Source organism: Haliotis rufescens, unplaced genomic scaffold (genome assembly GCF_023055435.1).
Source record: "Haliotis rufescens isolate VD_foot unplaced genomic scaffold, xgHalRufe1.0.p SCAF_37, whole genome shotgun sequence".
Taxonomy (NCBI): Eukaryota; Metazoa; Mollusca; class Gastropoda; order Lepetellida; family Haliotidae; genus Haliotis; species Haliotis rufescens.
The window spans coordinates 4,296,734-4,432,495 of record NW_025964079.1 but is presented as its reverse complement, the minus strand read 5'-3'; the positions used below and the strand labels follow the sequence as shown (position 1 = coordinate 4,432,495).

Genomic DNA, 135,762 nt, shown 5'->3' with positions numbered 1-135,762 from the left:
CATACCCTACATAGTTTTAGCTTCAAATAACAATAAAAGTTATGCTAAGTAGGGAAAATATGTAAATTTTACGGAAACAATTCGCGATTTCAGGGTCCAAACATTAATGAACCAATATTAATCTTTAATTAAAAAAAATCCCGAGAACTTTTGCCTTAATTTGAAATGACAGAGGGTCATAAAAAGTGCATCGTTACGTTTCAATTTGGATATCACATCGTAACCAAAACAAACAATATGCACGTCAAAAGATTTTCGTCACACCTAATAAAGTAACATGAAGGTGGGTGTTCCGATAAATGGCATACATTCGTTTTAAAACCTTTTTCGCAGTTTGTAATTTTACATAAGTGGCAATGTATGTTATGAGGCCCTTTCAAAAACGCATGAGCTACGTACTCGCTCACATATCCCTCAGGCGTTTTATAACATGTATACATGCAGATGTGTATCTGTGGGTGTCTGAAGGAACTGTCCGTCAATACAAGCATATACTCCGAAACGTTGTGTTCCTCATAATAAAGAAGTTAACATCCATATATTCCTTATGTCCGGCAATGTAGCTCAGTCCGGGTTCTCAGTGAGTCGGGGCCAAAACGTACGCCCAATCTTCAGCTGTGTCATATTTGATCTCTGACATGCCATATATGATGACATTGTCTCACCAACTACATGTATATGCCTCTAACTTATCAACGGCCTCCATGACGCTGTCGAGACGCTCACCAATCGGGTGCATTTCGGAAATCTCCACTTCTGTACATTGCAGTCTCTCGCCTATCCGGTTGTGCCGTGCTGTGAGGGATCCCAAATCAGATTTCAATTGCTTATCTCCTCTATTCGCCAGTCTACAACACACAGAAAAACTGTCAAACAAGTTTTGGGACCGCTTGTGCACAGGCAAGTTGTTTAGTTCATTATTTTGTTTAAAGATCAATTTCAATTTGTTGTCACCATTATCCTATACCATTTTATGCATGTTTACGTTGCTAACTCTTATTGCCCGTGTTCCAAAGTACACTTTAATATTTCTGGCGCGGCCGGGCAGCCTATTGGTTAAAGCGTTCGCTCGTCATGCCGAAGACCCGGGTTCGCTTCCCAACATGGGTAGAATGTGTGAAGCCCATTTGTTGTGTCCCGCGCCTTGGTATTGCTGGAATAGTGATAAAAAGGGGAGTAAAAACTCCCTTACTCACTCACTCACTTAGTTTCTCCGTCCTAATCTAACGTTATAACATTTCAGATCATTACCATCATCTAATATTCAAGAGATGATCATATGAGACATATTTTATTCAGTTTTATTGTCTATGCGGTCTTAAAATTTTATAAGTCTTTAAATCTTATGTCTAGTGCATATTTTCACAAACAGGGCCGTTACTTGATATCAGGAATGTAACATTCAGTTGATTTTGCAGTTAACTTACTGTTTTTTTTCAAATAAGAAGACTGTATACGAAATACGACAGTTCGTTAAAGAAGTTTTTACAATTGATATTTTGAAACAGCCAGTTAAACGCCAGTTGTGACAGGGATTATGGCTAGGTAGATGTAGCAGACAGATTGACAGCCGTTGTGACGTACGTCACTAGGTTATTTGAACGGCATTTGCCTCGTTGATTTTTACTGTACTTTGAGGAATTCTGTGGCAAGCGAAGGACGTAATTCAGACGCCTTTTCTTACTTACTTAAATTGGGAATTTAACGTGCGCTTTCCGACTAATGCGTATTTCGCGCACGGGCCCGCCAGGCCATTTAGTGTTTGATCGAAAAGGGTATGTCCGGAAAGGTGAGGCAACCTAGGTGAGGGTTGCCTACTTAATTTGGACAACAAGATTCGTTTTTGGTCAATATATCAAGGCACCAATTCATCTTTCATAAACCTTTTGTGTCTTTGTGCTTAATATATCCACAATTAACGGACATATGTAAATATACATGCATCTACAAAATATTTATACAGGCTAGGTATTTACCCACAACCACACCTGCATAACTGTTTATTCACGTTGTATTTCGTGATTTTATTTGTTAGAATGAAAGATTTTCAGCCAGACGTTATGCAATTAAAGACGAATAAGCCTTTTTCATCAAAATACGCGCACGTGTACCTGTATATCGCACACCTAGTGTCACTTAATTGCCCAGTGTGATCGATGGAACGTATATGGAACGCAAAATCCACTAAAAGCGTAGGCCTTTTACATTTTACAACAATACACCAGACCAAAGATGCGACAGGCCGGGTTCTTCCGCTCTGTGGCCTCGTCTTTGTAAGTCATCATAATCAATGTAACGAATAGAAATGTAAGAACGAGATATAAAATGGGAAATGAAAAGAAACCAACTCAACTTTAATGCTGTGGATCATAAGAATTGGTGTACACACGCGTGAATTTATATGATAAGCTATAAATATTTGTTGAGAGGTGAGGCCGGGTTCATTAAAGATCGTTTCAATATGTACAAAAGGTAAAACTTGTAAAACCTCTGTAAAGGTAACATCCAACCAAAGGCCCTTTTTAAATGGTAACGTAGTGATATAATAATTGTAAAGTATATTTCACATGATACAATATACTTTGCACACAATTAGTAGTTGCTTAAAGAGACTGACCAAAACATGGGCGAAATATTTTAATAACGCCCCAAATTAGTTGACTTAAGTTAAAATGCGTTGAATTATATGTCATGATGCTTGTACACACACCTTTATGTATTTACAAATGAAAAACATTAGTTTTGAGCAAAGGAAAATATTATCGCCCATGGGCAGGCCAATGGGCGACATAGTTTAAATTTTGAGTTTTCAAAAGATTTCTTTTTCATTTTTTCTTCCATTTTATGTATCCATGATAACAGCATGTTCATATTTGTAACTACTTTTGACAGAGACTGGTCATACCATGGAGAGTTTTTGGACAAATGGGTATCCATAATTAAAAAGGAACGTGTTTTACCCATTCACTGATCCTCTAATTTAACTTTATTTCATTCCCTAAGCTATTTCATTCATTCATTCCTCCAGGCGGCGCGATTCGCTGTGCAGAGTTGCGTCCCTTGGGCACGCCAGAAACCTATGATTGTGGGTTTGAATCCCGGTTCGCCCCGATTATGTTTCTAGGTTTGTCAGCACCATACCCGTGCTCGTGGGTTTCACCGAAGTGGTAAACGTCTGAGACTTGCATCACTTCAGGCTTTCCCCCCACATTAAGCTGACACGCTGTGATATAACTGGAATACTGTTAGGAGCGGCGTTAAACCTAACTCACTCACTCACACTCCTCCAGAATTTAAATGGTACGTGTTGTAAACAAGCGTTGAATTAACGAATGACGCATCAATTTTGACAATTACGACACTTGAGAGACTGGTGTAAATCGCAAGTCCTGTTTCCCCCCTGCTTTAATTTTCTCTGAGAATTATCAAGTGGTATTTGTAGTGGTAGTGGTTTCTGAAAATTATCAATAAAAAAAATAATATTACTCATGACACGGATGTCATTTGCATGTCAACAGGAGGTCGCATTTGACGTATTGTGACGTGGGCGGAAAAACACACTAAGGTTGGGAACATTAACAATCTGAAGTCCAGTTTCTCCCCTGCTTTAATTTCTCGAGAAATTATCAAATTCCTAATGATCAGAGTAACCAGTACTACAACTGGCACATATGTTCATCCTCGCCATGGCAACAGCTAATTTCCCGATCTCTGCAATGTCTGTAGTCCTTACAGCGTCTATTCACAATCATTGACTTCACATGTTCGTCACGCAAAGTGCATAAACATAAACAACTACCTGGAGCTCACCTTGCAATATGTTTTACGGTGGAATGGGTAATACGGTGTAATGAGAATTGGCAATCGAACAAAAATATGAATTATTTTTTAAAATTCGGTATATCCGCTGGTTGAGTGGTGTTTTACGTCGCGCGCAAGATTTTGTCACCTCTGTAGCGTGCGTGCGTGCGTGTGTGTATGTGTATGTGAGTGTTCATGTGTGTGTGTGTGTGTGTGTGTGTGTGTGTGTGTGTGTGTGTCTCTCTCTCTGTGTGTGTGTGTGTGTGTGTCTCTCTCTCTCTCTCTCTGTGTGTGTATGTGTGTGTGTGTGTGTGTGTGTGTGGCTGCCTGTACGAGTCCGGACTAATACCTGTTTTTAGTGCTAGCCCACAGACACACACGCACAAGCCGCAGTTCAACATGGATACGCCACTCACACACAGCCGACCAGACCTTGTAACATCAAGTATAATATACAGTAAACTACGGTTATAACGAACTGAAAGGGACTACTAATTTTAGTTCGTTATAACCGTAGTTCGTTCGAATATGGGATTCGAAGGATGATCAGCAATTCGTGGCACCGATTGTACGATGGCTTGACATGTATTGGAAAACAGTAACATCGAGTGCAATTAAAGCTCAAGGTGAAACGATTTATCAACCAACTTGAAAAGTACGAAAGGGTACTACAATGTCGCCATGAAAACATTTCCTGCTTCACAAAGGCGAGGATTTCGGGAGGATTTATGTCGACCACTTGATTAACAAGTGGGGCCAGGGAGGTTCGCTGTTCGTCACTGCTTGAATGTTTTCTTTGAGGCTTTCACCGTTTGGTGGTAGTAGATTTTCCTTTAAAATACAGCCTCACATGGTAGTTCATGCATGACGTTCACAAACACCTCGACCTACTTGCGCGGAGGACCTTGACCACTTCATGGACTGCTTTGTTGAATACGTACATACAGTTTAGAGTGTTGGCGACAGCAACGATAAATGGGGTAGAGTTTCCAGTTTTTAAACAGGTCCTAGTCAAACAGTTGATAATGTACGTTCTGACATTTCTTGAACGCCAGCGCTCTTTCGCTGTTCTTGTACTCGCCTACGTGATCATCTTGATTGGTTGGTTCATCAACGAAGAAAATGTTTTCAGTGTTATATTTAATAAACAGAGGTGAATACAAACACCCACGGGGCTTTCAGAACCCATGTGTTGACAACCGTAATGTTGCTTGAACATTTGGGCCGCCTCCGTGGTCTTGTGGTAGAGCGTCCGCCCGCAGAGCGGAAGGTCCGGGGTTCGATCCACGGCCGCGTCATACCAAAAGACGTTTAAAGATGGTACTTGTTGTTACCCTGTCTGGCGCTCGGCATTAAGGGGCTAAACCAAGGACTAGTCGGCTCGGAGTCAGTATACTGTGTCTGAGTGGGGTATTCATGTTAAACTGCGGCATGGTATCTCAGTGAGCTAGCACTATAAATCGGCATCAGTCCGGACTAGTACAAGCAGCCACACACACACACACACACACACACGTGCATGCACGTCGCTATATAAGTGCAATAATCTTGGACGCGACGTTAAACCCATTTTCACCTCACCTTGAACATTTGGTCAACAATAGGGTGTTGCATGGTTGTGTACACCAATCGCGCTCTTGTAACTTTGTAGTGAGTGAGTGAGTGAGTTGGGTTTAACGCCGCTTTTAACAGTATTCCAGTTATATCACGGCGTGTCAGCTTAACGTGGGAGGAAAGCCCGAAGTGATGCGTTTTGCCACCTCGGTGAAACCCACAAGCACGGGTATGGTGCTGACAAACCTAGAAACATACTCGGGGCGAACCGGGATTCGAACCCACAACCATAGGTTTCTGGCATGCCCAATGGACGCAACTCTGCACAGCGAATCGCAGCGCCTTAGACGACTGGGCCACCCGTGCCCGCTGTAACTTTGTAAACATGAACACAATCAGATATGTTGCTGTTGTTTGGGTACACGAAGTGTAGACGTATACAACACAATACCTCTTTTCCTTATGTATTCATTTAATGGAGCACGTTTACTAAACGCACTCGTGTGTGAACTGGTAATCAAATCCACCACCCCCCCCCCCCCCCCCCCGCCCCCCCTTGACACACACACACGCACACCCCCCGAACCTCACCACTCCCGACGATTTATTATCCGCCAAGGATATAACCATGGTAAGCACGTTTACTAAAGCAATAACGTAATATAGCCGAGTACTGTGAAAGAAACGTGATTTAAACTTTCATAATGTCTTAACTACCTCAACACCATGAGACGTCACACATCGCTCCCGTTCACTTCATGCATAGGTGCGCTGGGTCACATAGACTGTGTGGGATTACTCATTTCCGACCGAGGCGCGTCGCGAGACATTCATACAAACAATCCAAGATCGAATCGGACGTACAATTCTGGATACATGTGCACGATATTACAGAAAATACAGACGCAGGTAGGTGAAATAATGTTACTAATAAGGATATCACGTCACTTTGACCTGGCCTGCTAAGATGACAAAATACTACGATGGCTGCGTTCGTTTATTATACCTGGAGTCGGGAGGTTGATTGGAGGTCTCAGCGAGCTCATACAACAGGTTTTGAGGCATTCAGCGCTCAGAGGCTACACCAATTTCCACTTTGCTGTGTTTGTTTTTATTTTTTGTTGTTTTTAAATAACACGACTTGCTTGAGTTCATAGCTGAGAATGCACAAAGGTGTGACAGGTCGTCATCTAAATATGGAAGTAAAATGATGAACCTATTGCACTTCTGTGTTGTTGTTTAATAGTTAGCTGACTGTTTACAAGAAACACAGTGTGACTAACCGAACGTAAGAAAGAAAGGTACAATGTTACTGTTAAGAACGGGCGAGGAATGTCATCAGCGGCTGAATAAGGAAAGATATTGCGACCCCCAAAGAACGTCAGCGTTCTCTTAAATTACATTTCTCTTGGGGTCGAGTCATGTCGGGAGATCTCGTTTAGGTGTTTTTGAGTAGGTCAGATGTTTTAACTGAGGGTAGGCATATGCATGACTGTACGTGATTGGTGGTGTCCTGGCTTTGAGATTTAGGGTAGTTGTAAGTGTCGAATTAGGTTTGATCCAAAAAGGATACAAAACACTGTAATGGGTGGGCCCATGTAGGACTGGAGAGTGTCGATTGTGCTTCTACATTTCGTCACGGCTTTCAGTCCATGCTTTTATGCATGATAGTCTTTCGACGCCCTGGCGAACACTATGCGAGTTTATTCACGACATATTTTTTATCGAAGCATGTCAATAGCATGCTTATCATGACGGGAACAGGTTTTCAGCAAGCTCTGCTTGGACGTCTCCTGGACAACCCACCTCTCGTTGCTTATGTCATCTTGTACCGATTACTGTGTGATTAGTATTTTAGTATTTCTGACTAATTATTTTTTAACTTCTTAACGTTCTTATGTCCGTTTAAGTTGTCCTATGTTCAACTAATTAATTAAAGACGCATTATACGTTATGGCTATGTATTTGGCTATTTTCATTTGGGCCCAACACGACTCTTTTCCTGATGTGTGATCTTGAATATGTTCATGTTCATTACAAGAAACTATGCATGATACATAATCCCTGACACATTTATGTCAGAGACTAAGCGTTAATCTAGATTCATAAAATTCATAAATTATTCATTAAATAATGTGTTTGTTTCTGTGGAGTCTTGTCGGCTGCAGCCGCAAGCGTTATGTAACAAACCTCAAAGGTGGTGTTCAGGTATGTTGTTGAATTTTGTTCACACAACACGGCGTCACTGATCTTTTGTCATAATGTCGAACATCATTACCAGACACACATTGTATTTGTCACGGTTAGAGGTCGTCACGTATGGCATAGATCGGTACCTACCCTTTATATACCGTTAAATAGTTACGATACAATGAAGAGGTAAGAAGTGAAATTATTCATGAGAGACTCCGTTGGCCAACAAGCTTCAGGGGGAGTGTATGTGTGTGTTGGGAGGGGAGGGGGGTGACCTTGCCCTCTCTCAGCCATGTGAGCTGTAGGTTCAGTGTTAAGTGGGCCAGGCAAACATTGCCTGTAGCTTGTCACTTTGAGGGGGTTATGAATTTGCTTGGTCCTTATATTTGAGGAACACGTACAATGTAGAAATACCTTAAGGATGCCAAAGGGGTAACCAGAAAATACATATATTTGCAGATATGACTGGGAAACCGACGTATCAGATAGATCGCACTCGGGACAGATGACGTTTGATTTCCTCCTAGCCCATCTATAGTTCTCTAAATATGTACGCGCAAGATTCAGGGAACAAACTGGCGTACATCGTTGCTCATGGTATCAACTACTGGTTGCTTGAATTATTAATTAAAGCCCCACGTGAAAAGAACTATTCCTAAAATTAAATTCCACTCACTGTAAACATATGCGATTGCTTGTGTGTCATGGTATTCATTTCATGTTTGGGGCAAATTAGTATTTCTGACTAACGACTTTTTACATACTTTAAGTTCTTTGCATCCACGTTTAGGTTTTAATATTCAACTAATTATTGTTGTTAAAGACCCGTTATACGCTATGGCTATGATTTATGAACGCTCAGTATATTTCCCTAGCTTAAATAATAGTTTTCAATTATTTTAACTAGTATACTAATGTCAGAAGACCAAAACGTGGATGAGTGAACAAAGTCATCCTTTAAATATGTCTGTTAATTTTTATGAAGTTGAATATGTTCATGAACATTAAAAAAAACTGTGCATGGCACATTATCTGTAACGCATTTTGTGAGGCTACTTCGGTTCTCGATGTGTGTCATATGATATCCACGAAGAATTGAATATTTACTCCTTGTAATAAAACACTTCAGACACGACAGTATGACTATCACGATTTACTGCGACACTTTGAACAAGTATATGAATCGAATTTGAGACATTACTGCTGCTTCACTGTCGAAGCAAATGTTTAGGTTTGATATTCCGTGTGGGCCCAACACGACGCTTCTCTTTCCCCTTCCTTTGGACAACCATACAGTTGTGTACACTGAGATGAGTAAAGTTAAATTTGTTCACCAACATAAAAAAATGTGCGTGACACATTATCTGAAGGGGCGGTCGGATAGCCTTGTGGTTAAAGCGTTCTCTCGTCACGTCGAAAACCCGGGTTCGATTCCCGACAAGGGTACAATGTGTGAAGCCCATTTCTGGTGTCCCCCGCCGTGATATTGCTGGAATATTGCTAAAAGCGGCGTAGAACCATACTCACTCACTCACATTATCTGAAACACATGTTGTAGGCCAACTCGGTTCTCGATGTGTGTCATATGATATCCAAGAAGAATTGATATTTACTCCTTATAATAAAAAACTTCAGACACGACAGCATGACTATCACGATTTACTGCGACACTTTGAACAAGTATATGAATTATATTTCGGACACAACTTCTCCTTCACTGTCGAAACGCATTAGCAATAACATTGTCTCTTTATTTTAAAATACACAATATACACTTCTACCGAGTATGTATTATTAAGGCGTCCTCCCCAAATATTTGTCCACGACGTCCACGACGTCGCGCGTACCCTAGAACAAATTTATAAATAATAAATTATTATGATTCACATTTAGCTTTAAATCCGACCCTCGGGTATGTCCCATCATATCATAATCTCCCCTATTTGGGCTCCTGTTCATACACATATTTGTACTCAACCATCTATTTGATAAATGACCTGCTGTCGACTCGACAATGCTGGTTTTAGAAAACATCTATATCAAAGTCCCTGAACCATATCATTTTCCTTTCCGCCCAGGCCTTACTGTAATGCTATAGCCCTTAATAAAGCATGCCTATGGTTACATTCTGCACAGGTTCAGAATCTCCCTTCCCGCTCGGACTCCATTTCAAGTGGCTCCATTTAAATTGAAATGGAGTTGTTTATTTGAATCCAAAACATTTGTTTCCGAGACTAAGCGTTAATCTGGTTTTATAATAATGTGCTTGGTTTCTGTGAAGTCTTGTGGCCGCAGCCGCAAGGGTAATGTAACAAACCGCAAGGACTACCAAGGTGGTGTTCGGGTATGTTGTTGTATTATGTTCACACAACATGGCGTCACTGATCTTTTGTCATAATGTCGAACATCTTTACCAGGCACACATTGTGCTTGTCACGGTTAGAGGTCGTCACGCATGGCATAGATCGGACAATCCCCATGATGTACGACAAAGCGGTGACGTTAAATTAAAGAGGGCATTTCAGAAGTTACATTATTCATGAGAGAACCCGTTGACGAACAAGCCTCAACTGGTGGAGGAGGGTGTTGTCCTTGTCGTTTGTAGGTTCTCCTGATGACATGTACATGATATTTGGTCAATTAGCATGAAGTTATTGTGAGTGAATGAGTTGTGTTTAACGCCGCATTGGACAGTATTCCAGTAATAGCGTTGCGTGTCATCTTGATGCGGAAGGCCCGACGTGATGCAGGCCTTTGAGGTTTACCACTTTGGTGAAACCCACGAGCACGGTAACAACCTTGAAACATAACCGGGGTGAATCGGAATTCGAACCTACAATAATATGTTTCTGGCGTGCCTAATGAACGTAGCGAGTTATGGTAATGTTATAGTGCAAACCATTTCAATACTTTTACTTAAATAGTGCAAACCATTTCAACACCTTTATTTTACATTTCATTTATCTAAATACCTAACTGGTTCAATATATTTCCAAGTGCACCGAAATTCTATGCCCTTTGTCTGTTTAATATATTCAGCAAACATTCGGCGTATCCCCTCTTATCATAAGCCCCTCCGGGCAGGACCCTTAATCTCCAGCGCTATCTATAAATTTTAATTAACACCTCCTAACGTCGCCGGATCTTACGGCACATACATACATATATACATACACGTAGGACAATGACCTTGCCACACGTTACGTAATAGCTCGCTCTACAAAACCCGACTGACATGGTCAGTCAGGGAGACAGCCTGGAGACAGACAGAAGATCGACTCGTGTAAGTGACAGAACGGTTCTCCCACCCGGGAAGATTGGCCACTCGGTCCCGGTGTGCGTTCTGTCACGTTATTATCAACATGTACCTTTTCGACTTATTCCAAACCGTCAACAATAAACATGGCTGCTGTCGTCTAAACTTCACCCTGAGTTTTGTCTTCCGTCATCACACTGAGCCACCATCCGAGGGTTGAAACCAACGCCCTTGGACAGTAATTAAAGGTGTGAAACAGTGATGGCGTTATGGTGGAGTTACTGCTTTGGCTTATTTTTAAATAGAATGCATCAAGCCATACCCCGTTCTCATGCACATGTATACATATGTGTGCAAATTTGCATACGAGTGTAAATATACACACGTGAGTATTCTTGTATGTCATGTGTACGCGTTGGACTCATTTGCGTATATTTACAACATAAGTAAATCAATAAGTAAATGTCTAGAGCACGTCTAAAGTGTAAATTCATACCAGTACAAATTTGCGCTGCATATATTACGTTGTCATGTGAACGTTTATGCGAACGCAAGAGGATGACTAATAAATATATCTGTTGATATGCCAGTACCAAAGAAATTAGCAACAGTTCTGTATTCTGAAGTTGACGCTATATAGAAAACAGTAGACTAACATCTAGTCTCTGAAATGAACATATCGTACAGAAAAAAGGTTGTTCAAGTATCTTAATAAAAATGTAATATAAGGGAGCCCAGTGACTCTCTTCATTTTCAGATACTGCAGTAATCTAGACTTGCCAAACATTATAGACTTGCATGGGCTGTATTTGATATATATCAGGAATATATTGGTATCAGGGTATGTAAGACAGACTAAGAAAACAGCAATACCAACTTTTATCCGACATCTAGAGTTCGGCGGACAGTGTTTTCTTTTGGTTTCAATGGGGGGAGAAGTCATAATGGTCCAGTTATGTAGGTATGTGGACTCACAGATTCAGGTGTTTGCCGACTCAGATGTTCAATATATGAGGATGGGTTAAACATGTTCCAGTTCTGTAATTTAGGTATGTTGACCCACAGATTCAGGTATTTGCCGACTCTGATGTTCAATATATGAGTGTGGGTTAAGCATGTTCCAGTTTTGTAATATATGTATGTGGACCCACAGATTCAGGTGTTTGCCGACTCAGATGTTCATTATATGAGTGTGGGTTAAACATGTTCCAGTTGTGTAATATAGGTATATGGACCCACAGATTCAGGTGTTTGCCGACTCAGATGTTCAATATATGAGTGTGGGTTAAACATGTTCCAGTTTTGTAATATAGGTATGTGGACCCACAGATTCAGGTGTTTGCCGACTCAGATGTTCAATATATGAGTGTGGGTTAAACATGTTCCAGTTGTGTAATATAGGTTTGTGGACCCACAGATTCAGGTGTTTGCCGACTCAGATGTTCAATATATGAGTGTGGGTTAAGCATGTTCCAGTTTTGTAATATATGTATGTGGACCCACAGATCCAGGTGTTTGCCGACTCAGATGTTCAATATATGAGGATGGGTTAAACATGTTCCAGTTTTGTAATATAGGTATATGGACCCACAGATTCAGGTGTTTGCCGACTCAGATGTTCAATATATGAGTGTGGGTTAAACATGTTCCAGTTTTGTAATATAGGTATGTGGACCCACAGATTCAGGTGTTTGCCGACTCAGATGTTCAATATATGAGTGTGGGTTAAACATGTTCCAGTTGTGTAATATAGGTTTGTGGACCCACAGATTCAGGTGTTTGCCGACTCAGATGTTCATTATATGAGTGTGGGTTAAGCATGTTCCAGTTTTGTAATATAGGTATATGGACCCACAGATTCAGGTGTTTGCCGACTCAGATGTTCAATATATGAGGGTAGGTTAAGCATGTTCCAGTTTTGTAATATAGGTATGTGGACCCACAGATTCAGGTGTTTGCCGACTCAGATGTTCAATATATGAGGATGGGTTAAACATGTTCCAGTTTTGTAATATAGGTATGTTGACCCACAGATTCAGGTGTTTGCCGACTCAGATGTTCAATATATAAGTGTGTGGGTTAAACATGTTCCAGTTTTGTAATATAGGTATGTGGACCCACAGATTCAGGTGTTTGCCGACTCAGATGTTCAATATATGAGGATGGGTTAAGCATGTTCCAGTTTTGTAATATATGTATGTGGACCCACAGATTCAGGTGTTTGCCGACTCAGATGTTCAATATATGAGTGTGGGTTTAGCATGGTCCAGTTTTGTAATATAGGTATATGGACCCACAGATTCAGGTGTTTGCCGACTCAGATGTTCAATATATGAGTGTGGGTTAAACATGTTGCAGTTTTGTAATATAGGTATGTGGACCCACAGATTCAGGTGTTTGCCGACTCAGATGTTCATTATATGAGTGTGGGTTAAACATGTTCCAGTTTTGTAATATAGGTTTGTGGACCCACAGATTCAAGTGTTTGCCGACTCAGATGTTCAATATATGAGGGTGGGTTAAGCATGTTCCAGTTTTGTAATATAGGTATGTGGACCCACAGATTCAGGTGTTTGCCGACTCAGATGTTCAATATATGAGTGTGGGTTTAGCATGTTCCAGTTTTGTAATATAGGTATGTGGACCCACAGATCCAGGTGTTTGCCGACTCAGATGTTCAATATATGAGGATGGGTTAAACATGTTCCAGTTTTGAAATATAGGTATGTGGACCCACAGATTCAGGTGTTTGCCGACTCAGATGTTCAATATATAAGTGTGTGGGTTAAACATGTTCCAGTTTTGTAATATAGGTATGTGGACCCACAGATTCAGGTGTTTGCCGACTCTGATGTTCAATATATGAGTGTGGGTTAAGCATGTTCCAGTTTTGTAATATAGGTATGTGGACCCACAGATTCAGGTGTTTGCCGACTCAGATGTTCAATATATGAGTGTGGGTTAAACATGTTCCAGTTTTGTAATATAGGTATGTGGACCCACAGATTCAGGTGTTTGCCGACTCAGATGTTCAATATATGAGTGTGGGTTAAACATGTTCCAGTTGTGTAATATAGGTTTGTGGACCCACAGATTCAGGTGTTTGCCGACTCAGATGTTCATTATATGAGTGTGGGTTAAGCATGTTCCAGTTTTGTAATATAGGTATATGGACCCACAGATTCAGGTGTTTGCCGACTCAGATGTTCAATATATGAGGGTAGGTTAAGCATGTTCCAGTTTTGTAATATAGGTATGTGGACCCACAGATTCAGGTGTTTGCCGACTCAGATGTTCAATATATGAGGATGGGTTAAACATGTTCCAGTTTTGTAATATAGGTATGTTGACCCACAGATTCAGGTGTTTGCCGACTCAGATGTTCAATATATAAGTGTGTGGGTTAAACATGTTCCAGTTTTGTAATATAGGTATGTGGACCCACAGATTCAGGTGTTTGCCGACTCAGATGTTCAATATATGAGGATGGGTTAAGCATGTTCCAGTTTTGTAATATATGTATGTGGACCCACAGATTCAGGTGTTTGCCGACTCAGATGTTCAATATATGAGTGTGGGTTTAGCATGGTCCAGTTTTGTAATATAGGTATATGGACCCACAGATTCAGGTGTTTGCCGACTCAGATGTTCAATATATGAGTGTGGGTTAAACATGTTGCAGTTTTGTAATATAGGTATGTGGACCCACAGATTCAGGTGTTTGCCGACTCAGATGTTCATTATATGAGTGTGGGTTAAACATGTTCCAGTTTTGTAATATAGGTTTGTGGACCCACAGATTCAAGTGTTTGCCGACTCAGATGTTCAATATATGAGGGTGGGTTAAGCATGTTCCAGTTTTGTAATATAGGTATGTGGACCCACAGATTCAGGTGTTTGCCGACTCAGATGTTCAATATATGAGTGTGGGTTTAGCATGTTCCAGTTTTGTAATATAGGTATGTGGACCCACAGATCCAGGTGTTTGCCGACTCAGATGTTCAATATATGAGGATGGGTTAAACATGTTCCAGTTTTGAAATATAGGTATGTGGACCCACAGATTCAGGTGTTTGCCGACTCAGATGTTCAATATATAAGTGTGTGGGTTAAACATGTTCCAGTTTTGTAATATAGGTATGTGGACCCACAGATTCAGGTGTTTGCCGACTCTGATGTTCAATATATGAGTGTGGGTTAAGCATGTTCCAGTTTTGTAATATAGGTATGTGGACCCACAGATTCAGGTGTTTGCCGACTCAGATGTTCAATATATGAGGATGGGTTAAACATGTTCCAGTTTTGAAATATAGGTATGTTGACCCACAGATTCAGGTGTTTGCCGACTCAGATGTTCAATATATAAGTGTGTGGGTTAAACATGTTCCAGTTTTGTAATATAGGTATGTGGACCCACAGATTCAGGTGTTTGCCGACTCAGATGTTCAATATATGAGGATGGGTTAAGCATGTTCCAGTTTTGTAATATAGGTATGTGGACCCACAGATTCAGGTGTTTGCCGACTCAGATGTTCAATATATGAGTGTGGGTTTAGCATGGTCCAGTTTTGTAATATAGGTATATGGACCCACAGATTCAGGTGTTTGCCGACTCAGATGTTCAATATATGAGTGTGGGTTAAACATGTTGCAGTTTTGTAATATAGGTATGTGGACCCACAGATTCAGGTGTTTGCCGACTCAGATGTTCATTATATGAGTGTGGGTTAAACATGTTCCAGTTTTGTAATATAGGTTTGTGGACCCACAGATTCAAGTGTTTGCCGACTCAGATGTTCAATATATGAGGGTGGGTTAAGCATGTTCCAGTTTTGTAATATAGGTATGTGGACCCACAGATTCAGGTGTTTGCCGACTCAGATGTTCAATATATGAGTGTGGGTTTAGCATGTTCCAGTTTTGTAATATAGGTATGTGGACCCACAGATCCAGGTGTTTGCCGACTCAGATGTTCAATATATGAGGATGGGTTAAACATGTTCCAGTTTTGAAATATAGGTATGTGGACCCACAGATTCAGGTGTTTGCCGACTCAGATGTTCAATATATAAGTGTGTGGGTTAAACATGTTCCAGTTTTGTAATATAGGTATGTGGACCCACAGATTCAGGTGTTTGCCGACTCTGATGTTCAATATATGAGTGTGGGTTAAGCATGTTCCAGTTTTGTAATATAGGTATGTGGACCCACAGATTCAGGTGTTTGCCGACTCAGATGTTCAATATATGAGGATGGGTTAAACATGTTCCAGTTTTGAAATATAGGTATGTTGACCCACAGATTCAGGTGTTTGCCGACTCAGATGTTCAATATATAAGTGTGTGGGTTAAACATGTTCCAGTTTTGTAATATAGGTATGTGGACCCACAGATCCAGGTGTTTGCCGACTCAGATGTTCAATATATGAGGATGGGTTAAGCATGTTCCAGTTTTGTAATATAGGTATGTGGACCCACAGATTCAGGTGTTTGCCGACTCAGATGTTCAATATATGAGTGTGGGTTTAGCATGGTCCAGTTTTGTAATATAGGTATATGGACCCACAGATTCAGGTGTTTGCCGACTCAGATGTTCAATATATGAGTGTGGGTTAAACATGTTCCAGTTTTGTAATATAGGTATGTGGACCCACAGATTCAGGTGTTTGCCGACTCAGATGTTCAATATATCAATGTGGGTTAAACATGTTCCAGTTTTGTAATATAGGTATGTGGACCCACAGATTCAGGTGTTTGCCGACTCTGATGTTCAATATATGAGTGTGGGTTAAACATGTTCAAGTTTGGTAATATAGGTATGTGGACCCACAGATTCAGGTGTTTGCCGACTCAGATGTTCAATATATGAGTGTGGGTTAAACATGTTCCAGTTTTGTAATATAGGTTTGTGGACCCACAGATTCAGGTGTTTGCCGACTCAGATGTTCAATATATGAGTGTGGGTTAAACATGTTCCAGTTTTGTAATATAGGTATGTGGACCCACAGATTCAGGTGTTTGCCGACTCAGATGTTCAATATATGAGTGTGGGTTAAACATGTTCCAGTTTTGTAATATAGGTATATGGACCCACAGATTCAGGTGTTTGCCGACTCAGATGTTCAATATATGAGTGTGGGTTAAACATGTTCCAGTTGTGTAATATAGGTATGTGGACCCACAGATTCAGGTGTTTGCCGACTCAGATGTTCAATATATGAGTGTGGGTTAAGCATGCTCCCGCATCCATAATTTACCTGATGACTTTGTGTCTAACCTGCAGTCGATTGGCACCTTTTTGTGTTTTCGTGACAGAACACAGCAGGAGCTACCCACGAGCCCCGAGTGAATTAAGATCCGATGCTTGGTGAGGAATTTTCAAAGACAATTCGTATTTCCGAGTAGATTATCACCCATACAAATGGATTATCATCCATTGTCATTTTTCTTAGCAAATGTAGAACAATCGTGGTTTCCTAAATTCTTCTACCAAGAGTTCCTTGCGATAAACCTCGAACCTCAGCTCTCCTGATCTCAAGTGGAGAAATCAGCTGAACTGATGAAAGGGCATGGTATAAAATCATTTGTGACGTCATAATGAATGACGTCATTTTCAATTTTTTGCAACAATGCGTTCATTGCTATGAACCTTTACGAGAAGGTAAAACAAAATACCTTCTGCGTCCTGTGGCGGCCATCTTAGATTTGATTGCAACAAATATTCAAACTCTCCCCACATTATTGCACTTTGATTCCAAAACTGCCGTCCACGTGAGATGCCGCCTGGGTTAGATCTAACTAACCACGTATCACGCAGTGTGTCGGGGAAACTAAACATGAATGTTTATGCCCAAAGTACCCGCACAATGATGAGATCTCCTCCTTGACATAAGGATGACCATTCCTAATTTAGCAAGGTTGAAACAAGGTAGATTTCCCTCCTACTGTGGAATTATTGCAGATGACGAACGGTGAGCATCGTGGTCAGTGGTAGTCCGTCTGGCACCAGTTTGGACTCACTTCCTGGGTGTGGTGTGTTGACATAATGAACTGATATGGACTCCTCATCACTGACAGTCGTACCAGCTTAATGCATGTTAATTATGACATATTGAGTTTAGTAAACGTTTCCCCGTTGTTGGGTGCAGAGTACGTCAATGGTTACATGTGTTATCGTGTACATATTTGTCCCAATTCGTTGAAAATTCCTTACAATATTTTAAATACACTTTATCAAAACTACAGCTTATATTATAATAAAATATTCCAAACTTAATCTTATGTACCCGTATATCCAAATTCTTGTACATTTAAAATTAGCTACCTTTATTATTCTACTTTTATTTCATTTTAATTAATTTACTTTCCATATGTTTTATATAAACTTATTATTACTTTCTAAAAACAATGCATCTGGTATAATGTTTGCCTTGCGGTAATCCTTTGCCTAAGGGGGATAATTAGAGGTGATTGGTAGGTAGACACTGACGGTGATTGAGCTACGCTCACTAGTAGACGTTTGACGGGTATAGAATAAAAATAGCAGGGGATTATGTTTGGACAATGGGCATTGTTACGACGTAAATTGTAATAAAAAGGTAAATTGTCATACTTGCAGCAAATTGTAATAATTTTTGACGTAAATTGTAATAACAACGTAAATTGTAATAATATTTGACGTAAATTGTAATACGCAAATTGTAATAAAAATTGACGTAAATTGTAATAATCTCTACTTGCGGTAAAATGTAATAATTCTTACGTAAATTGTAATAACCTTACTACCGTAGTGTTGAAATGATCTTTGTCAGTTGAGCTTGCGTTTCACATGGACAATTCGAGAAATACTGTGTATGATGACAAACGTAAAAAACTGTTAGGGATGGTTGGTATGGACTTAATCGTACAATCGTCGTGAAAGGGTGGTGTAGCATCGATAAATTTAAATGACTGAAAGATCCATCCTCGGGTTCAAAATGATTGGGTTACACAACCGTATATTCGACAAATAATTTAATTGTGACATATTGTTCAATACTCTTATAAGGCTATTCAAGATGTTTTTTGCATGACTTGCTTCAACAGTACGTTGACCAATTCGACACGACTGAACGAGTGATGACGAAGGGTACAAACACAGGCTGGTCAACCAGTTTGTCGATTTGCAGTGGAAACGCTATACGAGCTGATAAGGAGTATATGATCCTTTTCTTGAAACAAACGGGGGAATTTAATCATATTTATACAGCTCATTTCATTTTGACGAAGAATTCAAATACAACCAATGAGTTGACAGATCCCGTGCATACACAAATAACATCCGGTATCTTCGGATAACTCTTGTACAGTTTCAAAGAGTATACGAATTATCATAAATTTCTTGCAATCAATTGCTGAAATATATCTGCTTGTATCCAAATAGAAAGGAATTGAAAATTTATAATGAAAATATGTTTGTCACTAAAGTAAATTTTCTCTTTGACCTTGAAACGTACTTGAAGATCATTAAACTCGACAATCGTTGGTGGATTGCGCCAAGAAACCTTGATACGAAATATGTCGTACAATAATCCCCTGAAAACATAACCTCCTCTGAAAGATTAAGCGGATTAAAGTAATTTGGGCTAACATCAAGCACTGTAATAACATACTCTCTTAAAATTCCAATGAAATGAATGGTGACTTACCAAAAAGTCAAATTATATTATGCTCCGATTTTTTTTACCTAGTTCTAATTGCCTACCCTTATCACTTTTTTTTCTGATATTGAGTTAAAACTTCTAAATTTGAGACTGCAATATATGTCTTCATAGGGTATTTTAACACTATGTAACAACTGTTTTACCCCATTTAAAATTTGGTTTCATGCTGAATCGCTCTTTTCAACTACTGCTAATACACTGTAAATGCAAGGAAAGCATCCCAAACATATATTTTTAATATATATAAATACATTGTGTTGATAACCACGTACTTAACCTACAGAAATAACACTCCAGTGAGTTTATATATATATTAAAAAAGAAATGGACTTAAAGCTAAATAAGATAAAGACATTTACTGAGAAAAACACCAACAACAGGTATTATTGTAGGCGAAAGCCATATTGGACTGATGAATTACAATTATTATGGGATGGGGTTGGTGTAAAGGAAAAGCGCTGGTTGTCTTTTAAAGGTTGTGTTCATCGTAAACGTGTTCTTAAAGGCGTTTTTCAATCTGCAAGAAAACTGTTTGACAAAGCAAACCGCAAGGCGAGAAGATCATACCAGCTACAGAAACAAGAAGAACTAATCAGTTTACAGAACATTAACAGCGGCAGAGACTTCTGGAAAAAGATAGGTCGACTTGGTATAGCCAACGACAGAAAGTCTAGTTCCGTTATCCCTATGGAGGTGTTGATGCACGACGGGTCCGTGACCTGTGAGACTGACACTGTATTGGATCACTGGAAAACCTCCTACAGCACGCTTTATAACGGTAGTGAGAATACAGCGTTTGAACGTGCTCATTATGATACTGTGTGCGAACGTGTGCGTAGCGGTACCGTGGAGTGTGCAGATTATGATCTGTCGGATTTGAACCGCTCTGTCTCAGTCCAGGAAGTTGACCTTGCTGTTATGCAGATGAAGACAGGAAAAGCGGCTGGGGTAGACGGTATACCGGTAGAAGTACTACGAAATCCTCATTGTATTAACTTACTTCACCATATTATTAAGTATTGTTTTGAAAATTCAGTGTCGCCGTCTCAGTGGGGAGCAGGACTAATAACTCCTATTCCTAAGGACAAAAGTACCCTGTCAGATCCTTTGTCTTACAGGGGCATTACTCTCATATCAATACCCTGTAAAGTCTACACGTGTATACTGAACTGAAGGATACAGAAGTGGTTGGAGTCAAATAATATTCTTGTGGAAGAGCAAAATGGTTTTAGACCTAAGAGAAACTGCACTGATCACTTATATGCACTTTATAATATTGTTAATAACCGTAAAGCCTCTAAACGATCTACGTATGTCTGTTTTGTTGATATTAAGAAGGCGTTTGATAGGGTTAATCGCAATTGCCTTTGGTACAAGCTTATGTCTGTTGGTATTCATGGTAAAATGCTACAAGCTGTACAAGCCTTATATATGGACGTAAAGTGTGCAGTTAAGCTCAATGGTTTTATCACTGAATCTTTTAATGTTACCTTGCGCGTTAAACAAGGATGCAAGTTATCGCCAACGTTATTTTCCGTTTATATTAATGATTTGGTGTTAGCTGAAGTCGAAGACTTGTTACAGAAAATGTTAAATGTTTTAAATATATGGTGTCAAAAATGGCGTTTGGATATTAATTCAGACAAAACCAAAATCATGCATTTCAGAAACAAATCTGTGGCTAGATCTGAGCGAGTATTTGTATGCGGCAAATCTATTATTGATTATGAAAGCTATTACAAATATCTTGGTTTAACTTTGAATGAGCATTTAGATATGCACAAAACAGTCCAGGTACTGTGTAAATCGGCTAGCAGAGCTCTTTCTGCGTTGTATTCAAAGTTTAAACACGCGGGTGGCATGTCTTACGAAGTATTTAACAAGCTTTATAAAGCTCTTGTAGAACCTGTTCTATTTTATGGTGCTGGCATTTGGGTTTGAATAAGTATAAGGAAGTAGAAATAATTCCAAATAAGGCTTGTCGTTTGTTTCTAGGCGTAAGAAAAAATGCCCCAGTTACTGCTATGAGGGGGGACATGGGCTGGTGTTCTGTGAAAGTGTCACAGCACGTTGAATGCTTTAGATTATATTTTAGAATTCAGAATATGCAGGCCCATCATCTCCCTCTTATCATTCATAATTGGTCCAAAATCCGATCACAATCCTGGGATAAAAAAATCGTAAACATTTTAGCTCACTATAATTTGTCAAATTTACCTTATTGTGGATACAGCATTAAACAGTGTGTTGACCGTGTAAAGTGTTTCTTAACTGCTGAAGATTGTACATGTGATATGTGGTATACTGCGCTTTGGAATGACAAGAATAATCCAAATGGCAATAAATTACGCACATACAGAATGTACAAATCATCACCTACTGCTGAGCCTTATTTATGTCATGTACGTTTTAGAGATCATCGAAGACTTTTAGCATCCTTTCGATGTGGTATTTTACCTTTACATGTTGAGACCGGCCGCTACGCCAAGCCACCTACCCCACTGTTGGATATGACTTGTAAATATTGTCACGCCAATCCTACTAATGATCATGTAAATTATGTTGAAGATGAATGTCACTTTTTAATAGAATGTCCATTTTGTGATGATTTAAGATACAACTTAGCTAAAGAAGCAACTTCTGTAGATAAAACATTTCATTATATGAGTAGTTTAGAAAAGTTTATTTTTATTATGAACGAAGAATCGCTCCGATGTATTTTAGCCAAATCAATTTACAACATGGTTAAAAGAAGGCAATTTCATTTTAAGCCAAGTATGTATGTATGTATGTATGTATGTATGTATGTATGTATGTATGTATGTATGTATGTATGTATGTATGTATGTATGTATGTATGTATGTATGACGTGGTGTGTGGGCGGCGCAACGCGGTGGGGGGAGTTAAGGGGGAGCGCACTGTTTAACTTAGGACTTTCGAAGTCAGTTGTCCTGTATCCTGGCACACTGGTGCGCTCCTCACTGAAACCGCCCACGGCCGTGCTCCGCGCCTGCATCACGAGGTATGTATTTTTTATTCTGTTTCAACTGAATAGTTTTATGATTGATATGTTTTATAGTGTCTCGTAGGTCATATTTGGCCGGATGTTATATTTTACTGTTTTGTATATATCGTATTACGAAGTGTATATAACATGTGACACTTTAATAAACAATATTCTCTCTCTATATATATATACAACAATGTTCGATGTATCAAATTTCAAAAAGTTCTCACACCCCACACTAAGTCATATTTAATGACGATTAGTAAAACATTTACAGTAAAACATTATCGTATTTACATACATACATACATACATACATACATACATACATACATACATACATACATACATACATACATACATACATACATACATACATACATAAACACACACACAAACACACACATACATACCTATGTGTGTATGTGTTTGTATGTATGTGTGTGTGTTGGTGTGTATATGTGTGTTTGTGTGTATGTGTGTATGTATGTGTGTGTGTGTGTATACTGATGAGGGCATAGTATCGGAGATAAATATAATTTGGTTTCTTAGTTAGTCACTATTCTTTTCATTGGAATGTTAAGAAGGTATGCTATAATTTCAATATTTTATTACAGTGCTTGATGTTAGCTTGAATTATTTTAATCCTTTTAAACCCCCAGAGAAGATTACCCTCTGAGGTATTTTTTGTCCCTTTATATGTCACAAATTAGTGATAACTTATGAAAAACGTAATTATCTGTTTCGAAAATTATGTACCGCATTATACGTGAGGTACCAAATTTGGTATCAAGGTTGCTTGGCGCAATCCACCAACGATTGCCGAGTTTAATGATCTTAGAATACTCTTTGTATAAGGTCAAAGAGAATATTTACGTTAGTCACAAAACCCTTTTCATTATAGATTTTCCATCCTTTCAAATTTGATCAAAACAGATATATTTCAGCAATATGTGATTGCAACAAATTTATTATACATTCTGATGCTCTCTGAAACTCAACAAGACATGCCCGAAGATACCGGATATTATTTGTGTATGCTTTGAATTATGATTTCGTGCCGTTATCATGATGGATTCTGTTTTTGTTGTTGGGGCAAGGAGTTATTATCCCAGCAAAAGTTGTCAGTAAGTTGTTGTTAGTTTTTCATGACATATGAAAGGAATCCAGACAGTTACATTTATTCATTTATTTCATTAAATATACTTCTTCCTATGAAAGGAAATATTTAATGTTATATTAATGATCCATATGTTAATCATACATTGCTACAAATATTGCATAAGTTAACATGGTTTGCATTTATTTATTATTATTTATTTATCTGTGAGAAGTTCACAGAGATCGAGAATACACAATATCTAATAGTATATGCAATGTAGGTAAAGAATATCCACGCCCCTCTTTTTATATTAATAAAAACATTGTATATAATGTTATGTATTAAGTATTCTCCTTTCCCATGCATGGGAAATCTATGCTGCATTTGCTGACGACTGGGTTTTTTCCTTTGACATTGCACAGGAGATCTGTCATTCATTTGTTGTATTTGAATTCTTCGTCAAAATATAGTATAAATACGATTGAATTGTCTCGTTTGTTTCAAGGAAACGGTCATGTGCTCCTTATCTCAACTCGTAACTCAATGTTATTGCAATGGACTCCTAGCTAAGCTACTATTGGATGATAAATCAATTAACCTATTTGTCGAATAGACGTACCTAATGTCATCCATCATTTTTAACCCGAGGATGGATCTTTCAGTCATTAATTTCGATGTGTACAGTTGCTAGAGTATCATTCTAACAATACAGACATGACACAAGCTGCACGTAAAATAATTGATAAAGGTAGTCCTGGCGGGTTCACATACCTTCATGTACATCGCCCATGTCATTGTCATTATTTGCTTCACATCCTTCGAGCAACGTTAAAAAAATTGAAACTTGAATAATAATAAATTGATATTATGTATATGAACATGTATAAATCAGCTTGCACACAGACAACTGCAGAATGACATGTCATCCATTTGCTAGTTTAGTTTAGTTTAAACATATTTTATTCACAGAACAAAAGGAGAATTGTATTGGGGACAAGTTCTTGCAACTTAGTAAACCCCTCTCCGCATAAAATATGTACAAATATACAGTTGCAAAATAAATAAATTTGCTTCAGTCAGTAAAAGTCAGACTTTCCACATTTACACATCAATATATTTGTGTAAGTTTGTTATGTTATAATTATTCCATTGTGTATATTACTACCTACTTTACCAATTGAAATATGATTCCATTAGGTTAAATATGAACAATTATGATGAAAATCGCCAATAGGATATATTACAATGTACAAAACACACAGAGTATTATAAATAAATAAGAAAACTAAGTTCATTCTAGTAATTATTCCTCTTCTGGACAACCATAGAAATGAAATTCCAATGCGTTTATATATACATATAATTATACAACAATGTACGATAACGACCTCAATCCTCCCCCACACCCATACTTTAATGACGATTGTACGATAAACCCTGTACCAACCCTGACAATGATAGGTTCTAGTCATTTAACGCCTTTGACACTAAACTTATAAGGTTATTACAATTAACGTTAAAAGTTTTTACATTTTACCACAAGTTGAGATTATTACAATTTACATCAATTTTTATTACAATTTGCGTATTGCAATTTACGTCAAATTTTATTACAGTTTACGTTGTTATTACAATTTACGTCAAAATTATTACAATTTGCTGCAAGTATTACAATTTACCTTTTTATTTCAATTTACGTCGTAACAGGCATGTTGATTTTGTGCCTTATGGGTATGAATTTGGACGGCTTATTGTTAATGTAAGTAGGATGTAAAATGAAAAAGCCTGGATAACATTTAGTAATATTCAGTTTTTATAAAACATATGGAAAGTAAATTATTTAAAATGAAATAAAAGTAGAATTATAAAGGTAACTAATTTTAAATGTACAAGAATTTGGATATACGGGTATATAAGATTAAGTTGGGAATATTTTATTATAATATAAGGTGTAGTTTTGATAAATTGTATTAAAATATTCTATGGAATTTTCAACGAATTGGGACAAATATGTACACGATAACACATGCTTTAACACTCATTGACAAATTGCGCTCATATACCCACAGACTAAAACCTATTACCCAAAGTGCTTTACCACGAAGACTGCCCTGACCAGTGTGTGTAAAACCCGTCAAGGATGGTTATTGGTAACCCAAAGTCTGACCTCCTGTCAAGTTTCAGTCCACTTGTCACACTTTGAAAATGTTGTAATCAAATTACTGAATATCGCTGGGGTATACTATCTTTCATCTTCACTCTTGACGGGACATGGTTGGTTATTATGTGGTGTGTGGTCACAAATATTTTAGATATCTTATAGATCAGATCCTTTTCACCGAAATGAGCCATGCGACGAATACTTGTAACATATATATGCAACATGATGCCCATTCATTATGAGTGCTTGAATACAATACGTTATCTAAGATTTAAATATATGATGTTGAGTGTCCGATATGGTTCCCAGCAAATACTTTAGTGACCCCCGAACGACGAACCAACTACTCTGCATTAAGCACTTGCTGTCATGAAACATGTTTTGAAAATAAAGGCTCGATACATTCTTGAAACTTGTTACCGTGTGAAACAAATCGGCTATATTACATTCTATCCAGCAAAGGGGGCGGTCGGGTAGCCTAGTGGTTAAAGCGTTCGCTCGTCACGCCGAAGACCCGGGCTCGATTCCCGACATGGGTACAATGTATGAAGCCCATTTCTGGTGTCCCCACGCCGTGATATTGCTGGAATATTGCTAAAAGCGGCGTAAAACCATACTCACTCAATCACTCACTATCCAGCGAAGAATGAAGGGGATATCCTGAGCAAGTGCACAAGTACTTATAGCTGTTTCATATATTTGAACGACTCTATGTAAAGAAAACACAGTCTCCCAACATTTACATTGATGATTATATTTATTTATAAATCACTTCAATTCGTGACATGAGGCTTACACCATGACAGACATTTATGGCAGACATTGTTAGAATACGTTCAATTATTTACCTGTCCACAAAATATTTCGACTATCGTCTGTATGCTTTAACATTCAGAGTTTTCGAATCAGGGTATTCTTACGGCAATTATATATTACTATTCATCGGCGTCCTATACCTACAGTACAGTAAACTACAGTTATAACGAACTTAAAAGGCCTGCTGATTTAAGTTCGCTATGGCCGTAGTTCGTTATACGCATATATACAGCATAACTACAGCAAATAGTCGGGACCAAAAAAGTAAGTTCATTATATCCGTCAGTTCGTTATAAGCGTGTTCGTTACAACCGTAGTTTACTGTAAATCCGGTAATGTGAGCTCAACATTGACTGCTAACATATCAACATTAATCCAACATTAATCCAACATTAATCCAACATTAATCCAACATTAATCCAACAACATTTAAGTACACAACCAATAGCACGTGGAAGCATGCATGAACTACATAAAGGCACATTTGTATGCGCTTTGTATATATGTAGGTCAGAAAGTCCCTTGTGAAACTGTAATTCTACACTTTCCGTGCTACCGTGAATAGAGTTTATGGTGAAAAAATATACCGCTTTCAGAGGTGCCTGCGCAAATGCTTTGTTCTGTTCAGCCTGAAAAGTCATTAATGCTGTTATGTTATCTTATGTTTCTATTTAACGCCGCACTCAGCAGTATTCCAGCTATTTGACGGCGGTCTGTAAATAATCGAGTCTAGACCTGACAATCCTGTGACTGACATCGTGAGAATCGATCCACGCAATTGGGATACGATGACATGCATCAACCAAGTCAGCGAGCCTGACCACCCGATCCCATTAGTCGCATTTTGCGGAAAGCATGGGTTGCTGAAGACCTATTCTACCCCGGAATCTTCACGGGTTTTCAGTGACACCAGCATGATATCAACGCTGTGTTGTGCACGAACTGGCAACTTTTTAGTAACGAAATTATTCACTTTATTTTCTTATAATGTATACACATTTCTTTGTGTTAAATAATATTATGACTCTACTAAGTATGTGTTATGAATCACCATTAAATGGTCATGATACCCGGAAATATATGGTTCTTGCATCGGACATCATTTTTGTCGCTGATGCGTCAAATTTAGAAATGTCCTCCACATGTCTACCATACAACATTTTGAAAGGTGGGTGAGTAAGTAAGTTTGGCTTTACGTCATTTGTAGCAATATTCCAGCAGTATCACGGCGGGGACACCAGAAATGGGCTTCACACATTGTACCCATGTTGGGAATCGAACCCAGGCCTTCGGCGTGACGAGCGAACGCTTTAACCACAAGGCGATCCACCGCCCCGGTTACACATTAAACGCCGAGGTGCATTGTAGTCTACAAAGAGATCTGGAGTTGTGTTAAAATCCACCGCCTCTAATTGTGGATGGTGTGACCACACGTGTCAATCTCCTGTGAAAACCGAGCTGCTTCTGTTATGGGAGCACTTCTCATGTCTTTCACCCACTCTGTCAGTAAACAGAGAATGTGACAGATCAACATCATTTTATTAAACGTACTCAGAGCCATGCTGACATTACCATGATAAACCATCACATTGTCACCATCCCCGAATGAACGCTATTCACGCTCAGGAAGAGACCCTCGGTGATAATTGTGCTCTGGTACGTACCCATTTCGTAGACATATTTACACAGTAAAGCACTGTTGTCACAATACATTCCGAAGGGCTCGAGCTACTGAAGTCAGGTTAAAAAGAAATATGGACGTCGGTAGGCTCAGCTAACAGTCTTCTTGCGGATTTAATTCATGTTTCATGTATATGTTTTACTCGAAGTTCTGGAGTTGTTTTGGCTTTTAGCCTTCTTGGGATCATGACATGTTCCTAACGTCATGTAAATAATATGGTTGAATGGTATATATGACACTGATAATATGACTTGAACCATATTAGAGGAGGCCACTGGAGGGGCACATGTTGCCGGTGTTCTAAGGTGCACCTATTCGCTAATAACGTCCCTTAGTCGTGACTGGATCCGCTGATTCGGGTTTCGAATCTCAGATACGCCACAATTGATCCTTGTTTGGCCCCAACCATGCCCGCGTTGCAAAGGTTTGCCATTTTGCTGAAACGCTGTGACATACTGGAATACTGTTCAACGAGTCTCTTTCCCAACTCACTCTCAGAGCCACTTGTTCGCGCAGTTATTTCAAACACAACCTCGATACAGCGGTTTGTTTGCGTAAATGGCAATAGTAAAGGGAAAACAGTAAAACCATCATGTATATATACATTATTATCTCCTCTTATAGATGCATCTGGATAAGTGAAGTAAAGGGGCATTTAGACAGGATCAACTCGTTCAGTTGTTTCTTGTTGCATTGTAGTTTGTATTATTAGGATAAATCCGGGACAGTTAAGGATCAGTCTTTGCAAGTTGTGACAGTAGCAGGACATGCCTACCTTTATCGCGAACACATGCACACTCCGTCGCAGTGGTGACTCAGCATAACACCACTGCCACAGGCTCATTTGCATATCACGTGACCGGACTTTTCTCTTGTTTGTAAACAAACGCGCTTTTTCAGAAATCAGTATAGATCGGACTAATGCAAGTATTTGGGGGCCCTTTACATATTGTTTTGCATAACTATATAGATATGCTACTACAACTGCGACAGTGAGTTGCATGACAATATATATTTATGCATCAAAGTGACCGTGTCGCTAGCTCTCCGTTGGGCTTCGATGACAGCACGTGGAGCCGTACAACCAATGTAAACATAGGATAACTACGCAAAAACAAGTAGATTTTTACGTATTTGCATACTTTCTCAATGAAAGTTAACCATTCTTTGACATTTGTTTATGAAAATGTGTAGACTTGTCAAACATGAAACGGATGAAAAGCATATGCAATATCTTGAATGGACCGTGAAAGATGTGACGAATCGTCACATGGCGCTGGCCTGTGGCAGAGGTACTATGCTAGCTGGCTGCCGGCCGCATGGAACTCTGGGTAGGAGAGTGGAACACCTGGTGTTTTCATCGACTTTATTGATCCATTCATATTATTTTCATCCAATGGAATCGACCCGTGAATATCCGGGGAAGAATAGGTCTTCAGCAACCCATGCTTGCCGTAAAAGGCGACTATGCTTGTCGTATGAGGCGACTAACGGGATCGGGTGGTCAGGCTCGCTGACTTGGTTGATCCATGTCATCGATCCCAATTGCGTGGAGGGGCGGTCAAAGCGTTCGCTCGTCACGCCGAAGACCCGGGTTCGATTCCCGACATGGGTACAATGTGTGAGATATTGCTTGAACATTACTAAAGGCGGCGTAAAACCATACTCACTCTCTCACCCAATTGCGTGGATCGATGCTCATGATATTAATCATTGGATTGTCTGGTCCAGACTCGATTATTTACGGACCGCCGTCATATAGCTGGAATATTGCTGAGTGCGGCGTTAAACAACAAACCATCCAACCAACCTAATGGAATCTGTTTCGGCGGATAATCGAGACTGGTTATTTGCAGACGTTGGCGTTTTATATCTGTAAGAACCCACTAAAATCGCACCCTAAAGGCGGAGCAAACTGTGGTGAAACAACGTCCAGATTACTGAATGCTTTCATGTTTATGCACGTCTACAAAACAAATGTTTTAGACACTCGACTAACATGGATGATGTAATCTTCTCGAAGCAAGGGCGTCAAGTTCCCAACCTTGCCGAACTAGGCTGGAATTCCAGAGTTTCCTTTTGGCTGCACTAACGAGTCTATGTATAGTGAAATCAAAATCGTATGACGAACTAGATATCCGGTTCATAAACCAAGATGGATTTCAACGTGCATATTTCGGTCGACTGCAGGATTTGCAAAGAATGCGTACCGCCAACTGGGCGTCGACAGATATCTTGCAAATCTTTTCATGATTTTAATCAAGGTGCTCGAGTGATTTGATGCAGTCCGCGGAGTAAGAACCGTTTTATTACAATGTAGATCTTGATTATCGATCAGATCGTCTTGACTTGGAGCTGACATTTTGTTTGAAGCAAATGATATGAGAGGTGTAATCTGATTGGTCTATAGGAGGGACATATAAGGGACATAACTCGTTATAGCAATAGGTGGCGCTACGATCGAGCCTGGAAATTCCAGCGTTGTTCGGCGAGTGTGGAAACTTGACATTTATAGTCTCGGGAAGGGGATTGCTTGAAGAGAGAACATGTTTTGAATGTCCTCTTTGGTTCTTTATATCCAGAGTGACCGCCCCCGTTGTCTAGAGCGATTCCCGGCCGCGTCATACCAAAAGACGCCACACAGATGGTACTTGTTGTTACCCTGCCTAAGGGGGTAAAACTGGGACTGGTGTGCTCGGACTCAGTATACTGTGTGCGATGGCATGGCATCTCACTATAAATCGGCATCAGTCCGGACCAGTACAAGCAGCCACACACACACACACGTCGCTATATAAGTGCAATTATCTTGGACGCTACGTTAAACCCCATTTCACCCCACCTTATATATCCAGGGTAGGGCCTATGGTAAAAACTCCAGTGTGTGGAGAGTTCGACAGTGGTTGATGACTTCAATCAGATGCATGACCTGTTTATATCACTCTGTACAAAACTGATGCACGTACTATGAATTGTTTGATATCGGGGGTACTCAGGTAAATGACACTTAAGGGATCTTCTGCGGCAATGGCGCCTCGCAGCTTCAACGTAGCAGACGACATGGGGTCGCTGGATCTGACGGGTGTACTGGCATATGATGCTCAGCTGTACGTTGTGATATAAGCGAGACTGAGAGACGCTGAATGTGAGCGAGACCAGATAGGAACTGGATGAGCAGATTGACATTACAAAGAGCCAAGGACTGTGAATGAGTCAATCCGCAAAAGTAAACAATAAACAACAAGTGGATAAACCGAGTGTGGTGACGAAAAAACAATTAACCTTTGTGTCAGCCGGAAGATTTATGTTGAATCCATTTTCGGAAGTGTGTTAATTATGAGATGAATTTTCAAAGGGAATGACTCAAAATTACAAGTGTGTGTTTGCAGTAGAAAGTTGGAAAGGGTTTGCGATCTATTACTGAACATATAATCGCCGTTGAGTCATGTAAGAGAGCTCTATTGACTTAACTACCCCATTCATACCAACCTTATCTTTTTTCAGACTCAGTGAGGGAGAGTTCATTTTTCAAGAATGGGTGAAGTTCAGCTGAAACAGATCAACCCTCTGGTTGCGGACAGTACAGGGAATGGTCAAGACAACCCAGCTTATGTTCACTCAAGTATTGACAGTCTTCCAAATGTAAGATTATTACTTAACAAATACATATCAACCGTTCAAAAAACGTAAGATGTTCCTTTAGGTGAAGGTTGTTGCTTGTTAGGGGGACACGGATGACCAGTCGTCCATAGGGCGCCGCAATTCGCATTGTTGCATCCGATAGGCGTGCCAGAAATCTCTGATTATCCCTTTGCCCTGATAGTGCTTTTTGATTATTTAGCACCACACCTAAAGTCGAGTTTCACCATTGTGGTAGACGTCCGAGATCCGCATAACTTCGGGTTTTACTACCACATTAAGCTGATGTGCCGTGATATAACTGGAACACCGTTCTCCTTACGTTGAACCCCATGTCACTCACTCAGTCTCTCACTCGTGTAGGGGGCGGTCGGGTAGCCTAGTGGTTAAAGCGTTCGCTCGTCACGCCGAAGACCCGGGTTCGATTCCCGACAAGGGCACAATGTGTGAAGCCCATTTCTGGTGTCCCCCGCCGTGTTATTGCTGGAATATTGCTAAAAGCGGCGTAAAACCATACTCACTCACTCACTCACTCTCACTCGTGTATATTCGGGGTAGAATAGATATTCAGCAAACCATGCTTGTCGTAACAGGCGACTAACGGGATCGGATGGTCAGGCTCGCTGACTTGGTGGATGCATGTCATCGTATCCCAATCGATGCTCATGACGTCAATCACTGGATTGTCTGGTCCAGACTCGATTATTTACAAACCGCCAATAGCTGAAATAGTGTGGCGTTAAACAACAAACAAACACTCTCTCACTCATTTGGAGAGTGAAGAATCTGCCCAACTGTTAAGGTTTCTATTCATGATATCATGATACATTCTCTGTAGTTCAAGGAGTGTTAGTATTTCACATCAGACATGTGATAATATGCGAAAGGGTAATGCAGGGGAAATACACCCTGTATGCTGCTCGCCTAACATATGTTAATCTCCTCTCTTTATTCGCCGCAATGCTGTATCGCATATCTGCGTCAAACCTGTACCCTTCAAATCACACAATGCTTAATACTGTCATCCTTTATAAACCTTACAATGCAATAGTGTAGGTATTTATGAAGAGTTTAACGCGGCACGTCTTACGTAAAGCGATCGCATACCAAAGCAGAAAAATCAAGTGCTTGGCTTATAAATTCAAAAAAGTTATAATGCCCAGGACGTTGACACACATGCTTGTAAGAACAAGACCAGGGATTTGTTGTCTCAGCTGACGCGAAATATCTCCTTCTCGTATATCGCATGGGTGACATTGCAATGCTATGCGCCAACAGGTTAAGAGGGTAGAATAATGTTAATCGGTTAAGCTCCTTTCTCCTTTTGAAACCAACCCCCAGTGAAGCTAGGACAACACGTTGAAATTCCATACCCCCGTTTTCCTGTCTGTTTCACCTGACCGAATTGCTTATGCATTGAAGTGTAGTGAGTGAGTGAGTGAGTTGGGTTTAACGCCGCTTTTAACAGTATTCCATTGACATCGCGGCGTGTCAGCTTAATGTGGGAGGAAAGCCCGAAGTGATGCAGGTCTCAGACGTTTACCACTTCGGTGAAACCCACGAGCACGGGTATGGTGCTGACAAACCTAGAAACATAATCGGGGCGAACCGGATACGAACCCACAATCATAGGTTCCTGGCGTGCCCAAGGGACGCAACTCTGCACAGCGAATCGCGGCGCCTTAGACGACTTGGCCACCTGTGCCCCTGCATTAAAGTGTAGAAATCACAGTTTAAAAAAACGTATTTTAGATGAGTAACTGAAACGTTTACGACAATGAAACATGCTCATTGTTGACAATGTGGTTAACCAGAGACGCTTGTGATGATGTTAAACGTACCAAGCACATTACGTTCGCTTCTTTGGTACGACCATCCTTCTCTAGAAATTAAACCAACCGAGTACTACAAATGAAAAATATGGCAGGAAATATTCCCGCAGTATTATTTTAATGCGTCTTAAAAATTGCATTGTTTACTGATCCGATAACACAGTATCTTACTGCTAGATCGGATGATGAGTGAGTGAGTGAGATTCACACTTTGCATGACAATACATCCCAGTATGTCATATAAGAACGGAACTTATACTTTCAATTTTTTTCCAATAAAACCACGTTTTAATTATTTAATGATATCACATACAACCTGTGTTTTATTTTTATTTTTTACGATTTGGGGAATAAATAAGTTAACACAGTTATCAATAAAGTTTACATGTTACAGTGCTAAAGTTATATTCAGGATGAATACAACCTCTGAAACTTGGTGAGAATTGGCCTTCATCATCCGATGGTGGATGTCTTAGGAGGCGACTCAGGCTCGCTGATTTGGTAGAGGCATGTCTTCATATCTCAAATGGGTGCTCATGATGTCAATCACTGGATTGTCTGGTCCAGACTCGATTGTTTACAGACCGCCATCATATAGCTGGATCATTGCCGAGTGCGGAGTTGAACAACAAACAAACAAACAAACAAACAAACAAACAAACAAACAAACAAACAAAACAATGATTACACCTTAAATATTACAACATAGGATAAGATTATCCGGGGTTTTTTAACATTTGTATTGTGTGTCATGAACACGTCGACACTGGTTGTACTTTCCCAGTAAAACAATCTTGTAAGAAGGTGACACGGCTGTTTCGTGGACACCTCCACACCCATGAGTGGCTCGCGATACAAACCTAATTAATTCACCTTGTCCCACATTGGATCTCATGAATGTAAACAAGACGTAGATCGATGTCCACAAGAACTGGCGACGTGGTGGTATAGTTACACTATTGTATCTACACATGAGATGATTTCAATAGAGAGCTGAATACAATTATCCTTATCCTGTGTATCTGTGGTTGGTCAAGATGTGTCTTGGTTCCCATATACTGATATCATGATACCATGCGAGAATCCAAATGAAAGTATATGGCATGTGCAATAATTCCAAACATGAAAGTCCAACCAGCGTCGTCTCTCTGTCACCAGTCTTCTGAGGCACTTCAAATCGCCGTACAGGGTGGTTGCCCTACGGAGTGACAGAATCCCCTGAACGTGCGTTGGAATTCCAGTTTCACCCTGAGTATTATTGTTCGTTCGTCAGCGGGATACTCGTGCTAATAAACGTCTTAGACCGACTATCATCCCGGAACAAGCTAAGGTGTCGTGATGTTACTAAAATGCTGCTCAAAACGTTGTTAAACTCCACTCACTCACTCACTCACTCACTCACTCACTCACGCCTAAATGTGCATGGTTGCATTTTCACAGTCGATATCTGCATGTACATATACTACCCGATGTACACCTTCCTACATTTATAAGTCTATATCTACATATACTACCCAATGTACACATACCTACATTTACAAGTCTATATCTACATAATTATACTACCCCATGTACACCTACCTACATTTACAAGTCAATATCTACATATACTACCCGATGTACACCTACCTACATTTACAAGTCTATATCTACATATACTACCCGATGTACTCCTACCTACATTTACAAGTCTATATCTACATATACTACCCGATGTACACCTACCTACATTTACAAGTCTATATCTACATATACTACCCAATGTACACCTACCTACAGTTACAAGTTTGTATCTAGATATACTATCCGATGTACACCTACCTACATTTACAAGTCTATATCTACATATACTACCCGATGTACACCTACCTACATTTACAAGTCTATATCTACATATACTACCCAATGTACACCTACCTACAGTTACAAGCTTGTATCTAGATATACTATCCGATGTACACCTACCTACATTTACAAGTCTATATCTACATATACTACCCAATGTACACCTACCTACATTTACAAGTCTATATCTACATATACTACCCAATGTACACCTACCTACATTTACAAGTCTATATCTACATATACTACCCGATGTACACCTACCTACATTTACAAGTCTATATCTACATATACTACCCAATGTACACCTACCTACATTTACAAGTCTATATCTGCATATACTACCCCATGTACACCTACCTACATTTACAAGTCAATATCTACATATACTACCCGATGTACACCTACCTACATTTACAAGTCTATATCTACATATACTACCCAATGTACACCTACCTACATTTATAAGTCAATATCTACATATACTACCAAATGTACACCTACCTACATTTACAAGTCTATATCTACATATACCACCCGATGTACACCTTCCTACATTTATAAGTCTATATCTACATATACTACCCGATGTACACCTTCTACCTACATTTACAAGTCTATATCTACATATACTACCCAATGTACACATACCTACATTTACAAGTCTATATCTACATAATTATACTACCCCATGTACACCTACCTACATTTACAAGTCAATATCTACATATACTACCCGATGTACACCTACCTACATTTACAAGTCTATATCTACATATACTACCCAATGTACACCTACCTACATTTACAAGTCTATATCTACATATACTACCCAATGTACACCTACCTACATTTACAAGTCTATATCTACATATACTACCCAATGTACACCTACCTACATTTACAAGTCTATATCTAGATATACTACCCGATGTACACCTACCTACATTTACAAGTCTATATCTACATATATATACTACCCGATGTACACCTACCTACATTTACAAGTCTATATCTACATATACTACCCGATGTACACCTACCTACATTTACAAGTATATATCTACATATACAATGTATATACTACCCAATGTACACCTACCTACATTTATAAGTCTATATCTACATATACTACCCAATGTACACCTACCTACATTTACAAGTCTATATCTACATATACTACCCGAAGTACACCTACCTACATTTACAAGTCTATATCTACATATACTACCCAATGTACACCTACCTACAGTTACAAGTTTGTATCTAGATATACTATCCGATGTACACCTACCTACATTTACAAGTCTATATCTACATATATATATACTACCCGATGTACACCTACCTACATTTACAAGTCTATATCTACATATACTACCCGATGTACACCTACCTACATTTACAAGTCTATATCTACATATACTACCCCATGTTCACCTACCTACATTTACAAGTCTATATCTACATATACTACCCAATGTACACCTACCTACATTTACAAGTCTATATCTACATATATATACTACCCAATGTACACCTTCTACCTACATTTACAAGTCTATATCTAGATATACTACCCAAAGTACACCTACCTACATTTACAAGTTTATATCTACATATACTACCCAATGTTCACCTTCTACCTACATTTACAAGTCTATATCTACATATTCTACCCGAGCAATATTCCAGCAATATCACGGCGGGGGACACCAGAAATGGGCTTCACGCATTGTATCCATGTCGGGATTCGAACCCGGGTCTTCAGCATGACGAGCGAACGCTTTAAATACTAGGCTACCCGACCGCCCTTGTCTATTAGAAGCTTGTTATGATATTTCGAGTTTTGTGTACTTTATATGAATTTAATATCAAAATTCACCTGTTTGATTCGAAATGGGAAGCTCGTTATATATGTATTCACGTACACATTCCGTCTAACAGATGCACACAATGTACGCACTTTATCTATGTGTGTGCTTATATTGTTTCCACTTGTGAGGGACGGAGGGGTAGCCGAATGGTTGAAGTTACAGGTTGGAATCCCATCATTGGTACAATATGTGAAGCAAATTTCTTGCCTCACCCGCAAATAAATTGTTGTAATATTGATGGTTGGTTGGTTTGTTGTTTTACGCCGCACTCAGCAATATACCAGCCATATGACGGCGGTCTGCAAATAATCGAGTCTAGACCAGACAATCCAGTGATTAACATCATGAGCATCGATCCACGCAATGGGGATCGATGACATGCATCAACCAAGTCAGCGAGCCTGACCACCCGATCCCGTTAGTCGCTTCTTACGACAAGCATGGTCGCCTTTTACAGCAAGCATGGGTTGCTGAAGACCTAGTCTGCCCCGGATATTCATGGGTCTGAAATATTGATGACAGCGACGCAAACCCATCTCGCCTACCAACAAACGTGTCCTCACGTACGAAGTCTAACTACACGACACTTTATATTATGCAAAGGCAAATAAAGAACATGTGTAGAAATTTGAGTAGTGTAGATGATATTAGGTGATGAAATAAATATTTTATTATTCAGACACAAGAAGAGACTGGACTGAGGCATCGCAAGAACAGCCTTCCATATGATCCCGAAAACCAGATGGATGACGATATGAATTGTTGTCAAAGAGGCCTCACATCAGCGCAAAGAAAAGTCATATCTGTTTACGAGGAAAACGCTACATGGATATGGAGAATCATTGCTATTGTTGTATTTCTGCTATACATGGCATATTTTGGCTATGCCATGTACTACAAATTTGGCGATGAGGCTTCCATCAGACTTTTAGTATTGACCATATTTGTTGTTTTTCTCATCGTGATGAAGCTGGTGTGGGACTCCATCAAGGCCCCTTTTGAAGCATGTGGAAAGACGTTCACTAACACAGACAATGCCAAAAGAATGAGAGTTGTTCGATAGTGAGTCATCTTAGTTACCGAAACAGAAATGTTAAAAAGCAATAGGTATGGGTGTTTGGGAACAGGGGGGTATATGTCTTTTAATCGGAATCGATTGCCTTCGTGAAGGAGCTACTACCTTAATGATATTCTGTTTCACAAATTTGTATTTACTGTGCACGACCAACACTTTAATGAAAATGAATCTGTTCACTTCACCCAAATTATAGCCATAGCTACTGATCGGTGCCACTGCAGCACTGGGAACACTCCCACACCTCATTTACAGTCGTGCTATAGGAAAAGATTCGGGGCCGGTGATTATCATTTCTATTTACCATGTTTCAGTGTGATGTACGTGTTGTGCGTGATTGCCATCATCGTGATCCTGGTGATTGAGGTGGCCATCCCCACACCTGACAACCTGATATCCCTCGCAGGTCTCGCTGCCTTCATCATCTTGTGCTTCATCACCTCCACTAACCCTGGAAGGGTAGGTAGCGCACCTCATCCACTATGGAAGTAATGCCATCTATAAACAAATCCCATGACCCCTTTCGTGAGAATACCCAGTCAGAAGTAACTCTGTGCACCCTATCGATGACTTGTTTAAACCACTTTTGTGTATTGGTTGTTCTTGGAAGGATGAGCAAATATCAACTTTCACCCTTGTCAGCATTATAATGTGCATGGATGTTCTCGATATCAACCACCGTTTTTGTGAGGCTTCACGCTCGATTCTGAGCTCCAGCTGACATCCCAAAGAGACCAACCAATTTAGACATAAATGACCGCATCCTCCAATGTTATTCTTTCATGATCGGACCGCCTCCGTGGTCTAGTGGTAGAGCGTCTGCCCGGAGAGCGGAAGGTCCAGGGTTCGATCCCGGGCCGCGTCATACAAAAAGACGTTAAAAGATTGTACTTGTTGTTACCCTGTCTGGCGCTCGGCATTAAGGGGCTAAAACAATGACTGGTCGGCTCGGAGTCAGTATACTGTGTCTGAGTGGGGTATTCATGTTAAACTGCGGCATGGTATCTCAGTGAGCTAGCACTATACATCGGCATCAGTCCGGACTAGTACAAGCAGCCACACACACACATACACGTGCATGCACGTCGCTATATAAGTGCAATAATCTTGGACGCGACGTTAAACCCAATTTCACCTCACCTCACCTTCCATGATCAGCATGTCTTCAATATTTGGAATTCAGGTCGACTGGCACCCCGTTTTCTGGGGACTGGCTCTGCAGTTCTTCTTTGCTGCCATCATCCTGCGGACACAGTGGGGATACGATGCGTTCAAGTGGCTTGGTGATCGAGTGACAGAGTTTCTGGCCCACACTAATGCTGGATCTGAGTTCGTCTTTGACAAACCTGGGCTTCATTTCTTTGCCTTTTCTGTAAGTATGTTTTTTTTGTAAAAAGTTGTTATCCATAAATTGTGTCTACTTTGTCATCCACCAACTTCTAAGTAATACCTATCAAACAATGCATCCTCAAAAATTAAAAAATAATATCATCTTCATATAGGAACATCTTCAGCTATTTCATTTATCATCAACTGTCTGTATTGTGCATACATCCGATTTCAAATCCAGAAGGGAGACAATTTTATGGGAATAGGTGAGGTGAAATTGGGTTTAACGTCGCGTCCAAGATTATTGCACTTATATAGCGACGTGCATGCACGTGTGTGTGTGTGTGTGTGTGTGTGTGTGTGTGTGTGTGTGTGTGGCTGCTTGTACTAGTCCGGACTAATACCTATTTCTAGTCCTAGCACACTGAGATACCATGCCGCAGTTTAACATGAATACCCCACTCAGACACAGTATACTGACTCCGAGCCGACCAGTTCTTCCTTTAGCCCCTTAATGCCGAGCGCCAGACAGGGTAACAACAAGTACCATCTTTAAACGTCTTTTGGTATGACGCGGCCGGGGATCGAACTCCGGACCTTCCGCTCTGCGGGCGGACGCTCTACCACTATACCACGGAGATGGTCTTATGGTAATAGATAGGTACTCTGTCTTAATTCAACATCACACATATACGGACCAACATGCGCACTGATTCATAATACGCTCATGTTGTTTAAATTTCATTCACCTGATGAAGGAGTAACGATATACTCCGAAACGTTGTGTTCATCATAATCAAGACGTTTACATCCATAAATTCTCTCTCTTACGTGTGAGGTACGGGTGGCCCAGTCGTCTAAGGCGCCGCGATTCGCTGTGCAGAGTTGCGTCCCTTGGGTACGCCAGAAACCTATGATTGTGGGTTCGAATCCGGTTCGCCCCGATTATGTTTCTAGGTTTGTCAGCACCATACCCGTGCTCGTGGGTTTTTAAACGAAGTGGTTAACGTCTAAGACCTGCATCTCTTCGAGCTTTCCTCCCACATTAAGCTGACACGCCGTGATATTATTGAAATACTGTTAAAAGTTGCGTTAAACCCAACTCACTTACTCTCCTACGTGTATCTCCTCCACAAGCCATCTAACACATGAACCATCTGTTTTCAGATTATGCCTGTGGTCACTTTCTTCAGCGCCTTCATCTCCATCACCTATTACCTGGGTATCATGCAAGCGATTGTTAAAGTCTTTGGGCGCTTCCTGTCCTTCTGTCTGGGAACAACACCAGCGGAATCGCTGAATGCTGCGGGCAACATTTTTGTCGGAATGGTACTTAATTCCCCTACATTTCTTCTCTGTATTAGGACAGTCATCATACATATATTTAAAAGTGTGTTTGCGTAGACGTTTTATATTTAGAAGAGGCGGTCGGGTAGCCTAGTGGTGAAAGCGTTCGCTCGTCACGCCGAAGACCCGGGTTCGATTCCCGACATGGGTACAATGTGTGAAGCCCATTTCTGGTGTCCCCCGCCGTGATATTGCTGGGATATTGCTAAAAGCGGCGTAAAACCAAACTCACTCACTCAATTATATTTAGAAATACCCCTGTGCCACGTCAGGCAACAAACAAAAACTTACTCTTTAATGCAAATTGCGTGAGTGGCGGGTGCTACCTGTAGGGCAGGACGTGTTTGATAACCTTTTCGTGAACACTTTTACTGTGGACTTTTACTGTGGACTTGTGGGAGACACATGCATCATTGACTAAAATGATACCCGATGTTGTTCCTTATTTTGACTTGTATCTTGGTTTGGTTGGTTTGTTGTTTAACGCCGCACTCAGCAATATTCCAGCTATATGACGGCGGTCTGTCAATAATCGAGTCTGGACCAGACAATCCAGTGACTGAAATCATGAGCATCGATCCACGCAATTGGGATCGATGAGATGCATCAACCAAGTCAGCGAGCCTGACCACCCGATCCCGTTATTTGCCTTTTACGACAAGCATAGTCGCCTTTTACGACAAGCATAGTCACCTTTTACGGCAAGCGTGGGTTGCTGAAGACCTATTCTACCCCGGAATCTTCACGGGTTTTGACTTGTATCTAATGCTTTCGCGTTTCTTCAGGTAAGCAACTGATTTGCCTTTGCATGTGGTAAGGACGGATGCCACCGGTGTGGCAGGATACGCTCCACCTTTTCGCGAACACCTGGTATCATCACTATTTGATAGTGATTCTTAAGCACATAGTCATAGTCTGAGTGGACTTATGATTATGGAAAGGGTGTGCCGCTTTCATGTTCATGCTAGGTTGGCTTGCAGGGCAGATTGTCCGCCAAGGTTCCACCAATAAGACCAGGCTGTTTAATGTATCCTGGTTTTTTAAAACCAAGTTTAACTTGTTCTATATATGTTTTCTACAATTTGCCACAGAATCATGCAGCCACCTAGATCTGGAATACCTGAACTTGCCATTATGAACAACCCCAGTATTGTCGGTTTTCAGACTGAAGCTCCTCTTATGATAAAGCCATTCTTGGATACGATGACAATTTCTGAGCTCCATGCAGTGATGACTGGAGGATTCGCTACAATTGCAGGAAGTGTGCTTGGAGCCTACATTGGGTTTGGGGTAAGAAATTATGTAATCTCCAGAGTAATATATCATTACAACCCTTATTTGAAGCAACAACTTTGGTCGCAAAAATGAAAATATAGAGACATATTTTAAACTTGGTTCCATGTACTCATCTGGGATATAAACTTCCTGTGTTTTGAAATTTGAGGTTGTCTGAGTGTGGATTTTTTTAAGGGTTACAGTAAAAGATATTAAGTTCAAGATTAATTACCTATATTCTTGAAATACGACAAACGGGATCGGGTGGTCAGGCTCACTGACGTGGTCGATGTATGTCATCGTATCCAAGTTGCGTGGATCGATGCTCATAATATCAATTACTGGTGTCATTGCTTGGTTCAGACTCGATTATTTACAAACCGCCGTCACATGGCTGGAATATTGCTGAGTGCAGCATCAACAACAAACAAACAAACAAACAAAAGTTCAAAATAATCGTTACAATCAAACAGGTTTTAAAAAATATAATTGATCAAATAACCATCCATAGTTATATATTTAATTACATCAATGAAGTCATTTCTTGGAAATCAACCATTGTAGGGGCGACAGTTTAAAGAAAAATGACCAAAAACTTTCAAATAACTTTTCAGTCACAGTGTTATTTAAAAACATTTTAAAGTTGTACCAGTTGGTTTGAAATAACTCTGCAGTAACAGTAGTACACGTTCAGAATGGCTATCTCTGTTTACAAATTGCATTAACCAGAGGACAACCCGGATCTGTAATCATATTCACCATTAACGTGATGATTTAACAATGGAAAAGAGCGTACTGGCACAACCTCGTTGCCAACGGAATCACCCCGAAGAAGGCTAAATACCGCAGTTTGTAGCTAAAGACGAGTCAGAAGTCCACGACACGAGAGATGTTTCGTTGCGGATGCTTGTGTGGCCCTTACAGTTGGTTGGGTGGTTGGTTTGTTGTTTAACGCCGCACTCAGCAATATTCCAGCTATATGACGGCGGTCTGTAAATAATCGAGTCTGGACCAGACAATCCAGTGATTGATATCATGAGCATCGATCCACGCAATTGGGATCAATGACATGCATCAACCAAGTCAGCGAGCCTGACAACCCGATCCCGTTAGTCGCCTTTTAGGACAAACGTAGTGGCCTTTTACGGCAAGCATGGGTTGCTGAAGACCTATTCTACCCCGGAATCTTCACGGGTCGGCCCTTACAGAGTGGTTATATTTAGTGTAAAAATATTTTTAAAAACCAGTGAAATCACCCCATCTTCTTATATAGATTTAGATTTAGATCCATTTATATCAAAATGAATTCCCAACCGCACTGTATGTCAAGAATGATGACTTATATAATTAAACTTTCCAGAAATCAACTCTCATTTTATGTCGAGCATACTCCTGCAGCTCCAACCTTTGGCGTCACAACGAAGACCCGGGTTCGATTCCCGACATGGGTACAATGTGTGAAGCCCATTTCTGGTGTCCCCCGTCGTGATATTGCTGGAATATTGCTAAAAGCGGCGTAAAACCTCACTCACTCCAACCTTTGGTGTTTACAAGTCACAACCTTTGAGGTACAATCGATCATGCTCTTTCTACGAATGTTTAAAAGACCTCCATGTGAATCTTGCTTGAGGTTGCATGATGCAGGGTACAACATTCAAGGCATAAAAAAAGTTTCAAAACGTTTGATGGTAGACACCTGGAGTGACGAAAATGTCAGATGCAAGTCCCTGTTTTGACTTCACAATGTTTCACCGTTTCTGTTTCAAGTAAACAGTTGATTTGCCTTTGCATGTGTTCGTGACGGGTGACACCGGTGGGGCAGGGTACCTCACCTTTTCGCGAACACTTGGTACCATGACCGTTTTGATAGTGATTCCTAAACACATGCTCATGATGTGGTCCGGAATCCTACTACATGTAAGGACAGTGCCTTTAGCAACGATTTCTTATGCTTCGTGGAATTGTCTGTAGCCTTATTTAATGGATACAGTACGTTCAATGCAGTTGTTACACATGGCAAATAATCCTCACAAACTCTTACTTCAGATTTAATTCTGTCTTCAGGTTCCTCCCAATCATTTACTGTCAGCGTCAGTAATGTCCGCCCCAGCGGCCCTCGCCATCTCTAAACTGATGTGTCCAGAGACCGAAGTCACTATTTCGTCGTCGGAAGACTATAATAAAATGAAAAAAGGGTAAGTTTGTCGCGCAGTGTTAGATATGACTGCCATTGATTTACTTGAATCATTATTTCTTTTAATGGTAACAGTAATTCTTACTTAAATATGAAATGTATCATTGATATCTGTTATTCTAGGTGCTAGGATAACTAAAACATGATAATCATTGATATGATGGAAAAGATTAAACATATCATGAAATGACTTAATAATATCAGTAACTGGACAAGCGATATCATTAATTGTAAGCATGGTATCAAAAGAATAACTGTCATAATGAATTTCAAGATATCATTAATTTTTTCTATTGATTACTTTATTTCACGATGCTATCAACTATTAACATATATCATGAAGTATTTTGATGATATCAGTCAATAATTTATGAAACCAATAAAACATAACTGATATCATTTAATAAATAATATTATCACGAAAATGGTAAGTATAATAAATATGAAAATGGCTTGCAATACGACACTTGTTGTTGGTTTGTTGTTTAACGCCGCACTCAGCAGTATTCCAGCTATATGACGGCGGTCTGTAAATAATCGAGTCTGGACCAGACAATCTAGTGATTGACATCATGAACATCGATCCACGCAATTGGGATCGATGACATGCATCAACGAAGTCAGCGAGCCTGACCACCCGATCCCGTTAGTCGCCTTTTACGACAAGCATAGTTGCCTTTTACGGCAAGCATGGGTTGCTGAAGACCTATTCTACCCCGGATCTTCACGGGTCAATACGACACTTCTGATCATGACACCTTGTTCGTATGACTAAAGAGTTCTTGCTTTCACGTTGATGGTGTCATCTGAGGACTGTCCGCATCTTGGCAAAACATTTACAGTCTATAGTTAACTATGAGTTGTTAGTAAAAGTACACGAAAGAGTTTGCCTCCGTGTGTTGGTATAACACATATATTATTAATCATACATATTACATTAACGGACCGCCTCCGTGGTCTAGTGGTAGAGCGTCCGCCCGGAGAGCGGAAGGTCCGGGGTTCGATCCCCGAACGCGTCATACCAAAAGACGTTAAAAGATGATACTTGTTGTTACCTTGTCTGGCGCTCGGCATTAAGGGGCAAAAACAAGGACTGGTCGGCTCGGAGTCAGTATATTGTGTCTGAGTGGGGTATTCATGTTAAACTGCGGCATGGTATCTCAGTGAGCTAGCACTATAAATCGGCATCAGTCCGGACTAGTACAAGCAGCCACACAAACACACACACGTACATGCACGTCGCTATATAAGTGCAATAATCCTGGACGCGACGTTAAACCCCATTTCACCTATTATATTAACCATCGATATGAACTATAACCTTGTATTGAACATATGTGTACACTTTTATATAGTTCACCATAACACAAAGGTAAAATATTCCAAATACTCATACTAAATACCCGAAATCTCATCAAAGACTTTTGAATATTGTTCATTGATATAAAAACCGTTCAGTTTCTAATTTACTCAAACGTTTCATTCCATATGAAAAGGTAACATTTATTTCAGATATCTCACCGGTTCAAAATCTATATCAATCCTTTTAGTCAATGATCATGACTCGTGGTCTTCACTGCCATTAATTCATGCTTCACAGGCAACAACGCAACCTGATTGAGGCCGCTTCTGAGGGTGCATCAACGTCCATCGGCCTTATCGCCAACATCGTTGTCAACGTCATGGCTTTTCTCGCTCTCCTCGCCTTCGTCAATGCCACACTTACCTGGTTTGGGGACCGGGTAGGAATAGAAGGCTTGACCTTTGAGGTAGGATATTATCGTTTATTAACATATGAGTGGATGGTTCTTTGTTTGTTTTATGTTCATACTCCTTATCCGTGAAGATTCCGGAGTAGAATAGGTCCCATGCTTGCCTCTTACGACAAGCATAGTCGCATTTTATGGCAAGCATGACCAAATCTAACCCTGATTCATTGCTACATTCATGACATTGTCTTCTTCTTTCAGTTAATTTGCTCCTATCTGCTGTACCCAGTGGCCTTGTTCATGGGTACACAGCCATCTGACTGTCGTCGCGTGGCTGAGCTGATTGGCGTGAAGACCTTCACGAACGAGTTCATAGCCTACAAATCTCTTCAGGAACTGCTGCAAAACAGACAGACGTTCCTTAACTACACACAGAACTACGGCTATCAGGATGACTGGCACTGGGATGGCCAAGCTGCTGTTCTTACTCAATGGAATATGACGCTTAAGAGAGGATTCATGGAGGTAATGGTCGCTAAATTAATTATGACGATATTCACGTAAGCTAGTTACATGTTAGACGTTGCACAAATGACACGTGAAGATCCGGGGTAGAATAGGTCTTCAGCAACCCCTGCTTGCCGTAAAAGGCGACTATACTTGTCGCAAGAGGCGACTAACGGGATAGGGTGGTCAGGTTCGCTGACTTGATGCATGTCATCGATCCCAATTGCGTGGATCGATGCTCATGATGTCAGTTACTGGATTGTCTGGTCCAGACTTGATTATTTACAGATCGCCGTCATATAACTGGAATATCGCTGAGTGCGGCGTTAATCAACAAACAAAAAACAAACGTTGCACATGTGGGTCATGATCAGTCCTGCGTATATTTCAATCTAATGCCATATAAAATGAAATCTTTAATTGTTCATGATCATGTCTGATGTCCCTATATTTACCAAAGCAGAAAATGTCTGCAAGATCGTGCTACTCAAATAGTTCTGCTCAACCCATCCATGCCTTAAATGTGTGTTTTTTTCTGTGCCTCTGGTACATGCATTTTGTCTAAGGCTTCGCTGTGTGTCTTGACTTCCAGGAACGCTCAGAGGTGATATCAACGTATGCATTATGCGGGTTTTCAAACGTTGGATCCATGGGCATCCTCCTGGGTGGGCTATCGGCGCTGGCTCCGTCTCGGAAGAAGGATCTTTCTTCCATAGTACTGCGGGCCATGATAGCAGGGAATATGGCATGTTTTTTCACAGCATGTATAGCGGGTAAGAATATACCATTCAATTCAATATTATTTATTTAGAAAAGTGAACATCGCATTTCGCACTTCAATGGAACAAAAATTACATTAGGATTTCCAAGATCATTAAAAAGTGTCTCAGTTTCAATTATTGTCGGCGGTCGGGTAGCCTCGTGGTTAAAGCGTTCGCTCGTCACGCCGAAGACCCGGGTTCGAATCCCGACATGGGTACAATGTGTGAAGCCAATTTCTGGTGTCCCCAGCCGTGATATTGCTGGAATATTGCTGGAATATTGCTAAAAGCGGCGTAAAACCTCACTCACTCATTCACTCAATTATTGTCCCCCTTATAGGCGTTGACTGTATAACAGCCTCGGCGCCTCGGGCTATTTGTCTCATTTGTCATTTAATAAGTAATACGTAGTATAAAATCGAAGCATAGAATAATTAACTAATTTATCGAACATGTATGTGATGTTTAGTCTTATATGTTCATTGTTTCTTTTGCAGGTTTGTTTTTCAAAGAATTCTAAGCCATCAGTGAGAAACAATATAATCGTGGGATTTACAATAAAAGAAACTATTGAGATAAACACACACTGTATTAACCATTATCGTACTCGACTCAGGTGGACAGAAAATGGCAGAAATGATGCATAATACATATTTATCATAAGAGAGATATGACGTGATACAATTTGTTGAATATATTTTTGAATTAGCTAATTAGAAACAACCAATGCCCATATGGGCCCATATTGCTCGGTGTTGCTTCTTCAATGAAGTGGGGAATACGTGGCCCAGTCGTCTAAGGCGCCGCGATTCGCTGTGCAGAGTTGCGTCCCTTGGGCACGCCAGAAACCTATGATTGTGGGTTTGAATCCCGGTTCACCTCGATTATGTTTCTAGGTTTGTCAGCACCATACCCGTGCTCGTGGGTTTCACCAAAGTGGTAAACGTCTGAGGCCTGCATCCTATCGGGCTTTCCTCCCACATTAAGCTGACGCGCCGTGATATAACTGTAATACTGTTTAAAGCGGCGTTAAACCTAACTCACTCACACTCACTCTTCAATGAAGCCTAATTAAATGTTAAGGAGAATATCTAGCACCATGGCTTATAATATGGCTTATGAAATTATAGTCAGAATTTAATTTTGCTTTTTGACAAATTAGTAAATACAGTAAACTACGGTTATAACGAACTCAAAGGGACTACTAATTTTAGTTCGTTATAACCGTAATTCGTTATAAGCATATATACAGCATAACTACAGCATATGGTCGGGACTAAAAAGTTAGTTCGTTATATCCGTTAGTTCGTTATAAGCGTGTTCGTTATAACCGTAGTTTACTGTATATGATTGGTGTAACATAACACGACAGACATTCAGTTTTATTAATTGTTAACAAATGTAATCGTGAAAATATTATGCTCTGACACCAAAAGGCCCAAAGAACTGAAAGTTAAAGAGGATTTGTCAGAACAAAATATGACTTTGATTTCATTATATTATGGTAGTGAAATACATAGAACAAATATGATTCAACCTATGGAACACGTTTTGGGGAAAAAATATCATGACTGCTGTACAGGGTATTTTAATATGATTCATATGACAGGAAATCCTACCATTACATTCACAATACACATTCCACGTTGCGCCGGACGTTTGACAAATGATTGACGCAATGCACCAGGACACGCCGTGATATAACTGGAATAATGTTAAAAGCGGCGTTAAACGTTAAACTCAATGCACCAGGTAGGCCTTGGTGTAAGTGTTCTGACATATTTATTCTAATATGTTGCGGGGGCACGGGTGGCCCAGTCGTATAAGGCGCCGCGATCCGCTGTGCAGAGTTGCGTCCCTTGGGTACGCCAGAAACCTATGATTGTGGGTTCGAATCCCGCTTGGCCCCGATTATGTTTCTAGGTTTGTCAGCACCATACCCGTGCTCGTGGGTTTCACCAAAGTGGTAAACGTCTGAGACCTGCATCACTTCGGGCTTTCCTACCACATTAAGCTGACACGCCGCGATATAACTGGATTACTGTTAAAAGCGGCGTTAAACCCAACTCACTCACTCACTCTAATATGTTGCTATGCCATCCGCACCGGAAGTATATTTCAGACCACATCTCATTGGCAAACTGTAGCAATGCCTTGTCACAGAGACATTGTACGTGCGCATCATTGTCGGCACTTTGCATGTTGCTTTAAGCTTTGATAAATCGGCTGCATGTTTTTTATCTCTTACATATTCACAAACATTACACCTCAAACCCCTCTCCTTGAAAACTAATCTTGAATGAATATAAATCAAAAGGATTTTGTAAAATAATTGTTTGAAATAATTGATTTTTTCTCAAAGTGTCAATACTGCAGAATCACTTCAGGACAGATTAAATATGTCTAAATAAATAAAAGCTTCAACCCCACTTTCATAATCATTAGAAATCATTCCTATTTAGAACAATTTTTGAACACAGTATGCCTATTGGCCTTGAGTCATATATCTTACTTGGCTAAGATAAATACCATGGACACGATATTCCAACCAAATAATCAACCATTACTGTTGGAGATGCGTATGTTTATTCGTATAAATCATCAGGCAATTGTGAACTTGAATGTTTTTAAACTTACAAAATTTGTCGCTTCTACTTTTCATTGTTTGTATCAAAATATGTTTGTTAAACATGATTATTGTTGAGAGTTCTGTGGATGATAGCTTAACTTGGAATGAGTTATTCTATATGTCAAGTTTCTATATTTCTAAACTGAGGGTTAATTCAAACATAAACTTGAATTGATTACACGATTTATTAGAAATGTTTATTTGCTCAAATGTATAATTCTCAGCTATTCTGTGTTGCTTATATCGCATGTTGTGATATATCACAATGATTCAAACAAACTGGGCAACAGAAACTATACCTCTCAGTTGTTTTATATGTTTGATTTTCAAATGAAAACATCTTAAGTTAGCGATATTATATAAAAAATGAGCAGTACTAAAAAAATACTTCTATATGGTGTTACTTTGTTAAAGAAAGAATGAAAGACAGACAGCTTTACACAGCTGCTAATGGGTATCTCATACATCTCATCTAAATTAGGGGTAGGGGTCATGTGGTTGCAGCTTGATTTCCTACCCCAGTCTTCATTGAAACATAGAGAATCTCACCCGAGTGTCTTTTGATATCAAATATATCAACACGAGTTGATAAATTTAAAAGTGGCAAAACTCCGAGGCTTGTCAAACGACATTAGGGTGAGATTTTATTTATCATCCAACATCATTCTTCCAGCCTTTTCAGTTTGTAGACTGTAATAAGCAGTGTCTTAAGTGTAAAACGTATTGCTAACAGTTTCAGTAGCAGAGCCATTGGTGATGTCATTTGATTATGACGTCATGGTAACCAATGACGTCACAATGGTCTGCAAAGCAATGTGATGCAATTTCATTGAAGCGATATCTACAGTGTAGATATCGCTTGATCTTATTTATTTGTACACACAATTACCCAACAGAAGATTACATTTTTACAGATATGAGTGATGGTAATAGACATAATCATATTTAACAACAGTTCTTTCAATTTTGAATTGCAGAAAAAACAAAGTCGATATAGTTTCTTTTGCCCCTCAGTTTATGAACAAGCATTTGATATATCGAGATCTAGTGCATTAAAGCAATGTTACAATGTACACGTTTAAACGACATGTAACAGAAGGCATGATTTGTGTATGTTTTTTTAAATCATTTGCACATATTTTATTAATAAACGTTTCTATTTATGCTGTGTTTGAAATCTTACCTATACAGACTCCTAATGAGAGACTTTCGTAGCTCTTATAATGTTAACAACTTCATAACATCAACGATGTGAAATAGAGAGTGAATGTAAATAATGATTAGGACCCCGTGGATCCAGACAACAAGCTGACATCAAGTTATGCACTTGATGATTGCCCTGTTGGTCATCAATGGGTCAGCACCTTCAGCGGTCCACGTTCAAATTTAACATTATTTTTGTTAAACGCAGCTCTCTGTAATAATATTCCAGCTTTACGACGACACCCTGGACAGAACTCGGTTCCAAATAAAACCAGTGATGAATAGTATGAGAAATGTCTCACGTCGTCGGGGTATGATGACACGCAATCACCCAAATCACAAAGTCGACTAAATTAATCGCCACTTTACGAAACACAACCTCATTAAAATCAGATCTTAGTTCTCGCTACCGCTTAACACAGATCTGAGGACATTCCATTGCGGGTCATGTCAGAACGACCTTTCATTTGACCAATCAGAGCATCGCTTATCAGATCATAAAAGTTACGGTTGGAATGTGATTTTTGATCGTGTAACCCTCGAAAAAACAACACAATCCGCACCACAGTTATGGGCTTTTTTTTAATCGAGTGTATGTCAAAATATGTTTCGAAGCGTAGTCGCCAGTTTGAAACTCGTGCCATAAAGATTCAGCTGCCTTCTGATTGGCCCTTGTCGACTTCTTGTCAGTCATTCCATTGGTCGGTCAAAGTACGCGAAAGGTCGGTCTGACGTGACCCGTAATTGGATGTCCTCAGATCTTTGTTTAGCTGTAGCGAGAACTAAGATCTTATTGTAATGGGATTGCAAGAAACATGTCTTGCTGGGGATGGGTTCTAACCTGGAATGCACGAGCTATAACCAGAAGTCCAATTCCTAAAATAATACACTGGCACTAGAGGGATGTGTGTGGACGGACGTTCACCAGTTTGAATTCACACTGACGACTAACACAACGAGCAAGATGCACCAAGATGGACTCAAACTTGTAACACACATCGAGTCGTAAGTCGACTTTAAAGTGAGTGAGTGAGTATGGTTTTACGCCGCTTTTAGCAATATTCCAACAATATCAGGGCGGGGGACACCAGACATGGGCTTAACACATCGTACCCATGTTGGGAATCGAACCCGGGTCTTCGGCGTGACGAGCGAACGCTTTAACCACTAGGCTACCCGACCGCCCCTCGACTTTAAAGACTGATGAGGTTTATCCTATAAAATGTCTTTGTTATCACGGTTAGATAATTGGACTAAGAAAGAGCTTTACCATTTCAGCCAAGATTTGGAAGATGCATTACCACGATTATTTTCAAATCATGCATGTTATATGGAATCATGTGGGTGAGCACGTGGCAGAATGTGGGCAACTGAAGAGGGAAATAATAACACAATTTATTGACATCGAACAATCATATTACCAGCTGACAAAAGGAATATTTTGTATGCAACATTACCCCGATACTCCCAGCCTATCACTGGCATGGGTGGCCCAAAAATCATATTCTCGTGCTCGTGTATTTTATCGCAGCTATATGACGGCGGTCTGTAAATAATCGAATCTGGACAAGACAATCCAGTGATTGTCATCATGAACATCGATCCACGCAACTGGGATCGATGACATGCACCAATCAAGTCAGCGAGCCAGACCACCCGATCCCGTTAGTCGCCTCTTACGACAAGCATAGTCGCCTTTTACGACCTATTCTACCCCACATCTTCACGATATTATCCATTCAAATAACGGCACTGTTATTTTGTCTTTTACGCCCAATGGAATCTGTTTCGTGGGATAATGGAGGCTGGTTATTCTATGGCGTTGACGTTTTGTGTTGAGGGTAAGCATGTAATTGTGGTCATCGTGGTGGGTTGCTGGATAGAAAAAGGTTTCACATAATGTCTTGTTTCAAAAGCACCTGACTACAAATCATCACCATTTGATAGTGATTCATAATAACATCCTTATGATATAGCTGGAGTCGTATAATGTCATCTGCCTTAATGGAAATGTTTTTTTATTTGTCACAAGAACCACCAAAAGTTGTTGGCCCGGCAAAATATGTGCCATTGAACCCCTTGACAGACTATTGCTAATGCCATTAACCATTCCTCTCTTTGGTCCTGACTTATTAACATACTGGGGGGCACGGGTGGCCCAGTCGTCTAAGGCGCCGCGATTCGCTGTGCAGAGTTGCGTCCCTTGGGCACGCCAGAAACCTATGATTGTGGGTTCGAATCCCGGTTCGCCCCGATTATGTTTCTAGGTTTGTCAGCACCATACCCGTGCTCGTGGGTTTCACCGAAGTGGTAAACGCCTGCATCACTTCAGGCTTTCCTCCCACATTAAGCTGACACACCGCGATAAAACTGGAATAATGTTAAACGCGGTGTTAAACCCAACTAAACTCACTCATTCACTATCAACATGCTGCTGTGATATCAATGTAATATTACAGACAGACTGTGAAGTAAAGTAGCATGCACTCAAGCAACTGTTTTTTTTATGGTGGTGACAGATCCTTCATTGATTTAGTAATCAAGCTAATTTCTCGAAAATCATTTCTCAGAAACATACAACATGGACATTGGCATGCTTATGACGTTTGGTCTACATTTTCATAATGTCACGCAGCTGTGCTCCTGAGACCAGGGTTTCATTAATTAAGAATAAAGTAATAATATAAAACGTGGTAATGACTCACAGTTTTATTATTAGCTGAAGGTATCGAAACAGAGGATCAAGACCCCAATTGACACTGACAATGATCACTTATTGATAAACCATGAACACATATACAAACTCCTTAGCTAAGCATCTGTATAACAGCAATTACAAAAGACGGCTAAAACAACACTCTGAGAAGACAATCAACAAGACTCTTTGAGTGGCATTTAGAAGTTGGAGTACTAAGTAAGGTTAGAGTTATGGGTGAATAAGTTTTTTATTACAATTCGGAGAAACGTTTCGTCACTTGCTTGATAACGGTGTTAGAACCTACACCGAAACGTCGCTCCTAATTGCAATAAAGAAGTTCTTCATCCATGAATCGTATCCTTACTTCATTGACAAGACGCATAGAAAGCCAATGAACCACTAACATCTGGGAGTAATTTAACAAAACACTCAAATGAGGGAATAATCTCGGCTTGGTTAGATAGGGGGAAATGAGCGGTTATGGTCCGGGAAGGCGAAAATCAATCCCTCAGAGTTAGAAATTACGTTCGCCTTCCCGGTCATCACAAAAATTCTTATTATGGCAGATGATCGCCTTCCCGGTACTTGTTAATTACAAAGAAAACACCAATGAAATGAGGACACTATTTAATCTGGGCAACAAAGTCAATATATAACAAGTATAGTATAACATATCATATATCATGCATGTATTTGAAGATGCATATAGACATACATTTTATCATTTATGTAATAATACAGACTGAGTTCATTCCCGGTGCAGTAGATCTGCCACATCGTCAGTGTAGTCCATTATTGTCCAACAGATCTTCTTTCAAGGCACGGAGTCTAGAGTCAATCACTCGGTATTTTCTCTTTCGAGCAGGTGCTCTTGGACTAAGCACTAAGCAACTATCCCTAAAATAGGTCTCTTGGACAATTAAGATTAGACGGGCACACCTAAATAAAAGCTATGTCCTATAGACTAAAATTGCTTTGGCTGCACAAGGAAGTTCCAAAACTACAACTTCAGTAGCAAATAGGTACTTGATCTGAACTGGGCAATCCCGGGAAAATTGTTTTTTCACGGATTACTAGAGTGAGTGAGTGAGTTTAATTAAAGTCACGTCGGCAATATTTCAGCCATAATATGTGACTTGAACGAGTTAGACAATATTAATAAAAACTGTCAACGAAGGACAGTAAGATAACTAGCAATATATCACAGATTGACTTAAAACTAGTTGTAGAACATTAAAACTGTCTGATTATCAGGATACGATATGATATAAAAATGGGGCTATAGATGACCAGCAACAATATTAATCACGGATTACTAGAAAAAGGGGTATAAGATATTATGCCCTAGCTAATAACTTAAGCTCAGTAACACCAGGTTAAAGTCTGTACAAGATACAAATTCTCCCCACAATTATTTACTAGCGAAACTAAGTTTCGACATGACTCCCCAGTAGCAATAGAATCCATTGACGGTTTTTAAATGTCATTTAGAAGTGATACACATAAGAGAGAGCATTTGAGAATGTCAACTTTTTTATTGTGAGAAACACAATGTTTCGGGTGAATTAATGCTATGAAGCAAACAACATATACATGTACATGCACTTTTAAGAACAAAAAACGTAATAAGATAACAAAGGAGGAAACTTAACAAGGGAAGCTAACAGTTAATTGGTGCTAGTTGAGTAGCAATTGTCAGTTAACTAGCGATGGTAGGTGACAGCAGGACTGATTGGTAATAGGCAATGGGTGTGACTTTCTGGTGGCTGAATGTCATCACAGTTGTGACTTCGAGTTCACATACTAATATCCCCGATGGCTTTAGTGAGGGAGTGTTCGATGCTGAGTGAAAGGCCTCACAACCATAGTCTATTTTTGATCTGATAAGTGATTTGTAGAGGTCCAGCTAAGTGCCCCCAGAGGAACTGTAATGCGTTCAGGTCTTTACATCTGTTTTTCACACATTCCACATTCCAAATGAGGTGTTGATCTAGGACCCCACCCAGAGCTTTTGTAATATCATTTTCCAGTCTCAGTATATGATCTAGACATGAGTGTTCCTTCCTGAAGCCGATTTGATCATGTCTGATGTGGTTGCCAGTTTCAAGGTGATGCATGAGCCTTTTTGTAACCATGACGTCCACAGCCTTTCACATGTTTGAAGTGAGTGTGATCGGGCTTCGTCTTTTCTTAGCTTTAGAAGTGAGATAACTGCAGCATGTTTCCATGCTTTTGGGACTTATCCTTTGGACCATATAAGGTTGTACAACTCCCTTGAGAAAGATCTTGGTTTGATCAGGTAGGTTCTTCAGTATATCGTTACTGATTGTGTCAAGACCAAGTGCAGTGCCTTTGCTATGTTGCGTTGCATTATCAAACTATGTTACAGTAAATGATATATTGTATACCAGATGCTTGCTTTGCGGCTGTTTTGACGTCTTAGGCACAAGCATGTTTTCCTGTTTGAATTCTTCGCTGCAATGTTTGTTGCTGCTGACAGATGAGAAGTGCTCAGCTAGAATTTTGGCTGTTTCTTTGACTATGTGGGCGTTGGCTAACTTGGGAATAAGATTTACGTTTAAACCTTGTGTGCATGTAATATGCTCCAGCATTTATTTCTTCATTTAGAGATTTGCAGAAGGTCTGCCATGACTCTTTAATGGAATAGTCTATGTGATGTCTTACTTTTGTGGTGGCTGCTCAGACTTGGGCGAAGGTTGATTTATCCCCTTTTTTTTTTACCTATATTGACCTTTCTTGCTCAATCTCCTTGTTTTTGCTATTTCCCTGTTTTACCATGGTACGGGAGTTGTGCCGGGCTTTTTGGAGCCGATTTTTCAGCTGCGTCAATAGTTGCTGAGGTGACAAGGCAATTTCTGAGGGTTTGAATGATGTACATTCCTTCCTGAAGTTGGGCCAAACAGCCTTTGCATGGTCACTGGGCTGTTCCTCTGCTTGTGGTGGGCTAACTATGAAGGTGAGTAATAGGAACGTGGTCACTTCTCCAAGTGTTATCATTGACTTGCCATCAGCAATGTGAGGCGAGGTTTTTCATGGCAATTGTGAGGTCATATGAACTCCATGTAATGTGGACATGGTTATGACGTGTGGGTCTTCAACCCATTTTTCTACGATGTTGTCGTATTTGCACGTTCCTGTCTGCCCATGAAGGACTGTGGGCATTTAGTCAATTTTTAAATAGCAAATCCAGTTTTGATATATACTGACATTGGGAAGTGGTCACTTCCTTCATGGGTCGTCAGATACTTCCCAAGTAGATTTACTTGCCGATTGGAAGTAGTGAATGTCATGTATTATTGCAGCGAGGACGTTTTGATTTTCGTTTGTGCGGTGTCTGGGAGGGATTTGCCATGAAAAATTAAAAAAGTCCTTTTGCTGTGCCCACGCGTATTGCATCTGCCCGCGGCATAAAGTCAGTTAACACCTTTGCCGCTGGAAGATGCGCGTATTGTAACTTACCAAATGTTGTTGTTGTTGTTGTTGCATAAGGTGTTTAAGAGGTCGCCTTCTGCCTAGGCAATTTCGGCTGACCTGTCCCTCTTTGGGACTCCTGTGTGTGAGAAGGGTTCACATATCTATTGTGAGTTCGGTGTTCACATAATTTCTGTTTTTGCATTGATATGATTTCTATTTTCTTATATTGATATGATTTCATTTTTATCCTTGGCTGCTCTGTTTATATACGTTCGAGCAGCTGTCCATCTCTCAGAAATAGAGTTAGTTTGGCCTTCGCTATTGCATCTCTTGGCTTTAGGAGATCTATGACAGATAGCGGATCTAACTGCAATTCTTGTTTTAACCTAGCCCGGGCTGGGGCATGGTCTTGACATTCTAGTAACAGGTGGTCAATGGTTTCAGCCTGATTGCAAGATGAACAAACCTTGTCATAGTGCTTTTTGTGACCAAGTCTGAGGCGTGAGATAGCAGTTTCAATTTTCCTTTCATTTGAGCATGAGTTTGGCTTTTGTTGGACCTTGGGTTGAATTTTGTATAGCCATCTGCCGATCTTACTTGCGTCCCATTGGGCTTGCCATCTTTTTGCTATGGAGGCTTACCAAATGTGTCTGTGTCGATACCTTTATACGAGACGCGCGGACGTCGGTGAAGGCAACCTCCCCTTGCTAGCCGGGAGAACGGCAGCATCTGGTGGGCTAACAGGATGTGTTTTCTAAAATGAGAAAACCATAACAGCAAACTAACTACTTAACCAATATGGAAGATGTCGGTACCAAAATGATGGGGTGAACATGAGCTATCTGAGGGTGGCAGTAAACATTTACAACCACATATGTACAATTAGTAGGATGGCAAAAATCTCCATAAATACATATAAATATCTACATAGTACTAGATACTTCCGCTGTTGCATGAAAATTAAAGTTACAAAAACACTTTCAATACATCAAGAGTGAGTGAGTATGGAGCAATATTCCAGCAATATCACGGCGGGGGACACCAGAAATGGGCTTCACACATTGTACCCATGTCGAGAATCGAACCCGGGTCTTCGGCGTGACGAGCGAACGCTTCAACCACCAGGCTACCCGACCGCCCCAAATACACCAAGAGCATTACATACATATGAGATAACATATAAAAAATTATCCAATTAATACATGATAAAAGTATGAGATTAAAATGTTAGAAAATTTAATACACGAGCAACACATTTTCTAACTAGACATTAAGACACCGAGCTCTGCCGACATCACGGAAAGTTTCGAGTATGGAGGCGGTACGGTCACTAGAGCGTGACGAGCGTGGTTTTACGACCCGGTGACAAAACATCAATCACTGGCTGCTTGTCATGTCATATGAAACGCAATGTGAGCAGCCGTCGTAAAAAAATATTTCACTTCAGTTTAAATACCTGTATGGCAGGTTTTACATGTTACATTACTGCGCTACCTTAATGTATAGCCACAACAGTCCTTGAGTGAGTGAGTGAGTGAGGTTTTACGCCGCTTTTAGCAATATTCCAGCAATATCACGGCGGGGGACACCAGAAATGGGCTTCACACATTGTACCCATGTCGGGAATCGAACCCGGGTCTTCGGGGTGACGAGCTAGCGCTTTAACCACTAGGCTACCCGACCGCCCCACAACAGTCCTTGCGAAATGACAGTAGACGAACCAATCCTGCCGTTTGATTTCGACACACGTTACTCGACACATGTGCTCGATCGTTTTCTGTTAATGAATCTTTGATAGAGATACGTGGAGGTAAACAATAGAGCACTGGGTGAATACATAAAGGCAAACAAACAAAGGCTTACCGTATTCGACGTAAAAAGCGCCCAGGGCGCTCTCAAAATTAGAAATAGGGGGCTCTTATTAGAATATTATTTTGGTGAAAAGATTTTGGTTGAAAGTCATAGATAAATTTCGTGGTTTATGCTGACAGCCTGAAATGTTTATGTACGACAGATATATTTTTCCAAAATTAAATGCCCATAATTAAGGGTGCATATAACACACGAGTACGTATTATACGCGAATAAATAAGTCTTGTGTACATTGATCAATCGGAAGGGGTGCTAAGAGGAATTGTTCACTAGCCAATATCTTAACAAATGTCGGCTTGGGCGCTTATTACGTCGAATACGGAATATATCTTACACTGCTTTTCGAATGTATGTGAAGCAACAAACACCACATCCTGACGGTGAAACAGTTTAGCATTCATATCTTAGTCACTTACAATGTAGATGTCAAAGTAGACACAATGGATAACAACGTCTTAATAGTATTCCTTATAGTAAAGAAGCTGTTATCCGTAAATTGTCTACTTTGCCATCCGTCAACGTCTAAGAAATGTCTCTCAAACAATGTATGTGTGTAAACAAAAGCGACGAACCCCTTTACATATTCATAAAACACCAATTGTCAAGGAAGAGAATAACCAATTTAGATTATCCGCCCAAACAGATTTGGCGTAGAACGGAAAATGAATGGACCACTGAAATCCGGGATGCCTCCAGGGTAAGCATATCCTGCCCTACCGATAGCATCTGTCATTTACAAAATTTGCTTAAAAATGTAAGTGTATGTTGCCTGAAGCTGCACAACTGTGCTACTGCCATGCGACGGCGGCCCGTAAACAAACCAAACAAACAAGTGAACGATGACTCAGACAACTCAGTGACAGGACAGTGCAAATAAACTAATAAATCTCTGCTACGAGAGGAGTCCAGCTCTGTGAGCAGAGTAAGCCGACCTCTGTCGAGGAGAGTAAACCTTGAGATGTCAACTACAAGGACAAAGAACGCGGACAAATTCGTTATCTGTAAGGTAAGCCAAGTGTCAGTTTAATGAATGTGTCATTTCAATGAAGAGAGAACTACAGACATGCTGAGAATGTTTTATGATTCTCTTTGGCTCATTTTCGGGGGCGGTCGGGTAGCCTAGTGGTTAAAGCGTTCGCTCGTCATTGGGTTCGATTCCCGACAAGGGTACAATGTGTGAAGCCCATTTCTGGTTTCCCCCGCCGTGATATTGCTGGAATATTGCTAAAAGCGGCGTAAAACCTCACTCACTCACTCTTTGGCTCATTTTCCGGAGCAGAGTGTATGGTAGTTTGCGTGGTTGAGACATGGAGATCGAGATCCACTTGTCGGTGTAGACAGTAGTTGAAAATCTGTTGGACAGTTATTCAAATAGTTGGTCAAATACGGACCAAAATATCGTGAGTGAGTGAGTGAGTTGGGTTTAACGCCGCTTTTAACAGTATTCCAGTTATAATACGGCGTGTCAGCTTAATGTGGGAGGAAAGCTCGAAGTGATGCAGTTTTTCAGACGTTTACCACTTCGGCAAAAAACCACGAGAACGGTTATGGTGCTGACAAGCTTAGAAACATAATCATGGCGAACCGGGATTCGCGGCGCCTTGGATGACTGGGCCATCCGTGCCCCTGCCAAAATATCGTGAGCAATCTCCTTCCGATTGGGATCACAACCTTAAAATAATTATGCCTTCACTCGAAGCATAAGCCAATAAATGGACCAAAAGAGAAGCGGAACGTGTTGAATGTCTTTCAGAGTGGGTTACGTCAGTGCGTGATGTTGATAAATGCATAAATTGAAAAAGAGGAAAAGGAAAACCCATTTTGTCCCATCCAGCTGTCATCCAATGTATGGCTGCCTTTCATGAAAAGTTTGTAGTTCTTCCCACTGACAAGGTCTCAAATAACATAACCATTATATGTAAGCATCTCTACATTAATCGTTTGATCAAAGAACATTTGAAGATGTGACATATCAAGTAATGCCACACATAAGGCCAGTATGATCACTGAGGAAGAAATCTGCCCAAACCATACATCAGTGCTATCAACTTTTGAATTGACTCTAAAACCCGAAGACACGTCCATTCCTCTTTTGTACTGGATTCCTAAGCTCCATATAAATACAAAGGAAGATATATTGCTGGGTCCAACAAATTAAATGTACCACCAAATCCCTGTCTCAAAGATTAACCATAATCCTTGATATAATCAAGGAAGGACTTTCTTCATGTTCACAGAAAGTATTTGTGACAAGTGGAATGAATACTACGTGGATTCTCGAAAACTCCAAGGATTTGCTTGATTTTTCACAATCTCAGAAACCAAACAGGCTCAATTCTGTCAAATCATTTGAATTTTAAACTTTATACACCACTATTTCACATGACAAATTAAAGAAAAAACGTCAATCCTTGATACCTGAGGCTTTTGTTAATTATAAAACATGGTTACAAATCTATTTTCAGATGTTCAGGTCAATTTGTCAAAAATGAATGCAAATGCCATCTGAAGTTTACTGCGAAAACAATGTGTCAAATTGAGTGAGTGAGTATAGTTTTACGCCGCCTTTTTTTTAGCAATATTCCAGCATTATCACGGTGGGGGACTCCAGAAATTGGCTTCACACATTGTACCCATGTCGGATATCGAACCCGGTCTTCGGCGTGACGAGCGAATGCTTTAACCACTAGGCTACCCGACCGCCCCCAATATGTCAAATGCTGGAGTTCCACATTGATAATAGCTACGTAATGTCTATGAGAGTCAAGACATTTAGGCAAGAAGTAGGCAGCCCAAAAGGAACCAATTGCCCTCCCCTTCTTGCTCATCCGTTTCTTTATGCACATGAATCATAATTACTCACCTGATCATGAACTAGAAATAACGAAGACCAGGGAGACAGTTTCATCTGTTTCATATTTACATCTGTGCATAAAGATTCAGAGTGACAAATGAGCTCCACAAGACTATGGCAAGAGGGAGGACTTCAACTTTCCAATAGTTCCTTTATGTCGAACAATATTCCTGCAGCTCCTTTGAGGTACCATCAAACATGATCTTTCTACCAAGCTTTCAAAGAGCGTCATACGACTCTTGTTCAGAAGTTTGATCAAAGTTACAATGTTCAAGGCCTGAGTAAAACTTTCAAAAAGTCGTATGGTAGACATGTGGAGGACATATCCAAATTTGACGCATCAGTGACAAAAACGATGTCTGATGCCATTCCCTATTTCAACTTGTACCATATCTTCCCGTGTTCTTTAAGGTGAATAATTGACTTGCCTTTGCATGTGTTTGTGCCACCGGTGGGACAGGATACGCCCAGCTTTTCACGAACATCTGGTTCAACACTGTTAGTGAGTCATAAGCACATGCTCATGATATAATCCGAATCGTACAATCGTCTCCGTTTGTGGCTGAGATTTGTTTGTGAAAGGTATTTTTTTCTATCAGAAGTATTATCTGTTCATGGCTCTCGTACAAAACTGTTGAAGGTTGTTTGATGTGGTTGGTATATCGGGTAGATGGTAGTGGGTTGTTTGTCTGCGGCAATGGCATCTAACAGGTTAAACGTACCAGGCAACACGGGGTCGTTGGATCTGACGGGGGTACTGACATACGTGTTGATATCAGTGGAATTGAATGACGCTGAATGTGATGTTTTTTCTGGGGGGTTTTCTAGTAGAAACAGGTATCACCATGTAGGTCTCATGCGAATGAGAACGAAATAGACTGTGCAAGGCACAATTGGCTATAGAGTTTGCTCGACGTTGATGATTTACATAATATGGGCCGTATGTATACATAGCAACTACACACACATATACGTGCAGACAGCTCCGTTACGGAGAATAGGCTTATTCACACAGTTGACCTGTTTTCTGACGCAGTGATCAGAGAGACACCCTTTTGTCGGAATGAATGCTGGGCCGACCCAGATCAGCCATCAGGCAGCAGACGGTACGGAGGAAGGTCAAGACAACCCAACCCATGCAACACCAAGTACTGACAGTCCTGCAAATGTAAGGTGCTTTCACATATTTTCAATGATCCATACATGTAATGTAATTCACACCACTATTTTGCCTTTTGCACAATGGAGTCTGTTTCGTCGGATGATGGAGATAGGTTATTCTCTGGCGTTGACATTTTATATTTACACAACAAGAAATAAGTCATACGCTTTACAAACGTAAGGTGGAATCCAACTAGTGAATGTATAAGCATTGAATTAGTCATGTTTTTGTTTGTTTGAACAAACCTTTCTGCAATAGAATGACAGAGGTAAAGACAGTGCTACATATATATCATATGTGTCAATCTGTTTTCCTCAAAGAGACATCCGGGTCACCGCTATATTATAACTGTACTCTCAATTCAACTGTAACCTCATTGTTGTATGGGGCATCCATAATCCGTTTGGTGTTATTTATTTATTTATTTTTTTTATTTTTTTTTTTATTTATCAACACAAATAATTTAACTTTAGGTATTTTCCATGATGCAAACTTCATTTAAACCACCAACTCCAACATAATAGAACACTGGGAATAATTTGGGCAATTTATGAACAAACTATTCATTCCCCAAACAACGACCACCCACACCAGCTCGTATCTGTGTCCGAGTCATATGTCCCGTTGTAACATGTATTCTGATCTAGTAACATGGTGTTACCTATTCATCTGCACCTGCGACTCAGGGATATTTGAGGCTGAATACATTTTGTAATGCATAGCACAATTCAACGGTTTCGTCATACCTTGGCTTTAAAACCTCATACATATTAATAAACCGACAAACGGGTCAGAATATACAATCTACAGTTTTTTCGTTGCTACCAAGGGTACAAGTGATCATATTCATGTAATCATAACGTTTTCCATTAGGTAGTTCAAACTGTTGAATTTGGACACTTTCAGAAGCCTAACATCAGCCAGACATCACCTCTTGAATTCCACAACCCTATAAAAAAACCAACTAGTATTCGTATTCCCAGTTATCTTGTTCATATGAGTATTCTTTTTTTATTCTTCAGACACCAACTTTTGGAATGAGTCATAGAAATAACAGCCCTGAATATGATCCCGAAAACCAGAAGGATGAAGATATGAATTGTTGTCAAATTGGCATAACATCAGCACAAAGTAAAGTCATAGCTTTTCACAAGGAACACACCACATGGATATGGAAAAGCATTGCTATTGTTGCATTTCTGTTATACGTGGCCTATTTTGGCTATGCTATGCACTGGCAATTTGGAGATGAAGGTTCCATCAGACTTTTAGTAGGAACCATATTTGGTGTGTTTCTCATCGTGATGAATCTGGTGTGGGACTCCATCAAGGCCCCGTTTGAAGCATGTGGATGCTTGTTCAGTAACACTGACGTTGCTATCAGAATGAAAATTTTGAGATGGTAAGGCCTTCGAGATAGCAAAACAGCAAAACTAATAAACAATTACTTTGGGCTTATGGAATAGATTAGTAGAATAACTACTATCATTATTGCTCTCATATTCCTTAGGCCCGTGAAGAATCCGGGTTAGAATTGGTTTTCCGCAAACCATCATTCTTGTCCTAATATATAGGCGTCTAAAGGGAACGGATGGTCATGCTCGCTGATGTGGGGAGGGGTAGGGGTGAGGGTGGTTGTTTGTTTGTTTGATTTCAACGCCGCACTCAGCAATATTCCGAATACCTGGTGGGCGTCTGTATACAAGTCGAGCCTGGACCAGTTAATTAATTGATATTGTGACCACCAATCCATGCATTTAAGATACAATGGCATGCATGAAACAAGTCAGCGAGACTGACCCCCTCTTAAACTTCTGTTCTGTTCTGTTCTTACGACAAGCGTGGGTTGCTGAAGAACCATTCTAATCTGTATGTTCACGGGTTCCTATTCAATGCATAAGTGTTGTAGGGAGATTCTTCAGTGACGTCTATTGTTCCAATCAACTGTTCCATGATAATTATATAAGTAATGTAAAAATATTACAATGTATTGTTATAATGTTTGCAGTGGTACTATGGATGTAGAAGTGTGGTTGGTGATTATCATGTCTATTTAACACGTTACCATGTTTCAGGGTGATGTACGTGTTATGTCTGGTAGCAATGATCGCGATCCTGGTGAATGAGGTGGCCATCCCCACACCTGACAACCTGATATCCCTCGCAGGTCTCGCTGCCTTCATCATCTTGTGTTTCATCTCCTCCACTAACCCCGGAAAGGTGGGTAGCGCAACTCATCCAGTATGGAAAGTGGTGCATGTTGAATTCTAAATGAGTGAGTGAGTGAGTTAGGTTTTGACAATATTACAGTTATATCACGACGTGTCAGCTTAATGTGGGAGGAAAGCCCGAAGTGATGCAGGTCTCAGACGTTTACCACTTACGTGAAACCCACGAGCACGGGTACGTTGCTGACAAACCCATAAGTCTCTGGTGTGCCCAAGGGACTAGAAACATAATTGGGGTGAACCGGGATTCGAACCCACAACCATAGGTTTCTGGCGTGCCCAAGGGACGCAACTCTGCACCGCGAATCGAGGCGCCTTAAACGAGTGGGCCACCGGTGCCCTCGAAGTCTTAATGAACTCAGAGTGTAAGACCTATGTCTTCGATGAGATTGGTTCTCTGCAATACTGTTTTCAGGTCGACTGGCACCCGGTTTTCTGGGGACTGGCTCTCCAGTTTTTCTTTGCTGCCATCATCCTGCGGAGACAGTGGGGATACGATGGGTTCAAGTGGCTTGGTGATCGAGTGACCGAGTTCCTGGCCCACACTGATGTTGCATCTAAGTTCGTCTTTGATAATACTGAGGCTTATGTCTTTGCATTTGCTGTAGGTATTTTGAAAATACTCCAAATAATCCATATCTTTGTCATATATGAACCGTTTGTACATGCACCCCAGTTTCAAGAAGACGAATTATCACATTAAAGAGAGCCTGTAATAACTGTCTTCATTCAACATGTACATGTATGGACCGGCGTACATGGACTTTGAAACAACATTCGTATTGATCTTCTTATAGTTCAACCACCCGTGACGATTCGGGTTAGAATTGGTCTTCAGCAACTCATCCTTGTCATAGGAGGCACCCGAAGGGATCGGTTGGCTCCGGCTTGCTGACATGGTTGATGCATCTCATCGTATCCCAAGTAGATCGGTGATCGATGCCCATGATGTCAATCACTGGACTTTCTGTTCCAGATTCGATTATTTACAGACAGTCGTCATTAAGGTGGATAATTGCTTTGTGCGGCGTTAAACAACAAACAAACAAACAAACACATTTTATCAAATTGGACAGAATATTGTTTATTTGAACATTATGAACAACTACAAATGATAAAGCAGAATCAATTGTTTCCAAACATCATCTGTTTTCAGATTATGGCTGTGGTCACTTTCTTCAGCGCCTTCATCTCCACCATGTATTACCTGGGTGTCATGCAAGCGGTGGTTCGTGTCCCTGGACGCTTCCTGTCATTTTGCCTCGGGACAACACCAGCGGAGTCGCTGAATGCTGCAGCAAACATTTTTATTGGCATGGTAGTCCATTCCTGTTCTCTACATCTTTGCTTTAAAGGACCCTCTCGAGATCTGGAAAAGCATATTTCAACAGTATTTTACGGCGTTTTCTACATTCTCTAGAAGTGTCCTTTTCAACAGCATGGTTCTAATGTTTTCCTAAAATATTGGGGCACGCCCAAAACCTTTGATTGTGAATCCGAATCCCGGTTCGCCCTGATAATAATTGTAGGTTTGTCAGCACCCGTGCTCGTGGCTTTCACCGAAGTGGTAAACGTCTGAGATCTGCATCACTTCTGGCTTTCCTCCCACATTAAGCTGACACGCCGCGATATAATTGTACTACTGTTAAAAGCGGCGTTAAACCCAACTCACTTACTCATTCCTAAAATACAGATGTCGGAAAATTAGAATGATACCACGCTACCAACAGGAACAGTCCACCCAGTATGTTTTCTTTCACCAGGTGTAATTTGTAGCATATTTGTTCCAGTTTTCACATGACATTTTCTCTTGGTATTTTATAACTCACCCTACAACCCGTTTAATAACAATACATAACCTGTAAGGACGCGATTATGTTGGCATCAGTTGGTTACTTGAAGGGGGGCGGTCGGGTAGCCTAGTAGTTAAAGCGTTCGCTCGTCACGCCGAAGACCCGGGTTCGATTCCCGACATGTGTACAATGTGTGAAGCCCATTTCTGGTGTCCCCCGCCGTGATATTGCTGGAATATTGCCAAAAGCGGCGTAAAACCATACACACTCACTCACTCACTACTGGAAGGGTGGCGTCGGTAACCACTGTGCAGCTGTATTGTTACATCTACTCTACTCCCGATAGAAACTATTGTTTTAAAAAACAACCATGCATCTCAAAACTGTATTGCTGACATATTTTACTTGAAGTTTGTGCGTTTTGCCATCTACCGCATAACTTTTGAAAAAGAGTATACGACTCCCACTTTCGTATTGTAGTAGCGGAAGTATCATGGGATTGAAGAAGTTCAGGGCATCACTAACAAACAAAGTATTATGTCGAGAGATCGTCTAACCATTCACTACCACCTCCACGTATTGAACGTTGTGATGTAAATGGGTGTAGCGCTCCTTGGACCAAATGGACAGTCGTTATAACTGTCGACCTCAATCTCCTGTAGTGAATCCTTCCTGCTCCGAAAATGAACAAATGATAAACGAGGTCTGGTCATAAAGTTCTAAGCCTAACAAACAAAAAACAACAATTGTGAAAGTGTTTATTTATATTTTTCAATTTAATCCCCCTGTTGATGTTTAATACACTTCTCATATCGATAGTGAAGCTCTTCAATTCCAGGAAGAAGTGTTGTGAAGCCACAATGAGAAACCCATTCACGGCAGCTTTGAGGTCATCATTGCCATCATAGCGCTGTTCACGAAGGCGTTGTTTCAGTTTAGAAAACAGGTGGAAACCACTTGGTGCCAGGGCTGGCGAGTATGGAGGGTTAGGAGGCTTTTCGAACCCACATTGTCGCACAGCAGTCTTTGCAAGTCGAGAGGTGTGAAAAGAGGCATTGCCATGAAATAGTTCTTCACTGATTTGGAAGACTTGAATTTCTTTGGTGCAGGAGAAGTGGAATGGTACCATTCCATGGATTGACGTTTTGACTCGGCATCATAGCGATAGACCCGTGTTTCATCACCCGTTACTAATCTCTTTTTGAATTTGACGAAATCTTCCTCAATTAGCTCTAAATGTTCTCTGGCAATGTCAGTTCTTTTTTCCTAAAGATCAGAATTTAGAAACTTTGGCGCCCAACGAGCAGATATCTTATTCGTCTTTACATTTCATGAATAATAGTTTCAATGGATCCATGGCTTAGACCAGTGTCCTACTCAAGTTCAGCAATGGTAATTTTGTTTGTTTGTTTATTTGTTGTTTAACGCCACACTCGGCGATAATATTCCAGATATATGAGCATCCATCCACGCAATTGGAATACGAAGACATGCATCAACTAAGTCAGCGAGTCTGACCACCCGATCCCGTTAGTCGCCTCTTACGACAAGCACGGTCGCCTTTTATGGCAAGCGTAGGTTTCTGAAGACCTATTACAGTAAAGTACGGTTATAACGAACTCAAAGAGACTACTAATTTTAGTTCGTTATAACCGTAGTTCGTTATAAGCATATATACAGCATAACTACAGCAAATAGTCGGGTCCAAAAAAGTAAGTTCTTATATCCGTCAGTTCGTTATAAGCGTGTTCGCTATAACCGTAGTTTACTGTATAGGCCTTTTACGGCAAGAATGGGTTGCTAAAGATCTTTTCTACGCCGGATCTTCACGGGTCAGCAATTGTAATACTTCTATCTGACAGTATAAGTTTTCTATCTCCTTGATTGAATCTTCTTTGATGGAAGTTGAGGGACGTCCAGACATAGGGTCATTATCAAGGCTTGTTGTCCCAGCCTTAAACCTAAGTGCCCAATGTTTATTAGTTGAATAGCTCGGGCACTTACCCTATACTCTTGTGACATGCGGTCATATATGGAGATTACTTTTCTTGAAAAAAACTGCTTGGTACTCGTTCTTTTCTATTTCTGTGTCCATTTGGGCTCCTACCATTTTCAACTGGCTGTCACTAATGTACAAACGGCCTCAACAAACCAAATACACTTGCAATGAACTACTCAAACAATGTACTACATTGACTAGTTCACTTTGTTATGGCCCATAGTTGAAAGTTAGTAAGGTTTAGAACCTTTTGATGAACCATCTGCTGACTCGTATGAAATCACATAGCCAACATGGCATGACTCGATTATTCCCCCAGGTAATCAAAACCATGTTGGAAGCTAGAGATTCAGCTGAATTAAGATGATTCTAACTTGGGGATGTTTGTGTGTATAAATACAAGATACAAGAAGCTTTATTTGACGTCGGATATTATAATACAAAGCACATAAGCTATAAAGCAATTTTCCCTCAAACCAGCTAAAACCAATCTGCAAAACAGAAATACGTTCACGAAAAAGAAACATCAAGATAGAAGAGAAAATAAATACTAGAATTGAGGAGTCCCCGGCTGAGTCATCGGATGACTGAGCAATTGCATATAGAACCGTCTCATTTGTGGACCAGTCCGCAGAACTGCCAAAAAGATTCAGCTTATGGAATTCATTGGGCATGTTGTGTTCCGGTTTATTCTCACTGGGGGGCAGGCCTGGGGAATTAAAATTAACGGTCCGGTCCAAAGCTATAGACTGTTACACTCTACATTAAATCAGGGTGAACAGTATGATCAAGTCGAGCCTTGTCATTTACCAGTAAGTGAACCGTGTCAACTGTTTCATCATAAATTGATCATACATTATATCATATAATGAGGCTGTCAATTCTCGTTTTGTACGCGGGATTCGGGGATCCCAATGACGCCTTATACATAAATGTCTGTACCAGCATTTAGAATGAGTGAGTGAATGAGTGAGTGAGTGAGTGAGTGAGTTGGGTTTAACGCCGCTTATAACAGTATTCCAGTCATATCGCGGCGTGTCAGCTTAATGTGGGAGGAAAGCCCGAAGTGATGCAGGTTTCAGACGTTTACCACTTCGGTGAAAGCCACGAGCACGGGTATGGTGCTGACAAACCTAGAAACATAAATGGGGCGAACCGGGATTCGAACCCACAATCATAGGTTTCTGGCGTGCCCAAGGGACGCAACTCTGCACAGCGAATCGCGGCGCCTTAGACGACTGGGCCACCCGTGCCCCCCACCAGCCATTAGAAGAAGGCATACGAGTGGAGAACAGTTGTCGTTATAAAAAAAAGAATGACTTGTCCCTGATTTTCTCTCGCTGGATTTGTTCCAGAAGTGCCACATAGGGGGACAATTATCTAAATTAGCAATGATAAAATATTTGTAGATGGCCATTTATCCTATCTGGTGAAATTTTGACACCCATGTACCAACCACGTCTTTTTTCAGTGTCGAATTTCGATAATCTATAACGTTTAAATGAGTAATTAATAAACAACTACATGTACGCTTGTCCCCGCTGGATACCGTTTTTATGTATGATCATGAGGTCATTACAAAACGTGTCTACCGGGGACTCAGCTGAACCAGCTGATAAGAGCAAGCTTTTACCTGCTTATGGATTATTGTTTTTCAGGCTGAAGCGCCACTTTTGATCAAGCCATTTTTGGAGACAATGACAGTTTCCGAGCTCCACGCAGTGATGACAGGAGGATTCGCTACAATTGCAGGAGGCTTGTTTGGAGCTTATATCGGGTTTGGGGTAAGACAACATATCACATCCCTACTGATAATTATTATTGTAAATAAAGTTTGTCCAGAATAAATTTATATAAAAGCATATGTGCCATGCTTTGAAAAACGTACAACCATTTGTGGTAACTACGTACAAACGCTTAATGCACCCTAAATTATTTTTCAATTTATGTAAAATACATTCGCTAAAACTGTTACTTTACCAATAAATCATGTATGAATATGTTACTGGTTTTGAGGAAACATATTCTCTCTCCTATGAAAGGCAACCTCCCCAAAAAGTAACAATATGATTAATCTGTTATTACTGGTTTACGGGTTTAAATTTTGGAGTTTTTGATGCTATGCGATAGGATAATTATGATACATTTATAGAAATTAGAAGAATTTAGATAGGAGTGATTAAGAGAACGGTCGATTTTATCGCACACATTGCATAGTTTACATTTCAGAGATATATTATTGGTATTCTAGAAAGATCCATCCTTAATACTCCCTGCGGGAAAGAATAGTTCAGTGTCATCAACTGATACTTACGTGTTAACGAACACGACAATCCACTGAAACTAAGTCGAATATAGAAGCTCGTCGCAGTACGTTCAAACAGTTGTTACATATGCCTAATAATCTACACATACTCTCACTTCCGATTTAATTCTTTCTTCAGGTTCCTGCCAATCATTTACTGTCAGCGTCAATAATGTCCGCACCAGCGGCTTTGGCCATCTCTAAACTGATGTGTCCAGAGACTGAAGTGACCACCGCATCGTCACACGACTATGGGAAAACGATGAAAGGGTGGGTGTATAGTGTTTGTTGTCTACTAGTAGTCCACATTAACATCATAAATCAGTAAAAGGAAGAATAGTGGGTTTGCCCAACAGCCATCGGCCTTGACAGGACATCCCTTGAGAACCACGGGAATTGATCCAGGGTTTAGTGTGGGTTTGCCAAAATGCGAGGCCTGGAGATATAGAGGATGAAAAATGCTGGCCATTGTCATTGTTGTCAATAGGAGGCTTATCTTGTTCACTGACTGACACGCAAACGCAACCCTCAAAAATATTTTGATGGAAAGGACGTCTTCATGTCCATGATAACTGTCCTTGGCTTTGGTTTGTAGGTAATACGAGATACCTCCCTTACCATTTCCCTTATGTCAGCGATGGATTTGGTCGGTAAAATTTAAAAATTCAGGTCGGGTAATTTGCGATCGCAAGAACCACGGGAATGGATATAGGGGTTAGTGAGGTTTACCGAAATTCTAGCCATGGAGATGAAGATGATGAGCATCTTTAAACTTGAAAACAAATGTTCGTAACAAACAACATATATGACTGACCCTATTCGTGTACAAGACACGTAAACCTCCACAACAAATATACCTTTCTCAAGATACCCGTAGCCAATTACCCAAAGTCTCATCTAAGACTTGAATACAAATATCGGTGCAACTGTAAAGACTGGAGTGCCTACCTTCCTGCCCAAAGCGCATTTTTAGAATATACATGTGAAAGTTTTATCTTGAATATCGTAATGGATCAAAGTCTGTATATAACAATCCTACGCTTCTAGAGGTTGAAACATTTTGTTAATGGCATAATTTAGTCTTTTAATGTCACAGGAAGGAACGCAACCTGATTGAGGCGGCCTCCGAGGGTGCATCAACGTCCATCAGCCTCATCGCCAACATCGTTGTCAACCTCATTGCTTTTCTCTCTCTACTTTCCTTCGTCAATGCCACACTAAACTGGTTTGGGGACCGTGTAGGCGTCGAAGGCTTCACATTTGAGGTAGGACAACATAGTTAAGTAATTTATAAGGGAGCTTGTTCACAAAATTGATTTTAAACTATTCATAATCTCAGTCCATTGTACTATTCCAACTGGTATGTGTTTATGAATCACTACCAAATAGCGAAAAGGCAAAGAAGTAATGTCATTCACTGTTTTTTTTCATGTTTTTGCATAAAACGTACTGCTTGCATTCACAAAGCACAGGAGGTTCCTTGATATGCTAGTGAACGTTGAACTTGATATTTTGGTTTTTTTAAATATTTGGTGCCTTTACCTTTGTGAGCACTGTATTTTGTAAAAAAAGCTACTCCCTGGTCGTGAAGTCGAGCAGGAAAACGGCTTTTCGGAAACAGCTATGGATTTAATTATGATATTTTGGGATCAAGGGATACAAAAGTTGGTAGAGTTCAAAACTCAGAATTGGGAGCTAAATAGTTTACAGAGTAAAAGACTTTGTTATTTTGGACAAGAGGAAACCTTTACCATACGAGGGTGACAGTTTGCATACATCGTTAATGGATAAATATGTTGATCGAAATGTTATACTTTATTGAGTTATGGCTCTTGTTTAATCTTTGAACATGCTGCACAGGATCCCTGATGATGACAAATATACATACATATACTCTTCAAAAAATGAAACGCAATACGTATATTTTTGGCCATAGATGCACAATTAGCGGACCAAGAGGTGCCAAATGAAGAGGTTTAATGTCTTATAGCGTCAGTGACAAATTTCCCGGATCAAACTGATCACAAGGTCATACAAACCATTAGTCGGGAAATATGTACGATTCGGAAAAACGTACCTAGTGCATCAACAAAATTGACATGGAGCTGCACGTATTGCACTATGAATGGCATTAAAGTGCAGGGTTTTTGGTTGCCTGGCATCTGTGTCGATCGAAAAGTGACAGTTCAACAACTTGCCAAGATTAACAGAATTGTAAATAAACAACGTCACCCCCGCCCAAGATCGCTACATCCCACTGCGCCACCTCCGTGGACGGACGACCACAGCCACCTCAACCGTGTCCCTAATACCCGGACTGCGCAGTCTCCGACCAGACCGTACGAAACCGTTTAAAAGCAGCAGGTCTACGAGCAAGACGTCCTGCTCGACGCGTCATATTGAATCGACAACATCGTCAACAACGACTGCATTGGTGTCGTCAACACAGGTATGGCTCCAAATGCGATGGACTGATGTCTGATTCAGCGACGAATCAAGATTTCTCTTCCGTCGAGGGGATGGACGAGCACGGGTCTACAGACGCCCGGGAGAACGTTGCGCCGGAAACTGCGTACAGAAAGTGGACAGGTTTGGTGGGGGTAGCGTTATGATGCAGGCGGCTATCTCTCATCATGGCAGGACAGGTTTGGTCCATATCTTACGGCTCAACGATACATCAAGGAAATTCTCCTACCACACTGACCTTCACCTTGGACTTTTCCTATGTACCGATAACTGAGATGACTACAATCAGCAAGTGTTCTCTCCACAACATTTTGGCGGTTGTACGGTTCCTATATAAATTTATTTTCCTACCTCACACAAATCTGGCTCTGCGTTTCTTATTTTGAAGAGTATATGATGTTTGAGTTCGAAACTCCACATCAGAAATTCATATAAATTCCCAGAGTTACAGTTATATCACGGCGTGTCAGCTTAATGTGGGAGGAAAGCCCGAAGTGATGCAGGTCTCAGACGTTTACCACTTCGGTGAAACCCACGAGCACGGGTATGGTGCTGACAAACCTAGAAACATAATCGGGGCGAACCGGCATTCGAACCCACAGTCATAGGTTTCTGGCGTGCCCAAGGGACGCAACTCTGCATAGCGAATCGCGGCGCCTTGGACGACTGGGCCACCCGTGCCCCCTGTACCCAAAAGAATAGGACTGGATACAAGCATGACAGTGATAAAGCATACATAATAAAGGGATACGCCTGTTGATCCTCTGCGATCCCCAAATGGAACAGATTGTTGTGGAAACCGCTATGACACAAGGATTACATTTTGCATGCATCATCAAAGGATAAACATTTTTGATTGAGTTTGAATACTGCCAATTTCTAAGAAACCTTTATAGATGACATTTTGTAAACATCATTGATCATTGTTGAGTGTGTTACCAAGTTTTAAAACAGACATAAAGAAGTAATTTTTTACAGTGTAATGTCTCTTACTTTTTTCTTATTTTGCTCTGAGAAGAGGGTTCGTTTCTAAACATTTTTCGGAATTTGTTTCATTTTTCCTCTGTTGCTTTGGAATAGCAACATTTTCAAATTTGGCTGTTTTTTCTTCTTGTTGGATCTTTTCCAAAATGGTCTACGACACTTTGCAAATGTATCAGACGAGTTGGTATTGGTTCATATCATTTTCTTGGAAATATGATTATGTATTGACAATGGTAAGCGTGCAAGGATAGCGGGAGATATGAACGAATCTCTCTTTTGATCGTGTGGTAAGTGGGTACAGAACTGAGGTACAAATGTGTAACATTTGTTATGAAATAGTAATGGACGGTGGCCTGTCCCTGAACAAATTATAAAGCATTCAATCAAACAAGAACCTTAATCAAATCTGCATCATGGCCACGTGAATGTATGTACTTGCAGTAAATGTTTATCAGGATTCGTTTTGTGCAAGAGTGTCAGATTAATTTAGGAAAAGAGCTCAACAATGATGCAGGGCATGTTCTTATATAATGCAAACTCAGGGAGCATGTGGAGTTCCAACCAACGACCAACGGGCCCTGGCATGAAATCTAAGAGAAGTTACACTGCAAAGCAAATTGCAATATCTATGACTGACATGCTTTGTAATGTTCCCCATTGCGATTGCAATGCTTTTGTCTTCTTCTTTCAGTTTATATGTTCCTAAATGTTGTATCCAATTGCCTTGTTCAACCAAGTCAGCGAGCCTGACCACCCGATCCCGTTAGTCGCATCTTACGACAAGCATGGTCGCATTTTAAGGCAAGCATGACCAAATCTAACCCTGATGCATTGCTACATTCATGACATTGTCTTCTTCTTTCAGTTAATTTGCTCCTATCTGCTGTACCCAGTGGCCTTGTTCATGGGTACACAGCCATCTGACTGTCGCCGCGTGGCTGAGCTGGTTGGCGTGAAGACCTTCACGAACGAGTTCATAGCCTACAAATCTCTTCAGGAACTGCTGCAAAACAGACAGACGTTCCTTAACTACACACAGAACTACGGCTACGAGGATAAGTGGTACTGGGATGGCCAAGCTGCTGTTCTTACTCAATGGAATATGACGCTTAAGAGAGGATTCATGGAGGTTAGTGCTTGTAAAAAGGTTAATTTTTACTTTTACTAATTCTTCTTTTCCCCCGCATATGCTGTTGAAACCATCATGTTATAATTAAGATATACAGCGGCATGGATCGATGTTCATGATGTTAATCATTGGATTGTCTGGTCCAGACTGGATTATTTACAGATCGCCGTCATATGCTTGGAATATTGTTGAGTGCGGCGTTAAACAACAAACAAGCAAACAAACACTCTTAAAGGTGGCGTCATTATACATATGGGGCCATGGGTGGCCCAGTCATTTAAGGCGCCGCGAATCGCTGTGCAGAGTTGCGTCCCTTGGGCACGCCAGAAACCTATGATTGTGGGTTCGAATCCGGGTTCGCCCGGATTATGTTTCTAGGTTTGTTAGCACCATACCCGTGCTCGTGGGTAAACGTCTGAGGCCTGCATCACTTCGGGCTTTCCTCCCACATTAAGCTGACACGCAATGATATAACTGGAAGAATGTGAAAAGCGGTATTAAACACCAAACTTACTCATTATACATATTTTCGGAGTGACTGTAACACGCATGTTGTCTAAGGCTTCGTGGTGTGTCTTGACTTCCAGGAACGCTCAGAGGTGATATCAACGTATGCATTATGCGGGTTTTCAAACTTTGGCTCCATGGGCATCCTCCTGGGTGGGCTATCGGCGCTCGCTCCTTCTCGGAAGAAGGATCTGTCTTCACTAGTTCTGCGAGCAATGATAGCAGGGAATATTGCATGTTTCACCACAGCATGTATCGCGGGTAAGAATATACTATTTCATTCCATAGAGACACAAAAAGTGTTTCTATAACTATAATACAATCATATATAATTAAGATTTCTGTAATTTCTAAGTTCATGAGGGGCGGTCGGGTAGCCTAGTGGTTAAAGTGTTCGCTCGTCCCGAGGAAGACCCGGATTCGATTCCCGACATGGGTACAATGTGTGAAGCCCATTTCTGGTGTCCCCCGCCGTGATATTGCTGGAATATTGCTAAGAGCGGCGTAAAACCATACTCACTCTAAGTTCATGATACTTTGTACTAAATGTTATTCCCAGAAGCTTGATTCCATGGAAGCTGACAATAGATATTAAGTAAGGGAGAAATTATGAGAATATGAATCATCAGATTGGAATAAATTCCTCTGACTTAAACCATATTGTGATTGGTGTGCAATTTCTCTACAATTTTGCATAATGACTTACATGCTTGCTTAATATGCACGTTCAGAATGGCCTGGTGTTTCCTTGGAATATCTAGAATGAGAAGTTTCCAGCATTTCCGAAAGTAGGGGTTGTACGGTAGCCTTGTGATGTTTATACCTGGGTCGATGGTGCAGTTCTGTTCGTTAGTGATCATCACAATTTCTTTTGTATCTCTATCTGATCTTGTTCAAATAAATATGATATTCAAAACATTCAATAATCTGCTTTAAATATGACACGTGACTTATATTTTGTTTTATTTTTCAGGTTTGTTCTACAAAGAATTCTAATCTTGTAACGAAAATGGTATTAATTCAACAGTTTGGATACACATGTTGTACTCATTTTGTTATCATACTCATAATCTAAGATTCGAAACCAGGAAAGACAATCTAAGCACGATTGAAGGCATCAGTCATCGTGTTCACTGTTGTTACTTAATTACTATGTTCTAATAAAATACGATATGTAAGGTTGTCAATCAAAGAAACGTCCCAATTCAAAACTAGAGCCAATGGTATCTTTAGACCACACCTAGACATAATGCTGAATTACTATTGTTTATGTTAATGTCTAAACCTTCATGATTATATAACGTGAGTTTGAGACTATCATAGCGTTGTGACAGCTGTAACGATATATGTAGTACTACTCTTACAAAAGAAGAGGGTCATGAAATATTAATGTTAATACCAGGTACTAGAAGTTAAGTGTTGACGACAAACATCCAAGAACGTCTATGTCTGTAAAGCTTAACACCAAAACATATCCTATTGTTTGTATGTGCCTCACGCGGTAGCGACATACACATTCGTAGGGTGTAATTACTGATTTTGACACTTTCACGGAAGGTCGATTTATCTGTGGAGACCATTATTTCTGTCAATCTGATTGATTCTGCTTATCATATACACTTGTGGTCGGTGGCTTATGATGTTGACGCACACGTCTCCCCATCATCTGCAAGAGCAGTGGGTCAGCCCCAATCAAACAGCCATCGGGTGACTCGTGCGCAGTCTGCCTCGTTGAGTGAATGAATGTTTGACAAATCTTGGCGGTATCACGCAGAACTGGTCAAAATCGCCAGCTTTGAAATTTCCAATTTTATCAATTCCGTCCTTGAAGATCTACCGTCATTCTTTACTGCCGGTTGTACCCAATTCGTTCATTATTATCATACAACTATTATTAGAAAATGATATCTAACAGTTTGGGAAAATTTCAGATATTTCCGAGTATCTCAAATTGTTTTTAAGTATGTACTTGACATGTGTCAGGTTCACTGTGGCACGTGATACAGTCAAACTGGTTCATGACACATGTTTCTGCTGGGAACGTCTGGTGGTACTCAGGGCAAATTACTGGATTTGCATGCAATGCAAACACATTTCCAGATATTGAACTGCTAGAATTCAGGCTCATAGCACAGTGAAGAAACTTCGGTGACTCGACAGAACTCGCATCTGTGTTTGGCCATAACAACCCACTTGCACAAAGCGATCTTAGCGTTAAGATGATCGTAACTCCCATACTTTAACATAGGCTTACGATCGTCTTAGCTCTAAGATCGCTTTGTGCAAGTGGGCCCTGGTGAACATATGGAGGCCTTCTGCGCAACTCACAACATGTCCTCCTGATCAGGGGGCACGGGTGGCCCAGTCGTCTAAGGCGCCGCGATTCGCTGTGCAGAGTTGCGTCCCTTGGGCACGCCAGAAACCTATGATTGTGGGTTCGAATCTTGGTTCGCCCCAATTATGTTTCTAGGTTTGTCAGCATCGTACCCGTGCTCGTGGGTTTCACCGAAGTGGTAAACGTCTGAGACCTGCATCACTTCGGGCTTTCCTCACACATTAAGCTGACACGCCGCGATATGACTGGAATACTGTTAAAAGCGGCGTTAAACCCAACTCAATCACTCACTCACTCCTCCTGATCATTTAGACAGGAGCCAGGATGTGCTTTTATAATAAAGCTGCAAACGTTTAGGCAAACTGGCTGGGTTGGATCCTGCACCTAAATCCCTAAATGTTTAAACTATCGGTCCAAGTGTTTTACTCATTAAACCAAAGACACTAGTGGACTATAATTACTTTTTAATAACTTGAAACGTCAGACTAAGTGTCCTGTGTGAACAATGGCCGTGCTTTTGTATCATCCATGCTTAAAGACATTCAAACTTATTAACGTGAGAGAAAATGAAACCACAATAAGAAGTCTTCATTGTTGTTGTCCTTAAACATTCTCATCAGCAAATGATGAAGAACTGTCATAATGTTTATTGGAACCCAACGCAGCGGATTTGGATATTCTTATCATACTTCTTGTAAGAGGCGACTAACGGGATTCTATGTTCAGGCTCGCGGACTTGGTTGATGCATGTCTTTGTATCCTAATTTTGTGGATCGATGCTCATGATTTCAGTCACTCGATTGTCTGGCCCAGACTCGATTATTTACAGACCGCCATCACATAGCTGGAATATTGCTGATGGCGGCATTAAACACCAAACAAACTTACAAACAAACCAAAGTGGTGATTTCAGGCTTTCAAAAGACATCAAGTTGACACGCCATGATACTAAAACACTGGAGTTAAACTAAACTCACTCACTCACACACCATCTTCGCTTTGTCGATCAGTTATAAACCCATGTTCGTTCGCGACGGAATTGTAGATGGATTGTCTGAATTACTCGGGCAACGTATCTGCGTATCTACACTATCTTCCCTGTAATTATTGTGGATTTCTTCAAAGTACCGATGCCCAGATACATTTCATCATGAAATGGCTGCGTATAAACCTATTTGGACCTGAACTGTTAAGTCAATTACTCTACACTTGGCGCTGAGGCGAGTAATCAACCATTATTTTTTTTATGATTAAGAGAAGTTAATTTGTCTCGCCAGATATATCTGACGTTATTATATTTAATATTCCACGACGTATCCCTATTGCCTTTTACGTACGCTTCGTCTCTCTCTTTCTCTTAGTTGTCTCGGGGGCACGGGTGGCCCAGTCGTCTAAGGCGCCGCGATTCGCTGTGCAGAGTTGCGTCCCTTAGGCACGCCTGAAACCTATGATTTTGGGTTCGAATCCCGGTTCGCCCCGATTATGTTTCTAGGTTTGTCAGCACCATACCCGTGCTCGTGGGTTTCACCGAAGTGGTAAACGTCTGAGACCTGCATCACTTCAGGGTTTCCTCCCACATTAAGCTGACACGCCGCGATATGACTGGAATAATGTTAAACGCGGCGTTAAACCAGACTCACTCACTCACTCACTCCTGGTTGTCTCACCAGCAGCATCTCGTGCGCATAACTGGGGTGTGACAGCCGAGGAGAGACCTTCTTGCTCCCTCGACTGAACATCAAATAATATTCTACCATGACGCTGAAGAAATACCTGATTCTGATTGGTTAAAAAGGTTTCCTATTTGCAACAGAAACCTCTTTTAAACATATTAAGCCATTTCACACCGAAAATCGTGCGTATGGATACATCGGTAGCCTACATATCAATCCATAAAAATGGCTGCCGATCGATCACCGATAAGAACTGTATACCGTATCGATATTTCCTCTATAAGACGCTGGGTCTCTAACACAGCCCAGGCCTCAAATACACGACGGGTCAACGGCTCTCACGAAAATAATAGACCCCCAAGTGTCCTATAGAAGAAATACGGTACGTATGATATCGGATTTTTTGGCGACGATTTTGACATCCAAGATTGTAACCTGACTGCTTCGATGATGAGATTACAAGAGTTAACGTAGGCATACAAATGATAACCAATATGGAACTCTTCGGGACGTGTTCGGTGGTAAACAGGTAATGTCCTCAATGAAACAAATGGTAATGAAAGTAAAGTATATAACACGATCAAAAATCGTTTTAAAAAACTTTATTCATGACAACATGTTTACAAACCTTTTTGTGATCGATATTCATTGCCATCTCCATCAACCATCAACGTGGTTAACGGAGGAGATTTGAATGTCCATCAGAAAGCACTGCTCCCTTCTAAAGACTTGGAAACTCATTAACAGTTGTCCCAACATAACTGCAGTCACAGGACAGGCACTTGATCAGAATAGCTTATAAAACTCATTTCAATTTCAAAATTCATTTCAGAACAGACCCGTGAAGATCCGGGGTAGAATAGGTCTTCAGCAACCCATGCTTGTCGTAAAAGGCGACTATGCTTGTCGTAAAAGGCGACTAACGGGATCGGGAGGTCAGACTCGCTGACTTGGTTGATGCATGTCATCGATCCCAATTGCGTGGATCGATGCTCATGATATCAATCACTGGATTGTCTGGTACCAGACTCGATTATTTACAGACCGCCCTCATAAAACTGGAATATTGCTGAGTGCGGCGTAAAACAACAAACCAACCAACTGTAAACTACACAGTATCTTCATGTCATAAATGTGTATAGTTGGCTGTGTTGCAGGATGTATTTTCTACTCAAAGTTTGCTAAGTATCAAGTTTTAGTGACATCAGAAATCATCCAACAAGTAAAGATTGAAATATCCCGGTACACAATGATTTGGTTACCGCAATATGACCTCCATTTCATGATGAACGGACCAAGGCATGCAGTCCTGGGCACAAGGTGCTTGAAAACCCGTGCTTGGATGAATCGTGACATCACTATTAGAAGAACATCTGCAACTGGGGATTGCAGCAGCTGTATTCATTTATGCCCCTTCAGTGTCGAAGCCGTTGTTCGACGACTGAAAAATTTGGCGGCGGCGTTAAACAACAAACCAACCAACAACCAACCATTTCAGAACATGCACTATTAAACAAAACATACACGGACCACTGTGACAGAGCCACAACTGCCACACTTCTTTCACATGCAGGCATCGAATGCAGTCAAAACTGTGAATTCTTGACACTGACAAGTGAGGGGTCACATGAAGATTCCCTCGAGTCAATGCCGGATCGTCTGCAGCCTAAAAACACGGCTATGCAGTCATATTCCAGTTCCATTGGCAAGCACATTGTGCCAGCAGAGTCATTCCCAGTAAATCTACAGGTTGATGTTGAGACACATCATAGATCGGGGTTGTCATCTGGCTTCGTGTAACTTGTCAGAGGCACGAAGACTGTCAACAACATTGACAGCCACCGACAGTAGGGACGAGTGACCGCGATGTAGGTCAAGTTCTGCCTCATCCCATCCACTGCACAACCGGTGCCGTAAAGTTAAAATATATATCTTTGGACTCAGTTTGGAGGGTTTTTGTCAACTACTTTTTGAAAAACTATGTGTTTTGAACCCTTATTTGGAACTAGTCAAGACTGTGTGTATTTTAATGTTGCAGTTTAGTAATGTTTGTTACATTTATAACATACCTGTGGCTCTTTTTCGAAATGTTCTAAGATAGCGGACCTTTAAAGCCTGTGCAGGTACGCATCGCAAAGTGTTTTATACATTTGACTCCTCACGCAAAGGCGCTCTGTTACAAATACATATAAGATGTTGATCTACGTATATTCTACAGTGGGACTACATCAAATTTCAAAACTCAGTAGGCTTATCTCCTAATTGATGCTGCCTATATCTTTAACGGGTACATATTCCCTTACCTATCTGCTTTCTTTATGGTAAGCTAATCAATAGAATAGGTAACGCGATCGAAGAGTCTAAATCATAAAAGTACTCAATTTTGAATATCCTTCTCAGTCAAAAGGCATCGAGTTGCAGGAGATTACTAATTCAAAAACTAAGTTAAAGCACCATCCCGTAAGTAAGATTGTGAGTGAAAGGGATGATTATGTTCCATTTCTACCATGTATATATTTTATAATTACATAAGATATTATTAAAAATGTTACTTTTTAACATCGTTCGAATATTGTGTTTACCAATTCTATTCAAAGTAACCATGTTAATATACTGTATTTAGGTAATATATGCTGATATCATCATGTGCTAAATATTTGAATATTCTAAGACTTTTTGTCACGCCACAGTCGAGAAGAGACCTTGCTCCTCGACTTAACATTAATTAATTATGCTATTCATATCTTTTGCAGTGAATAAGCCGTTTTAAAACCATCTTCACCGCCTCAGTCCACTTGATTCATCGTCGGCCATGACCCGTGTCATTTGTGAATTCTTTATGTCCCTTAGAATGTGCATACACACCAATTGGGTGAGTGAGTTTTGGTTTAACGCCGCTTATAACAGTATTCCAGTTATATCGCGGTGTGTCAGCTTAATGTGGGAGGTAAGCCCGAAGTGATGCAGGTCTCAGACGTTTTACCACTTCGGTGAAACCCACGAGCACGGGTATGGTGCTGACAAACCTAGAAACATAATCGGGGCGAACCGGGATTCGAACCCAAAATCATAGGTTTCAGGCGTGCCTAAGGGACGCAACTCTGCACAGCGAATCGCGCCGCCTTAGACGACTGGGCCACCCGTGCCCCCGATACAACTAAGAGAAAGAGTGAGAGACGAAGCGTACGTAAAAGGCAATAGGGATACGTCGTGGAATATTAAATATAATAACGTCAGATATATCTGGCGAGACAAATGTAATTCTCTTAATCTTAAAAAAATAATGGTTGATTACTCGCCAAAGCGCCAAGTGTAGAGTAATTGACTTAACAGTTCAGATCCAAATAGGTTTATACGCAGCCATTTCATGATAAAATGTATCAGGGCATCGGTACTTCGAAGAAATCCACAATAATTACAGGGAAGAAAGTGTAGATACGCACATACGTTTCCCGAGTAAGTCAGACAATCCATCTACAATTCCGTCGCGAAGAACATGGGTTTACAAGGGAGGCAACTCTGCACAGCGAATCGCGGCGCCTTAGACGACTGGGACACCCGTGCCCCCCATGTTTAATGAAACCAAGTGAGGATGAGGATAGCAATCTCGTAATCATTAGCTATGGTCTCAGAAACGCAAGACATCAGTCTGAATTCAAGATTAAGTGTATTGCAGTAAAATACTAAATGTTACACCAAATGTTACAACATACTGCTATATAAAAAGTATTAAGTTTTTTCCCAAACATCGTTCATGGCATAATAAGAGTGTTTAACCCAACTTAAAACATAAAATTGCACCAACATTGTATATCTCCCAGCTCTTTATTGATAAATGTGATTTACATATTTAAGACATTTAGTTAGTACTAATTATGCACATCCTCGACACTTTTCATAAATCGATCGCCCCATTATCCTAGCAATATCACGGCGTGGGACACCAGGAATGGGCTTCACACATTGTATCCATGTGTGGAATAAAACCCGTGCCTTCGGTGTGTCGATCGAACGCTTTAACCACTCGGCTACCTCACCGCCAATTGGTGAGAAACAGAAATCTATACCGTATTCATTTTGTCGACCACAATTTGCTCGGTTTCATGCGTTTCTTCAGTGAAATTGGCTGAGACACCACGAAAGATTGATGTTACGAAATGACCTCGTCAACGTATGTGCTTATCTACACACTCGTCCTTGTAGAGTTTTTGAAGAGTTCTTGAAGGTCCCGATGACTCGTTTCCTTCGATCTTGATACGATATCGTATTTACCTTTGGGGACCTGAATTGAGAATGTGGGACATTTGCGGGAGCACCCATGTGATTGTGATTCTGTGGGTGATTTCTTTTGTGTTTCTGTCGCGAAACATGCCAAAAGAGGTTAACCCGGTCAGCAAGCTGACAAGGTAAGGATGTGGGATGACTCCACGCCCTGCTACCCACACATTATACACAATATAGCCTACTGCACACATGGCCAATTATACACAATGTAGCCCAGGGCGCGGTGAATTTCACTCGTATTTGCACTCCTTGACATCAGCTAACGTCGATTCAGTTGAACGGAGGCCTTAGAATAAACCAAACGGATAAATTATGACCCACGGAGGCTTTATACGTTCGCAGTTTCTTTTAACATGGTGTTTTGAGATATATTCCAGTGTCTTTATGATACTCGTTAATCATTCGTGGCCCATTGCACTGATGTTCATAGTTGGAGTGGTATGGACAGATCTTGGTGAATTTACACATGTCAAGCAATTTTTTAAAAGTATGTTGATATTGTCCGTTGGGTTTAACACCGCTTTTAACAGTATTCCAGTTATATCGCGGTGTGTCAGCTAAATGTGGGAGGTAAGCCCGAAGTGATGCAGGTCTCAGACGTTTTACCATTTCGGTGAAACCCACGAGCACGGGTATGGTGCTGACAAAACTAGAAACATAATCGGGGCGAACCGGGATTCCGCCTGGGACACCCGTGCCCCCCCATGTTTAATGAAACCAAGTGAGGATGAGGATAGCAATCTCGTAATCATTAGCTATGGTCTCAGAAACGCAAAACATCAGTCTGAATTCAAGATTAACTGTATTGCAGTAAAATACGTTACACCAAATGTTACAATATACTGCTATATAAAAAGTATTACAATTTTTCCCAAGCATCGTTCATGGCATATTAAGAGTGTGTATCCCAACTTAAAACAAAAAATTGCACCAACATTGTATATCTCCCAGCTCTTCATTGATAAATGTGATTTACATATTTAAGACACATGTTTGGTTAAATATTTACATAAATATACAATGAAGTTAGTACTAATTATGCCCATCCTCGACACTTTTCATAAATCGATTGCACTTCAGCTGTTCCGCTATGTGTTAACACCAACTAAGATAAGCTCTACGAAAGCTCTTATCAATGTCATAAGTCGCAAACGCACATTTATTGTAAAGTCAACATATTATTTTTCTCATAAATTTATGTAATCATAAATGTTTCTGATAGCTGGCACTCAGTGATTAGTCTAAAACACTGCTCCAAGTGAGTTATAAGTCAGATCCCCCATTTACTTCTTCCCTTCGAAAAATCATTATACCATGCAGACCAAATTAAAGTTCGACCAGGAATACATATATATTTAAAAATACAGTTTCCTGAAGGCTGAGCTGGAAACACGTTACATTTTCCATTTGCCATGTCCCTTAGTCGATAATGTAAAGGCCTCTAAAGTTCTCACGGAAATGAAAAAAAATGTTTGTTCGATCTCAGATTTTAAATAAATGCAGTTAATATACAAAATATATAAATATTCAAACAACTCAATTAGTACAAATTGGGCCTTCGCACAAATACGGCGTATCAAAGGTTTTTATGTCTTTTTACACGTAACAGACTATTGTGAAACTGAGCATAACCAGGTGGTAGTAGATCAAGGTGAATGTCCATGACCTATGACACCTTGACGACAGGTGAAAACAGGTGCTTGAAACCCACGTGCATGTGATTTGTCAGTGGTTAGTGATTTGTCAGTGGCATTGTGGGATAGTGAATCATCGTCAAAATATCAGAACGTAAAAGTAACATATTCCCTTCTCAAACAACAACTTACATGTCATTATTATTATGTACATAAACTTAGCTGTTATTTTTATTGTTGTTTTGATCACTTTTTTTCAGGCTAATTTGCATAATGCCTATAGCCATGTCAATTTGGACTTAGTTTTATTTTTGAATGTTGAACGTGCCTACAAATTACCTCCTGTAAAGTACATTTTGTATTGAGCACTGAGATAAAACTAGCAAATCCAGACTAGTACTTTTCCAGTTGTTTTATTATTTTGTATCTACGTAATGCTATGTGTCGATTATTAAATCCAGCAAAACAGGGTTTTTTCCATTTCAATGAGTACTTTAGTGATAGCTGGACCCACTTGCACAAAGAGATCTTAGCGCTAAGATGATCGTAACTCCCGTACTTTAACATAGGCTTACAATAGTCTTATCGCAAAGATAGCTTTGTGCAAGTGGGTCCTGGACTATTGCTGAGTGACGGTATGAACAAAACTCACTCATTATGAACCTCACTTTATTCTATTTCGTTCGGGAGAGGTGGACGGGACGCGGTTAACGTCATGTTTTGTTTGTTTTGTCTGTGTATAACTGCGGTCTGTAAATAATTAAATATGTACAAACAATCCAGTGATTGACATCCGTAGCATCGATCCACTCAACTGGGTTACGATGACATGCATCAACCAAGTCAGTGAGTCTGACCACCCCATCCCGTTATAGACCAGCGGATTATGACATATTATAAAAAAAAATCGTGCAATTTGTGGTAAAAGCATGAAAATTGGAATCAATATACATCATACCAATACGGTTAAATTTAGATATAGTGCCATCTTTGACTTGACCTTTGGTGACCTTGGTGGCCATCTTGAAAAATGGCCGACAATCTGACAAATATCTGTTGGTAACTAAGATAGCTGGAGCCATTATATTGGTGTGTAAATAAATGTGTTTTATCTCCAAGAAAGTTGAAAAACTCGTTGAGAGTATTAACCCTTGATAATATTGATGATATTAGTCGCCCCTTACGACAAGCATAGCCGCCTGTTACGGCAAGCATGGATCTTTGAAGACCTATTCTACCCCGGATCATCACGAGTCTCTTATTATTGTGGAGCTGTTATTGCAATTACTCTGAATTGCCGCAAAGTTGAGCAATCAACTATGTACTATTTAAGACGGCAGAAGTACATTTGTGAATACTTTTTGTCCCTTTTAGTTCGTTATAACCGTAGTTCGTTATATGCACATATGCAACATATATACAGCGAATGGCCGGGACCTAAAAGACCAGTTTGTTGTATCCGTCAGTTCGTTATAAGCGTGTTTGTTATAAACGTAGTTTACTGTACTTCATGAGAAGTACATACACACCCGTTGGAACTGAATAGAATTGACCCATCCCATATTGGATTTATCGACCACAATACTTCATTCCTTTTTTCCATGAAATTGGCTGAGACACTTCCAAGGATTGATATGACGAAATGTTCTTGTGAACGTATGGCCTTATCTACACTTTCGTCCTTGTGTTATTGTAGAGTTCTTCTAGGTACCGAGGTCCAGTTTCCTTTGATCTTGATATGATTGCGTATTCACCTTTGGGGACCAGAATTGTTGCTATATTTCTTCTGAATAATTTCAAAACAATCAGACCAATGGTTGACTGGTCATAGCGATGACACTTCCCATATTGTCGAGTATGCGTAGGACACTTGAAGAGTTGTGTGGATCCGTAATGACACATACAATTTGGATCCACCGCGCAGGCCACCCACGGGTCCATGATAAGTCTCCGCACAAACGGTTGATTATGAAGAAGTATAAAGTTTGCCTCAGTTTCTTGGTACATGGAGTAGTGACAAGGGTCACTATTGAAGTAGGAAAACAAATGCATCGAGGTGTGCTGAGCAAAAGGGAAATTTGCAGGTGACATAAGCACTCCTGTCATTCTTAGTTTTTGGAACATTGCTTTTTTGTTATTTTTCGTGAATCGAACAGATGAGTCCATCCAAATGACATACTCTGCCGAGTCGAAATGAGCCTGAAAAAGAAAACTAAACTTATAATATTTGTACATTCGTAAACGAATATTGATAAAAGCGACAAAACCATTTCTGTATTCATAAGAAATATCTGCCAAAGGCAGAGTCGAGTGTACGATTCCGACTGCCATGAGCAGGTGTTTATGAATCAGTATCGTATAGTGATGATACCAGGTGTTCGCGAAAAGGTGAGCGTATCGTGCCCCACCGATGGCACCCGTCACAAACACATGCAAAGGCAAGCAAATTGTTCACCTGAAAAAAAAACATGGAAACATTTGCCACACGTCAAACTAGGGAATTGCAACGGACATCATTTTTGTGACTGGTGCGTCAAGTTTGGAAATGTCCTCTACATGTCTACCATAAAACGTTTTGAAAGCTTTACTGCGGCCTTGAATGTTGTAACCCTGATCAAAAAACTTCAATGGAAGCAATAATGAAAGGTAATTTCACTCGTATACAAGTATATGTTAACGTACTCAACAGGAATCGTCTGGAAGAAAACATGACCACATGGAAAAGGTGATAAATACACAAGGATGTTGTATAGCCGAGTTTTCAACAGAGCCGCAAATATCTGCATGAGTTCTTGAACTTGTCCATTACAGGATCCGTTTAACGAAGGTTCTCACTTTGATCAATACTGATCTTGGTCTGTGAGTACCAAGGGTAAATGTGATAAACGCTGTATCACTTTAATACTACAGTAATCAAGACTAATACGTAAAACAAATACCTACATGTATCATTGTATTATTGCTATATTAAAAGCAGTTTACAAATAATACTTCCGAAAAAAGAACACTGGTCTTCGGAGATGACTGTCCAAATTTATATCCAATGAACGCCGCAACATCGTGTGTAAATATTGGATACATGTACACTAACCTGTAGTATCAAAGGCTTCCACGTGTAGCATCGTAGGTAGGAAAACCGGCCCGGCAAACGATCAAAAGGGTATTTTCTGACCACTGCCTTGCTGAAGTTTTGCAGCTGAAAAGTTTACAGTGTCAATCAGAGACCTGTTTAAAAGAGTGTGTGAGTGAGGGATCGCCTATTTGATATTTAGGGTGGCTTCTATTTCTTTTTTTAACAGTCTGAAGCTTCAAATGTTTTTTCAAGAAATTTCGGGGACAATTGTTTTCCCGATTAAAAACCCAGCCAACCCGAATATCAAATTGCCGGTCCCTAAGTCCATATTAGATCAAATCATAAGCAACAGAACCCTAATTGTCTACAAAAATTATGGTAAAAGAATTTTCTCTAGGCACATATTTGATCACCTATGCGTTTCGCGAACACCTTGTGCCATTTTACAATGTTTTTTGTTTTTGTGTTTCTTTTCTCATTGACAAGTAAGAGATTCCAATATAAATATTTTCGTTTCGATACAGCATACAGAAGCCATATTCACACACACACACACACACACACACACACACACACACACACACACACACACACACACACACACACACACACACACACACTTGCACGCACTAACGCGAGCCCGTTCTGATATTGGTTAGAATTTGTCTTCAGTAACGTGGTCGGATCGTCAGGCTTGCAGTCTTGGTTGATGCATGTCATCATATCCCAAATGCGTGGATCGATGCTCATGATGTCAATCACGGGAATCTTTGTACATATTTAATTATTTACAGACCGCAATCATACACAAACAAAACAAACAAAACATGGCGTTAACCGTGTCCCGTCCACCACTCCCGAACGAAACAGAATAAAGTGAGGTTCATTATGAGTAAGTTTTGTTCATACCGTCACTGGCCCAGACCACCGTCATATAGCTGGACTATTGTGGTGTTAAACAACAAACAAACAAACAACAAATCACCGTCTACTCACCAGTTCAACTTGATTCTTGTGTAACCCCATGTCATAATAATAAAAAAGGTAGTTCTTCAAACCGGGAAGAATGTTTTTGTCAAGAGTTTCTATCGTGGCTTGAGACTCTGTGAAGTGATTAGCTGAAGCCGCCGTCAGGAACACATATTTTACTTTAACGGATGGAGGTTCAAATATGTCTTTTAACATCTCCAGGGCCCCATCCTTGATGTTTGTCAATGGCGCAAGAATACTTTTTATATTTTCGCTGCTGTCAGCCGCAGGAAGAGATGTAGAACAATTTCTTGTGTCGTCACATAGCTGTGCTGCAGTGTAAAACATGAATTATAATGTATGATAATGTATAGGCTGACGTCAGCATTATTTCAATAATATTATGTGTTTGTTTGTTGTTTAACGTCGCACTCAGCAATATTACAACTATATGACGGCGTTCTGTAAACAAACCGAGTGGGGACCAGACAATTCAGTGAATGACATCATAAGTATCGATCCACGCAATTGGGATAAGACCACATGCATCAACCAAGTCAGCGAGTCTGACCACCCGATCCCGTTAGCCGCCTCTTACGACGAGCATAGTCGCCTTTTACGGCAAGCATGGGTTGCTGAAGACCTATTCTACCCCGGTTCTTCACGGGTCCTCGATGAGGTAAGGGTCAGGCGTACGGCATTTTCGGTATAACAAGAGATTTCTTTCAATATGGAAAGGGTTTTCTCGCCTATATTATCCTAAACCCATCTCGATGAAGTAGTTGGTTGGTTTGTATAACGCCGCACTCAGCAATATTGCAGGTATATGACGGCGGTCTGTTAATAATCGAGTCAGCGAGCCTGACCACCCGATCCCGTTAGTCGCCATTTACGACAAGCATAATCGCCTTTTACGACAAGCATGGGTTGCTGAAGACCTATTCTACCCCGGATCTTCACGGGTCCTCGATGAAGTAAGGGTCGAGGTGGTGTATGGGACACTATTACTGGTTTCAACACTCTCGACCATACACATCAGGTTTCATTGGGTTTTGACAATGGAACTAAAGGCTTATCAAGAGAGTGAGTGAGTGAGTTATGTTTAACGCCGCTTTTAACAGTATTCCAGTTATAACACGGCGTGTCAGCTTAATGCGGGAGGAAAGCCTGAAGTGATGCAGGTCTCAGACGTTTACCGCTTCGGTGAAACCCACGAGCACGGGTATGGTGCTGACAAACCTAGAAACATAATCGGGGCAAACCGGGATTCGAACCCACAATCATAAGTTTCTGGCGTGCCCAAGGGACGCAACTCTGCATGGCGAATTGCGGCGCCTTAAACGACTGGGCCACCCGTGCCCCTCTTATCAAGAGACACATCACTCCTTACTTACGTCCTTTCTCATGGCCTGTACAGTTGGAGATGGGATCAAGTTCAGACCATAATTTGTGCTTCTTCAAGGCTGAAAATGACAATATTCTGAATAATTCCTGAATGGGTGGAGTTAAAAACATGAACGTGATATTTTTACTTACATAAACGGCTATAATTACTTCGTAAATAATCTAATGTAGTTGTCTTGTAAAAAAACATACAACTCGGTTCTCCGGCCTGTGCGGATAGCGTGACGTCATAATGTATATTGTATACTTGCAAACAGTAGGGGCAGTTATCTGAATTTATTATTTTACGTACCATTGGTTTTTGACCTTGGCCTTGTAGGTATTTCAAATAGTTTTGGCTTTTGTTTTACATAAATATTGTTTAAATCAAATATACAATGTATTGTAGTCGATCGTATATATGTCCGACGTTAAGTTCTCATGTGTGGAGTGTATGATGATGATCTGAGCAGAACTCTTTTAAGTGAAGCTGGTAGTCCATGTAATACCTTTAATCTGTTATCAGATACAAAAAAGACTTTCAGTGCTATTTAATCCAAAGCTACATACACCAACGACGCAAATGACTTTATAAACAAATTATATTTGTTTTATCCTTTGGTATGAATTAGTAAAGTGTATGGGAAGATGGTTAATTAGCAATATTCCATCACTAACATGTTCGACCCAAATGGGAAATAAAACTGGGCCTCCATCCCTTTATTCTTGATGCGTAAGCACTTCCACACATTGAAGCTCGAGTTATACATACTTGCTACCTTCTGTTGATATATGGTCTTAGACTCCTTGACTTTGTCTGTGAAGAAGGTGGCAGACACGAGCTGCTTATCTGAAATAATGAGACGCGCTGTAATAAATTTCCTTACATACTCCGCTTCACAAGTCGAGAATTGCACATACGTGATTGTCGATTCGAACAGTTAAAATCACCCACCCTACGGCCTTAGCCCCCAGTGACTAGTTCCTGTTCCGGCAAATGAAATCTGCCCTACGTGGAAGACGCTTCCAGGATGACGAGGACATAAAGGCTGCCACAGAAGCGTGGTTAAAGGGCAAATCTGCGGATTTCTATAAAAGTGATATTAAAAGCTTGAAGGACAAATGGAATAAGTGTACTGAGGTGAATGGAGATTATATTGAAAAATGAAAGTGCTAAAGATATTCTGCGACTTGGTCTTATATTAAAGTTACAAAACTTATTGAACACCCCTCGTATGTGTTCAAACTATTACACTCGACTGTTATACATAATTGTACCGGTTGTACTTTATCAAAAACTACGATTTATCCAAATTCAAAATATTCCTATGGAAAGTGGACATGTAAACACCGCAGCTCGGGTAACATGAATCGAGATAATTTGAGTTAACAATTACCTTTTATTGAAAAGAAAGGAGGTTTGTGTTCCTTGGAGACAACTTCTTCATATCTCGGTGGCGTCTTCTGTTCAGAGATTCCTGACAATATCACAACAGCATATTACATTTCGTTTATTCGGACGGACAATTTGATATTCTGGAGAAGGGAAGTTGGAACCCTAGGAAATCAATAATTTGTTCCAGAAAGAATTGGAAAGAAAATTCATTTCACAGATACATACTGATTGTTTTGAAGCAGTGGCTCGAAGAAACAAAATGTGTCTAACATCCCCACCACACACCAACACAAACACAAACGCAAACACACAAGAAACTAAGCTCCCAAATACAACAGTGTGGCAGTTATGAAGCACGAATTCAAGGGTGTGTGCCAGATGAACCATTGTCATTCTGATTCTGTTGTGAGAAGACGCGTATGGTTTTCTTGGAAGCAAACGCTTACAGCCACTTTTTAAAACTCAGCACAGGTGGCACGACGTCCACATGTCATTCCACAACTTCCTGCACGTCTTTTGGATCAGATGCGTCAGTGGTGTGGGGAACGTCAGCACTGGGATACTCGACGTTGGGCTGTTTTCTGACGAATTGAGATACACTTTCGACATCCACGACCGAGGATATCGAATTTGGAGACGCCCTAATGTGCGTGTTATGGACGTACAACATGATCGTGTTAGGGGGTTGGTCCATAATGATATGGGGTATCTCAATCATAGCAACATCATTGCACCATTTGCAAATGGTGTTGGGCAACGTTTCATCTTTCAAGTTGATAATTCAAGTGCTCATCGTGCGTTTATTGAGACCAAATTCTTCCAACAGCCAAACACCCATGTCATGCCATGGCCAGTACTCAGTCCTGACCTTTGCCCCATTGAAAAAGGTCTTGGGCGTCATTGGCAGACGTGTACGTCAACGTCAAGTCAAAATCCACCCACCACAATGAACTTGGTGTTGCTCTCACTGATTAGTGGAACAACATGAGTCAAGCTGACATTGGTCGACTCATCAGAAGCCAGTGTGGCTTTATCCGATATTAGTGTATTGGCTGCAAAATGCAACTTTCGAATTTGACCCCCGACCTCTTTAGCGACCTAGTGAGCCACCATCTCATCACACCACCCATGACAACCCCTTAGATTTGATCGCATACTCCCCAGCAGATCGAATCATATCATTTCCATTTTCGAATACCATATCCCCTACTTTTTTGGCTAGGTATATATTAACCAGTCTATGTAAGTACAAGCGGCAACACTTACTTTGAACATGGTTCCCTCCTGTCATCATCCAGGCTTTACTAAACTGGTACAAGAAGAGTCCACTCGACACGACCAATAAGTACACTGAAAACAGCAAACAGACAATGATAGTTCATTGGAGTTGGTAAGGTGAAATTGGGTTTAACGTCGCGTCCAAGATTATTGCACTTATATAGCGACGTGCATGCACGTGTATGTGTGTGTGTGGCTGCTTGTACTAGTCCGGACTGATGCCGATTTATAGTGCTAGCTCACTGAGATACCATGCCGCAGTTTAACATGAATACCCCACTCAGACACAGTATACTGACTCCGAGCCGACAAGTCCTTGTTTTAGCCCCTTAATGCCGAGCGCCAGACAGGGTAACAACAAGTACAATCTTTTAACGTCTTTTTGTATGACGCGGCCCGGGATCGAACCCTGGACCTTCCGCTCTCAGGGCGGACGCTCTACCACAAGACCACGGAGGCGGTCGATTGTTCATTGGACACAACACTGAGAGCTATACAACTGGGTCATGATTACAAAGTTATATTTTGACAAACATATTTTATCATGACAATTTTATTTACAACTGTTTAAAACACCGGCTACAAGCCATTAGCAACCGAAGAAAGGCCACACGGCTGGGGATCATGGGGACTTATGTTGGCTCAGCTTCCTGCATGATACCCAAGCTGGATTTACGTCATCACTAAAGCTACTGATGGTTCTGTTTTGTTTTTGTTTGTTTGCTGCTTAGCGAGGGCTCTGCAATATTCCTGCTATATGACGGCGGTCTGTGTAAATAATATCATACATGATGACATGCATCAACCAAGTCAGCGAGCATGACCACCCGATCCCGTTAATCGCTTTTTACGACATGCAAAGTCGCCTTTTACGGCAAGCATGGGTTGCTGAAGATCTATTCTACCCCGGATCCTCACGGGTCTGTAAGAATGGAGTGTCCTTCACTTCGATGGGATGCAACTTTTTTGACATTAACATTCTTAAAGCTTTGATCAGAGCCAAGCGATTTAACCACTATGCTGGTTGAAATCAAATTGGGGGTCCAAATACTATGGGGATCAAATTACTATGGGAATCCAATTATTTTGACTCCCATGACACTTACACAACAGGCGGTATTTTGAAGGCATGTTAAATGCATTCATCCAAGGGCAGCTTTATGGGCTATCTTGCTTCTGTCATGGAGATTGTCTGAAAAAGATATCAATTGTTGAAGACATATTGCCGTATGCTCCATCTGCTAAAATATACACGCCCGTTGTTCATGGAAAATATGTTTGAAACACATAATAGTTGAAATGTAAAAGTAAATGTTTCAGGTTTTGCTTCGGGTATGTAAATAAAACACTTGCCTACATGTGTTATTTGCCTACACATTTGATTATACAGCTGGTGTAGGATGACCCAAAAGACATCATTTTGTAAAAAAAACCTTGATTCTATTCATCATCAAGGCCTGAGGTTTTGCCTTGGAGCATTTAGAACGTCTCCGGTTCATAGTCTGTATCAGGAGGCTGATGAACCATCACTTTAAGAACGTCGTAATAAGTTATCTTTACAGTACATTACTAAATTGCATTCTAATAACTCCCATCCAGCCGTCGGTTGTGTTCTTAATCCCCTCTATGAAGAATTCTACAATAAATAATCATCTCTTATTCCATCCCTTGGAATCAGAATAAAACCCCATGTTTCGGCTGCTAAAATAAATCACGAACATATAGCCCCCACAGAACGTTTGTCTTCTCCGCCGTGGCAATTCGTAACGCCAGAGGTGGATCTATCATAAACTTAATTAAAGAAATCTGAAACAAATCCACTAGTATAACAAATCAACAAGAATATAATGAATTAAGAACAAATATGATAATTATAAATCTATATTTACAGATGGATCCAAGGATGGTGACGCTTTTTGCCAGCGCCACCATTATTGGATCCAGGACAATATTGAGATCGTACTATCTCACGGTAATGTTTCCTTAAAATAGAATTGAAGAATTGAGAATAAAAACTTAAAAACTATAAATGAAGGTGTGTAAAGAAGAAAGAAATACAGTAAAGGTGGTGAAATGGGATAAGAAGGCTCAGTGACAGGATATGACGCTGTAAGAAACCTAATCTACTGGGAGCACCTATTGGGAAAGATTTATGATTTAAAGTGATCAGTTAGGCTGATATGCTAGTATAATAATATAACTACTATGAAATAATAATAAAATAAAAGTGGTGGGTTGGCAAACCTACTCTAATAAACGTTGGGCCTGCTTGGTTATGGGGGGGGGGGGGGGGGGGGGGGTGACGCGGAAGTCAGGGGTGGGTGGCAGTAGTGAGCGAGTTGGCTTGGCTTGGGTTGGCGGCTGGATTAACGAGCATGGTTATATGTGGCTGGATATGGGCGAATTTATCGCGCGGACGTCGGAGAAGGCAATCCGCGCTAGGAATTTGGATCCCGATCCTAAATTGCAAAAGTGGTGATTTTGTATATATAGCTGAACTTTGCTTTGTTTGTATGTTTTGCAGTGGTTAAATATATGATCTAGGTTTTCAGGTGTGTTGCAATGGGAGCAGTTTGGATGTGGGTGTCTATTTTGTTTATATAGTATTTCATTAAGGTTAATTTGGCCACTGAGCAATCTATTTATAATTTTTTCCGTGATGATGGACTTTGTAAAATTGTGGCATTTAGTAACAGGTTTAGTAAAAAGAGCTTTTATCCATGCGGATTTAGAATTTTGAATATTAATTTGGAAATTTTGACTCTTTATGTTTTTCCTGATTATTGTTTTGATTTCGGCCTTACTTGTGGTGAAGTTAATACAGGGTGATGGGTGTGTGGTGGCTAGTTTTGCTGCTATGTCTGCCAAGTGGTTGCCTTGTATTCCAGTGTGTGCAGGTGCCCAGAGTAGTGTTATTGTTTTGTTTGTTTCAGTGGTAATATTGTGTTTGTCTATAATATTGTTTATGATATCTTGACGCGACTTGGATGTTTTGTTTTGAATTTGGGATAATGAGCTTAATGAGTCCGAAATGATTAGAAAGTTTTTGTCCTTGGATTGTTTGATATAGTGATAATCACATTGGATGGCGAGTAGTTCAGCAGTAGTAGTGTGTGTGTAGTTGGTATAGTGAAAAATTGTGGTAATGGGTACTGGTTGTGTGATTTGGATTCCTAAGCGTGTGATATTATTGTCATTTTTGGAGGCGTCAGTATAGATGTGTGTGTGATTTGGCCAGTTTTGTTGTATATAATGATTTGTTTTTTGCAGTTTGTCTGTTTTAGTTAGGTCGGTTTGGGTAGTGAAGAGTTTGTGTAGTGAGCAGTCTGTATTGGGAGCCGGTTTGTCATTAATGTATGTGTAGCAAAGAGGGGTGTGTTTGATGTTTTCAAGTTTGTGGGTTTTAATGAGTTTATATAGATGTGTTAAAAATGGGGCTAGGTTATGGTTGTTTTTGAACTTTTTGAGTGTGGAAGGTCTAAGGTTTGTGTATTTGTCTGTAATTTGTTGAAATATGGGATTTTGTTGGGCCCCAGCCCAGCAATTTAATGTAGTTTGATTGTGTCTAAGCTTAATTGATGTGGTTCCAGAGATTAGCTGGAGTGAAGTAAGGGAGGCACCGGTTCTGGTCCCCAGGGCTGTTTTTAGGGCTTTATACTGAATAGATATGAGTTTTTTGTCTAGCTTTTCCGTGATGGAGTGAAGGGCCGGAGCGGCGTAGTCAATTTTGGGTAGTATAAGTGATTTATATATGTTGAGTAGTGTTTGTTTGTCAGCACCCTAATCAGAGCCACTTATGGCTCTCATTAGATTCAAATCTTTTTGACATGATGTGACCAGGTTATGAATATGGGGGGGCCCATGTTAGTTGTTGGTCGAAGGTAACTCCTAGGAATTTAGCTTCTTTTTTTAATGTGGTAGCTTCGTTGTTGAGGGTGAGTTTGGGTGTATAATTTTGCATACGTTTGTTTTTGAAGAGTAAGCCAATGGTTTTTTGTGTATTGATTTTGAATCCCCACTGGGATGCCCATTTTTGGTAGTCTTACTTACTTACTTACTTTGGAGATTTAACGTGCGCTTTCCGACTGATGCGTATTTCGCACACGGGCCCGACCAGGCCATTTAATGTGTTTCCGAAAGGGGCGAAAGTGGTGTGTGCAACCCAAGAGGGGGCTTTAGGGGTTGCTTATATAGAATTTGGGAATTTTGAGATTTGGAATAGATGCCGATGGGGTTGGGGGGAGAACTAAGGGAGCTGGGTATGGTGGATGTTTGTGTGTTTATGTAATTTTGATTTGGTAGATTGTAGTGTTTTTATATGCGTTTTATTAGTTCCGTTTTGATTAAGAACACGCCTAAGGCCTTGAAGTTTTCTAGTTTATTTTGTGGGTTTAGTATTGCTTCTAGAGTGAGAGCCTTGTTTAGATTGAGGGTGGTTTGTAAATGCGGTTCGATGTGTTAGGTAGTGTGTGCAGTGGATGAGTGCGTGTTCTGGGGTTTCTAGTTGTTTGCAGTGTGGGCAGTTAACTGTAGTATGTTTTTTCATTTTTTTTAGGTGGTTATTTAGGTTGGTGTGTCCTTTTTGGAGTTTAGTGATTACTCTGTCGATCTTTTTTGATGGATGGAGAATTTTTGGTTTGGTTAGTGGTTTGCTGAGTACTTTTTTGATTTGGCTATTTGAGTTTAGATATAGGTTATGCCATTTTTTGGTGATGTTTTGCTTATTTACGCTTTTAATTTCTGATTTTGAGATGGGTAGGTTTAAGCTTATTTCTGGGATTTTGAGGGATAGTTTAGCTGCCTTATCGGCGTTTTCATTACCGTATATTCCTACGTGGGCGGGTATCCACAAGAAGGTTATTTGTTTGCCTGCGTTAGTTAGGTCGTTGGAGCTTTTAAGTATTAGATTTATTAATTTAGGTCGGTTTTTGGTATTTTTGTTTTGGAGGGCTTGTAGTCCACTTAGGGAGTCGGTAAGTATTAGGATTTTATTGTGTTTTTTGGATTCTTGACTATGGAGGGCTGAGGCCATGCCCATTAGTTCTGCCGTGAATATTGATTGGTTGTTTGGGAGTCGGAAGGATTGTGTGGTTTTAGTTGGTTGTGTGGTATGGACTCCGAAACCTGTGTGTTTGGTGGTCGGATCTGAAGACCCGTCCGTGTAAATGTGACACCAATTTGGCCAATTTTCGTGTATGTATGCTAGTATCGTGGTTTTAGCTGTTTGGGTCGGTTTGTTTATTTATTTGGCTAGCTAGTGTTGTGTCTATTTTGGGTATTTTAAGTTTAGGGGTGAAGATATTTGATTGTTTGCAGTTTTGTTTAAGATTTTTAATTTGGTGTTCATTTAGGTAGTTTGTTATTCTTTGGGATATTGGGGTAAGTAAGGGGTGTTTACGAGCTAGAGCTTGGTTTTTGGGGCTGATATTTTGGTTTATTAAGTTTTGGATTAGAGGGTTTGATTGGGATGCGGCCCAGAAATTTAAGCTTAGCTGTTCCCTGCGTAGACTTAGTGGCATTTCTCCTGTTAAGGCCTGAAGTGAAGTGTAGGAGGTGCCATGTTGGGTGCGTGTAATCAGTTTTAGAGCCTGATATTGTATTCAGTAAAGTTTTTTAGATAGGGAGTTGTTTAGGGTGTTGTATATGGCGCAGCCGTAGTCTAGTTTTGATCTAATTAGTGATATGTAGAGAGAGAGGAGGGTATCTTTAGAGGCTCCCCAGTTAGAGCCAGTAAGGCATCTTAGGGTGTTTAGGTCTTTACTGCATTTAGTTGTTAGGTTTTGGATGTGAGCATCCCAGGTGAGATGTTCATCGAAAATAAGTCCTAAGAATTTGGTTTGTTTTTGAAATTTGATTGTTTGGTTGTTTAGCTGGAGGATTGGGGAGGCGGGAGGCATGTTTTTATGTTTGAATACTATTCCTGTTGTTTTTTCTGAGTTAAGGGAGAAGCCCCATTTGTCAGCCCATTGTTGTATTTTATTAAGAGATTTTTGGAGTAAATTTTGGGCCATTTTAATGCTTTTAGTGCGGATCCAGAGGGCTCCATCATCTGCGAATTTGGGTGTGTTTATTTTAGGGGATAGGCCCTCGAAGAGATCGTTTATCATTAAATTAAAGACTGTGGGGCTGAGGATACTGCCCTGGGGAGTGCCATTTTCTAGGGGACACTGGTCCGATAGAGTATGGTCTATCCCCACTGTTATTTTACGTTCGTTTAGAAAGTCCTGAATGTAGTTTATTATTTGTCCTTTTAGTCCTACTTTTTTAAGTTTTTGTATTAGCCCGTTGTGCCAAACCATGTCGAATGCTTTGGAGAAATCCAGAAAGATGCCTGTTGTGTATTGTTTGTTGAGTTGTCCTGTCTTGATGTCCTGTTCTAGTCGGGCGAGATTATCTAAGGTTGAACGGCCAGGAGTGAAACAGCTTTGATCTGTGTTTATGATGTTTTTTTGAGTTAAGTAGTGTTGCTTATGGCCGAGAAGTGGTTTGCTAGGTTATTTGCCTTTTCGGTAGGGTTCGTTGAATTGTTTATGTTGGGTGTTTTTTGTGACGTTTTAAGCCTCTAATGGCGTGGATTTTTCGCCAGACTGTTCTGGCATCTGTGCGATTATTTACTCCTTCACAAAATAATTTCCAATCTCTGGTTTTAGCTATTTTGACTAGTTTTTGGACCTTGTGGTTTAGTTTGTGAGCTACCGTTATATGGTTATGGTCGCGTTTGGCTCTATTGAAGGCTGTTTTACGTTTGCGTCTAGTTTGTTCTATTTCCTTGTTCCTCCATGGTACCGAGGGTTTGCCAACTTTATTTGTTTTATAAGGTATTGATGCTTTGGCTGCGTTAATTATGTAGTCTGTTAGGTTTTTGCAGTAGATTTCTGGGTCCTTATTTTCTAGTTTGGTTAGGTTGGCTTGGTTGCAGATATCCTGAAATTTGTCCCAGTTAGCTTGGTTATAGTTGAATTTTGGTTCTAGGTTTTCTGTTTGGGTAGGAACGTTTGTATTGCCTATGGTAATGTTTATAGGGAAGTGGTCACTACCTAGTGGGGCGTCGTGAACTTCCCATTGAGTACTGGGCCAGATCTGGGGGTGCATATGGTTAGGTCGAAAGCCGACACTTTATGTTTTTTCTTATCGTATCTAGTTGGTTGGTTATTGTTTAGGAGTACAAGGTGATTTGTTTCTATCCATTCAGAGATTAGTTTGCCATGATTATCTATTTTTTCATCTATGCTCCAGGTGGGGTGGTGAGCGTTAAAGTCTCCTAGGAATATAGTTGATTTATTGCTTATTTGGAGTAATTTGTTTAGGTCCTCAGCTTGAATTGTTTGTTCTGCCCAGTGGTATATGTTTATGATGTTTATGTTGGTTTTTGAGAGTTATTTGGATGCCGTTTGATGAGTTACTGTGTATTGGAAGATTTGGATGATTTTTTTGGCTGCGTTTAGGGAGTCCTGGTCTGGAAAAATTATTTGGAAACCTTTGTTAACCTCTTTAATTTTGTCGAAGTGAATTTTGTGCTGTTTGAACCAGATTCCTACTTTATTGGCTGTGAGACATTTTGAAAGGACGTTTATGGGGCCTGTAGCGCAAAAGTAAAGGGCGAATGTGGTGATGATGGATGCGGGCGACATGTTTGGTGGTGGTTGTGTGTTGGAACTGTCCAGCTTCCTTTTTTTGGTGTTTGTTGTGGGGATCGGCGATACGGCTGTTTTGGTGGGTGAAGCTACTGGTGATTTGGAGCCGAAACCGTCAGGTATGAGTGGGATGGATGTCCTCCCGGAAGTGTTAAACGTTGTGGGCTTCCGAAGGTGTGGGTGATACCATGGATCTGGTATCCGGCAAGGTATCTTGGATGCCTCATGGCATCCGGGTATCCCGCACCGGATACCTCACCGGATACCTCAATCTGGGTGTCCAAGTATCCGGCACCGGATACCTCACCGGATACCTCAATCTGGGTGTCCAAGTATCCGGCACCGGCAACATGTGTTGCTGGGAATGTGTGCAATATAGTATTACGTGTTCAAGCGTTTCTTGTATGCTGCAGTGGAGGTATTTACCGGTTTGGTGTTTTTTAATTTGGTGTAGGTGGGAGTTTAACTTAGTTTGGCCTGTTTGTAGTTTGGTTTTATGATTGATTTTGTTTTGAGTCACTGTGGCTTTTGTAGCAGGTGTTTTAGTTTGCAATCAGATTTCTGATAGTTATTTTGCCACTTTTGGAAGATTTTCATTCTCCTTTGTGATACTTTTTATTTCGTTTTTTTTATATTGGTAGGTTGATGCTTACTTCTTCTAATTTTGGTGCTGATTTGGCTGCGTGTTCGTTGCCAAACACTCTAACGTGGGCATGGATCCAAACTATTTCTATGTCTTTACCTAGTTTACGTAGATTGTGGGCGCTTTTTATTATCTGTTGTGTTAGTTTTGGCGCTTTTTTTGTGTTTTTGCTTTTTATTGCCTGGAGCCCACTTAATGAGTCTGAAAGGATTAGGGTTTTTTATGACTATTTATTTGATCGCTGTGCAGGGCTGTTACTATCCCCATTATTTCGGCTGTGAAAATTGATTGATCATTTGGGAGCCTATAAGATTGTGTTGTTTGTTTTTTTGGGGGTGGGGGTGGGTTGGGGTGTTAATATGGATGCCGAATCCTGTGCGTTTTGAGCCCGGGTCAAAGGACCCGTCTGTGTAAATGTGACACCAATGTGGCCATTTTTCGTGAATGTATGCTAGTGTGGTGGATACTGTGTAAAGCTGCTAGTAGAACCCTGTCTGTTGTTTGCCTGAAGTTTAAAAGTGCTGGTGGACTGTCATATGATGTGTATACAACATTATACTCTGCCCTAGTTGAACCGATACTGTTTTATGCTGCAGGTGTGTGGGGTGTTAATGTACACAGAGAAATTCAGTTCATCCATATTAAGGCGTGTATATATTTCCTTGGAACTGATAAAAATTCACAGATGACATGGGATTGGTACCCTGCTCAGTTAATAAGAAGATTGAAGTTTACAGAGCCTTTCTCAAAATACAAATGTTACCTAACACTAGACTTGTTAAGAACATACAACTATGGTACTTGTCAGTAAGAAGATCTTGGGTGAAGAAATTAATTAATGATCTCCATAGTATTAAATCAGAGTGGTTAATAGATGAACAGTGGAATAATGCAATGAAGGACTTTTATAAATTTATGGACTGCTTGGAATGGACTAATAAGTTGTGGAATGATACCGGTCAGTTAAATGGCAACAAACTAAGGACGTTTAGATATTATATTAAGCATAATCTTGAAGTAAGCCCATGTGTGAAAAGTGTTTGGAAAAAACAAGAGAGAAGTATACTCAACAACAAAAGTTTCTGTGACACCAATATTTTAGTGAATTTTGGTTTTCAATATTATAGTACATGTATGGAATCAAGTCACAAAAACCCAACTGCTACAGAAAAGCATGCATTCCATGCAAAAGTTGAATTTTATGCGAGCCCCATGCATTTCACTACCCAAGAATGGGTAAAAAAACATGTGCGTTAACGGGATTCAATATGCAATGTTTAGCATCGTGCTGACAACAACCACTCAGAAAAACAACAAAATTACGCAATTATTCAACGTTACGAAATGCCACGCCTGTCCGAAAATGAGCGTCCGCGAGCCATTGGTATGCTCGAGCCAACGTGATGTTGCAAGACAATTTAACGTCCACAGAAACACCATTTGTTGTTTATGGCAACGTTGGCAACAGACGAATGCAGTCAGAGACCATCCTCGGAGTGGCAGGCCACGCGTAACCAACAATCGACAAGACGACTGGATTCGAACAACACGCCTACGAAATCGATTCCAGACAGCAACAGTGACTGCAAGAAGCATCCCTGGCGTTCGACGAATATCTTCACAAACCGTACGTCGTCGCCTCAGATGTGCATGGATTGTCGCCAGAAGACCCGCCAGACGTCCCATTTTGACAGGAAACCACCGTCAAGCACGTCTTCCGTGGTGCAGACAGCATCTATGCTGGACGGCCATGCAGTGGGGACAAGTTCTATTCACTGACGAGTCTCGTTTTCACCCCAGCCACAGCGATGGACGGATTCGAGTGTACCGACGTCGAGGTGAACGTTACGTCAATAATTGTGTCATGGAAGAAGATCGATTCGGGGGCTGCAGCGTTATGGTATAGGGTGGGATTACAGCAAGACAGAGGACTGTACAACGCCCGGCCTCATATTGCTCGACTTGTTCAGGATTCTCTTCAACAAAACAACGTGAATGTCATCCCCTGCCCGGCTCGCTCCCCTGATCTCTCACCAATCGAGCACATGTGGGATGAGATGGATCGGCGCCTTCGACGTCAACTGCGTGTTCCACAGACACTCCAGGAACTTCGAAACATGCTCCAGCAGATATGGACAGATATCCCACAGGACTTTGTGCGACGCCTGGTCCATTCCATGAGACGAAGATGTGTTGCTTGCATCGCACACACACACGCACGCTATTGTTTTGTAAATTGACATTTTGGCATGTTCATGTTTTTTTTTATGAAATCACCTATTTTCTGAAGTCAGTATGGCAAATTAAACCATTTGAACACTTACAGGAGTCTTTTATCGGTTGTAAACCGAAAATTTCAGATTTGGTAAAAAATATAACTTTGCATTAAATCTTATTCAATGTCACAGGAACTTTTGTTGTTCAGTATATATTAGCAAAGTTCAGGAGTGGTTCTCTCTTTTTGGCGGTTGAAATTGGACTGTTTGCCAAGCCTTCTATTCCCTTGCAAGAGAGAAAGTGTTAAAAATCTCTCCAGCAATGATCAACTAAATTACCCGATGCAAGCGGGAATTTTACAACCGCTTCTAGCGAGAACTCTTGCACTGATGTACAAAAGACAAAGTGTAGGTCAATCTATTCACTCTCCACCAGCCCTTAATACTCTATATTATTTGTATTACTTTATATGCAATTACTTTGTGCTATTTCATATCTTATAACATGTTTTTATAACTTTGTATATAATGTGTCTCATAGGCCTTATAGCCGGACAATTGCGCTAAATTGTTTTTTTTAGATATTGTATTTTTTATTAAAAAATGTGTGACACATAAAATAAACTATTTTCTTCTTCTTCTTCTGTAATTAGATGTTACATCAGAGATCTAATGCAAAAGAAGTGGGTAGGTGTAAACAAATAACATGAAATTGAACCAAATGTCGGTTACACCTACTTGTGTTGTCAGTCCAGATTTGAAGAGGTCATAATACGATGAGTGAGTGAGTATGGTTTTACGCCGCTTTTAGCAATATTCCAGCAATATCACGGCGGGGGACACCAGAAATGGGCTTCACACATTGTACCCATGTCGGGAATCGAACCCGGGTCTTCGGCGTGACGAGCGAACGCTTTAACCGCTAGGCTACCCGACCGCCCCATAATACGATGATGTCGTATTGGAACATAGCAGGTATACAAATGAATATTTAATAAAAGGTGAGGATCCTCCGTTTTGTATCCCTTGTGATGAAAGAATCACGGTCAAGCATGTCCTGCTCGACTGTGTTGATTTTTCCATCACAAGGTATAAATATTTCAATATATCATCAATTAAGGATTTTTTAATAATATCAAATCTCATTTAATATAGTTTTTTAAAAGAAATTGAACGTATCGATAAATTCTAGATTGTGTAGATAGCTATATTTTATATTGGTAATGTATAATTTGTAACTTAGATGATTAGTGGCCGTTTCCTCATAGGGGGTTGAAATAGCATAGAATTATTGTCTCCCTGAGAGGATATGTAAGACTACATCAATAAAAGTACATTTATTCATGCCACAGTTTTAAACGCAGTATATTTGTTTATTTTAACTAATGGCTTCATTGCGTACCATCATCAGCAGCTAAGGGGCTGGTGTAAATCCTGCTGGGGAACCGTGCAGGTAGCAGAAGTATTTTAAGTCCCCACGTCCCTAGTAAGGTGGCCTACCTTTGGTTGCTGGTGATCTATAGCCCATTTTTATATTGTATTGTTGATTGAAATTGTATTCTTTTAAATGTTCTCAACTAGTTTTAAAATCGAAACTGTGATACTCTAGTTACTCTACTATCTTTCGCTGACAGGTTTTTACAGAACAGAACAGAACAGAATTTATTTCGTATAGTCTGGCCATGAGGCCAATAGTACAGATGGTTGGATAATATTTGACATATTGTGACAGAGCGCTTCAGTTAATATTGGCTTTAGAATTTCTAAGTTAAAACATTTTATCTAAATAAAGAGCTAGCTGAAATAAAATGTTGTCGTCATTTGTTGTGAGTAATAATACAAACTTGTGCAGGGTAGGATTTTGATAGTAATACGAGGGCAAATATCTTATCCTTAAGCTAGTATAAGCTGGACATATAAATAGTGCATGGTATTCATAATCTAAGTCTTCTTTACAGAAAGTCCATAGACTGTCAGCAAAGTCATGGTCACTAGACATTCTATATTTATGTATTTTAAAATCATTTGAACAACATCTAAATTTTGTTAAAGATCTTCTTAAATTTACAGTTTTAATCGATGATAGATATTTTTCAGGTTGTAGTAAGGATTTGTAAGTGCAATATAAATCTAGCCTAGGTGAATTAGATATACAATCTGACCATTCTTGCATATACAAATATCTTGTTCTTTCCTTAAATATATATTGTATAAATAAAAACATCACAGTCTCCGACATCTTGCATCAACCATACATAACCGAAACCATAACTAAACTATGTATATCTTACAAATGAAACCCAGTTTTTATAACCTAATTTGCATAGCATATTTACATAGCATGAAATAGCAATGTTTTGGATATTTACTCCCGGTTTCCCAACATTGGAAAACTTAGAACAACACAGGGATTATTGGATTAACACCTGTGGGTATGTCCCACTGTCTTTTTAGGGGTGACCGACGCTTTATGGACACACTACGATTTCAATGAATAGGAGTATGAACAAACATGCAGTCATGGAGTTCTTTATTTCTATCGTATTTGATTTCACATGATTTCTATATCACAGAAAAACATGATTGAAATTCACAATTAATATTCTAATATCACAACAGTTTATAATGTCTCAACATCAAATTTAAAATACAACTCGACAATTTACAATAAACCAACATGACATGACATTTCATGATCATAACAATCGTACAAAATGGGCCACAGCATCTACAAATTCAATAGCGGACTTTTTCCCCTCACGTAAGTGTCTCTTTTCTGCATCAAGTCTGGTCTCAAGATGTCGATGCTTAGATCTCCTGGGTCTAAGCATACCCCAAACCTACAAGCTGCAGGATGTGGGCCTCGGGGTAGGCTTGTTCTGTCTTAAAAAGTCAATAGTTCTGTAGATTTGGGGGTGGGGACTGCCCATGATGGAGGTGAGCTAAGTGCTAATTGGTGAACACGGTTCAATCGGGCAGGTGGGTGAACTTAACTCACCTACCAGCACCCCTACCAATAGTGTACCCAAACTAATCCCTCTATTGTTCTACGCCTGACTGGGTTTGTTGTTTTAATAAATGTTGGGAAACCGGGGGCACCCCATTTACCCAGAGGCATTCTTAATAGTTTAATCCAATACTTAATTATTCTGGTTACAGGCCGGCAAAGCCACATTTCGAAAATAGATAGCCCAAATTGATGTGGCTCTCGCGGCAATGGTTATGGTTGCGTGATTGTATAATGTGGCTCTCGCGGCTATGCTGTCAAAACATGCTTTGTGATTCTAACAGGTTACCGTATATAACAAAACAAGTCTTGTTTTCACATTTTTTATTCAACAAGGATAACATATTCATCAAAACTTTACATTGATGAATATGAATAGCATATGAATATCATAATGGATTTAATGTCATTACTGCAGATGAAGGAGGTCGCCCACGTGGTCAGCATATTCCATCTCACTCAGGTGTTGGTTCAGGAGCTGGATCTTGAGGGACGCAATACGTGCATCGATTGCCTTGTACTTCTTTCTTCGTGAAGGTTCTGACCACTGGTGAGAGAGTCTCAGGACTGCAACCTCTTTGAGTGACTGCTCTCGCTGAAATAGCTTCACTACCTCCTAGATGTTCGGGTGGCACTTCTTGGCAAGTTTCTTTATCTTGTTGTGCCACACTTCAAGGTGATTGTTGGTACGGCGGCCTTGGTTTTCGAAATGGTTCAAAATCTCTGGCATGAAGGCCCCTCCTTGAACCCAACTGGTTGTCACGTAGTCCATGAAGGCAGTCACTTTAGGGCCAGCAGGAGAGTCAGCAATGGCATCAAGCCACACATCATCCACTTTGTCACGAGGTAGTAGAGGGAGGGCAGCAGCTCTTCTCACCAGCTTCTTCACCTCCTCATCTTCCTTATAGTCCATCACCAGACCTTGTGTGGGCAGTTACCTGTAGTGTGTTTTTTTAATTTAGGTGGTTATTTAGGTTGGTGTGTCCTGTTTGGAGTTTAGTGATTACTCTGTCGATTTTTTTTATGGATGGAGAATTTTTGGTTTGGTTAGTGGTTTGCTGAACACTTTTTTTATTTGGCTATTTGAGTTTAGATATAGGTTATGCCATTTTTTGTGATTTTTTGCTTGTTTACACTTTTAATTTCTGATTTTGAGATGGGTAAGTTTAAGCTTATTTCTGGGATTTTGTTTACGTTTCATGATCACCAACTGCGCAGTTGTATGTTTCATGATAAATGCCTGTTGGTGTCTATGAGTTTATCGTGAGTTTAAGTGTGTATGTTAATGTTATCTCTGGGGGGTAGCACATACCGAAGTCGTTGCACACAAGTAGTTGTGGGAACGTTGCAGCCTCACTGCATCACATCCGGGCTGTGTATGTGCAGTTGTTTTCGTCAAAGTGTGCAGGCATGCGTAATGTCTCTGAATTACATTATAGTTTAAATTGCATAACAAGAAGCTTGAATAACATTGGGTGAAGTGAAAGAAACACCCTCTAACTAATGTCCCAGGAAATACATCAGTCACGGCATTGTGAGCTGCACGTTCAAAGTCCAACTAATGTGGGACACTCATTTAAAGGTATCTCTAAAGAACACCACGCTTAATAATTTAAATGTGGGACACTCATTTAAAGGTATCTCTAAAGAACACCACGCTTAATAATTTAAATGTGGGACACTCATATAAAGGCATCGGTAATCGGATTAAGTAATTACCCGCTAGAATAGGTGAAATGCACTCAGCTGAAAATGTGGCTCTACCGGCAATAGCCATTTCTGAAATGTGGCTCTCCCGGCTAGACACCATTATTCTCACAACACCATGTTCATACATTCTCGTTCTTCCAAGTTCACCAAAGTTCATTTGTATCCTATTTTCAAAGTATATTTACAAAATTTAGTATGACTTTTGGGATTTGTATAATTTCAATGCTTTTTCTTACTTCTGTACACCATATTTCCGCACCATATAGCAAAATGGCTAAAATTTTACAATCAAATATTTTAAAGTATGTATCAACGTTTACGTCTGGATATTTTACCATCATTCTTTTAATTGGCACTAGAGCCTTGTTTGCCTGTTTAGCTAAAGTAACACATGCTTGAGTAAACATATTTCTACATGAAATTAGAATACCAAGATATTTGTAGTATGACACCACTTCAAGCTGTTCACCATTAATAAACCATTCCTCATGTTGTGATAGAGGCCCTCCATTTTTAAATACCATAACTTTACTCTTATGAATATTTACTGTTAGTCCCCATTTATAGCAGTATCTTTCTAAACTAGTTATTTTGTTTTGCAGCTTTATAATAAAATCAGCAAGTATGGACATATCATCTGCAAATAAGAGCAAAAATATTTCATCAATATCACAATCAATGAAGATACCACGAGTGTCATCACTCTTCATAACATTACTAGTTCGTCTACTTACATAAAAAACAGTAGCGGTGAAAGCATACATCCTTGTCTAACACCGCATGAGGTGTCAAATAAATCAGTTAAATGTAAAGAACTTAGCTTCACAGCAGCTTTAACGTTGCTATACATACATTTAAGTACATTAAATACATTTCCATGGATGCACTGTGTCAAACCTAAATACAGTAGTTTTGTCCTTTCAACCATATCAAAAGCTTTCTTAAAATCAATGAACAAACAGTAAAATTTACCTCCTTTTTTCCTTAAATATTTATGTGCCAGTGAATGGAGAACAAATATATTATCGATAGTGGAATGACCCTCTATAAAACCAAACTGTGATTCGGATATGCAATTTTGAAGTTCAAACCAAAGAGTAAGTCTTTTATGAATTACTGATGTAAAGATTTTCCCCATAATATTTAGGAGGGTGATACCTCTATAATTACTTGGGTCAGTTCTACGTCCTTGCTTAAAGAGAGTGGAAATAAGCCCATTTTTCCAAGCCTGTGGAAAATATCCCTTCTTTAATACTTCATTAATAAGTATTAATAAATAAGGCATTATGATATTACAAGATTCTTTAAATATTTCAGGCGGGAGACCATCAATTCCTGGAGATTTCCGAGTTTTCAATTTTTTCAATGCATGTTTAATTTCTTCTTCAGTTATTACACCTCCTATTAAGTCATCACACTGTGCACATTTCTCACAATTAGCAAAATTGTGATCTAAAATGTAATTCTTGACATATTCGTTAAACACAGCATCTGATTCTATCTCTGGATTTAAAAGTCTCTTAAAATAGGTCAGCCATTCTTCTCCTGATATTTCTGGCCTTAATTGTTGGTAAGATCCACACAATTTTTTAATTAGTTTCCAGAATATTTTACAATCTTGTCTTGGGCTGCTTTAGAAATATCCTCCATAATCTTATTCTCAAAGTCCTTTTTCTTCTGTTTGCACAAACTTCTAAAATGATTCTTCAATGATATATATTCTGTATAATATTCAGTATTATTTGTCTTTCTAAAAAGGTTTAACGTTTTATATTTGTTCTTTTTAGCACTGTGACAGCTCTTGTCGAACCATTGTAGTTGCTGGTTACTTATCTTGGTTCTTTTTCCAGTAGTAGAATGAAAACCTGTCTTGACAAGCGATTCACTAACAGCTAATTGTAATTGTTCAACACTGTAATCAATATCATGTTCAACTGCCTTTTTGAATGTCTCTATATTAAAAGATTGTTCATTACTAAGGTGGTTGAGGAATGCATCGCGTCTACAGTTCTCCCACACAAAGCGCGTCAGGTCATGTTGTTCGCACTGTGTTGCACCTGCTGCGTCGTGCTGGTTTATTGACATGACATTTTCATTTGGTACAGATATAACAGCGTTCACGGGCAAGTGATCTGAATGCGTTTCGCTCAGCACATGAAAAGATTCAACATAAATAGAGGTTATCACGCGAGTGTGTTTGGGGATGGTAAATATCCTGCATTAGGAATAAACATTGTATTTAGCGAGCCTTGGCGAGCTAAATACATAGTGTTTATTCCTAATACAGGATATTTACCATCCCTAAACACACAAGCGTGATAACCTCTTTATCATATAATGTCATTCTTTAATTCTGTGCTTCAAAATCGCTTTCCCTCTCTCACAAACATTACCGAAACATTGCGAGTTTTCCTGGAATGCGCGCATTAATATTTATTACGTCACAGGGTGAGTGATGTGTCAGTCGGACAGTGACAGTAGCCAATATAGTTCCAACTGAAATCTGTTTCTTATACAGTGGCGAAGCAGCATATACGCAAAACAACAATTGTTTTTAATTGCCTTTCGCGGCAATCCATCGGTCTGTCCGCTAGAGTAACTGCCCTTTGTCAAAGGGAAGCTACTCTAACCCTAGTCTATGAGACGTCACGGCCACGGTCAGACGTTGTTGACAGTCGGTCTGTCCTGTCATTACAATAAGAAGTGTAGTCAGATGTACACACAGCGACAAAACGAAACAAGGTAACAATTCAAACATATTTCCGCCAAATCCAACTATTTTAATTTGTGGAGGAGGTTTCAAGCCGCAGAGGTCTACAAGCACAGATATGGCTACTGATCCCGCTTGGCTAGGCCTCGTGCCCTCGCCAAATTGTTTCGAAATTTATATCTCCAAAGTTGACAAAACTTATAAAATGCCTTAGCTACGTCACAGTTAGACACCGATTTTCAGTATATTAGACTGTTCTTTTGATAATGATAGCAATTATCCCTGTAGTTTATCCAGATTCCCGATGGTTAATTCTGACTCGATCGCCGAATGACAAGGGCGACGCCATGTTTGTTTATAAACAGTGAAAGTAGTCCCTACTTGACCTTTGATATTTGCATCTCTGTCCGCATATGACCCCAACGGATATCGTTTTTATCCGTTGGCTTTATCCTGCCGAGAAACCTACCCATTATATGATAACTAAAGATATCGGGTGACACTACACAGTAATTGATGACACTACAGCCCTGAGAACCTACGAAAGTGAATTCGCCACACTCGTCTCCATGTTTTCTGACCTTTGTCACGTGCATATCAAACTGACAACACAAAACTATCAATGATCGACCATAGCTATTAACAATATAATCCTTTGATGATCGAATAATATTAAAGGAATCGACAGGTTTTTATCCATATACATCAATGTATTATGTGTCAGTTTTCGTCACGATATGGCTGAAATAACGCCGATGTGGCGTTTCATTTTAACTCACTCACACTAACTCATTTTGTATTTTATATGAAATAAAAACATAACATAAACATAAACATGGACATACATACATACATACATACATACATACATACATACATACATACATACATACATACATACACACACACACTCACACACACACACACACACACACACACACACACACACACACACTACATACATACATACATACATACATACATACATACATACATACATACATACATACATACATTGAATATATAAGTTTGATGAACCGCGGTACTTCATATGTATACGGTTCTATTTTAAATTACAGCGCTCCATTATGAAAACAAATTGTTTTAACGCCGCTCTCAGCTGTATTCCAGTGATACATGACGGCGGTCTGTTGTATAAGAAATAAATGCAAATTGAATCTTGAATCTTGAAAGTTGTAACTTTTCCGCAAATAAGTATCACCTGCAGTATACAGTATATTAACTGCAATATACACTATACAACATGCAGTATACAGTGTCATGGGCGGATACAGAGATTTAATTTCGTATTGTGAATTAAATAAACTGAAATATGATAGTAAAAACAAATTATTTTAATCTGTTCGTCTGAGTAGGTAACGAGAGATCTAGGCAACTCACTAACGTAACCTTATGTGAAAAATCAATTATTCAATGTTTAGGGGTTTTAACATGTACATGGAATGACAGACAAGAAAACAACGTAATAATTTAATATGAATCAAATTATGTTAAATATATAGAAAATATAAGTTTAATTTCTCATTGTTGGAAGGTGTTTAATAATAGTTTTTGTTTGATTGTTTGTTGTTAAACGCATCACTCAGCAATATACCAGCTATATGACGGTGGTTCGTAAATTATCCAGTCTGGACCAGACAATCCAGTTATTATCATCAAGAGCACCGATCTACGCAATTGAGCCTGACCACCCGATTATGTTAGTCGCCTTCGTACAAGCATGGGTTGTTGAAGGCATATTCTAACCCGGATCTTCACGGGTATTTTCTTTAATAATAAGGTACAATGAAATTCTGAATATGTCCAGAATAAGGGTGTATAAGTAGATTGATAATATGTCCATACACGTCAATTAAATGGGTTAGACTGCATATGGTTCAATGATTGATATTTGATATTCATAATAACTCCACAAAAACTACACTATGGCGACAAAACGGTACCAGCATCACAGATACCAAAAATACACCTTTGAGCATGAGATGCATACAATTACTTTAAAATTAAAACATCTAAATAGAAAATTAGAAGGATTAAAAATATACACTTCCGACATTTTTCGTATTTTTTTTCTCTTTGAGAGAGAAGTAGTGACTGGTGCAAACAGGTTTTCCCTTCAGCCCAGGCCTTACTGCAATGCTATAGCCCCAAATGAAACAAGCCTAGATGTTCAACAGGTTCAGGCTGAAATTTCCATCCCACTGGGGCTCCTTTCAAATTTAAATATAGTTTCCCGTTTTAACCAAAATAATATATTTTCAGAGACTAACCGTTAGTTTAACCGTGAAGTACAACTATCCAAAAGATCCCATGCATGTCTATATTTCTTCAGACAGACTCTCCATGTTCCTATCGAGATATATCAAAAGACAAATGAATTAAATATAACAGCACTGGTGCATAGGCTATATGCGCATGTCAGCGTCCATCCTACAATATCCTTTTGCGCAAAATACATATTATATACTGATGAATTCACGTAGTAATACTACGCAAATATATGTCCAGATGTATACATCAGTATCATCTCGTGATCTTTATTCGCGCTTTTAGCTCTATTTCTATAGGAGATTATGGGGTGTTACATCACACCAGGAAGCCAGGTTCAAATTCAAGTTATAATTTCATGGTCCGTCTTGTATGTTGGAAACCAATATCGCCATATGGCTGAATATTGCTAAACGTGGTATTAACCCGATTACTCACATAATTATTCCATTTTCTTCATGCACGTTCTACAATCATCTGCGATCACTATCTTTTAGGAGGCATATCTATATTCATCCAAATGTCCATTTATATATGTCCACATATATATGTTTTGAGCAAGTCTTACACTCTTCCTTAAAGATAATGCAAAGCATTTCCTCTGTATATATTGTAAATATCGTTTAAATGTCAACACTGATGCAGCGAACGTACCACAGATCTGATGCTACAATAACATCTAATATCTGAAATGAACATATTTTACAGATTTTTTTTTTGTTAAACAATAGTTATAAAATATAATAAAAAGGAGCCAAGAGACTTTCTTCGTTTTGCCAAATATTGGGGTGGATTGGACATATTTGTTTCGAGGTCTGTATGACAGACAAACCTGTTGCCTTTAAGTATAAAGATAAGTAAGTATAGCTGTTGTATACATTCAAATATGTTGAAAAATATTGAAAGATGAGTGGAAACTATTTATGTCATTATTTCAAATTAGAATGATAGCACATCAGGAAAGCATGGCACTTTAATATACGTATCTTGTTAACCCAATAGTATTTTTCAGTAAGAGCAGCATGCATATCGAGAGTATAGGTTTGGTGCGTGACTTATCACATTACTTTCAGAAAGTGTGCATATTCTGTTTATCGCCAATAAATGACATAAGACGATTCATACGGGTAAATACGATTTACTTCAGAACAAGTATAGATTACTTAAGGTTGGGGGGAAAATGTATGACATTGTGATTAACAGAACTTTGGGCGGGTTTAAAGGATTTGGGTCTGGCTTGGGCTTTGTGTTGGACGTGTACGGCATTTCCAGGTTTGACATATCAATGACCAAAATGATGTCTGATGCAATTCTCTGCCTTTTCGGGCGAACAATTCCCTTGCCTTTGCATGTGTTTGTGGCGGGTGCCAGCAGTGGATTGGGATGAGCTCGCGTTTTTGCGAGCACCCAGTGTCATCATTTTTTATGGTGAATCATGAAACATGCTCCTGGTCTTGTCGTAATCGTGCAGTTGGCGCTACTTTTGGCAACGGTTTCTTATGATAATGTAAATGCTTATGTCGCTTTTGTTGACTGATAAACATGAAAAGATATAATGTTAGTGTATATGGCAATGTAATTAAGAAACAAACGACGAGTGGGAGTTGTTTATTGTACGATAAACTACGACCACGACGCGTTTTTTTCTATATGAGATATCAACATTACGTACAGCCTCTTTAAGGGTGTTAAATTAGGAAAACGTACACGCTTTAAAATATTTACCCGTACTTAAATAATGATGACTCCTTGAATAGAATCTGACCGCGGCCATGCCAGATAAATCCATTTTATGAACAGGAGGGTTTGAATTTGGTCTTTCCCGCATATTCTCACAATTTTCTCGTCGATTATCTGTACCTTTTCTCCCAATACCAACTGTCATATCGCTATCACTTTCGGATTCGATTGTTCGGGCACTGCGTTTATCCACCTTCCCCTGCTACATCTATTGGGAACAACTCACTAGACACATATCTCTAAAAAATATGGTCAAATTAACGACGTTTTCAAGTTGCGAGTGCATGTTCGAATCTCCATAAATGACGTCATGATAGAACAATGTTTTATCTGAATAAATATCGCTTCCTTCTTTGTTCTTTGCGATTTATCGCGTAGCTATCTTTTATCATCAAATGTCAATTTCTCATTGCTTTATCATGACGTATCCGTGTCATAACCAATCATGTAGCAATAGCATACACAAATATCGTTGACTTCGACGTAGAATAGTGTCATGAAATATGATTATATTTTGGTGTGCAATATTTCTGGTTGATAAATCTAACATATTCTTACTTTTAAGAAGAGCGACTATACATTATTATATCACTTATCAGGTCTCTGTAACATTTGCAAAATAATACAAATTTAAAAATACAACTGAACCTAAATGTATGTATATTGTAATATCCTTAAGTTGCTGAGTGCGGCATTAAACAACAAACAAACAAAACATAATATCTTTAAGAATTATGTTAACAATTCCGATGCTAAAAAATAATCTCCACAATCTCCATACCTCTTTCTCTATGTTTGAACACATAATAACTTTTTTTTAATAATCTGAAGGAATAATAATGGCAATACCATCATAATAATATCACCATTATTTATGTTACTTATCCTCAAGTGAAGTAGTCCTCCACACTATACATTCAGTGAAGAAGCCCATGAACATATTAACTTTGTAACATACATTAATGGAAATTAGATGAACAGTTGAAGTTAGCAAATGATTTTATTCGTTCGAACGTCTATCAACCAATACTACATTATTGAACTGTGAGTCAACAGTGATTTTTGCAAGGCTACTGTCATAAATATCATGTCGCATTTTAGGCCAGGGTTCTATACTCGCATTAATGTGCTGACTTATTTTTGCGTTAATTTCATGATTTACAGTTTTCATGAAGAACATTTCACGTGGGACCAGCAGAGGGAATTATGACTATCGACTTGCTAATTATTTTTGATATTCATGCTAGCTCAAACGATCTATTGGTTTGATTTATGGTTATGGTATCCACAAAATAAGTAGGATCCGATTTTTTCGCGTTTTTGTTGAAATAAAAAAACTGAATTACTAAAAAACTGGACTGAGGGAGTGCCTTATTCCTCATTGTGGATGACCTGCTTGGCAATATGGGACGGGAAAACTGCAGGGGGTGAGGGCAGTTAAGTTGATTGTTCAGACAGATAAGAGAGATCATTTTACAAAAGTGAAACCAAGAGGCGAAAGCTGATACTAGGGGAGTTATACAGAACAAAGGCAGTTGTACAGCATACAAATGGCTACGTAATTCGGGTAGATAAGTAGAATGCCCGGTCAGTATGACCTTTGAGAGACTACATTTCCAGTCACTAAAATGCGTAAAACATTTTTTCACTATAAGTGAGTGAAACAAAAGACATCAGTACAGGCACACCAAGTCCCCCAACCCCAAGTCTGCAGGTATCAATACTCATACCTGCCACATCCTCAAAACCACTTAACTTACTTACACAATCATCTCACAACATGTTCGCCAACCCTCGTATCACAACGCATGCACGCGTGCACGCATGCACGCACGCACACACACACACATCGCATTCTTCTTTCCCCACCATATTCCTACATGTCATTATGTCTACGTCAGCCATCATGGATCCATGCGCATGTTTCATACATAATCCATCCTACCACCATTCCCCAACATCCATGGAACTTTAACTATATCCGCCCTCATGTATCGGTATTCGTGCTTACACACATACACCCTCCTACCATTCCCCTATATCCATCGCACTATAACTATGACTACAACCGCCTTCGTGCATCCGCACTTATGTTCACATTGCATTGCATGCATCGAATTACACGTTTAAAATATCGTAAATATTTTACAATGTGCACATATTAAATATCAGTAAATATAGAGTATTATAACGCAATAGATTTCATCCGTCAAAACATCACAGAAAGAAGGGCAGCCTGGAATTTTTACAATGGCATCTGAATGCACTAAGACGTTCAACTGGTCAGGAGGTGAGAGGTGCGGACGATTACAATAAACTTCAGTTACAGATCTCCATTACGAATATCTCAAGTGTGAATAAAGATCACAGCTTACTATGACGTGTACTGCATTCCTGTAGATTAAGCAATGTCCTTAGTTATAAAATTCATGTCTAAATGCTCATGTAGACAAAGACCCAAATGTTTATAGGCATGACCATATTATATTCTACGCAAATTTAAAAACAAAGCTAGATTGAGTCTTTGAAGGGCATTAAGAAATGGTACACATAAGGAAAAGCATTATGGATGTCGACGTCTTTATTATGAGGAACACAACGTTTCGGAGTATATACTTACTCCTTCATCAGGCGAATAAATTCAATGAGGCAGAGAACGTATATATGTACCTGTAGGAGTGAGTGAGTATGGTTTTACGCCGGTTTCAGCAATATTCCAGCAATATCACGGCGGGGGACACCACAAATGGGCTTCACATTGTACCCATGTCGGGAATCGAACCCGGGTCTTCGGCGTGACGAGCGAACGCTTAAACCACTAGGCTACCCGACTGCCCCTGGATGTGTAAGAACAACAGAAGTAAGAAGATAGCAAAGAAGCAAACGTAACAAGGGAAGGTAACAGATAATAAGCGCTGATTACCCCCGGCCGCCCGTTTGCCCATTGTCCACTGCCCATTACTAATCATTCATAAGTTAAGTTTTGGCTTTAATTTGTCCACGTCAACCATCAACGTCAATAATCAACCATCAGCGTCTATTATCTCAACCCTAAAAAGTACGAGAATATGTAGTTTACTGAGAAAGTGTTATCTAAATGTAATATGTGTTACAGTTGACCACTTTCTTAATGGCACTGTGGGTTCAAAGCTTTCGGCAGCCGTGCCATTTTCACATGTCAGAGGGGTACACAAAGTACGTGATCTGTACTAACAGTTGTCGGACTTTTATTTTTGGTTCGGTGGCTGGGTTAGATCGCTGACTTTGGGTGCTGGCGATTGGGTGCCTCAATCACAGTGTGGGTTCAAATCCCGGACGGGACTCAACCCCCAAAAGTACGAGAATCTGTACTTTACTAAGAAAGTGTTATCTCAATTATAACATTTGTTGTCAAGAAAGCACAATACATGTATATTCGGCTTTGGATAGGTAATAATATCACAGACATTTACGGATATTGATGACAACTTTGAGGAGCTTCGTAACGCACGTCTTCTCAATTCAGGGAATGGTAAATCAAAATGTGTGTGTGTGTGTGTGTGTGTGTGTGTGTGTGTGTGTGTGTGTTTGTGTTTGTGTGTGTGTGTGTGTGTGTGTGTGTGTGTGTGTGTGTGTGTGTGTGTGTGTGTGTGTGTGTAAATGTTGGCCTGTTGGATATTACATAAAACATTCATCTTGAGCGGGATGGAAGTTCGAGTTGGATAAGCATGTTAACTACGATCTTCTTAAGGTAGAGAATGCCGCGCATGAATGTATTAATGAGATTCCCAGGTAGTTGGGGCCTTTTCGTCACCAGGAATAACCTCAGTGGGGACTTAAATGGGGACAGGGTGTACACAATGTGCTACCTGGTAGATTGTGTGTCATCAAACCGGACAACGTTGGTCTTTAACTTGGATGCAACGAGAAAACATTTCAGCGCGTTTGAAGCCACTTAGAATGCCCCCTGCAGAGTTGGACGAACATTCTGCGGTAGCGCTGCTGAGTTGACCAGAAGCTATCAGCAGTATTTCCTGTCCAGGTTAGTTAGGTCCGTTGTGTATGTTTGTGTGCGTGCGTGTGTGAAAGTCAAGATTGACAACTGCCCTATAATTATGTATGACAGGCTTGTCGGGTATTGCTATATGTATGTGTGAAAACAAAGTTATTTAAATGAAGAGCAAAACTGAATAAAGTTACCAATAAACGTGTATAAGTGTTATATCATCACTGCAAAAATAATGAGTGTTTGTCTTTAGTATTAACATTCAAATACGTTATATCTGTATTAGCGATATTGTATACGTTCCACCGGTGAGTAAGCGTTAGCCTAGCTATCTCGTAGCATAAATGTTGAAAGAAATTGTATTTTTGATGACATCTCGATGCAGTTTTTACGATGCATCACGTCTGCACTAGCGTTTGATAACAGTCGTTTGTTTGGGTGTTTCAGTAGCTTAAATCGCTGCTCTTGATATTGTTGATTTAACTTTGATACCATGAACAATATAATGATATATGAGAGGATGACTTTAAAACGGTAACATGCGTTAATGTATATCTGATAAATAGATTGGATGATATAAATAGAACAATGTGTAGTACGTCCAGATTAGCGTATAGGCAATATTTAATAGTTATATTCAACTCCCGCTTTAAGTCTTTTTTGCTGACTTAAAAATAAATGCAAGAACGTAATCGGCCGGCAAACAATGTATAATTCTGATCCACTTCGATATGACAATATAGCATACAATAAGCTTTCGGGTCCCGTTTGGATCGGTTTGGGTGGAATCCTAGATTGCTAAAGAATAGGTTCATCTCGGAATCTCCCATATCACTGGGGATCCTCTTCAATTTAAATGGAGTTACTTGTTTCTTTCAAAACTTTACAGTTTTAGAGACTAAGCATAAGTCTGTAAAGTGAGTGAGTGAGTATGGTTTTACGCCGCTTTTAGCAATATTCCAGCAATATCACGGCGGGGGACACCAGAAATTGGCTTCACATTGTACCCATGTCGGGAATCGAACCCAGGTCTTCGGCGTGACGAGCGAACGCTTTAACCACTAGGCTACCCGACCGCCCCAAGTCTGAATAGACATCACCAGTTTGGAATTGTACGATTCCGAACTTATCACGAGACTGTGTTTATGAATCATTGTCAAATAGTGGTGACATTAAATTTAGGAAACAATACGCGAAATCGCGCATGCACAGGACGGAAAATTTGGACAAGGCATTACGTAATCCGCATGCGCAGAACGATTGATTTCAGTACTTCCGCTAAGCGCTTCGAGTGCAGCGACAAACTCGGGCCTGTAATCTAACACGCGAGACTTGACCAATGAAATCTGAGAAGTAGAAATACCGGTAGACGCTGTTGCTTGATTGACATTGTCAATCAAGAAAGGGAGGAGCTTGATGATATCGTTCTCTCCCAGTAAATTCCGATGTCAAATAACGACGTTATTTGGACGGAAAAACGATGGTTTGAAAACGTCCAAAAACGTCGTTTTTCCGTCCAAAGACCATATACGGAAAAAACGACGTTTTCGTGTTTGCAGTGTAAATCACGACTCAATCTTGCTCATTTGCCAGAATTCCAGTCAGCTTTGAAGATTTATCCACTCAGAAAAAGGGTTAAAACCTACAATGAAAAATGACAAAGTAACCTTCAGTTTGTGACATAACGGTAAGGCGGAACATTGTATTTTTTTATAATACATTGTCGCCATTTGAATTTGTGGAATCTTTGACTGAACAATGAAACACTAAAATTCCCAAATAGCTAGACAATAGTCTCGGTCGGTTATCCATGGATTACTAGAAAGACCGAGTATTGGAAACACTAGTTACTAAGTACATGTAGCTAGACAATAACGAGAAGGTCGGTTATCCATGGATTACTAGAAAGACCGAGTATTGGAAACATTAGTTACTAAGTACATGTAGCTAGACAATAACGAGAAGGTCGGTTATCCATGGATTACTAGAAAGACCGAGTATTGGAAACACTAGTTATTAAGTAGCTAGACAATAACGAGAAGGTCGGTTATCCATGGATTACTAGAAAGACCGAGTATTGGAAACTCTAGTTACTAAGTACATGTAGCTAGACAATAACGAGAAGGTCGGTTATCCATTGATTACTAGAAAGACCGAGTATTGGAAACACTAGTTACTAAGTAGCTAGACAATAACGAGAAGGTCGGTTATCCATGGATTACTAGTCAGACCGAGTATTGGAAACACTAGTTATTAAGTAGCTAGACAATAACGAGAAGGTCGGTTATCCATGGATTACTAGAAAGACCGAGTATTGGAAACACTAGTTACTAAGTAGCTAGACAATAACGAGAAGGTCGGTTATCCTTGGATTACTAGAAAGACCGAGTATTGGAAACACTAGTTACTAAGTACATGTAGCTAGACAATAACGAGAAGGTCGGTTATCCATGGATTACTAGAAAGACCGAGTATTGGAAACACTAGTTACTAAGTAGCTAGACAAAAACGAGAAGGTCGGTTATCCATGGATTACTAGAAAGACCGAGTATTGGAAACACTAGTTACTAAGTACATGTAGCTAGACAATAACGAGAAGGTCGGTTATCCATGGATTACTAGAAAGACCGAGTTTTGGAAACACTAGTTACTAAGTAGTTAGACAATAACGAGAAGGTCGGTTATCCATGGATTACTAGAAAGACCGAGTTTTGGAAACACTAGTTACTAAATAGCTAGACAATAACGAGAAGGTCGGTTATCCATGGATTACTAGAAAGACCGAGTATTGGAAACTCTAGTTACTAAGTAGCTAGACAATAACGAGAAGGTCGGTTATCCATGGATTACTAGAAAGACCGAGTATTGGAAACACTAGTTATTAAGTAGCTAGACAATAACGAAAAGGTCGGTTATCCATGGATTACTAGAAAGACCGAGTATTGGAAACTCTAGTTACTAAGTACATGTAGCTAGACAATAACGAGAAGGTCGGTTATCCATGGATTACTAGAAAGACCGAGTATTGGAAACACTAGTTACTAAATAGCTAGACAATAACGAGAAGGTCGGTTATCCATGGATTACTAGAAAGACCGAGTATTGGAAACACTAGTTATTAAGTAGCTAGACAATAACGAGAAGGTCGGTTATCCATGGATTACTAGAAAGACCGAGTATTGGAAACTCTAGTTACTAAGTAGTTAGACAATAACGAGAAGGTCGGTTATCCATGGATTACTAGAAAGACCGAGTATTGGAAACACTAGTTACTAAGTACATGTAGCTAGACAATAACGAGAAGGTCGGTTATCCATGGATTACTAGTCAGACCGAGTATTGGAAACACTAGTTATTAAGTAGCTAGAAAATAACGAGAAGGTCGGTTATCCATGGATTACTAGAAAGACCGAGTATTGGAAACACTAGTTACTAAGTAGCTAGACAATAACGAGAAGGTCGGTTATCCATGGATTACTAGAAAGACCGAGTATTGGAAACTCTAGTTACTAAGTAGTTAGACAATAACGAGAAGGTCGGTTATCCATGGATTACTAGAAAGACCGAGTATTGGAAACACTAGTTACTAAGTAGTTAGACAATAACGAGAAGGTTGGTTATCCATGGATTACTAGAAAGACCGAGTATTGGAAACACTAGTTACTAAGTACATGTAGCTAGACAATAACGAGAAGGTCGGTTATCCATGGATTACTAGAAAGACCGAGTATTGGAAACACTAGTTACTAAGTAGCTAGACAATAACGAGAAGGTCGGTTATCCATGGATTACTAGAAAGACCGAGTATTGGAAACATTAGTTACTAAGTACATGTAGCTAGACAATAACGAGAAGGTCGGTTATCCATGGATTACTAGAAAGACCGAGTATTGGAAACTCTAGTTACTAAGTAGCTAGACAATAACGAGAAGGTCGGTTATCCATGGATTACTAGAAAGACCGAGTATTGGAAACACCAGTTACTAAGTACATGTAGCTAGACAATAACGAGAAGGTCGGTTATCCATGGATCACTAGAAAGACCGAGTATTGGAAACACTAGTTACTAAGTAGTTAGACAATAACGAGAAGGTCGGTTATCCATGGATTACTAGAAAGACCGAGTATTGGAAACACTAGTTACTAAGTAGCTAGACAATAACGAGAAGGTCGGTTATCCTTGGATTACTAGAAAGACCGAGTATTGGAAACTCTAGTTACTAAGTAGCTAGACAATAACGAGAAGGTTGGTTATCCATGGATTACTAGAAAGACCGAGTATTGGAAACACTAGTTATTAAGTAGCTAGACAATGACGAGAAGGTCGGTTATCCATGGATTACTAGAAAGACCGAGTATTGGAAACTCTAGTTACTAAGTACATGTAGCTAGACAATAACGAGAAGGTCGGTTATCCATGGATTACTAGAAAGACCGAGTATTGGAAACACTAGTTACTAAATACCTAGACAATAACGAGAAGGTCGGTTATCCATGGATTACTAGAAAGACCGAGTATTGGAAACTCTAGTTACTAAGTAGCTAGACAATAACGAGAAGGTCGGTTATCCATGGATTACTAGTCAGACCGAGTATTGGAAACACTAGTTATTAAGTAGCTAGAAAATAACGAGAAGGTCGGTTATCCATGGATTACTAGAAAGACCGAGTATTGGAAACACTAGTTACTAAGTAGCTAGACAATAACGAGAAGGTCGGTTATCCATGGATTACTAGAAAGACCGAGTATTGGAAACACTAGTTACTAAGTACATGTAGCTAGACAATAACGAGAAGGTTGGTTATCCATGGATTACTAGAAAGACCGAGTATTGGAAACTCTAGTTACTAAGTACATGTAGCTAGACAATAACGAGAAGGTCGGTTATCCATGGATTACTAGAAAGACCGAGTATTGGAAACACTAGTTACTAAGTAGCTAGACAATAACGAGAGGGTCGGTTATCCACGGATTGCTAAAAAACGGAGCATTACAAAACACGAACAGCAAACTAACTACTATATCCATACTGAAGATGTTAGTATCAAAAGTATCATTAAGGATATGCCACAACCTATGTACAATTACTGAGGAGGCAAAATAATCATAAATGAATGAGAACTATCTCTGAGTGTACATATAAATTCCCAAAATGTTTGAAAATCATAGTGACAAATACATTTTCAATACAAGAATAAGCTATCGAACATATAAGAGAAAACATACAGCAAGTCAAAACATGGTTTAAGAGAGCCATTCGATCACAAGAGAATGAAATATTTGGGCCACTAATTCCCTAATACGGAATGTACCGACACTGTACAACGACGATCGCCGAACTTTGCCGAGCGGTGCCGGAAATAAAGCTGGGGAGCACAGCGTGACAAGGTAATATAAGTATTTATTGCATGACAAGGTAAGTATTAAAGCCTGACGCCGCGCATCAGTACTCCTGTTCAGTTCTTTATATTCACCCAAACCACTCAGAGATGTACACGGTGCAATTCATTAAATATATGTATGCTACTCAACAATTTGCTAAGGGACACATTTTTGACAAAATATGACTAATAAGGATAAAAGAGTGTTTGGGAAGCACATATATATACGGCAGTATGATAATACAAACTTGATACTAATGGAATAACAATATGACAGTTGGCAAGTAAGCACAATTTTAACTGGACAGTGGTAGAAAAATAACATATTCATCTATTATTCTTTTTTAACTATCATTAGTTGTAAATAAGCATTAGGTGTAATCAAAAAAAGGATTTATATAACAGTGTGTTGGTAAGAACACATTTCTTTCATTTTTTAAACAAGTACTCTCAAAATATTCATCGCCCACTGAGCCCGAGTCTGTCAGTGAAAGGAACATTCTGCCAACTACCCATTTCGACGGGAAAGATGGTATTACTTGTACGAATTTGTAATATAAGTTCGGATATTTTACGTGGTAACAATGTTTATTTTCAAAAGAAAAAACATGTTTAGTACATGTGTATACAATGGTTCATTCTATTATTATTAAATTTTCGTTGTGTTCATTGAAGTTCCTGTACACTGACTGTGTATGCGTGTCAAGTTATGGGCATAAATTAAACGATCACCTGATTCATGTCACGCCACAGTATGTATTCCTACACCTGGAATGTTTATCAATGTCATTTTTGTCTGTTTTGGTATGTACAACTGTTTTGGGTTCAACTAATGTAGATAAAACATGTTTTACGTTGTTGAATTTAATTATAAGCATTGACTGACGTGTATTTTTTGTCATTTCATTGAGGTATGAATCGAAAAACCGACGTGCAAACTTTTGTAAGAATCCGCTACATCTGACACAGAACTACATGAGCAAACTCATCATAGGCAGTATTCAAATCCTGTTGGGTTTTATTCGAAGTCTCTAGTTTCCTGATAATCTCCCGTGTCTGCAATACATTCCCCCGATGACATATACAGTTCATGTAAAGCCGTAGTGTCGAACTTGGTAGAGGTATTAGAGTTTCCAGAAGATACATTGTCATTTCCTTCTGCAGTACCTTGTGCTGGCCATGGTATGTATAGATCGACAGTCTATCTACGTGATGCGTGGTCTAGCTTAGGAATAACTGTAGGATCAATGCCACCTATCACAACCTGCAATTGTAGCCAAATCATTGGGTCCAGTTATCTGAAAATCACTAAAACAGTCCAAAGAATCATAGGCACTTAAACAATAACCCACAGCTGACATCCCTCTGTTTGATATAAAGGTGAAATCATTGCACATATATTTCTTCGTCCATAATTTGAATTAATAACACAAATCAGTAAATAATCAACAATGTGAATTTATAACATTGTCTAGTATAATGTTCCTTTGGGGCAGATTATCCACTCCTACATAATCCAACAGATTGCCACACAGGCTATTTAAAGGCGCGACAGATCATGTTCGGAAAGATCAAACAAACCGTGACATTAACGTAACGTGGCCGTGAGAAACACCTTGTTGTATTAACCAACTTAAGTACATCAGTGTCCCTTTACATTTCTACACAATATCATATGCCACAAGCTGAACTCTGGAATACGCTATAAATACACGTTACGCTCTGCATTCAACACGGGTAAAAGTCATTCATAGCTGATGTGAATTTGATGATGGTTCAAGTACATTAGGGAATATAGTTTTAAGCATATGCACATTAAAGTTTTCACTTCGACAGTTACGTATTGTGTAGGGGGGTATCTGGTGCAGTTGTAAGGCTTTCACGGAGATGTTACTGTCTAACCCCCTCAGCCACCGAGGCTTCCACAAAAAAGAAAATCCGGCAACTGGTAGTCTGGAGAAAGCAAATTAATCGCTGCATCAGTTCGAAGCGCATGCGCACTCTTCCAAAATGGCGGCGCAACTACCGCTTCGTTGCCTTGACGAGCTGATGAAATTTATGACTACTTTGAAGATGTGGAGCAGACTGGGGATGATGGGGTGTTAGCTGCCTTTGTTCATTTCCTCGTTGATCCAGTCAAGAATTTCTTGTTCCGGTGTCAAAGTCAGACGCCATTTTGGTTTGAGAACTAAGCGACCTCAGCCAGCGATTCTTTCGCTTGCAAGCGGCTGAAAGTTAGCGCACTGTTGTAAGGCGAATCGCTGTACATCGCTTGCAAGCGATTCGCGCTTTGCAATGCACCCCTAGATCACGTACTTTGTGTACCCCTATGACAAGTGTAAATTGGCACAGCTCCCATAGATGAAAGCTATGAATACACAATGCCATTATTTGGTTAAAAGTAACAAGTTTTATATTTGCACAATGCCATTTAGATACTGCTTAGATAAGCGGATACTGCTTTTGAAAATGAACTTACCCCCTAAGAAATCAGAGTTCGAGCATCAAGCTCTTGATGCACAATGTAACTTGGATGTAGACTAAACTTGAACTGATGATGGCGGGTGCAAAAAATGACGTAATAGTGTGACGTCATTCCGACGTCATTTCACCAGACAACAAGGCATTTTGTCACAACATTTAAAACTTGCTTTCGAAACGTTTGTGTGATATCAGGTTTTACAAACGTATTAAGGACATGTTAAAAACATTTATTTTTTGTTTTTAAAAAACGTTTTATGACATTTTAATAACTAATCATGAAAAATAAATAAATGTGAGATAATGCGTCTTTTACCATATATCTATATTTATTCACTTCTCAACGGTCTCTCTCACGCCCTCGCAAAATATACGCGACTAAATGTAATTGCCTGTGACACTATCTGTGATCAGCAACAAACAGATCATGTGAAGTTTTGTCTTACTCATATCTGCTATATTTTGCTTTAGACATTTAGTCTACAGATTAAACTGTAACTGTTGTGAAAATGTTCTATTACTGTATTACCAATCCACAGCATTATGAAAACGGAGTGTGCTGGCTGTGCTAGTGTCCAACTATAGGCTGTTGGGGTCGTAATTCGGTACTCACTTTAATACATGGCGATAACATTTCATGAAAATATGTTCTGGCATAACATTTCTGCAATGTGTTGAAAACATTGCAATAACATGTTATGAAAGTAACAGTATCGCCTATGTTACAGCATGATGTTCTTGAATAACATTTTATAAACATTTCAATAACATTTCTGCAACGTGTTGAAAACATTGTAATAACATGTCATGAAATAGTTTCGCCTATGTTATGGCATGGTGTTCTTGAAAAACATTTTAAAAACATTTCAATAACATTTTGAATAATCATAAATCATTTACACCTTATTCGGATGATTTTACATATGTGTACACAATGTATTTAAATCATGATGATAACATTTCATTAAATATGTTCTGACATAACATTTCTGCAACGTGTTGAAAGCATTGTAATAGCATGTTATGAAAACGTTAGGCAATGTTATAGCATGATGTTCTTGAATAACATTTTGAAAACATTTCAATAACATTTTGAATAGTTGTAAAACATTTCTATTACGTTAATAAAATGATTTGACGAAAATGTTTTTTGAAAAACTGCAATGAAACCTTTTGAAAATGTTTTGAAAATGTTATGTGTTAGCTGGGATGTTCATACGAATCAAAAGTGATTCCAGTATTTTTGTCTGTGTTTTCCTCCTATGCATTAATAAATTATGTTCTACACATATATGTTCACGTAGATATTTGCTACGATTACTGCCGTTTTGAACTATGATAATATGGCACTTCCATAAAAGTCAACCAAAGCTTATTCTATTGTTGTTAATTCCTACAATAAAATCACGAATTATTACGATTACAATAGGTATATGCTGGTGGTGACCTCGTAATCACCCAGTCAAATGCTAGAATAATCAAAAGTACAGTAACGGGTAGGCAAAATAGAATATGCAAGTTACAAAAACGTATTTCCAAAACATGCCACGACAACATTTTGTAATTTTTCAACATAAAACATTACTTCATAGGATGTTATAATAATCCTCTGAATATGTGAAAACATCATGTCAGATTTCCGAGGAGAAGAGATTGCTTTGATGGATGTCTATTACCTCCTGAAAGGCATCTTGGTCATGAAGAACATGTTTTGTAAGAGTGATCTTCCTTCGTTCAGTAGATATTGAGAAGAAGATATATTTAATTTCAGTTCTAACAGACGGACGGGCGGACGTCGACATCATGGTGAGCTATTAAAGGTTGGCCGCGTTCCCTCTGCATCCCCACACCCCGTGACCTATCCAAATGTCAACACCCCTGAGATTGCCAGTACAATGTCTCTGCACATCACCTCGTGCAAACATGTCGCTTAAAAACACGCCTTGTGCAAACGTCTAACCCAATAGTGACCAACAAAGGCCATAGTGTTGACATTTGTCAGGCAGATGGATATGACAGTACAAATTCCATCGGTTCGAACATGTTCAGCGGTTCGCATGAAGTTTCTTGAAAATGTTGATGGCTAAAGATCATGGCTATATATGTATGCCATTTATCAACACCCGTTCAATTATACTCTATACTGGCTTCTAACTGAAGACACGACGAGGTGAGGTCGACATAACTTTACTGACTGTAAGTTTGTTTTCGTGTTCCAGTACGGGGTCATATCAGGTGACGATATCAGAGCAGAGGAAGCAAGTAAAAGTGTAGACGATTAACTATGACCATAAGATAGTTACAGAACGTTTCATAACATTACTGATTTTTTTATTTATTTCAATATGAGTATACAACTATATGAACAAGTGATAAAACGTTTCGATATGGAATTAGATCAGAAACTGGTTCTATATTATTTTCCAGGTGTATATGACTAGTATTGTCGATCGTCAGTTGTTAGATCCTGTCCTAAATAAAATTCATACATTATTTCAGACAGTGTCTCCTTGCCAGTGTTACAGGTGACCAGGGCCCATTCTACGAAGGGATCGTAATGCTAAGGTGATCATAATTCCCATACCGTGGCGGCATATACTTACATCAGACGTTGCACTACGATCGCTTTTTGGAACATGGTCATGAACAGAAAATCCAGCACGAATTCACCCTCCACATAATTATATAATTGTAAATCAAGTGAAAAATAAGTCACTATGCAGGATGCAGGATGTAAGTCTACGTTTCAGGCCTACCTTATGTCTGCAACAATTTAGTCGGGTGCAGGAACACAGTATCCACATAACTCAACTTTACCCGGACAAGTGTTTCACAAGACATGGTGCGTATCCGGGTCAGGCTGAAATAAAGTTATGGGAGCCTGTATTGAACAAAATACAACGTAAGGTCGCCTTTTCTGTGAACTGCAAGTTATTATACAGTGTCTGAGTGGGGTATTCATGTTGAACTCCGTCATTATATCTCAGTGAGCTAGCACTAGAAATCTACCATCATTTGTATTGACAGATAGAAGAATTTCTTGATTTGCTTCAGAGGATTGGCTACGCCTAAATGTTTATGCTTTTCAATTTCTTTTACAATGATTCCATCCTTTAGGAGATATGGTTTATTTAACGGTACCGTTTTGCGGGAGAATACAATACTTTTGGTTGTTTTCAGGTTGGTTGGTTGGTTGGTTTATTGTTTTAGGCCGCGCTCACCAATTGCCTAGCTATATGACAGCAATCTGTAAATAATCGAGGCTGGTCAATACAGTGATTGATATCATGAGCATCGATCCACGCAATTGGGATACGATGACATGCATCAACAAAGTCAGCGAGCCTGACCACCCGATACCGTTAGTCGCCTCTTAGGACAAGCGAAGTCGCCTTTTACGGCAAGCATGGGTGCTGAAGACCTACTCTACCCCGTACCCTCGCTGTTGTCAGGGATACACTTCATTCGCCACGTTTTAGCCCAGTCGGAGATTTCGATCAGATCATTGTTTAACGCTAAGGCTACTGTGGCTGGGTTTTTCAACAACGATATACAGGGATGTATCTTCAGCAAAGAGTCGGATATTACGTTTTATTTTATCGACTAAATCATTATGTAAATCACGAACAACAGCGGACCAAGAACAGATCCTTGTAGTACTCCAGCCAGAAAAAAGTTTAATTTGGATTTATATCCGTTGATAATAATTTCGTGCCTGGAGTTTTGTTTATTTTTTCGTCAAGTTTTGTAATATAATTGTCTTTGTACAAGCAAACAGAGACAACTGGCGGAAGTATGCCCAAAGTAAGGGTGTATTTTTTTTATAAGCGATTTTATGTTGTCGGTTTCTTACCCGAATACGTTTACATATACCTGTATGGGACCATGGAGGATAGTTTTGTCTTATAAGTACCTCACGATTTGGAATATATTTCTTTATTTCTAAATAAATTTGAAAATGTCTTGAACATTTTCTATTGGTATATCAATATCATTAGTCTGTCTATGTTCCCAATTAAAGCCATTCAGTGAGGTTACAAGTTCCATCAGTGAATTTTTATATATCCTCCTAAAGTAAGTCTCATCAGTGGTTTTGCTTGCCTCTATACTGACATACACTGGACAGTGGTCGCTGCAGATAGGGTCTGACACACCTGACATATACTCTGTCAGTATATGACACAAATATTCCATCTATAAGGGTGCTGGATTGCTCTGTTATTCTCGTTGGCTGTTTAATAAACTGACAAAGTCCATATGCTGATTTAAAATATATTCAATTTTGGGGTTTGTGTCACTTGGAAGATTAATATTTAAATCCCCTGCAATAACGGTATCAATACTGAGGTATATGGCATTGCAAATAGAATCATCAATTAATTCCCAGTATGAATTTAGTGTAACAGCCCTGTAGATAGTTCCAATCAGCATATTTTCATTTTTACATGTTGTTTGTTTGTTTGTTGTTTAACGCCACACTCAGCAATATTCCAGCTATATGACGGCGGTCTGTAAATAATCGAGTCTGGACCAGACAATCCAGTGATTAATATCATGAGCATCGATCCGCGCAATTGGGATGAATGACATGCATCAACCAAGTCAGCGAGCCTGACCACCCGATCCCGTTAGTCGCCTCTTACGACAAGCAGAGTCGCTTTTTACAGCAAGCATGGGTTGCCGAAGACCTGTTCTACCCCGGATCTTCACGGGTCATTTTACATGTTGTCTTTAATAACACTGCATCAAGACCTGATAGTTCTCAGTCATACGTACATTCGCCGTGCATGTAGTATGTTCTTTACGTAGATTGCTACACCACCTTCACTTGTGGCTCCATCTTTCCTGCAAGGAGTATGAAAACCCCACAGTACTGTAAGTTCGTAATCTAATATATTAGAATGGAACCAGGTTCCTGTGATACAAATTATATCATAATGCGAAGGTGAAATTCACTCTCGATTATATCAGTTTTTTCTTTCAGACTACAAACAGATTGAAATCAACTATTTTTAGCAATTTATCCCAAGGCCCTGGGTTAGGATATACATCCCCACAGCATAGAAATATTTATGTTAACATTTGTGAAATTTGCATGTTCTATAGGCACATTAATATACAATTGTGAGAAATTTGACCAAGCTTGTGTTTACTCTTACGACGAATATTTCCCAGGTACAGACCCACAGCTTGCCTGTATTGTACTTTAACCGGCACGTCAAACATTATCCAACATCTATTTACAACAGGCTCCCCGTGGGCTGGCTTTCATTGGTAAACTATTGGAGCAAATACTTAAAGATCACTTTTTTTCAGAAATGGAGAAGTGACGTTAATTCTAGTTCTAAAGGCTTATACTATAAACATTTAAAGGACACTCCGGTTCTCGATAAATATCTTCTATTGCCAAAACGAATAGCAATTCCCACACTACGATTTCGAACCTGTAATCATAATTTACCTAAAGAGACTGGTCGATGGAAAAATATTCCAAAGGAAAATAGAACTTGTAAGTTATGTAATTCCCCATCTATTGCTGATGAATTTCACTACTTATTCAGATGTAATTATTTTAAAAGAGAGAGGCGAACATTTCTCTCACCATATTATACTGAGTGGCCAAATATTATAAAATTTGTAAAACTCTTATCAACAACAAACACACAGGATCTAAAAAAATTATCGAGATTTATTGTAAAAATGTCCATTAGTATTAAAAATGCTAGGTAATCACATGTTGTTATTAATTGCCATCTTGTCTGCTTTTTGTACAGATGCATAATTATTTATTGTAATATGCTCTTGTACCACCTTTTGTGGTTTCTGAGAATAAACTGATTCTATTGATCATACACTTCCGGAACTGTAAGGGATTGATAAACAGACCACCATATAAGCAAACTGATAACAAAGATCTGCAGGGTAGTAAAGAGAGAACAACAACACTATTGGCAACTATTATATCACTGGGAAGATATAAACCATCGAAATGAAAGAAATCGATAACGTCTTATCATAGGAACAATACGCAACGGATGAAGGGCAAGTAACGCAAACTTTAATAACTCATTAAAAAAGTCATGAAAAATAATATATGAAGGAGTGAATGAATGAGTGGATGAATAAGTGAATGAGCAACCATTTAGTAATACCCCATGGAGATCGCTTTACTGAATGGTGTAACGCGAAAACCACGTGCACTGCTCGTGTCACTGTACTTAGAAGAAATATCTGATTGTGGGGTAGATTTACAAATACTGACGTTATGGATACCAGCTGCTATCCAGATGATTTGCGGTGATTTTATTAATAAGGAATATTTCTTTGATGTCATAGTGGGCAATATATTTATTCATATTCAACCAATGTGTTTGTAGGGACCCTTTAGGCGATATATATGACATAAATAATATAGTTTTAGACTATATCATTCTTGGGTGAGAATGTGTCCAAAGACAATAAGCTTATCAAAGGTAATTTAACTGGATTGTTCCAGAGAAAGAGTCGGAATTTACTTCATGTTATTTTTCACAACAATGTATCCCATAATTGGGTCACTTATATTAAGGTTTATGTGCAAGTTCCAAATAAACTCTTGCAAATTGATCATATTAAAGTCACCACTTGTTGGTCGGTGGGCTCTCAGTAAACAAATATCTTAGTACTTTGAATAAAATGTGTACATGAATTATGTTGATGTCAACATCTGCTGGTAAATAAATTCCAAATAAACTAAGCATGTCACTTTTTCAAATGAGATTTGTGAATGGATCATAGAAAAGTCACCACGTGTTGGTCTGTGAATTCCAGATACACAAACATGTCACTGCTTGGAATGAAATATGTACATGAGTAAAAGACACCACTTGCTGGTCAAAACCTTATATCTCAGCAACTCAGTAGTATGGCATTTTCTCTGGCTAGTTTGTGAAATTTGAAACAAAATGCTGTGACCGTTATATCATCTCAGTCATACACTGGATATCGATCCATTGGGGCTTTTGTTACAAAAC

At 39.8% G+C, this 135,762-nt stretch overlaps 3 protein-coding genes across 7 annotated transcripts; 2 read left to right on the top strand and 1 right to left on the bottom strand.

Annotated features, from left to right (window-relative positions):
• The first annotated feature begins 778 nt into the window (after nt 1-778).
• Nucleotides 779-51,455, top strand: LOC124144339 (solute carrier family 28 member 3-like). Of its 3 annotated transcripts, none has more exons than XM_046513701.2 (12): nt 779-900; nt 31,778-31,915; nt 38,146-38,528; nt 38,856-39,000; nt 39,725-39,913; nt 41,038-41,199; nt 42,382-42,507; nt 44,557-44,687; nt 46,287-46,455; nt 46,657-46,920; nt 47,495-47,675; nt 48,161-51,455. In XM_046513701.2, exons 2-12 carry the CDS (start codon nt 31,808-31,810, stop codon nt 48,181-48,183), a joined length of 1,881 nt encoding a protein of 626 aa, XP_046369657.2. In that variant the 5' UTR covers nt 779-900; nt 31,778-31,807; the 3' UTR covers nt 48,184-51,455. The 3 variants fall into 3 exon arrangements, with proteins under 3 accessions (XP_046369657.2, XP_046369656.2, XP_046369658.2); XM_046513700.2 differs by lacking the exon at nt 779-900 and adding an exon at nt 6,010-6,264; XM_046513702.2 differs by lacking the exon at nt 779-900 and adding an exon at nt 22,458-22,528.
• Nucleotides 51,456-60,362: 8,907 nt separating this feature from the next.
• LOC124144338 (solute carrier family 28 member 3-like) lies at nt 60,363-79,395 on the top strand. Its single transcript, XM_046513699.2, has 12 exons — nt 60,363-60,506; nt 63,391-63,522; nt 64,539-64,918; nt 65,592-65,736; nt 66,160-66,348; nt 66,901-67,062; nt 71,195-71,320; nt 71,981-72,111; nt 72,938-73,106; nt 76,157-76,420; nt 77,008-77,188; nt 77,901-79,395. Exons 2-12 carry the CDS (start codon nt 63,418-63,420, stop codon nt 77,921-77,923), a joined length of 1,875 nt encoding a protein of 624 aa, XP_046369655.2. The 5' UTR covers nt 60,363-60,506; nt 63,391-63,417; the 3' UTR covers nt 77,924-79,395.
• A 7,812-nt stretch (nt 79,396-87,207) lies between these two features.
• On the bottom strand, nt 87,208-131,633 carry LOC124144337. Of its 3 annotated transcripts, none has more exons than XM_046513695.2 (9): nt 131,506-131,633; nt 96,059-96,144; nt 94,941-95,024; nt 93,676-93,756; nt 93,051-93,128; nt 92,290-92,358; nt 90,923-91,227; nt 89,945-90,049; nt 87,208-89,052 (listed from the first exon to the last, which is right to left on the bottom strand). In XM_046513695.2, exons 2-9 carry the CDS (start codon nt 96,096-96,098, stop codon nt 88,522-88,524), a joined length of 1,293 nt encoding a protein of 430 aa, XP_046369651.1. In that variant the 5' UTR covers nt 96,099-96,144; nt 131,506-131,633; the 3' UTR covers nt 87,208-88,521. The 3 variants fall into 3 exon arrangements, with proteins under 3 accessions (XP_046369651.1, XP_046369654.1, XP_046369652.1); XM_046513698.2 differs by having other exon boundaries at nt 93,676-93,742; XM_046513696.2 differs by lacking the exon at nt 131,506-131,633 and adding an exon at nt 131,353-131,469.
• Nucleotides 131,634-135,762: the final 4,129 nt, after the last annotated feature.

Bases quoted from the DNA above. Each gene is read 5' to 3' on its own strand.
- LOC124144339 (XM_046513701.2), top strand. From the start codon at position 31,808: ATGGGTGAAGTTCAGCTGAAACAGATCAACCCTCTGGTTGCGGACAGT. The intron at 42,508-44,556 runs GTAAGAAATTAT...TTCTGTCTTCAG, and splicing joins GAGCCTACATTGGGTTTGGG to GTTCCTCCCAATCATTTACT. The intron at 47,676-48,160 runs GTAAGAATATAC...TTTCTTTTGCAG, and splicing joins TTTCACAGCATGTATAGCGG to GTTTGTTTTTCAAAGAATTC.
- LOC124144338 (XM_046513699.2), top strand. From the start codon at position 63,418: ATGAATGCTGGGCCGACCCAGATCAGCCATCAGGCAGCAGACGGTACG. The intron at 71,321-71,980 runs GTAAGACAACAT...TTCTTTCTTCAG, and splicing joins GAGCTTATATCGGGTTTGGG to GTTCCTGCCAATCATTTACT. The intron at 77,189-77,900 runs GTAAGAATATAC...TTTATTTTTCAG, and splicing joins CACCACAGCATGTATCGCGG to GTTTGTTCTACAAAGAATTC.
- LOC124144337 (XM_046513695.2), bottom strand. From the start codon at position 96,098: ATGAATGCATTTAACATGCCTTCAAAATACCGCCTGTTGT. The intron at 93,129-93,675 runs GTAATTGTTAAC...TCATTATTTCAG, and splicing joins TCCTTTCTTTTCAATAAAAG to ATAAGCAGCTCGTGTCTGCC. The intron at 91,228-92,289 runs GTAAGTAAGGAG...TTTACACTGCAG, and splicing joins TACAGGCCATGAGAAAGGAC to CACAGCTATGTGACGACACA.